The sequence below is a fragment of the Syngnathoides biaculeatus genome, chromosome 3 (genome assembly GCF_019802595.1).
Source record: "Syngnathoides biaculeatus isolate LvHL_M chromosome 3, ASM1980259v1, whole genome shotgun sequence".
Classification (NCBI taxonomy): Eukaryota; Metazoa; Chordata; class Actinopteri; order Syngnathiformes; family Syngnathidae; genus Syngnathoides; species Syngnathoides biaculeatus.
This window is the reverse complement of record NC_084642.1, coordinates 23,888,134-24,032,312: the sequence shown is the minus strand read 5'-3', so window position 1 is coordinate 24,032,312 and position 144,179 is coordinate 23,888,134. Positions and strand designations below refer to the sequence as shown.

At 41.2% G+C, this 144,179-nt stretch overlaps 3 protein-coding genes across 5 annotated transcripts; all 3 read left to right on the top strand.

Annotated features, from left to right (window-relative positions):
- Positions 1 to 28,681: 28,681 nt before the first annotated feature.
- On the top strand, positions 28,682 to 33,149 carry htatip2 (HIV-1 Tat interactive protein 2). The gene is made up of 7 exons (XM_061815403.1): positions 28,682 to 29,125; positions 29,705 to 29,894; positions 29,985 to 30,092; positions 30,971 to 31,108; positions 31,226 to 31,287; positions 32,073 to 32,296; positions 32,548 to 33,149. The coding sequence occupies exons 1-6, from the start codon at positions 29,004 to 29,006 to the stop codon at positions 32,287 to 32,289; spliced, it is 837 nt and encodes a 278-aa protein (XP_061671387.1). The 5' UTR covers positions 28,682 to 29,003; the 3' UTR covers positions 32,290 to 32,296; positions 32,548 to 33,149.
- A 2,037-nt stretch (positions 33,150 to 35,186) lies between these two features.
- Positions 35,187 to 111,126, top strand: prmt3 (protein arginine methyltransferase 3). The gene is made up of 16 exons (XM_061813896.1): positions 35,187 to 35,318; positions 36,218 to 36,344; positions 39,530 to 39,612; positions 39,723 to 39,772; positions 39,871 to 39,976; positions 40,563 to 40,701; positions 41,209 to 41,350; positions 44,714 to 44,779; positions 46,624 to 46,745; positions 53,716 to 53,815; positions 70,473 to 70,551; positions 77,281 to 77,468; positions 79,629 to 79,715; positions 95,537 to 95,587; positions 96,091 to 96,178; positions 110,879 to 111,126. Exons 1-16 carry the CDS (start codon positions 35,297 to 35,299, stop codon positions 110,986 to 110,988), a joined length of 1,560 nt encoding a protein of 519 aa, XP_061669880.1. The 5' UTR covers positions 35,187 to 35,296; the 3' UTR covers positions 110,989 to 111,126.
- A 3,671-nt stretch (positions 111,127 to 114,797) lies between these two features.
- On the top strand, positions 114,798 to 139,027 carry slc6a5 (solute carrier family 6 member 5). 3 transcript variants are annotated; one of them, XM_061814905.1, is made up of 17 exons: positions 114,798 to 114,962; positions 115,062 to 115,117; positions 116,433 to 116,867; positions 117,615 to 117,765; positions 118,224 to 118,355; positions 118,461 to 118,634; positions 121,366 to 121,516; positions 122,132 to 122,264; positions 123,557 to 123,691; positions 123,786 to 123,889; positions 125,151 to 125,275; positions 125,391 to 125,503; positions 127,584 to 127,715; positions 127,842 to 127,941; positions 130,356 to 130,456; positions 134,572 to 134,739; positions 135,910 to 139,027. In XM_061814905.1, exons 3-17 carry the CDS (start codon positions 116,448 to 116,450, stop codon positions 136,060 to 136,062), a joined length of 2,292 nt encoding a protein of 763 aa, XP_061670889.1. In that variant the 5' UTR covers positions 114,798 to 114,962; positions 115,062 to 115,117; positions 116,433 to 116,447; the 3' UTR covers positions 136,063 to 139,027. The 3 variants fall into 3 exon arrangements, with proteins under 3 accessions (XP_061670889.1, XP_061670890.1, XP_061670888.1); XM_061814906.1 differs by lacking the exons at positions 114,798 to 114,962; positions 115,062 to 115,117; positions 116,433 to 116,867 and adding an exon at positions 115,562 to 115,695; XM_061814904.1 differs by lacking the exons at positions 114,798 to 114,962; positions 115,062 to 115,117 and having other exon boundaries at positions 116,424 to 116,867.
- Positions 139,028 to 144,179: the final 5,152 nt, after the last annotated feature.

The following is a 144,179-nucleotide window of genomic DNA, read 5'->3' as shown; positions in this document are numbered from 1 at the left end:
GAAATGCTCTTTGATATGACAGAACAGCAGAAGTTGCACTCAATCTATGCATTCAACTGTTACCATTCATACAACAGAGTCTTGGCTTTTTGTTCAACTAATGTAAAAATGTTACGATTTCATATAAAGCAAATTTGTGAGTAAATTCACACAAGTCCATTCTATTTATTCTGACATTTTTGTTTTGTGGTGTGCCATGAGATACCATTTAACAAAGGGTGACAAACATTTGTCAGGATTTGTCATGGTATGTGCCAGTATCGGTGAAGTTGATTCTAGCTGCAACGATGAGTCTGTTTGATCATTTGCAAACATAACAGCCCTGGTCTCATTCATGTGACTGTTTGGTTGAGTTTAAGACCCATTTTCTGTTGGCAGGGACAGTGCTGTGTAGGGCCACGACTCATTCAAGCATATGGTCCTGTGATTGTCTCTCTCCTTATCTGTCTACAGCATCTGTTGTCAAGTGGGACACGCAGACGCTGTGACAAATTGCCTTGTGAACATGTAGTGTAAATGACACTAAGACCCGGGAAGCATGCGGGGTGGATGCAAAGAGGTACAGGCAGAGCACGGGCTGGTGGCCGTAGGGGGAAGTACGAGGGCAACAGAAGGGCGGAAAGAGAAAGGCAGAGAATACAGCCATTACCCACCAAGTGCTTTTCCTCTCTGGCCCATTAGCTGCTGGTGGCCGTGACCAATTGGGTTTTGTCAGTCCAAGCAGGGTCATCCAGTGGTGGTCTGGGCCTTCTATAATGGACGCTCACTCAGCCATCATCACACAAAACCCTTCAGAGAAAAAGAAATTCTTCCTCGGATTCTTTCTCCTCTCCCTCTCTGTTTAGAAAAGAGCTAGTCAGGCAAGAAAGCCGAAAGAGTGAAAAGTGATCATGAAAGGAGATTTGTTGCGATGTGAGGCACGCAGGGAAGTGATCGTTTAACCACACGTGGTGTGAAGGAACTCTGTGGCGGTGGGTCTTGTGTCTCCCAAGAACCAAATCAAATTGTTCCGTGATTCTTAGCAGATTATGGTTTAATGGTTCCTCTACATTTAGCTTCCATCTTGTGTTTCAATAGAAACAGGTGTCAAAGCTTGACATCATTAGGTTGAACGTTAGTGGTTTTTTTATATGGTAACCGAAATTGATTTTTTTTTTTATGTATTGCTGTATGCAAATATTGGACCACTTTGCTGAAATAATTGGTAATAAATCTGTCTTTGACTTAGTTATAAAAACGCATACATTTGGGAGATGTGAAGCTTCTGTGGAAAATGTTTTCCTTCGATAACTTTGTGTATATAGTGCTTCGTTCTCTTCCATAAGAATTGTGCACTTCTGTCTATTTTTGTCTCATCAGAGGGAGGATAAACAGCCAGTTAGCCACCTAGCGGGCTACTAATTCTCCATGTCAAGTACAATGGCTCCAATTATATGGTAATCAGTGTTGGTGGCTCATACCTTTCTGCTGCTTTTTGCAAGCGTATGTCTGGCCAAGCTGCCCCTCAGGGGGACATTTAGTCACGGCTTATTATTGACCCATTAGACAGCCGTCTCTCTGTCAGAAAGAAACTTGTCGCCTCACCGGCCACATTGCACCCACACTCTCCCAAGTCTTAGAGAAAATGAATGTGATCATTTTGCTATATTCATGTGCACAAACAGAATCAGCCCAAATTGTATTTCAGATAATGCACGTGGCATGGTCAAATGCACGTTATTGATTGATGTAGAAGCTTTTAACCAATATGCAACCAATACACTCCTGAAGAAATGTTTACTTTATTACCAGTCCAATTCTGGTCATACCAAATGAAAAGAGAGAATACACAATTCTTTAAAGAGGACGACTGCAGTAACCCTAAGTGAAAACAGTTTGAAATTTAAAAGCTCTTTTTTTGGGGCACTCTTTGAAATAATTAGAAAATTTAATTTCTTGAATATGTAAACAAAATCACAATAGAAATCAAGTTTTTAAGTTGAGGAAAATGAACCTCCAACAGCTCTTATTATATTGCATATACAGTATGTAACCCTTTTTCAAGTTAGTTGTATTTTGTAATGACAATATATTGTTTCATTTTAGCAAACACACTATGTTTTTTCAGAAAATATAAATCCTACTTTCATTTCATAAGCATTTAAATAATACAGACCATTGTGATCAAGGCACACATGTCATACACCATCAAAGCAAAGATATTAGCATTGAAAACGTGTCCAGTCTTTGTCAATTGTCCATCATATAATTGACAAATGTGTTGTTTTGATATAATCCCCCAAATCTGTCAACTATGAAGCTTGCCTGCTGCCCCCCCCAACACACACACACCCACACGCAGCATCTCTCACCACACACCCACACGAACCCACTGCCACCTCTTCTCAAGTCTCCACCCCTGCAAACCAAAGCTCTCTTTGTTAACCTAATGTGCTTTTACCAGTTGCTTTTTGCCAGGGAGACATCTGCTGTGTGCAACCAGTCAATATTGTGAGGGCAGTTCAAAGCGGCCAGTTCATTATCTGTGTCAGCTTAACAACCCAAAGGTAGCGCTCTAAGGGACACAAGGAGGAGGTGGTGGCGAAGGGGAGGGTGTGGAGGGTGACACAATATGTGAAGACACAATACACTCCTCATTAAGCAGTGATTTATCATGATGGGATGCCCAGTTCAACCTTTGCCCCATCCACTTGCACACACACACCTCGAGAAAATGATACCATTGTCGTGTGGACAGACAAGAGGCTTGCGAAAGTGCCGTTGAAAGTGAAGGAAAATCGTAAAAAACTCACAAAAATTGTGAAATTTCGTGTGAGCGAGTGAGGGAGAGTGCATGTTACATTCAACATTCTTTTTTCACTATTAAAGAAGTTGTTCTCCTTGCTCCTAGTTTTATGCATGCATGATCCATTCTGGTTTTTAATCATCAAAAACTTGAATGAAAATCATCCCGGTTTTAACATTAGATTCATTTGATTGGATGCAAACTCAAGGTGGTGAACTCAGCAGAAGATGCAACGCTTATGAAAGTCTGTCCGTCATGATGATATCACACGGATCTGAAAGCCTCTAAAGATGCTCCATGCATGCATATGCAAGGAGATCATAGTGTATCTTTAGCCGCTTTGCCCTCCCAGAGACGGAGGCTCCACATAAAGGCTGTATAATGAGCGTTTAATGTATGGCTGCTCAAAATGCAAGTGAAAAGGAATATTCAACGTGGCCCATGTGGCGGATTTGTAAAGCCACCACACACCCCTTTTGGCTTTCTCCTTTTCCATCCTTTCCACACGGGCCCCCTCCCTCCCTTTCTGAATCCATTTGCCTAAATCAATCTCACAGGAGGCGGTCGTGGATAATGTACCAGCTCGGTTTTGTAAACCGTTTTGTTAACAATGCATTTTGAGAAGAAAAGAAAAGAAGAGGAGAGGAAAGAAATAAAGCGAAGCATGGAGAGAGAGAGAAAGAGAGAGTGAAGAAGAGAGGGAGAAATGGGCAGAAGGGTGCTGAAAGAGGAACAGTTGGGTGGGTGTGGTCCGCAGCGCTGTTTGCGACCGGCCCTGTCGACTGGTGACACCCCTGTCCCATCTCCTCCTCCCTTTGCTAAAGACTGAATCCGCCCAATTTGGTCCTGTCCTCGCTTTAGTCACACCACCTGCACTCATCATTCTTCACTACACAACCAGACCTCTGCTGGCAACACCCGCAGACAGAATAACCCCCCGTAACTCAGCTCCAACACACGCACACACGCGCATGGCACACACACACACACACACACACACACACATGCGCACTCCCGTGCACACAGACACGTACATCCTCAAAGCACTGGTGTCCCCTTTATAGGATTATAGAAATCAATAAAGAGCAATGAGAGATGATCATAGTTTAATTCTCCATCAAGTCTGTCACTCTTCTACTCAGTCTTAATAGGGGCAGGCACATGTGACTACTTGATGATTCCATCTTTAAATAAGGTACAACAAATTTCAGAAACTTTGGATCTTGTCATCTATTAAAGTGCTCTTAAATGTTGTTTTTCAGGTAACTGATGTGTAGGATAATTGCCTTTTCTTCTTGTGCTGCTTCATAATCATGTTTTTATTCATTCTAATTTGACATGAACCACCTTAAGAATAAGGCAAGATTTCATATGCAGATAACTCAAGTACAGTGACATGTTTTTGGCTGAGAGAATCAAACATACTCCTTAAGCCTACTGCTTGTGGATGTCAAAACCTCTGCCTGGTTAATGCAGTTTGTTTTCACAAAATTGAGATTATTTTGTGGTCCAAGAAAGCAAAAACAGACAAGTCTTCTTGAAATGATCCCAAATTTTAACCAGACGTGTAAAAATTTAAAAAAGTTTAATTTTTAACTTGATTTTCCTGGGTAAAGAATGACTACCAATTAAAAAGTCTTTTGTATGTTTGAAAATGCTAACACAAGAGTGTGCACTTGTCTTTTTATCATTTATAAAATCTATATTGACTTGAGTATGTTGTTGCAATTTTGACATATTTTCCTTTTCAACATAAAGCCCATTTAATTTAAGACACCCTGCATTTCGTGTGGGCACGTATGATGATGACAAGGACAGCTAGACTCTAACAAATGATGGAGTGTTTTCGGACTTTACGCCATTTAGACATTTCCATTCAGTAATAACAGTATATACTATTACTGGAGGCCGGTTGTCTACAAGCTAGCGGTGACTTATCCTATTAGCTCGAACCTGTTTCTCTATGTAGGTACCACCAAGCCACTTTGCCTATCAAAGCTCCTTTTAGTCCGAGGTTGCCTTCCACCTAATTCCCTCAGCTCCCTCTCAGATCTGGACCAAAGCAGTCATTACTGGATCATAAGCTCCACACTCGGGCCGGGCTGGACACGAATCCCCAGTAGATCCCTCGTATGTGGACTGATTTGCAACATGACCCTCCTGTCTCCACTGACAACTAGCAGGGTAGCATGTGTAGCTCCTTTTAACTTCTGTGCTCTGTCATTGTATCTTTGCTCCCATTACGTTTCCTAATTGGCTGTGAGGGGTATTAAGAGAGGTCCTGGCTATGGGGAATTAATAGTGACATCTGATCTGATGTCCACTTAAAATGAGGACGTCATTGAGTCACTGAGTGCTTAAAGAAGAATTTCCTTTGGGGTAAGGCTTAAGATCTGATGATTGATGGCTTATTATAATACAAACCCCTTTGGGGAAACAGATTTCGCATTTGCTTTCCTGTTGTCCAAGATGGTGTTGCACTTGCATTTCAACATGTACATATTTTATGAAGGCCGTTTTCTGTAATTTAAAGTGTTAATTTTACTGTTACATTTAAACTATAAACTTGTCAACCTCGACAAGCATGATGTTTCCACCTCATATCTAAACATAGCACACCATCCATTTTCCTGTTTTTCGGATTCGGGTGGTGGGGGCAGCAGCCCAGACTTCCCTCTCCCGAGCCACTTCATCCTGCTCTATTGAAAAGATCCAGAGGCATCGCCAGGGTTCTTCAAACAATGTTGCCTGGAAGCCAAAAACGTTCCCATGCCCCCGTCAAAAAGGATACAGTCCTCAAGATTGATAAAGAATGACCTATTTCACTGAGAACCTTTATTACATTTACCATAAACCCTACTTCCAATGAAGTTGTGGTAAAAGGAAAATACATGCATCCATCAATTTTCTTAGCTGCTTATCCTCACAAGGGTCGCACAGTGCTGCAGCCTGTCCCAGCTGCCTTCGGACTGGAGACTGGGTATACCCTAAACTGGTTGCCAATGATTTGCACATCGTGTTCAACCTATATTTAATTGAATACACCTCAAAGACAAGCTATTGAATGTTTAAACTGATAAACTTCGTTTTTACTAAATAACCATTAACTTGGAATTTTATTGAAGCAACACTTTCCAAAAAAGATGGGACAGGGTCATGTTTACCACTGTGGTAGAGCACCTTCTCTTTTAACAACATTCGATAAACCTTAGAGAACTGAGAACACAAATTGTTTAAGCCTTGTAACAGTCTGGGGTCTCTGTCACTCTGTTTTCTGTTTCATAATGCGACACACATTTTCAATGGGAGACAGGTCTGGGGAGGCACGGTGGAACAGCTGGAAAGCATTGGCCTCACAGTCCTCAAGACTGGGTTCAATTCCGGCCATCCCTGTGTGGAGTTTGCATGTTGTCCCCGTGCCTGTGTGGTTTCCTCCCACATCCCAAAAACATTCAAAATAAATTGGACAATCTGAATTGCCCCTAGGTGTGATTGTGAGTGCAGTTGTTGTCTGTCTCTTTGGGCCCTGCGATTGGTTGGCAACCAGTTCTGGGTGTACCCTGCCTCCTGCCTGTTGACAGCTGGGATAGGCTCCAGCACTCCTGTGACCCTTGTGAGGATAAGCGGCTAAGAAAATGGATGGATGGATGGATGGATGGATGGATGGATGGATGGATGGATGGATGGATGGATGGATGGATGGATGGATGGATGGATAGGTCTGGACTGTAAGCAGGCCAGTCTAATACCCAATCTCATACGACTTTTACTATGAAGTCACGCTATTGTAACAAGTGCACAATGTGGTTTGGCATTGTGTTGCTGAAATAAGCAGTGGCCTCCATAAAAAAGACATTGCTTGGAAGGCAGCATATGTTTCTTTAAAACCTGTATGTACCTTTCAGCATTAATGGTGCCTTCACAGATATGTAACCCATGCCATTGGGACTAACGCAGCCTCATACCATCACAGATGCTGGCGTTTGAACTTTGCATCCATAGCAGTTCAGATGGTTCCTTTCCTCCTTGGCCCAGATTACAAAATGTCCACAATTTCCATAAACAATTTGAAATGTGGACTTGTCTGACCACAAAACAATTTTCCACTTTCCATCAGCTCATATTAGATGAGCTTGGGCCTAGGGAAGATGGTGGCATTTGTGGATGTTGTTGTCAAATGGCTTTTGCTTTGCGAACTGTATTTACGAACATTGGCTTTCTGGGCCCATGTGGTGATATCCTTTACACCAGCGATTCCCAAACAGTGTACCGGGGTACTTAAGTGTGCCGTGAGTGCTCTTTGGGTGTGCCGTGGGAAGTTATCCAATTTTGTGTAATTGCTAAAAAAAAACATTTATTCCAGCAAATAATGTATCTTTATTCATCTATTTATCCAAATGAGGCACAATGACAGACAGAACAAAAAAATCCTCTTCTATTAGATGGCAGGAAGTACATACAGTAATTAATCGATCCATTTTTGGTGACATTTACTTTTGTCGGTGTGCTGTGGGATTTTTCAATTGTAAAATATGTCCCTTGGCTCTAGAAAGGTTGGAAATCTCTGCTTTACACACTGATGTTGGTTTTTGCTGGAGTGCCACCTGAGGGATCGAAGGTCACGGTCATTCAATGTTGGTTTTCAGCCTTGCCGCTTACATGCATTGAGTTTTCCAGATTCTCTGAACCTTTTGACAATATTATGAACCATAGATGAAATCCCCAAATTCCTTGCAATTTTATGTTGAGGAACGTTGTCCTTAAACTGGTCAACTATTTTCTCGTGCACTTTTTCACAAAGAGGTCAACCTCACCCCATCTTTGCTTGTGAATGACTGAATAATTCAGGGAAGCTCCTTTTTTACCCAATCATGGCACCCACCTGTTCCCAATTATCCTTTTCACTGGTGGGATGTTCCGAACGAGTGTTTGATGAGCATTCCTTAACTTTCTCTCTTTTTTGACACCTGCCCGAGCTTTTTTGGAACGTGTTTCAGCCATAAAATTCAAAGTTAATAATTAATTGCTAAAAACAATAATGTTCATCAGTTGAACTTTAAATATCTTGTTTTTGAAGTGTATTGAATTACATATAGGTTCAAGATGATTTACAAATCATTGTATTCTGTCTTTATTTAACACAACATCCTCACTTCATTGGAATTGGGGTTGTACTTGCACACAGTTGTCAACATCTGGGTTCCATGAGACTGTTGATCACAGTGTCTTTTTCAGTTCAAAATTCTGATTACAAATTTGGAGAAAAAATAATCTTGACTTTAGTAGGGACTTGCTGCCAAAGTCATGATTCTATTAGAAATGTATTGTAAACTACTTCCATTTTTGATCATTGTTTCACTGTGCACTACACCAGTAATTCTTACCAGGCAGAATGACATGCAGTTTGGTCAGTGATGAACTTATTTTGAATTTACATGTACATGGCCGTTAAAAAAATATTTACTCCCTCCTGATTTTTTTTTCATGTCCATCATACACAAAGTTTTCAAATCCATCCATCCATTTTCTGAGCCACTTATCCTCACACGGGTTGCGGGTGTGCTGGAGCCTATCCCAGTTGTCATCGGGTTCGAGGGAGGGTACACCCTGAAATAGTTGCCAGCTAGTATAATGGAACCTCTAATTTAAATTATTTATTTGAAGTGGTCAGATAAGACTAAAATTGTTCTGTTTGGCAATCCTGGAGAAAACAACACATCATCACCTCAAGAACACCATCCCCACTGTGAAACATGGGGATGGCAACATCATGCTGTCAGTGGTCACGTTTCTTCACAGAAGTCACTGGGAAACTAGTTTGAGTTGAGGGAAAGGTGGTTGGTGCTAAATGTAGTGATATTCTTGAGAAAAACCTGAACCAGTCTGTAAGTGACCATCAGCCTTGAAGGAGCTGGATCAATTTCCCCTAGAGGGAAGAGCAAAAAATCCCAGTGGCAAGCTCAAAGAAACATTTCAGAAATGACTTACAGCTGCGATTGCTACAAAAGGTGACAGCTGTGATTGCTACAAAAGGTGGCTCTACAAAATATTGATTTCTGGGGGATAAATGGTTATGCACATAAAAACGGTCTGTTTTTTATTTAAAAATGTTTTCTACATATATTTCTCCTTCTTCCGGCCATCCATTCCAATAATCCCTCATCCTCGTTACGGCCGCGGGTGTGCTGGCTCGTATCTGAGCTGACTTTAGGCGAAAGGTGGAGCACACCCTGAATGGTTATCATCCTGCCACAGCATACATATGAATAAACAACCACTCACATTCAAAACTACGATCAACCTAGAGTCTTCATTTAACCCAACATCCAATATTTTGGAACGTAGGAGAAAACCAAAATATCTGGGGAAAACCCATTTAAGGGATATGTCTCCTTTCCCTTCAAAATTTTAATCTATTATGTGCAGATCAATCCAATAAAGGATATATAAAGACATTGTTTAGAAACTGTAAAGTAATAAAATCAGTAACAGGGCATGGGGGTGAATACTTTTACAAGGTAGGTTATTTGATAACATACTGCAGTGTTTGTTGTTGTAGTTGACTATATGTCTAAAATACGTACAGTATTTTAAAATGGTTGTTTAACATATTTTCCCTGTTTGGAAAAAAAAAACTTACATTTTATCTTACTAAAGCACCAAAACCATCTTTTTTCCCTCTATATACACCAAGTGTGGTCCATGGACATCTTTTCTTAATCCACCCCAGTGCCCTGCACTTTTCACCCAGCAGCCTTAAACATGTCTCACTGTGTTTACACACACTGATTAGTTTGGTAAGTGTACAAGAATGTTCCAAGGACTGTGATCTCCAAATCAATGTGCTCCTCAGTCCCATCCTTTATCTTTCCATTCCTCTGTCACAAAAGACAAAGATCCTCTTGGAATTAGGGGGAGAAATTAAGGGATCAGAGCGGGCCGGCTCCTGAGCAAACAGACTCAGCTGATGGGCCAGCCGCTTTCTCCTCCCTTCAAATTATTAGCCTAGTGAGGGAATATAGCCAGTCCGGTCCTGATGACAATGCTAAAGCATGTTAATCCCTAACACACACATTGGCCTTGCACTCTTCTTGAGACACACACACAGGGACCGTGTAATCTCCACACCACCCAGGCAGTGCATTGGGATGGAAAGGGAGTGCGAGAAAGCAGAGAAATGAGACACAAGGCGCAAATCGTTAGGTCTTCAATCTATGTACAGTAGCAAAATGCTTTTATTTGACATGATTGTTGTCACAAGTAAAGTAAAAAATGAAATAGCACACACAAGTGAAACTACTTGTTTTTATTTCTTTGTATCTATTTCCTATTCCTCAGACATCTTTTTGCTTCAGGAAGGATGTTGGAAGACTTCTAACAGACTAATCAGACCTGGCAGAGAGTGAAAATGATTTCCTGCATCCATATCTTTGGCAAAATGGCACAAGTTCATTACTCTCCTCCAATACACTTTTTTTTTTTTTTGCTTTGTTTATGTAGCCAGAAGAGGAACAGACCAACAGCACTGAGGATGTTTATTATTTTGTTTGGAATTAGCAGTGGTAGACAGCTGCTGTCCATCACACTGTAACATGATTCTCACGTTATTGTGGTCGCAAAAGTAAAGAACCTTTCTGGCAAAACCCAGCCAATTTTTATTTGGTTATGGATCTCATATTGACTTTTATTAGGAGTAGTGGACCGTGGGGCACTTCAAGATGATTATAGCTTTTGGGATATTGACCAATGAATGAAACAGTTTAACGGTATCTCAGGGTTCTACAAGTAATTTGGTTGTCCCTCCACAATTGCTTCAGCAACAGCTGTCTCAACCAGGATAATATGCTAATGTCAGTTCTAGGGAGGAGTACTTTGGCTTTATGAGGGATTAACGCTTGTTGGCCATCTCCGACTCCCCGCCGAGCAAGCACGCTAATACAGGTGTTAGTAAACTGGCATTAGCCTCCAGTTAATTAGCCTCCATTCACCAAGTGATTGTCCAGCGGGCTCCGCCATTTGTAGTCATGTTTGCTCATCAGCAGGGAGGTCTCTGTGCTGTGGTAGGTCTGTCATGATCTGACAGGATCTCCCTTCTTACCTCTTCCATCTCAGTCACTGGGTCCACTGGCTTTATGAGGAAGTGCAGCCAATACACTGACAGGGAATGCCTTACAAACATGGCTCTGTCCCAAATCAATAGTGCAAAACAAGAAATGAGATGAAAGACATAATGACTGGTACAACATTTGCTTGTTCTCTCAAAGTCATGCTTTTATCACATTCTAATCAAGTACACCAAGAACATGAATTTTGTAACATGCTTTTTAATTAACAAACAAAAAAAATCTTAAAACATTCTGCAAGTGTAAAAATTAAAAAAATTTATCCACGATCTTGATAATTCTAAAGACAATGTCTTGCTCATTTTAGTATGCAAACCTTAGTCATCCAGGGCAGGAGAATACATACAGCCATCCATCCATTTTCTGATCTGCTTATCCTCACAAGGCTCTCGGGAGTGCTGAAGCCGATCCCAGCTATCATCGGGGAGGAGGCGGGGTACACCCTGAACTGGTTGCCAACCAATCGCAGGTCATATAGAGAGAGACAATAATTGCACTCACAATCACACCTAGGGACAATTTAGAGTCTCCAATGAATCCATGTTTCTGGGATGTGGGAGGAAACCGGAGTGGCTGGAGAAAACCCATGGAGGCACAGGGAGAACATGCAAACTCCGCACAGGTGGGGCCGGGATTTGAACCCCGGTCCTCAGAACTGTGAGGCAAACAATCTAACAAGTTCTTCACCATGCCGCAGAATATATACAGTTCAAGCATATTACAGGCAAATTTAAAGATGAAACAGAAGACCATCACAAATAAACATATATATATATATATATATATATATATATATATATATATAATACGCGAGACTGTATGCCTATGAATAAACTTGCATTTTGCGTTTACTTGTCCCTCTGGCTTACGTTCACATCTAAGTTGCTAAAAGTGTATAAATAGAGCATTGATGTCAGTTTTGTGAACACGTCTATTGCATTGTTTCTTTAAAGCCCAGGTGTCATCCCTATAAACATTCTAAAATAGATATTGTAATGAAAAATACATATAACATTATTCACTTCGATGTCCATACAAAAAAATAAATGTGAGCGGAGAGTGCGTTATCCATCCGCAAAGTTGCACAAGTGTCATTCTACGATATCCAAGTGGTCGCCATATTGGCTGCGTCCTCCGTCGGTGACGTCACCCGGACATTCGCAAATGAAAACACGCGGTGCACCGTAACTATGGGAGACAAACGCACCGTCTGACACTGAAGCTCTTTTCGAAAAGGAGAACACCACACAACCGAGTGAAGTTACCGGGGCAATATTACACTATTGTTTCGAGTCATATTCAGATGTTTTGCGATCACGGCCAAACCTCATCCCCGTCCGATCCACTTCCGCGGTGGAGATGAGCTATTGCGGCTCATCGCAGCCAACTGGTGTGGCTTAAGGAGCCGAGCCGGCCAGCTTTAGGAGGGTGTTCACAGACGCCGCAGTCCTCAGCAACACAGTCGAGCCAGGGCGCTTTATGCGTGCACGCGGCTGAGTGACACATTCTCGGCTGGATTCTTTAGAGACGCCCCCGTCCCCAAAGCTCGACGCGCAGCCTTCGGCGGTCACTGCTTCTGCGAACACGGGCGCCTCAGCCATTGTGGCTGATTTTCTGCGTGGTGGAATATAATGGAGTCGAGCTGTGCTGCTTTTAGGGCTATGTTCAAACCCGCCGCAGTTCTTGTTGAACACCGTCGAGCCGGGCACATTCTTGCCTACCTTTTATTTGGAACCAACTGTAGCGCCGGAGAAAAGGAGTCGGAGGCAGAATGTCGGACACAGGAACAGAACTTGCCATCAATGGAACTAGACATCAAAAACCTACTCGCATAACGGCGGGAACTCTGTTAACCTTTACTCCGGAAGCGCAACAACAAAAACAGTCCGTCCGCACCCCAACTCGAGGTCCCGTGGGTGAATTATGTAAACACCACACAAGCCCCCCCAGAATTCACCCATAGTCAAAATCCTTGTGCCGTGGAGGGATGACGACCCGACCCCCGCGGGTGTGCACTGTAGGGCCCGAGGGGGGCGGGGCCGCACTGTCCATTGACTCATGGGACAAAGGCCCAGGCGGGGTCAATGGCACCCCGGCAGGCGCAGGGGCACAGGGCAAAGGGGGACAACCCCGGTGCGGGGGGAGGGCCAACCCCATAGGCTGGGCAATGTCCAGGTGCGCGGGTTTGACCCTGTCCACGGAAACAGTCTCGGGTCTGCCGCCAATGTCCACTAGCAGGCTCTTATCCCGTGCTCCAGGACCCTGAACGGCCCGTCGTATGGGGGGCGGAGAGGTCCACGGTGGGCGTCATGACGAACAAACGCAAAATCCGCAGAGCGCAGGTGACGGGGCAGCCGGGCAGCTGGGGTGCCATGTTGCGACGTGGGAACCGGCGCAAACCCTTTTGCGGCCTCCAGCAGGGAGGACCGTTGCCTGGCTGCGGACCAGGGTGCTGTGGTGTCCGTGATGAATTCGCCGGGGACTCGCAGTGACTGGCCGTAGATGAGTTCGGCGGATGAGGACACCAGGTCCTCCTTGGGGGCGCACCTGAGGCCGAGCATGACCCACGGGAGCTTATCCAACCAGTTGCCGTCCGTCAAGCCGGCACGCAGGGCTGCTTTCATGGAGCAGTGGAACCGCTCGCAAAGACCATTCGCCTGGGGGTGATAGGCGGTAGTGCGGTGCAGCTTGACCCCCAAACTCTCAGCGACTGCGTTCCAGAGTTCAGAGGTAATCTGAGGGCCACGATCTGAGGAAAGGTCGCACAGGGTCCCGAAGCGTGCAACCCACGTGCCGATGAACGCCCGGGCCACGTCTGACGACGTTGTCGAGGAGAGGGGAACGGCTTCGGGCCAGCGGGTCGTCCTGTCCACCATGGTGAGCAAGTAGGTGAAACCGTGCGAGGGAGGAAGTGGACCTACCAAGTCGACGTTGACGTGGTCAAACCTCCTCTCGGGGACAGCGAAAGGCTCCAAGGGGGCTTTTGTGTGGCGATGCACCTTAGCCCGCTGACAGGCCACGCACGAGTCGACCCAGGCCTGCACATCTTTCTTGAGACCACGCCACACGAACTTCTGGGCCACCAGCCTCACAGACGGTTTCCTTCCGGGGTGGGAGAGGTTGTGGACCGCCTCGAAAACAGCTCGCCGCCAGTTTGCAGGGACCAGCGGCCGAGGCTGGTCAGCCGAGAGGTCGCACAGCAACCTGACGCCCGAGTCCCCAACCGCGACTTCCTCCAGGCGCAAACCCGTGTCAGAAGTCTTGAGGGCCTGCACCCCGTGGTCCGAGGCCTGGTCTGCGCTCATGCGGGAGTAGTCGAGACCCAGATGCACAGTGCCGACGATCGCCCTGGAGAGGCAGTCCGCGACCACATTGGATTTGCCGGCGATGTATTGGATGTCCGTAGTGTACTCCGAGATGAACGACAGTTGGCGTTGCTGGCGGGCGGACCACGGCTCGGCCAGCTTGGACATGGCGATAGTGAGGGGTTTATGGTCCACATATGCCGTGAACTCACGGCCTTCCAATAGGGAGCGGAAGTGGCGGATCGCCAGCCAGAGGCCGAGGAGCTCTCTATCGAACATGCTGTATTTGCGCTCCCTGGGGGCCAGCTGACGGCTGAAAAAGGCAAGCGGTTGCCAGGCGCCGCCGACCCACTGTTCGAATACGGCTCCAACAGCGTAGTCCGATGCATCGGTAGTGAGAGCGACAGGGGCCCAGTGGGTCGGGTGGGCCAGCATAGCGGCACGACTCAGCGTGGCCTTCGTAGCCTCGAAGGCTTCCATCCTCTCGGCCGTCCATTCAACGTCCCGGTTGGGGGCCTTGTCTTTAAGAGCCTCATAGAGCGGGCGCATGATGTGGGCCGCCCGGCGGATGAACCGGTGGTAGAAAGTCACCATCCCCAGGAACCCCCGGAGGCCCCGAGCCGAGCGAGGTCGGGGAAAAGCGGAGACGGCCTCCACCTTTGCCGGAAGGGGGGCGGCGCCATTCTTGTCTATGAGATGCCCGAGGAACTGGATTGAGGGCACCCCGAAAACACACTTCGCCGGGTTGATGATCAGGCCATGCTGCTCAAGTCTTGCGAAGAGGTTGCGGAGGTTCATCAGATGTTCATCCTCCGAGGAGCTGGCAACGAGGATGTCATCCAAATAGACGAACACAAATGGCAAGTCCCTGAGCACAGAATTCATTAAACGCTGGAAAGATTGTGCCGCGTTTTTAAGATCAAACGGCATCCTCAGAAACTCGAACAGTCCAAACGGAGTGATTACAGCTGTCTCGGGAACGTCTGAGGGGTGCACGGGAACCTGGTGATACCCGCGCACCAGGTCGACCTTGGAGAACAGGATTTTGCCCGCCAGGTGGGCTGAGAAGTCCTGAATGTGTGGAACAGGGTAGCGGTCGGGTGTAGTGGCGTCGTTAAGGCGGAGGTAGTCACCACACGGTCGCCACCCGCCACTCGGTTTAGGGACGATGTTTAGTGGGGAGGCCCACGAGCTATCCAAGCGGCGGACGATGCCCAGGCGCTCCATGTTGGCAAACTCGGACTTAGCGACAGCGAACTGAGCCTCCGTCTGTGCGAACCACGCTGCCGCGGACGTCTCCCAAAACTCCGGCAATTTGAGGATGGCGGTTGCCATGTTCGTTTCAGTCTCGAAAACGCCGGGACTGACGTCGGGGTCACCAGTGTAGCGCTGGAGAAAAGGAGTCTGAGGCGGAGTGTTGGACACAGGAACAGAACTTGCTTTATTGTTCGACATCAAAAACCTACTCGCATAACGGCGGGAACTCTGTTAACCTTTACTCCGGAAGCGCAACAACAAAAACAGTCCGTGCGGAACCCCGCACCCCAACTCGAGGTCCCGCGGGTGAATTATGTAAACACCACACCACGAAGCTCTCGTCCTCTACACCCGTGCAATTCATTTTTCACAATGAACCGGGTCTCTTGAAAATCCATTCTCCCGAGCGTTCAACCATTGTCCAGCAATGCAATGAGCCGGCATTTTGGCTAACACGAAGGAACAATGAGCTACCTTCCCGGAGGTAAAACTAATGGAAACAAACGAGTCCACTGCGAGGCGCCTCTGTCCTGTACGTCACTTCCTGCTTCTTCTCGAAAACAAATCCCTGAGAGGATATTCATGGTGGGAGTTACAAAACGCTGTATACGTCAAAATCATGTTTTGTGGTGAAAAAACACATGGGACCATATTGGCTGAGGGTTTTTCAATGATAATATACCAAAAATCATCCATTTCATGACAGTCACACTTTAAATTGTGCGTTAGCATTAACCCAGCAACTATTGTAAATCAATGTCCTTTAGTAAAACAAACATTTTGTAATTATGTCTTTGTTTTATGTTGGGCTTTCCCAGTGACCGTCAATTGCAGTTTATGGTGAAGTTCAGTGCCACCGAAGCTATCACGCGTACCGGTAACTAAAAAAAAAAGTTCCTCACAATTCAAAACAAAAAATACGGCAGGCAATGGCTGATACCTTGAAAAACTTTCAAGCAGCGTCACTGGTAAGTTGTGATGCCACTTCACTTCAATACCTTGCTGCCCATATTGATTAAATTTGAGGATTACGGGCATTGTAAAGGCAGAATAATTATCTTCAATTGACCAAATTTATTAAGACCAAAAGTCTTGTCAGAACAGCATATTGTAGCTCCGTAAAACTGTATATGTCTACAACTGTTGCATTGAATCTAATTAGTTTGCTGTTTTATTATAATGATGTAAATGACAATACACATTATATTTAAATTAAAGTTAGGAATTAAAAGCAATTCAGTGTTCTACACTTAAGGTATGGGAGTGTCTCCACAGGTCACATTAAATGTGAACTTCACAAGAAAAGTGTTACTAACCTCATAGCAAAAACCTGTATCTATGCTCATCAGCCTTGCTCAATGCGGGAACGGGAATAAAGGTTAGTTGGATGACATTCCCAAAGCCACTCTGTTAAAGATGCCGCCAGTTCAAAGGAGTCATTAAGCCTCGCTGCTCCTTCCACAAAGAGGAGATTTGAGACCGCAAATAGATCTGGTCATGGATATTTCTGTTTGGCTTTGAGTTTTTGGTAAGAGGCTTTGCTGCATTAGGCTATTATTACCTCATATGAGAACATGCAGATTCAACTGTTTCAACTTTGATTCCTTCCTGGGAATGTCCCATCGTAACTGTCATTCCGTCCTGCTTTCTCATGCTATCTATTGAGAAGATCATTACATCACACCAAATCCAACATTTAGGCACTTTGCCATGGAGGTTTTTAAAAGGTGTGTGTGGTCGAGTTTAATCACACTTCTAAAATATATTTCAAGATGAAAACCCATTTTAGTATTCTGAACGATAAATCCATTGACAAGGAAAGGTGTGTCTGAAGTTGTGAAGATGGCTGACTTAAAGCCATTATGATGAAAAGGAGGCCAGTACACATCATTTCATAGTGAGTAAAAGCATCTCAGCAAAATAACAGAAAAATATACTCCGCTGAGAACCTAAATTCTGAAACAAACTCTGCAAACAACTTGATGTACTTGTACTACTTGATGCTACTTGATCGACAATTGACCCCTCCGTACAGGGCACTTAATCACGCCTCCTGAAGTGACGTCACGCCACGTGCGCTGACGTAAGACAAACAGTTAAAATGGCAAATACAATACAATACATTCTGAACTGAGACAGACTCAATGCTTCTCATTTCATTCAAATCAACGATATATTATAGATTCTAAATACAATACATTCTTAACTGAGAGAGACGCCATGCTTCTGATTTCATTCAATCATTCACACGTAGCTGTGTTATGCTAGCGGAGAACGTCTCATTCATTTATACGAGACGTGGATTAAAAATCAAATTTAGGGCATATCTTCGTGCAAACACAGTCTGGTTAAGCTTCGGCCGTGAGCCAGCAAGAAAGCGACACATTTGTGCAGTCCGATCATCGCTAAATATCGCTCAACAAAGAATGAGTGTGTCAATCGTTCACACGTAGCGGTGTTATGCTAGCGAAGAACGTCTCATTCATTTATACGAGACGTGTATTAAAAATCAAATTTAGGGCATATCTTTGTGCAAACAGTCTGGTTAAGCTTAGGCCGCGAGCCAGCAAGAAAGCGACACGTTTGTGCAGTCCGATCATCGCTAAATATCGCTCAACAAAGAATAAGTGTGTCAATCGTTCACACGTAGCAATGTTATGCTAGCGGAGAACGTCTAATTCATTTATACGAGACATGGATTAAAAATCAAATTTAGGGCATATCTTCGTGCAAACACAGTCTGGTTAAGCTTCTGGCCGCGAGCCAGCAAGAAATCAATATGTTTGTGCAGTCCGATCATCGCTAAATATCGCTCAACACAGATCAAGTGTGTCAATCATTCACACGTAGCTATGTTATGCAAGCGAAGAACTGCTAATTCATTTATATGAGACATGTATTGAAAATCAAATATAGGGCTTACCTTCGTGCAAACATATGTGTTCCGGTTGATATTAGAAGGATTTAGTTGATGATGCGGTCTTCCACAAAGTTTGATCCATCTGAGGCATTTTTCGTACTGGGTCTTCGGTTTTGGAAAGGGTACGAATCGAACTCCACCAACTAGCCTTTCAGGATACCTGTCGTCACTATTACAAAGTCCGTGACTACACCTCTTAACCATATTTTTTGTTAAATAACCCAAATACGCGATAAAACGCTAACTAACCCTATACTGGACCATGCAATATTGTCTGAGAAAATGGCGGGAGCAAAAACGGGCTTTGGTTTATGCAGATCTCTGGCCTCTGATTGGTCAGTGACGCGGATTGCGCAATATCCACGTAGGGGTCAATTAAAATTAATTGGCCTTCAATAAAATAATGGTACCACCTCACTTTTTCTAGGCAAACATAAAGCCCTGTGATGCAGTTCTCTGCATTATTTTCAAGTTGCTTCCTTTTAATTCTGAGTTTTCATATACTTGAAGTATTTGTTTTGTGTTCTTTATTAATTATAAAATACAACCGCCCAGCTTGTAATTGTAAATTCAGTCACAATTCTTTTCATTCCATATTCAAAAGCTTGATATAAAAGGGACATTCTCACACAGCATTCCAATAACAAGTCAGGCGGTTCGCCAGATGTGCAAGTGTCTTCTCAGATCAACCTGCAGGGAGCTGCCAGGTCTTCCAGACTCTTTTTAAGGGTGGCCTATTGAAAAACACTTATAATCTGTTTGCTCCTTTAATGATGGGGTTATTGTTCCTTAGAGGAGGAAAAGTAGGTCTCCTCGCTGCTTAGCCATGGCCCTTTGAGTGGGAAAGCTCCGCTGAGCACCACTGATACCCTGTTTGGCTGGAGGTCTGAGCCTAGAACAAAGCTTGAGGAAGACGGACTGTTCCCTACCTTTACTTTATTGTTCCTTTTGTTCTTATTGTTTTCACCCACAACTTTAACTTCTGAACATTTTTGTTTTGAATGATTTGTTGAATTGATTCACCAGTGTTATGACACTCAAGTTTTGAAGTGAATTGGAGTAGTTTTGATGAAGGAACATTTCCAAAGCCTACTGTAGTTAAACATATATTGGTCTGGAACAAATACTATAGAGTTCTAACCCATTTTTTACTGGATTGAACTTGTAACTAAATTTAACCTCTTTGACAAAACTACATGAGACGTAAAAAAAAAACCCACTTAATATTTTTGTTGCTTTTGAATTTTTGGTGCCAATATGGATCCACGCGTGAATATTAAGTGAGCTACGGGGTCTTAATGGTCCATATTACACTAGTGAATTGATTTTATGTATTTTTTTTCCCCTAAAGTAACTGAAACTGGCAGTTATTTCCGGTATTATCAATCTGTTTTGGAGCAATTGATAAATGCCCCCTTTTCATCCATGTCTTGGTGTGACATCAGACAGCTGAAATGGAAACCAAATTTTGCAAAATTTTGGAGCGTCACGCCGGGCCCATCGCTTCGGGCAAGTTCTTTTTTCAAGCAGCTATGAGCCGGCAGTGCTCCCTCCCACCCCCATTCAATGACAATCAGCCGGCGTGCACAATTTAGGGACTTGGCATAGAGTCCCATTTGGTCCAGGACCACCACTACTTGCAATCTCGTACATGTCAAAGTGGTGGTCAGACGAGCCCCGTGACTGTCCCATCGTCCCAAAACCTTATTTTTCTTGCATTTGTACCTTATTAGTATGAACATGGCACCGTGATGATAGATGTTGGCCATGTTGATAGCTAGAAGTCCACATCAAAGTCAACCTCTGTCACACAACTGCGCCATGCCCCAGAAACACCTGTGTCATGCCATCCATTGGAACTCTTTTCAAGAGGCATTTGTGATGCAATCAAACTCATTGATACTTGAATATATGGAAATGAATCTGCAAGCACCTACCTCATGTTGGATAATATATCTGTCATCTTTCTTCAGTGGTATCTTAATGAAGAATTTAAAAAAAAAATCTAAAATGTTTTGCTATCTATTGTTACTCATTACTGTCTAAAACAAAACATCCAGACTTTCAATATAAGCAAAAATTACACAGCAGAAAGCAAAGTACTTCAGTGAAGAAATGTCATCGCCTCCTGAACCTGACATATCAGGCCGGGACAAGCAGACGTGACCAAAATGTAGATGGGCCGCAATTCAAATATTAGACAGAAAGATGGCTAAGATTACAACCAAGCCTATTTTGGGGGGCATATTTTCTGCAGACTCTTCTTCTTCTTCTTCTTTTCCTTTCGGCTTGTCCCGTTAGGGGTCGCCACAGCGTGTCATCTTTTGCCATCTTAGCCTATCTCCTGCATCTTCCTCTCGAACCCCAACTGCCCTCATGTCTTCCCTCACCACATCCATAAACCTTCTCTTTGGTCTTCCTCTCGCCCTTTTGCCTGGGAGCTCCATCCTCAGCATCCTTCTACCAATATACTCACTCTCTCGCCTCTGAACATGTCCAAACCATCGAAGTCTGCTCTCTCGAATCTTGTCTCCAAAACATCCAGCTTTGGCTGTCCCTCTAATGAGCTCATTTCTAATCCTATCCAACCTGGTCACTCCGAGCGAGAACCTCAACATCTTCATTTCTGCCACCTCCAGTTCAGCTTCCTGTTGTTTCTTCAGTGCCACCGTCTCTAATCCGTACATCATGGCCGGCCTCACCACTGTTTTGTAAACTTTGCCCTTCATCCTAGCAGACACTCTTCTGTCACATAACACACCAGACAACTTTCGCCAGCTGTTCCAACCTGCTTGGACCCGTTTCTTCACTTCCTGACCACACTCTCCATTGCTCTGTATTTTTGACCCCAAGTATTTGAAGTCGTCCACCCTCGCTATCTCTTCTCCCCGTAGCCTCACTCTTCCCCCTCTACTTTTCTCATTCACGCACATATATTCTGTTTTACTTCGGCTAATCTTCATTCCTCTCCTTTCCAGTGCATGTCTCAATCTTTCCAATTGTTCCTCTGCGTGCTCCCTGCTTTCACTGCATATGACAATATCATCTGCGAACATCATGGTCCAAGGGGATTCCAGTCTAACCTCATCTGTCAGCCTATCCATTACCACTGCAAACAGGAAGGGGCTCAGAGCTGATCCCTGATGCAGTCCCACCTCCACCTTAAATTCCTCTGTCACACCTAAGGCACACCTCACCATTGTTCTGCTGCCATCATACATGTCCTGTACTATTTTAACATACTTCTCTGCCACACCAGACTTACGCATGCAGTACCACAGTTCCTCTCTTGGTACTCTGTCATAGGCTTTCTCTAGATCCACAAAGACACAATGTAGCTCCTTCTGACCTTCTCTGTACTTTTCCACGAGCATCCTCAAGGCAAATAATGCATCTGTGGTACTCTTTCTAGGCATGAAACCATACTGTTGCTCGCAGATACTTACTTCTGTCCTGAGTCTAGCCTCCACTACTCTTTCCCATAACTTCATTGTGTGGCTCATCAACTTTATTCCTCTATAGTTCCCACACCTCTGAACATCCCCTTTGTTCTTAAAAATGGGAACTAGAACACTTTTCCTCCATTCTTCAGGCATCTTTTCGCCCGCTAGTATTCTGTTGAATAAGTTGGTCAAAAAATCCACAGCCATCTCTCCAAATTGCTTCCATACCTCTACCGGTATGTCATCAGGACCAACTGCCTTTCCATTTTTCATCCTTTGTAGTGCCTTTCTGACTTCCCCCTTAGTAATCATTTCCACTTCCTGGTCCTTCACTCTTGCCTCTTCAACTCTTCCTTCTCTCTCATTTTCTTCATTCATCAACTTCTCAAAGTATTCTTTCCATCTATTTAGTACACTACCGGCACCAGTCAACACACTTCCATCTCTATCCTTAATCACCCTTACCTGCTGCACATCCTTCCCATCTCTATCCCTCTGTCTGGCCAACCTGTAGAGATCCTTTTCTCCTTCTTTCGTGTCCAACCTGGTGTACATGTCTTCATATGCCTCTTGTTTAGCCTTTGCCACCTCTACCTTTGCCCTACGTCGCATCTCGATGTACTCCTTTCGCCTCTCCTCAGTCCTCTCAGTATCCCACTTCTTCTTCGCTAATCTCTTTCCTTGTATGACTCCCTGTATTTTGGGGTTCCACCACCAAGTCTCCTTCTCCCCTTTCCTACCAGATGACACACCAAGTACTCTCCTGCCTGTCTCTCTGATCACCTTGGCTGTCGTCGTCCAGTCTTCCGGGAGCTTCGGTTGTCCATCGAGAGCCTGTCTCACCTCTTTCCGGAAGGCCGCACGACATTCTTCCTTTCTCAGCTTCCACCACATGGTTCTCTGCTCTACCTTTGTCTTCTTAATCTTCCTACCCACCACCAGAATCATCCTACATACTACCATCCTATGCTGTCGAGCTACACTCTCCCCTACCACTACTTTACAGTCAGTAACCTCCTTCAGATTACATCGTCTGCACAAAATATAATCTACCTGCGTGGTTCTACCTCCGCTCTTGTAGGTCACTATATGTTCCTCCCTCTTCTGGAAATAAGTGTTCACTACAGCCATCTCCATCCTTTTTGCAAAGTCCACCACCATCTGCCCTTCAAAGTTCCTTTCCTGGATGCCGTACTTACCCATCACTTCTTCATCGCCCCTGTTTCCTTTACCAATATGTCCATTACAATCTGCACCAATCACAACTCTCTCCCTGTCTGGGATGCTCAGAACTACTTCATCTAGTTCCTTCCAGAATTTCTCTTTCAACTCTAGGTCACATCCTACCTGTGGTGCATAGCCGCTAACCACATTATACATAACACCCTCAATTTCAAATTTTAGTCTCATCACTCGATCTGATACTCTTTTTACCTCCAAGACATTCTTAGCCAGCTCTTCCTTTAAAATAACCCCTACTCCATTTCTCTTCCCATCTACTCCGTGGTAGAATAATTTAAACCCTGCTCCCAAACTTCTAGCCTTACTACCTTTCCACCTGCTCTCTTGGATGCACAGAATATCAACCTTTCTCCTAATCATCATGTCAACCAACTCCTGTGCTTTTCCTGTCATAGTCCCAACATTCAAAGTCCCTACACTCAGTTGTAGGCTCTGTGCATTCCTCTTTTTCTTCTGACGCTGGATCCGGTTTCCTCCTCTTCTTTGTCTTCTGCAGACATTATTTATAAATCCAGAAATATAAAATAAGTGGCAATGCATCATAGATTCTCTTTAATGGATTGATATCAAATGAAATGAAACATGGTGGAGCTCAATTGCTATTGCAATGTACGACAATAAATGCATATATGGTAGAAAGTCAGAGGCAAGTCAAAGGCATCATCCTGACACCAGCTGCAGCAGTACCCACAGCAACATATAATGGCAATAGTAACACACAGACACACACTCGCCTCATATAGATTTGCATCCATCGCAGCATTTTGATCAAACAGGGCCACTCTAATTGAGTTAATCCCCACTTGAGGATCAGGACTGTCCCCTGAGGTGTGACCCTCCACCCAGGCTGGAGTCTGCTGCTCTCACTGCTTCTCAAAGCACTGTCCCCTCTGTGGCTCATGTGGACTGTAAGGTTGTTTATTGGTAGACAATGGGCAGCAGATTGTGCTGTCAGACTCCATTAATTACCATCATTAGCATCACACTCCAGAGTCTGTGAACGGCAGTCCTGAACTTAAGCTGCATTTGTGTGTCTCGACGTCTTCGTGTGCGCTACGTAGAGTGTGTGCACGTGTAGCCGGCTGTGTCTATGTAGGATTGTTTTATGCCTAAAGAAATAGGTTCAAAATAAGTTCTCTGTATAATTGTTTACATTTTCAACTGTGCAATGTCAATATTTCATAATGTGAACCAACTCGACAGCTAGAGTGAATTCATTTTCTACAGCAGTTTGCAGTAGCCAAATGATCTACAAATGAACTTTTCACTCTGGATGTTTTATACTTTGTGATTGGTTGGTGAAATGTTCAGGATATATCCTACTTCTTGCCCAAAGTCTTTTGGGATAGGCTTAAGCTTCCCGACAACCTAAATGAGGACTGCAATTGAAAATGGATGGATATCTCTTCTTGACTTTTTTTTCCATCCATCCATTTTCCTTACCACTTATCCTATCCACTAATAGAATCGCCAGTGTGGTGGAACCTATCTGAGATAACTCAGGGGAGAGGCAGGGTATAACCTGAAATGGTGGCCATTCAATCGCAGGGTACATACTGTACATACACGCAGACAACCATTTAGATTCACTTTCACATTCATACTTACCAACAATTTAGTCTTCACTTTGCCAACCATGCATATTTCGCTGTGGGAGGATACCGTAGTACCAGGAGAAAACCAACGCAGGCACAAGGAGGACATGCAAACTCCGCACAAGAAGGGCAGAAGTTAATCAGCATCCACAGAACTTTGTCTTCCACTATTCCATATTTCTGTACTAGTTATTCTGTGATTGACTCTTTAAGTGAAATATACAGTATAATAGGGAATGGCCAAAAGAGCATGCTTTTTATATTTGAAACACTTTATAAAAACTTAGATGTCTATGTCCTACATATATGTAAAATTGTCCCAAGTGTTAATTATTCTAGGTTGAGAAATCTTGACTATTAAATACAAAAGGCCACATCACTGAATCCCCAAAGTCATATGCACACAGCTATTCAGTGTCCGATGTGTCAAAGGAAAGTATTAACTACGTAATACTATTTGTCAAATGTTTGTGAAAAGCCAGAAAAAACAGCGAGTGAAGTGGTCCAACATACATCCTTCGGTAAAAGCCCAACAATGGTCAAACGTGATTGACCACTGGCCACCATTGGTATTTCCACCTCCAGCAGCGAGGCTCTAAAAAGGAAATTGAACCACGTTTCTGCCACGCACCCAGTGAGCCATAAGCTTTCTTACTGCGACTTCCTCTCCGATCAATGCTTGAGACAATGACCCAACAGGTGCGACAGACAGGAGGCCAGCAGCAGCTTTCTTCCCCACCGCTAGGCCCAATTAGCACCTGCGGCTCAGGAACAAAGAGGCGACATTTCATTTGAGGAGAGTGCCAGTTTAAGACCTCTTTTCTTTCTGTCTCTTACTGCTGACATCTTTCAAGGATCATCCCTGGCGCCATCATATTCTATTAGATTGGGTCGATGCCTTGTGTTCGACATGGTAGGGGTGTTCAAAACATGGGGAGTTGATGAATTCATTGCATGTGAGTGGACTTGCCTTCTTTGTGCGGGGCTTTTGTTTAATGAAACCCCCCAAACGTCAGAGAAAAGTGAAAGGCCTTTTGAGGGTTTGATTCGCACTTTGCAGACTTTGTCACACACTGATACAGTCGTGGCAACACTTTTAAAAGGGGTTGAGAAAGTACATGCATTGTGGTCTGACTAGACCTGATGTGCAGTTGACACTTCATCTATAGTTGTAGAAAAACTTTCTGAACTTGCTTCCATCCCATGTTTGGATAGATAAGCGGATCAAAATACAGTAAAATAGCAGTAGTGACTCCTGTGCGGGCAACATGGGTTCAGTTCCCATACAGTTACTGCAGATGGGAACTTTGATTCTCTGTACAGAAAATGTGGCTCGTGATTGACAGTCCAACTGGTGTTGTCCACCTTTTGCCCGAAGACAGCGGAGATAGGCTTCGGCTCCTCGTGACCCTGAACACATGAAGCAGTATTGCAAATGGTTGGTTAGATAGTTTATACCAGTGTTGCCCAACCTTCTTCGCACCGGAAACCGGTTTGGAGTAGGGATTTTTCTCATGGACTGGGTGTGATTGTGAGTGCGACTGTTGTTTGTCTCCATATGCCCTGTGATTGCCTGCCAACCAGACCAGGGTGTACCCTGCCTCCTGCCCGATGATGTTGATGGTGTTCTCCCTGTCATTGTAAAAAAAAACACGGGGAGACTCCATATTAACCATAGGTCTGAATGTGGCTATGAATATTTCTATTTTTTATGTGTCCAGCGACCAGAGTAAAATCACTTTCTAATCTACAGTGTATACTGTAACTGGATGTTGTCTCATCTATTTCTCCTGACTTCTGCAGGTTCATCACTTAGAATATAGCAATGTGGTTCTGTCAAACTTTGCAACCTAACAGAGGATTCAACAGCAAAGGTTTTATCCAATAGGGTAACAGTGGTAAGACATCAACAGCAGCAAGGCCTTTGTTGGTGGTTGAAACACGGTTAGTAGCACTGACCTACTATATGTTTACACCTGTAGTTCAAATCCAGTATTTTTTCCCAATATGCTATCTTCTTAGTGTCATAGTGTTTCTCTTGGCTTCACTACTTACAATATAGGTAAATGGATGTTGACTTTTGTTTCCCCAACTCCAACCCTCACTTATGGTCACGAAGAGTGGGTTGTCACCAAAAGAACAAAATTGTTGATACAAGCAGCCAAAATGAGTTTCATCTGTGCCATTGACACAAACAACTGAAAAATGGAGATACACTGTTCACTTTCCATCGTTTTTATTTTTTAAAGTTAACTACCTCTTTCTCAACAAAGCTTGGAGCAGCTCTTCACTCAGCTGCTAAAGTGTTGAAAAGGCAAAAAAATAACCATATGATATGAATAATACAGCAAGAAAAGCCACGGACAGGGATATATTTTGATTAATATATTGCATTTGGATTTGTATGGACCTCTTTTATGATTTATATTGTGAGGAGCTTTTCCACCACGGGATGTCTGGGCTCTCCCTTAGTGAAAGTGTGAGTGAGAAGCTCAGTCACGAGGGCACTGGGGGGTGGTTGCTGGAGTAAAGAAGGAGCTACAGTAATTCAAAAAGTGAAGCTCTTTATTTTTCAGTCAATCTACCTTCCCCGTCTATGTTCAAGAGTGTGGGTCATGACCCAAAGAACATGATCCAGGATACAAGCGGCAGTAATGAGTTTCCTCCCAAGGGTGTTTGGGCTGTTCTTTAGAGATAGGACAAGAAGGTAAGTCAGCCGGTAGGATCTCAGAGTAGAGCCGCTGCTCCTCCGGATCGAGACAAGCCAGCTAAAATGGCTCGGACATCTGGTTAGGATGCCCACTGGACGCCTTCCTGGGGAAGTGTCCCGGGCATGTCCCACTGGGAAAGGGCATGGGGGATGACTTGAGACACATTAGGCTAGAGAGCCCATGTCTTGAGATTGGCCTGCAAATGCCTCAGGATCCCCCAGAAAGAGATGGATGAAATGACTGGGAAGGGAGAAATTTGGGCTTCTCTGCTGAGCTGCTGCCCTTGTGATCTGGCATCAGATACACAGAACAAAATGTAGAGAACGATGGATAGATGGGTGCAGTCACTGTGATTTGACAGATGCGTACGTGCCCGCGTGCCATCACACTCGCAAATCTGCACAGTCGAACACAAAAAAATCGTGCGCGTAAAATTTATTACTTGTAAAAATACATAAATATTGAAAGATGCCACTTATTTTGTGTAGTCTTCACCAATATCCCCTCTTGTTGGACACTCTCAGAGCATATGAAAACCCATCCAACAGTGAACCACAGCCTGACATCTTTTTTTTTTTTTTAAACAAGGAAGCACACGACCTCTAAAAAAGAACTGCTGCTCAGCCTACTTCGACTTCCAAGTTTACCTGCTCCCCTCCACTCTTAAAGGGGTACACTCATAACAGTTACATTACAAACAGAACACACACCCATAACTTTATATCTGCAGGCATGACTGACCGCACCCGTACATTTTTCTAATGTGAGTGACTGATGGATGAATGGATAGATGGATGCTCACCAAGGGCAGGAGAATATACACATCCATCCATTTTCTTCGACACTTATCCTCACAAGGGTCGCGGGAGTGCTGGAGCCTATCCCAGCTGTCAACGGGCAGGAGGCAGGTACACCCTGGGCTGGTTGCCAGCCAATCACAGGGCACATTGAAGACGGACAACATTCACACTCACAATCACACCTAGGGCAATTTAGAGGGTCCAATTAATGTTGCATGTTTTAGGGATGTGGGAGGAAACCAGAGTGCCCAGAGAAAACGCATGTAGGCACAGGGATAACATGCAAAGTCCACACAGGCGGGGCCGGGATTGAACCCTGGACCTCAGAACTGTGAGGCCAACGGTGAGTCCATGTGTAATGGCCAGAAACAAAGATTATGGTCGTGCAATTGAATGAAGTGTCCTCTGGACTGTCTTTTTTTTTTTTCGTTTTAACTATTTATTATTTTTATTAGCTACTACCTTCGATTAGGAACATTACACCAGTAGAGCCATTTTCACCCGGAAGCATGTGTGTGACGTTGAGATGATGTGGAGATGATGAGATCTAGGTTCGTGCTTTATTTCAACAAGAACACTATCAACTCAGCTCTGCAAAAAGAAAGGAGGAAAAACATCCCTGACATCACTGTCACTGACTTTTGTTGTTGTTGCAAAAAAAACAAAACAAAACAAAACAACAACTAAACAGATATATTATAGCGGCAGGCATTTCAACGTTTCCTCTACGCGCGGTAGTGTGAGAGTGGGCTCTTCCGAGCAGCAGCGAGACAGGCGCGATACAACCAGGAAGTGTCTACGTCGTTGTTGTTGTTCCTACTGATGTCTTTTCTCCTCCTGGGCACCGCATTAAAAAAAGCTACAACATTCTTCGCCATCTCGGTCGTCGTCGCCGCACTTGTTCTGAAGTGGTTTGACGACCCTGAGCCAGTTCACCTCGCAAGGTAAAGACTGCTCCTTGCCTTTTGACACCGCAGATACTGCCGGCTGCTCTAATAGTGCTAAAGCTATTTGCTAGTAATGCGTATGTAAAACAATTCACGGACACTTAAACAAGCGAAAAGTATTTTGAAACATCCGCGTTCACAGTAGACAGCCATCGGCTGTAATGTACAAGAACTGAATGGCGGTTTGAAGTGATGTGTATCTGCACTAATTTGACCAATGTTTTCACTATTTTCGGTTACCTAGCTAGTTTCTCCTTAAAATGATGTAGTACCCAATTAGGAAAGCACATTCGTTGTAAATTTGATCAAACCGATTGAGCACATAAGTCCACCTGTTTCTTTCAACTGGAGAGGTACATTTATTTTGTTTGCTGATCACCTGCATACTTCTTTACACACTATTTTGTTAAATCAACTACAATATAAAAATACCTAATTGTCAATCTGTCCCGTTATCATTAATAAGATAAACACATTTGAGAACGTTTCTCACATGTTTATGGTTGCCTATGTGATTTGTGAACATTAGTTTATGATATCCACAAATAGTAAGATTTGTGTATTACTGGCGCACAGAATGACTTCAGATACGAAAACTCTGGAGGAAAATTTCAGGCAGCAGAATAAAAGCTGTTTCATCCTTGGGGCATCTGGGGAGACCGGGAAGGTGCTGCTTCAGGAGTTACTACAGCGCAACATCTTCTCCAAGATCACCCTCATTGGGAGAAGGCAGCTCCACTTTGAGGGCAAAGTCTTTGAAAATCTGGTCAGTAGACCAACGATGAAGACATACAACACATCTCCCAATGAGGTTACTGAGATACTTTTCCTCACATTGTGTCTTACCTGCCACCAGGTTCAAGAGGTGGTGGACTTTGAGAAACTTGAAGATTATACCGCTGCGTTCCAGGGCCATGATGTTGGCTACTGCTGCCTGGGAACAACCAGGGCAAAAGCAGGGGCTGTAAGCTAAACAATCAGAATACAAATTTCATTTTTACTGCTAAGTGGACAGTTCTGCACAGTCAACGCAAGTGTAAATTACAATATACTGTATCACAACATATTTGTCCATATCCACATCACCAACAGTAATCAGAAGCAGTGTGGCAACTGATATGTTATAATAAATGTGATACACTCACATAGTTTGAATCCAAATGAACAAAACTATCATCACTGTAATGACAAATTCATGAATATGTTATATATTGACAGTTGTAGACAGGCTACTGACAGCAGTGTGCTCGAGCAGGAAGGAAGGACCTGTAGTACATCACTGAATGGATTGAATGAGGGTTACTGAAGGAGCTGCTGAGGGTTTGAATGATGTCCTGTAATTTGTGGGCGTCAGTGATCATCATAGCTGATAGCATGCACTCCAGAAGATGATATCCCAGGCCAGAGCAACCCTTCCTTATCAGCCTGTTCGGCTTTGCTGCCCCAGTAGTGCAGTCCTTCTAAGAGCACGGATGCCACTGTCATACAATAAAAATAATCATAAATTAAAATGAAACGTTCTCAGGCACGCCTCCTCTACGGCAAAGAACCCAAATGAAACTGAACAATATCCAAGTGATTTGAAGCTCATGCTGCTGCCGGAAAGGAGTACATTTTGAGTGGTTGCACATCATGTCTATCAAGTTATTTGCAACAATAAACATGACAGAGAGAAGGTTGCTATCATTGTTACAAAGAAAAATCTTCAGAGTGAATTTATGAATATTACTGTGATGGTTTAGCCCAATATTGGAGTTTTTCCTGTTTAAATTGTTTAAAATTGTCTTCGCTAGGCAATTAATTTTCATTGCTAATTCCTATTGTATATCTTTCTGATTTCAGGAAGGATTCATCCGAGTTGATCATGACTATGTCTTAAAATCTGCTGAGCTTGCCAAAGCCGGAGGCTGCAAACAGTTCCACTTGGAGTCATCCAGAGGAGCTGATAAAAGCAGCAACTTCCTCTACCTTAAAGTGAAGGTGTTTCTCCTCACTGCATATTACTTTTGCTTTACCCCAAATATGTTTTTTAAAAATATCTTTTTCTTATTAAATCCTCATTTTAGAGCTCTACTAAAACCAATGCATTTCTTCTAGGGACAAGTGGAAGCAGATGTTCAGGTGTTGAATTTTGACAGATTTGCCATTTACAGACCTGGGTAAGTTATCTTTGTATTTAAACCCCCCAAAAATAATTAACTTTACGATAAAAACAAGAAGAGCTTAAGCTGTGAAAAGGAGCATACTGTTTGGTTGTATGTGAAGATTTTAACTGACTTTGGGAAATCACTCCCAATAAACAGACTTGTTAAACTGCTAAAACAGCCGATACCTGCTATGGTATCCTAAAAATTTCCAACATAAGACCCAAATTACTCGTTTGTTTACCCCCGGGCATACAGACAACTTCATGTAACGTTTAAATATACATGAAAAAATAGCAAACACAAGGTGACAGTCCTATCTGCTACCCACTCAGAACTTCCAAGGCTTTATGCGCTCCTTAAACGTAAACGAAAATAATCATGGCTGACCACCTATATATGCATGTCACAGATTATTAGTGGTGCATAATGGTATACTTTTTTTTTTTTAACTAAATGTCTTCACACCAAGAGAAGAGAGTGATACATCTTACCAATCAATGTACATGAAAGTCACCGTATGTATCTTCAACATCTTTAATTGACATATACATTCACGATAGTCTGTGCTGTTGATGTGTGAGGCCAGATTTTGTTCATTAGAATTAAATTGGAGTAAATCGATTCACCCCAGCTTCGCGAACAGGTTTTCAATCTACTTTGTTGCACATTAGAAATGTCTATTCACATGATTGTCAAACACAGCACCCATTGGCCAAGGACATTGGTGTAGGCCATTCCGACACATCTGATCTGTTGTCACTACATTTGGTTGTTTTATTTTTGTGTCTCTCCAACAGAGTTTTGCTGGTGGATAGAGAGGAGAAGCGGCCTGGCGAGTGGCTGGCCAGGCAGTTCTTCAGTGCAGTTTCTGCTGTTTGCTCCACATCCATGTCTATCCCCATCCAAATAGTGGCGAAGGCTATGGTGGCAAACACCATGCTTCAGCCTGAACAAAAGGTTGAGATCCTGGAGAACAAAGCCATCAACACTCTGGGGAAAAGTGACAAGAAGTAACTCTCGGGTAAGTTTCGTCATTCTGAAACTGAGTTACTTTTAAAAGCTATTGTAATGTCCAGGAAAATACCCATTTTTACTTGTTGATTTTCATCCTTGGGCACTTATTTTAAATAATATATTTTGATGTATTCCCACCTCAACATGAAAATGTATAACTGTAGATTTTGTGTAATGATGTGATTGTTACTTTTGCAATAAAGTTTTTCTGATGTGAAGTCAATTTAATTTATACAATCTCTGGATTTCCCTTTTCAGGTCAATGGAGTTGGTACCAGGCAATTCACAGCTCAGGTTCATTGCATCGTGTCAAAGGATTGTAATTCATTCGTTCCATTTTCCATACTCCTTATCCTCACTGTGGTCGTGAGCGTGCTTTATCGATCTCTGTCTTATGCAGTAGAAATTATTTTAATCTTCTGCTTCAAAATATTTAGTACAGGGATTTTAACACTAATAAGTCACGCTTCTTATATTGTGAGAACCACCGGCTTAAACATTAATTACATCGATGCATCGGGGGTGTTGAATGTTTATGATGGTGTTGGTTTGATTATAATGGACTTGAGTCAATGGTGGTTTGTTGTAATGTGATAACACCAAATAACATTTTAAATTGTTTCGCTCTCATTGCAATGTATTTAAATAATTTGTGAATAATTGCGATTTGCCTTGTCAGAAAGCATGCACTCATTTTTTTCTTTAGTCTCTTATGTAGGAGCGCCCCCATGTGAACAAATGCATATTGCCTTCTGTGGTTAGTGTTCTGAATAAGTTTTCCCGCCACCCCATGGTAACTCATAGGTAATACAAAATGTTTTTTTTTATTATAATTAATAAATGATTTATACATGCAAGTACATGTATTTAGTATGAAACCTTTTTTTAAACTGAAATATAATGAAAGGTTATATTTACCTCCAACAATGGAAAAAACTGATGGGCCCGTATTCAATTGTCATTGTTTAGGTCAAAGCAAAATTAAAATATGAAGAGTTTATGGATTACACACTCAATCCAAATGAAGAACAGCTAAGTTCATCTGAGGGAGTTTACAAACAATCTAGCTACTTGTTCACAAGTAGCTGCTGAAAATAGATGATTGAGTCTCATGAGTTTTATCAGGTAAATTAAGATAATGCTTTGGCGGTGCATTTTTGGGAATGGCTACCAGATTTAATTATTTAATAGTGCTTTTGTTTTGCAGTCTCTGTGCTGTGCTTTTGGCTTCACCCAACCATCCATCTATTTTCTTAGCCGCTTATCCTCATGAGGGTCGTGCGGAGTCCTGGAGCCTTTCCCAACTGTCAACGGGCAGGAGGCAGGGTACAACCTGAACTGGTTGCCAGCCAATCGCAGGGCACATCGAGACAAACAGCCGCACTCACAATCACACCTCCGGCAATTTAGAGTGTCCAAATAATGTTGCATGTTATTGGGATGTGGGAGGAAACCGGAGTACAGAGAGAAAACTCACACAGGCATGGGGAGAACATGAAAACTCCACACAGGCGGGCCAGGGATCAAACCGAGGACCATCGCTTTACACCTGCTGCACTGCAATGCACTGTGCCACGCTTTTAGCTTCAGGTTGGTCAAATAAATTTTTGTGAGACACAAAGAGGTAATATTTGCTGCTGACTCAACTTTTCTGAGTGGAGAAATGATTTTTTTCTATGATTCTATGATTGTGTGAGTTCTTTAGGTTACATACCGCATAGTCAGGCAGGACAGTTTCAGGTGGCCCTGTGTGGTGACCATAAAGAATGGTCTCAACCTTCTGGTTTTAATGGCCTGAGAGCTGGTGATGTGCTTCCAACTTTGGAAAAAACATCAAAGTAACAACACTGGTTCTGGATCAAAATCGAAAAATCTTTTTCCCCTAAAAGTCTTTACTCATAATCCATAAATCCCCCCCCCCCGCCAAAAAAAATTAAACAACATAAAATACAATCAAATATGGGCTCTACGTGGGCTCGGCAGATGCAGTTCAAAACCAGTCCCTTTCCCTTACGGAAATTCAATTTAACCAACTTCTGATCTGGTGATGTTTTCAGGAGAGTCCTCAGTCACTGTCACATTTGTAGTTTATTTCATATTCAAAAGCAAAATGGCCCATCAGGTGTGTAATTGCAAAAGAAATCACATCACAGTATTATGTCCTAACAGGTTTTTGACCTACGGAAAGTGTCAAAAACGACTGCAAGCGAAGCGATGTGGTCATTCCCCAAGTAGAGCATCGATTCAGTGGCGTATCCATGATTCCAGAAAGGAAAGGATAAGTTCATGAATGCCACATGTAGACTCTCCTGGCAAAGAAACAAGATTTTCATGCTAAAAGCAGAATTTGGGGTACTACAGCAACCCAAAAATGGCCACAGGTTAAATATTTGTCTCGAGGAATCCAAGTCACGGTTTAAGGCAGGTTCAGACCTTTCCAAAGACTTTTTCTATAAACATACATCCATCAGAGATGAAATCTCATTCCCATTGCAAGTATCCAAACACAATCTCCCTTTCACTATCACGAATGTGACACTGGTGGTAAAAGTATTTTTGATTTGCCTTCATGATCTTACAGATAATATTGAGTAAAATAATCAAAAGATATAAAAAAATAATGTAATATATATTTAGAAACGTGAGATTTTTTTTGTGGGCGGAGGGAAACTTGCAATGAAGTGCAAATGATCACCATTCTAGCCCCGAGGCCCTTAGTTTTGATTTTCTAAATGAAAACTGAACTTGAATTTTTTTTTTAAAAAACACTTATGACTGCAATTTTCTATGCTCCATTGTACACCTACCAATACATTAACAAATACGACTCTTAAAGAAATGGAGGGGAGTTTCCTAAATCCCTTTTCAAACTCAGCACAGATAATGTATTCGAGAATGGACTGCTGGTTTGCAGCGACCTCTATTGGAAATGTGGTCCGGAAGTGTCACTGGTACGTGATCGCGTCATTTTACACTACCAGGAAGTCATCGGGGAAACGGCAACATCATGGCAGAGAGCATAGACGCACGTGAGTCTCTGACAAATATTATATATGCGAGATGGTAGCACTCGAAAATAGACATAATTGAAACCACACGTTTCAGCCCGCGGTGAGCAAGCTAGCCTGTCTAGAATATTGTGTTGGTGCATATGCTCTCGGCTGCTACCTAATTTATATATGGGAACAGGAGTATCTCATTCAGTGCTAATCTATTTTATTTTATTTTAATTTCACCAGGAAACAACAACTTGAGGCCATTGTCTTGTTTTTAATCGTGATTTGTTGGAGAAGGCCCGGGCAATTCACGTAATCACTACCTACATACAACACGCTATGCATAAAAGTTAACAAAATATACAGAAAAGACCACTTTACAGTTGCAAACAGAAAACTACCTTCGATAGACGACCATCCACCCAAAATGCATAACAATAAATAATGTATTCATGTAGAAAATGCAAGCGCAACATAATAGAATATCACAACACAATGAGGAAGGTCAAGTTATGAGAAATAAAGTGCTGCTTGTACGTCAGAGTAGGAAAACAATATCAAGAAATACAGCAACTTTTACCCAAGTTAAACCATACAGTTTTAGTTGACTCGGAAGATCATTACAGGAACAAAGACCAAATAAAATGCTCTTCTTTTACTAACCTCAGTATGCGGGGAGATACTTTACATGCACCCAGGTATTGGATCTGATAATCATGGAATTTTGAATCTTCATTAGCTTATGAGCTGATATAGTATGGATGCTTCTCAAGAATAGCCTTGGTTGGTAAAAATCAACCAACTAAGGAGTATAGAGTACAGTGATCTTTCCTATATGCTGAGTTTAACATTTCAGAGTTGCATGGTTGAGTTTCGCTAGTCTCTCAACTATTCGTGTTTTATCTGTTTCATAAATACTTCCATTTGAGTAGGTCCTCGTGCTGATGTCGAGGACATGCCCGAGCTATCGGACTGTGAGGGTGACTCTGGTGATGATGAAGAGCAGTGGCAGTGGATGGAAGAGGACAGTCAACAGGTTCCCTGTTTATTTTGTGACAGGTGAGGAATGCCATGTCAGATTTGTTATGCTCAAGCAGTGTTCAACAACATGGTGTCCGTGGCCACCAACTCACCCCCATGGATCATATTAGTGGCCCGCCTTGTTGTTTGAAAACAGCACGTTTGATGTGGCATTATGATTTCCCAGGAATTTTGCAGAAGTGATGATTTGAAGATTTTTAGGAATACATCCATGCAAATCAACTGCCTTTCACTGAAATTCACCATTGTGAGCTCAAAATAGCTCATTTCCGCAAATCGTATAGAGCTGATGAGTTTGCCTTACCCCTTATCCTGCTAAAGTAATCATGGGAGTTTTACTTTGTTAAAATGACGGTCGCTACTTTTATCTGTTATTCCTTATTTATCACCTATTTTGTGCACAAGCCTACGATTTTGACTTTTGTATTGGGCGCTGTTTCTAATTGAATCGCTGCGACAGCCGTGGAGAAAGCAAAAGAGAGACCGTAAATAGGAGGGCAGCTTGCTAAACCGCGCTTTTATGTGCGTGCGATCGATTTTTTTTTTTTTTTTGGCATGCTCACGAGATCGACCAAAACTGTCTCAGCGATTAACTGGTCAATTGCGATCGACACATTGAGCACCCCTGCTCTAGTACATCTATTTTTTTTTAGGAAATGTGCCTGCAATAATCAAAATAGCTATGGGAGTTAATGTTTAAATGTAATAAGTGTCAGCGATGTCACAACATGGAGTGAACTAACTTCAAATTAAAAATTGCCAATTAAAAACTGAAAAAAACTACTTGGTATATTCCTGGAGGATTCATTTGGGATTAGCCTTTGAAGTTGTTAATAGTGAAATCCAAAATGATTTTTGACATTTTTTCCCTTTTTTTTTTTTTTTTTTTTTTTACCAGAATAACTTTGCTCAAAGAGGAGGATGCTATTCATGTGGCACAGCTTTAAAAAGGCAACAGGTGCAGGTGGAGCCCCCCCCCCAAAAAAAAACAAAAAACAAACAAATGAGGAAACAATAATTTTAATCTTACATTTGTACATCAGCATGTGCTTGACCTGCGTGAACGTTTTTCTGTGTGAAGAAAAATTTATTTTGCCTCATTGTCCTCTTCAAATTAAATTTCTGTAACATGTCATGGAATGCAATTTGGACAAATTTATTTCAGAAGTGCGTCTCAACTGGCATTCTTTTGGATTAATTAGTACCCAAGAAGTATAGTTGCTCAGTTCCTAAAAGGTTGTTGAGCCCACATAAGTTGCTAATGCACTGTGGAGCTACATTTAATTAGTAAGAATGACAAAATTAACAAGGCTACCATTCAGTCAATCTTTTATATACAGTATCACCTTTCATACTTAAAAGGTACTTCACTGAGATGGTAAAGTTGTGACCTTTGTAATCACTAACCTGTCATGATTTGCATTTTTTGTAGCCTACAATGCAATGAGAATACGTAGACTTGTCAGTGTGCCACAGGATGCAGTTTTCAGCAGCTCTCAATACTTTGGGGGATTCTTTATCTTTATAGCAGCAAGGAGACTTGATTTTAAATGATAGGTGACTGTAGTTGCTTGATCATTTGGTACATGTTCTCCTCAATGCTCCACTGCTACCATTTTTCTGTACTTTTTTCATTTATTGATCACTAAAGAACTGCACACAGTCATCATTATTTAGTTTACTTAAAGTGGGACTGTCATCCCTATAAACATTCTAAAATAGGTATTGTAATAAAAAATACATATAACAGTATTCACTTCAATGTCTATACGAAAAAATAAAAGTCATCCATGCGCAAAGTTGCGCAATTGAGTGTCTCTCGACATCCAAGTGGTCGCCATATTAGTCGCGTCATCTATCCTTGACGTCATCGTCACTTCCACCGTTGAAAACGCACAGTGCCTGCTACTATGGAAGCCAAACAGAGATATTCAGATTTTTCCGACGCCCCTTCTGACACCGAAGCTGTTTTCGAAAAGGACAACACCACACAACCGAGTGAAGTTACCAGGGCAATATTACACTATTGTTTCGAGGCCGCAGGGCAATATTACACTATTGTTTCGGACCATATTCAAATGATATCCCATCACAGCCAAACCGCATCCCGTCCGATCCACTCCCGCGGCGGAGATGAACCATCGCGGCTCATCGCAGCCGGCCGGTGTGGCTTATGACAGAGACGAGCGGTGCTGCTTTAGCCGGGTGCTTTATGCGCGCACGCGACTGAGTAACGCATTCTCGGCTGGGTTCTTCAGAGCCGCCCCGTCGCAAAGCCCAACGCGCAGCCTTCGCAGAAGCTGTGACCGCTGAACGCAGCACCTCAGCTGGTGTGCCTGATTTTCGGCGCCGTGATGGCATATAATGGAGCCGAGGCGTGCTGCTTTTAGAAGGTTGTTCACAGCCACCGCAGTACACGAACACTATCGAGACGAAGCTGAGTGAGACATTGTTGGCTGGGCGACGTGCACATCGACACATTTCATACGCGGATCTTTTGTTACGTTATGAGGGAGACCGATTACGTGGTCCGCCCCAAACTATTATTTTTTTTTTAGTAGCTGTTTACACACCTACCTGTTATTTGGAACCCACGAAGCTCTCGTCCTCTGCACCCGTGCAATCCATTTTTCACAACAAACATGGTCCCTTTCACACTTATGAAGGGTAATTCCATTCTCCCGAGTGTACAAGCAATGTTGAGCAATGCAATGAGCTGGCGTTTTGGCTAACACGAAGGAACAACGAGCTACCTTCCCGGAGGTAAAACTCATGGAAACAAACGAGTACACTAGGGGGCGCCACTGTCCTTTACATCACTTCCTGCTTCTTCTCAAAAACAATTCCTCCAGAGGATTTTCTTGGCGGGAGTTACAAAAAAGCTGTATACGTCCGTTTTGTGGTGAAAAAACACATGGGACCATATTGGCTGTGGGTTTTTCATTAATAATATACCAAAAATCATCCATTTTCCGACAGTCGCACTTTAAAGCACTTGATTAGAAAAATGCCTCTCCTGCCTTCATAATAGACCACAGAGGCCAGAAGACATTTTCAGAAAATTCACCCCCACTGTTTCTTTTTAGTAAAGCACTTTTTTTAAGCAAAACACATTTTTAATTGTTTTGAATGTATTAATTGTTTTATGATTAGACTGTTAAAATAAGATATTCCATAGTTTTCTGTTTTTCCTTTCCCCCCAGATTACTAAATTCGGTGCCTGAAACCCTGCAGCACTGTACACTTGACCACCGCTTCAACATTATAGATCTGATTAAGAAACACAGTAAGTACAAAAAAAAAAACAGTGCATAAACGGAAAGCCAAATTACAAAAATCCAATGAATTATGGTTGCAGTTTTACCGTTACACAGATTTTTTTCCCCCCTCTATTAGATTTAGATGACTACAGTTACATAAAGCTGATCAATTTCATACGCTCAACAGTGAGTATTGATGTCTCTGAGTGAAAGTATTTGAATACTGGTTCAAAAATGAGTTTACGGTGCACCTTTGTTTTGTGATGTCATGACCTTTTCTTCAGAAATGTGATCCGTCACATCTCATCGGGCTACCAGATGTTCCCTTACCGTGGGAGAGTGAAGAATTCCTTCAGCCAGTTATACAGGATGATCCCTTATTGCAAACTGGTACTACTTAATTTTTCAATTAAAGATGCACTGTTTAATAAGCACAGTTTTGTGGCACAGAAAGGTGGAACCTCCTCATGTGGTTATACTGGGTGCCTCCTTTGCAGTGGATTTGTCTCTGTGAGAATGTTGAATGAACCACCACTCTTTAAAGAGGTCATTGCACTTGTGTGGTTATTTGTGCTCTTTGAGATTACGATGTATCTGATGATGACTTTATACTCTACGTGTGCATTCATCCATCCATTTTCTAAAGTGCATGGCTCATTAGGGTTGCAGCCAGCTGAGCTGGAGCCTATCCCATCTTATTTTGGGCAAGAGGCAGTGTACAGCCTACACTGTTCGCCAGTCAAATGCAGGGAACATTTAGAAAACCATTCACATCTATTGACAGTACAAAGTACTATTATTTTCCTATTCAGTAATCTTCTAGAGCAGTATGGCTGTCTAGCATCGTACAAATATAAACACATTTAAAACCACTGTAATTGACTTGGAGTGATCACAAATGAATGAATTGGAGTAAAATGATGACTTGAAACAAGCCAATACACGTGCAGTCTGAATTCCATTATGTTCTTTGTAGACCCTGAGGATCTGTGTGGTCACCAGGGGAAGGTTGCATCAACATGCGGACCATCAGAGTCCAATGAGGCGATGCTGCAGAGGGTATCTTTTGCTGAGGAGGCTATGGCTCAATCCTTTGAAAATCTGCAAAAACTACAGTCAGTGAAGTTACTCTTTCAAATTTAATTGTCTAATTTTTCCTTGTTCTGGCTTCTATTTGAATTGTTTCAATCTTTCTTCGAAAGAGCTGCTTTATTTATTTCTTTTGTTTATTTAGTTTACATTTGATGGGTCCTCTTACTCATTCGCAATATCCCAGACCGGCCACCAGGGGGACACAATATTTCAGATACTTTAGCAGCCATCCTACCATGTGGAAGAAGTTTTTAAGAAAGGGAAAATTCCACTGCAGCACGGAGGTTTGAGTGAGGATGGGGGTTGGAAGATGGGATTGTAAGGGAAAATTACAGAAAGTGAGGAAGGGGAGGGGAGGAGATGGCTGAATGAAAAGTGAGCTCCAAAGATAAATGCCTCTCATATGCTCCATTTACCTCTATGTCCTGTATGGCGTAAAGGTTGAGTGTGCTTTCTACCCACAGCTTTTGCTCTGTGTCCTAGTACGTATATGAAGTATAAAACTCAAATTTATTTTGCATACTCTTAAGGCTACTGCTCCAAGATTTGGTGCTGAATCCAGAAAATGGAAGGTCCACTAATCTGTCCAGCGTGGCTGAGCTTCGCGAGGAAGAGGACGAAGCCTACTTCAGCTCGTATGGTCATTATGGCATTCACGAGGAGATGCTCAAGGTGTGAACTTACAATTGAATCCATACAAACAATGTGTGACGGACGAGCTAGTTCCACAGGTGCCGTTTTCTGTCTGCTGAGCTCTGCACCACACCACGCTCTGCAGTGGACAACTTTGCCGCATAATTGGAAAGTAGCGCATAAATGATCATTCAGTATGCACACATTCATACTGGGGATAACATGTTTTGTTGAAAGTGCCAAGTCAGCAGTAAGCTGCAACGTGAGACACCGACATTGCCTCTACATTGAAATTAATTTTCACATTGCCTAAGCACTAATGTGTCAAAACGTAGACAACTGAGATGTATGTCTGTCAGACATTTTGGCTGTGTGCCGCACTTACTGCAGTACTTGCACATATCCTGTCCACTATCCTGATTGGACTGTCGAGCTTTACGTTTTGTGTTCGTTTGTGCACGTCACGCTGATGTGAATCGCCTCTGACGCACTTTGTGTGTATGTGGGGGGAGAGAGAGAGAGAGGGAGAGAAAGAGAGAAAAACAAGGTGGGTTTTTTTCTTACCTACCACAACTTTTAAATTACCCCATTTTATAGATATGTACCAATTAGTAATAAATAGCAGAGGTTAGTTTCAGAACAAGAGTTTCACTTAAGTGTGCTCTGTTAAAGGGAGACTGTTTGCTTTGGTGTGATAATTTTAGTTTCGAAATGGCACCGTGAGTGTTTCCATCGTCAGTAATGACATGCCTACAATTGCAATTGTTCCTCACTGCCTTGTGAACGGCATCATATGGTAGCTTACATGCACACTAAAACCCTTGCTGGCATGCATGCAAACAGTGCAAACCAGTATCTATAAGTGTAATTTGTTGGACAGGAAGTTATGCACTGACATTGGTTCTGTGTTATTTGTAACACAAAATTTGATTAAAAATTTTACTTTTGTAAATTTTTTTTATTTGGCAATAATTAATCACAATGTTAAAGTCCCATCCCTAATTTCTCATATCATTTAGACTATTTTGTGGATAGCCATCAAATTACCTTCAGAAGGAGAAATTGTTTAAATTCGAGGTTTTAATATAATAAAATGGGTAAAAAGGCCAAATATAGTGACATCAATTACCTGCAATTTAAGTGAAAAGAAATATTAACAGCGGAAGCTGCATGCACACATCCTCTTATAATTGGGGATGTGTCTGTTCAGAATTAATCAACCACAGCCAACTATGATACAGCCTATGATATACAGGAGTCAGCGCATCACTGCCAGTGTTAAAAGTTCCTCAAACCAACTCCAAAGTTCAGATGTTCTTGTAGTCTTTTCCAGACTTTTTTCTGCTTTGTAGTAGAAACCTAAGAGTTTTGTGCTAATACTGACTTGTATTTGGAATTGTTCATAATTCAGTTCACTTTGACTAAGCCCCCATTTCCATCAGATGAAAAGGTAGGTATGGTGTTTATATTGGAATGAGCAGTATTGTGTTTGCCCCGAGCATACCTTCAGGATCAATGGCCAAAATGTTTAATATTGGTTTCATTGGATTACAAAACATTTTCCGTTTTTCACACCTATTTTAGATTTTAATTCAAGTGGGGGGGTTTTTCCCCCCAAAAAGTAAAATGACCCTTTATGTTCTTTTTGGTCAGCAGTGATTTTTGGGTTGGACCTCTGCCATGGAGGCCATTTTCGCATCATCTCATCATTATTGCTGTGTCATGAAAATGGACCTTAACTGAGGTCAAGCTTGCAGTTGTTTAGAAGTTGTCCCAACCTTCTTTGTGGTCTCCTGGAAGAGTCATTGCTGGTCTGTTTGGGTAATCTTTGTAGAACAGCCACTCCTAGTCATCTCTGTGCCGTGTTTGTTTCAAGTTAGGATATTAGCGCTCTCTATGGTTCTCTGGGATCCTAAAGCTTTAGGAATGGCTTTTCCTTCACCTTCACCTTTAACTTTCATTTTCACCTTCACAGACTCCAAGTTATGATTTACTTTATTTTTGTACTGTGTATGGAATTTTTCTTTGGATTGTTTCATTTATTGTAAGATTTTTTTTAAATGTTTTTTTTTTCATCTGACTTGATTTTGTTTGGACAGATTGTGTTTGAGTGATATCTTGATTGAAGATTTCTGGGGGGAATCAAGCTTGCGTATGATCAGTGAAAATTAACCCCAAATTGTGATTAGCCGCATTCCTATCATAAGTCATGATTTAACAAGGGATGTAGTTGCTTTTTCACACAAGAGCCAGGTAACTTTGAATAGTTTTTTTACTGAATACATGGAATTCTGATTGAAAAATCATAATTTTAAGTTCACTTGATTATATTTCTATGGTACTGACATTAATATTAATAAATTGGGGAAACTGCAAAAATAGTTGAATTTGACAAGAGGGATACTTCTTCACGGCACAGTATGAAGAGTACAAGAGATTGTCATATCTACTAAACTGCTTGTGCTTGCCAGAAATTCTTGTAGCTCCTTCAATACAGTGGTACCTGTACTTATGAAATCAATTCGTTCTGGATTTTTTTTTGTATATAGAAGTGCATTTTACATGTAAATAGCATAATCCATTCCAAACCCCCCGAGCCCACCACCAAAAAATAAGTATTCAAAGTACATAGGGTAAGGAATAATGAAAAAAAAAAATGTTCATTTACCTTTGGCGTTGGGCGCCTATGCAAAGACGCGGGTGAGTGACGCACAAAAGGCATTGTGAGGGATGGAGAAGGAGGCAAACTGAGAGCCCAGAGAAAACATGTACATACGAACGTACACACACACAATTTAATTCCACTAAAGTTTCTTGGGGAAGAAAGATGAATAGACTTGCAAAAAACACATTAACATGAGCTTGTGACAGTGTGTGGCAGCGGTAGCATGATTCAGTGACATTTGAGTTTCGGAGGGAATCAAAAAACATCATGGCTAAAAATTGACATCCCTCCTAGCCAGTGGGATGCATCGTCTAGTCATTCCACCTTGGAAAAAACAATTGAACAGTTTAAGACAACAAATACAGGTCAGTGTTAGTGAAATTTGTGTCAATTGTCCATGTATAGGAACTTCTGATTACTCAATGTTACTCAGAGACCACTAACCCCAAAAATAATTGTAGCATAAGTGCTGTCCATGACTAAATATTGAACATGGAAACACAAAAAGCTGCAGCAAAGGTAAAAATATTCAAAATTAATTATGTCAATAAGTAATAATAAATAAATGTTACTCAGTTGATGTTTGCAGCCATCTTGAAAGGCATCAATGATGTGCCATATATGCAGCAGTATAACAGGAACATACTGTACACATGGACACATTCATAGGCATCTTTAAATACATTGAAATTACTCTCTCAAATTTAAATTGAGCATTTTTCATGTTCTTTTCACAGGATAAAGTGCGCACTGAGAGTTACCGTGACTTCATGTACAATAACCCTGAAGTGTTCAGAGACAAGGTGAGCCTATTTAACATAACTAAATCTAAAAATGCAAATAGCACATAATACCATTCTGACCCATTTGCATAATGTTCCCTAGCATTCTTTCGGCTTGTCCCGTTAGCAAATAATGTGCAATTCTCTCAGCAAGCTTTATAATGAGCAAATTCAATTGCTGTCATCAAGGTACGTGTGAGTTTGTATGTGTAGCATGTGCAGATTAGATTGTTTAATGAACAGCCAAGTCTTCAACACAAACACTATATTTTTCACAGGTATTAATACGATAATAGTGTCTGATTTAAACTACTGGGTGACTTTATTAGTGCATTCAATGTCGACTGCAAAGCACTGATAACAAACACAGGCTTCAACTAACAAAACACACAACCCTTTACCAGGAAAGACCATTGCTGTTAGTCCCAGGAAGCAGTGGTCCATATCATGGCCATCCATTATATAGGGGGCTGCTGGTGAGCACTGGAATGAGTGTGTGGTTGTGTGAGAGGAGGTTGCGTTGATGGGAACGTACATTATCCTTGTCAGAGGCAAACATTTGGCACAGAGGAGGCGGGATATTGAATACAAGAGGATTTTCTTATACCAGCACTGCAAAGATTGTTTGGCAGAGTGCACATAAATGTGGCGGGTGAGCACAAAAGTGTTGTTTATGATGTGTCAGCGCTGTACCTGTAGCCCCCGAAGCAAGCCCATAAGGGCAGCAGGATACCTGCAGCCGCAGCTGCCTGATAGGGAGACACAGATTCAACTAGTAGTAGAGTGCAGGCTCACTACAGAGGATGTCAGGCATTTCACACCAGTGGTGGCATACATGAAGAAATTAGGTGTTCCCCCTCAAGCAAAGCAAATGTATTTGTATAGCGCATTTCATACACAAGGTAACTTAATGCGCTTTACACAATTAAAAGTATTCAAATACATAAAAACATCTGGAAAAAGTACAATTAAAACAGCTTTTACTGCAAGAAATATTGAAAAGTGGAAGTACTCTAAAATGCATGAGAAGAAAAGAAGAGTTTTTAATCTGGATTTGAAAACACTCACTCTTGGGGCTGACATCACCTCTGTTGGCCACTTTTTGCAGCATATTAGCTAAAAGCTTGTTAACCACAACAAACGGAGTGTGAGTCTTGTTGAGGTTCAGAAAAGTGATGCCGTCTAGCCATGACTAACTCTTGGTTAAAATTACAAAGACATTGTCTGTAGAGTTCATGGTCAATTTGGAGTTGAGTTTTTCTCCACTTGCGTTCTGCTTTCCTACACTTTGATTTAGAGCTCTTGACCATCATTGTCAAGATGGTCTTGGTTTTAACAGGAGCGACTGCATTCATGCATTTGAGATTTTCGAGGTGAAATTGTCCAAAAGTTCACCGTCTCATATGTTCTGCAACCTCAGCTCACGAACTGAAATTGAATTTGAAAACTGGAAACCAACAGTTTCTCATTGAAACAATTTGAAATACAATTCCTTCTTTTCAGACCAAGAACAAAGTTGTTTCCCTCATTTTTATTGGTGTATTGTTAGCAAGGTTACATAAAGGATTGATGGACAGCACTCATTCTCTGACCACCATGCAACTTCACACCATGCCTTATCTTACCGTTTGTCAAGCTGTGGGTTTTGTATTGCTCTCCTTCTTTTTACAAAAAACTTCTAGCATTTACCACTGAAGCACAATCAGCATACTGCAGCATCTCCGACTTGGCAATATGCAGTTTAACATCATACCCACACATAAATAGATGGAACCTACACATCCATATTCCTCTAATGTCCAAAAATGATATATTTGAATGATTTTTCACAACAATTACGAGTTCACACTTTTTGCGCCCTATAGGTTGTTTTAGATGTTGGCTGCGGGACTTGCATACTATCGATGTTTGCTGCCAGGGCTGGAGCCAAGAAGGTCATAGCTGTTGACCAATCAGAAATTATCTACCAAGCCATGGATATAGTCAGGTGAGAGAATTTAGTAGGGACTTTTAAGCAACATTCAGTGTCACCATTCAACAACCCCAAAAATGCCCGTTTTCTAGTATTACGAAGTGTAACAGTTTTTGTAAAAAAAATTAAAAATCATGCAAAATTATGGAGAACTGCACAAAATATCAGTACCCAAGTGTGTTAGCAATGCTTTAATAATCACACCTAGCAGGTTCTACATTAGACTAAACGACAAAAATGGTAATTCAGTTTAATAACGCCCTCTCGAAAAACTAATACTGTCCTTACAATTACGTCTGTGCCCCCACTGTGCCCGTGTGTTTTTGGGCATCATCCTGCTTTCAAGACCCATTACCTGAGTCTGAGGTGAAGCTTTCAGACACTAGCAGCACATTTCTCTCTCTACCTTGGTTAGTCTCGAGATTTCGTTGTATCCTGCATAAATCAGCCCGAGAACATAACATAGCTTCTGTCATGTTGAACTATAGCGAGAGTGTTCTTTTCTTGATATGCTTCATTTTTGCCTCTCTGATCATAGAGCTGATATCCCCTGCCATAAAGTTCCAGGCTTGTCAACATGCAGTTTGTCAAATTCCAGTCTTGCTTTTTTATGATTTGTTTTCAAGAGAAGTGTTCTCCTTGGTCGTCCCGCGTGAAGTCTACTTTGGCTCAAACGTCACTTTTTTTCACCTTTAATTTCCTTTGAGGTTGTTCTGGGCTCTTTTCTTGCCATTGCTATTGTCACTCTTCAATTTGTCATCATTTTTCCTCCTGCGACAACTGGAGGTTGACTATAGTGCAGTAGATCTTAAATTTTGGAATAATATACACAGGTGTAGTCATAGGAACATTATGCTGCTTGGAGATGGTCTTAGTCTTTACCTTTAACATAGTCTATTTTTTTTCTAATCTTCTGAGGCAGATCTCTTTTGCTTCCTATGGGCCATTGAATGTGGTACACATCATGTCTCCAAACAGCACAGTGCATACTTGTCACCCTTGAAATGGGCCGACTGACTGCTTACAAGTGTGAAAAGACCTGTGATTCTAATTGGAGTACACACCTTGTTTGAACATGTTTCTTGGGTAAGATTACCTTCTTTTTTATAGGTTCCATTATTTTTGTCCAGCACAGTTTAATGAATTTTTCTTTTTATTCTAAACCACAATTCAAAAGCAATATTTGATACAAAACAGTGTAAAACATTTCAGAAAACAATTTTTAAAAAGCAGTAATACTTTTACATTTCAGAAATAAAATTAACAAAGCAGAAATACTTTTACATTTCAGAAATAAAATTAACAAAAGCCGAAACACATTTACATTTCAGAAAATGAATTAACATAAGCCGAAACACTTTTCTCTTTCAGAAAACAACACCTTTGCAAAAGACGAAACAAATTACATTTGCAACAACCCAGAGCACGTACGTCAAATTTCGTCAAAAATCCTATTACCTTTCTCGGCAATAACTGCTCTGCTTCAAGATGCTTCTGCATCACAGGAAATGTAAGCTATTCAGATGTAATGAGATGCCCTTTCCAAATATTATTAAAAAAAAAAACAAGTTTATTATGGTTAGGTTTAGGACTTGGGTTGGGGTTAAAGCAGTTTAGGATGAGTTAAGTTTAGGATTATGATGATTAAGGCTGCCGCACACCTTCGCTGAACCAGAGAGAGCTATGGTGCTTTGTGGATGGTTTTCTTGAGTACCTGAGCGGTCGGCCACTGGTTTTGACGCAATTCAAAATTATAATCTCTGTTGAATGGTGTCTTAACGTCCCAGTTCATATTCAGTCAAAATGTGCAGAAACTTTCACCTATGGTGAAAATACATTTGCGAGTTTGTAAGATGTGCTGCCAAGTTTCTTCATCACAAATCATTTGAAAAGTATGTAAAGTGTCACATTTAGTTTTTCAATAAATACTAATTTATATTTGTAATTTGAAATGTGCTTGTGCATAGACAAGTGAAGTTTGTGACCAGAATGGACATTCAAAGGAAAGGAGCCGGCAGCTTCCTTTTGATTATCCACACTTTCCCTTGAATTCTCACCACCATCCTGTCTCTTTTACAATGTTCTTCTTCCTTAATGCTTATCTTTTTATGATTTAAAAAATGTGATCAAGTACAATATATTGTATATACAGCATCAAATGCCTAAACTGGGTCTCTGTTCAGGATACACTAGATTGCTATTAATGTTGGGCTTTCCCTTTCTGGGTTGTCTCATTTGTAATTTGCTTCATCTTTTGTAAAAGTGTTTCTGCTTTTGTTTATGTTTCGTGAAATCAGTGACGAAAGGCCTCTGGATTTTCCCGGAATTCCGGAGTTTTAAATTTTTCATGAAAATTGCTCTGGAAAATTGAGGAAAAATTGCCCAAAATTAATCCGGATATTAGTTGACAACATTGAACAAACATGCGTTTGAGTTCATTGTTTTTCTTTCACGAGCCGAGCCATGATGAGGCACTAACACTAGTAACAGTAACGCCCCTCCCCTCGCATTCTCTCTTATTTTGTGTGGTCTTAACATTAATTTATGTGTTTATTTCATAAACGTTGTTAACTAAACGAGCCTGCTCCAAAACAACCAGGATTCACCCGGAAACAGGAAATGCAAGTTAACCGTACGGAGCATGTACGAAAGCGGATGTTCAGAACTGCTTCACGTAATGCGAGCGCATTTACGGCGAAAGTCATCAACATCATGAGGCATGTTACACCAGGGGTGCTCATTGCGTTGATCGCGGAGCAGTGTGAATGCTTTAAAAAAACAAAACAACAACAACATTAGACTATCATCCACCTTGATTGATTGCTTGATTCAGGTGTGGCCAATACGTCGACGCATTCACATAAAGGTGCGTTCTAGTTACGGGAGTCCAATGGTGCGTGCCCCCCCCCCCCTTCCAACAATACATCATGATTGCCGACAGGAATGTTTGTTCCAATGTATCGCTAGCTTCTTGGGGATGTGGGGGGATGGGGGGCAAAAAAATCTGGGCTTGGCCCTTGGGGAACTTCTGCCCAACTTTTTTTTTTTTGGGTCAGGACTGAGAAATTTCACTTTAAATTTTTGTCATAATTTTGTTCACAGATATTGCCAGAATGCACCACAGCCATCCATTTTCACAAAAAATTTCCCGGGGGAGCATGCCCCCGGACCCCCTAGTGCTCGCATTTGTATTTTGAGGAATTTTCACGAAAATCCACTTTCATCTCTACGAGATATAAAAGTGCTTCACAATTTACATTGTTTTGCACTTCCAGGCCACTATCCTTACTTCCACTATTTAATTTTCCAACATAATCAGACTCAGCTTTATTTTGCCAACTGTATGTCAAAAACACAAAGAATTTGTGTCTCGTAAGTTGGACCCACTCAGTATGACAACAGCCAGCCAGTTGACGAAGAATACTTTTGAGAAAAGCCATTGTGAAGAACAGTCACTGAGTAATAAAAGGTTGCTCGTCATCTGGTAATGCCAGTACATTTTTTTTTCAACAATGGCGCAAAAAAATATGCAGAGTTCTCTAGCAATGACCGGAGTGACTAACAGAGCAATAGTCTGGTGCAATGACCATTTTGGAAAGGGTGCAGAGACTTCAAGGAATATATACATTTTGAAGTGACTCATCGTGCGAAAATCTGGGACAATGTTGATTTTGCAAATGTTGCAGATACTACTCAGTAGATGCAGATGCTACTCAGGCACATGTCTGGCCATACAGATATGCAAATAGTGCAGCGTGGAAAGACTACTACAGTGAGTGCACAAGAAATGTATGGTTGACAGAAATTATGTAGAAATGTGACAACAAACTCAGGACAAAAAACACACATTACACACACCCAACCCTAAATAAAAAATGATAAAATAGAATTGTACGTTAGCTGCTTAAGAAGTGTGCCGTGTAACTGACTGGCGGCCAGTTCAGGGTGTAGTCTACTTTCCGCTTGAAGTTAGCCCTCCTGTGACCCCTGTGAGGATAAGAGACTTGAAAAATGGATTGATGAACTATTTAAGAAGTTAATGGTGAGAGGGAAAAAGCTGTTGGAATGTCTACTACTTTTAGTTTGCATTGCTTGGTAGCGCCTACCTGAGGTAAGCAGCTGGAAGAGCAAGAGACCAGGATGTCGAGGGTCCTGGAGGATTTGACCTCTTGTCTTAGATCTAGTAGCATGGAAGTCCTAATTTATTATTTTCATCAGATTCAAGTTTCTGTGATTGTTTTTTTTTTTTTCCATTAACAGGGGTACCAACAATCATCGCTACGTGTACCTTTCAAGAGTGTCTCCATTACTGTATGTAAAGGTGATGGGTTTCTTCTCTACTCTCATTAATTCATTTGATTACACCTGCCCTCTGACTAATCCTTCAATTGCCACACTAGTTGGGGTTTGAGTCAACACACATGCACACATCTTTTAAGATGATTCAATTTAGGGTGCTTCTTTATTTGGAGCTGTCCAGTGTATGCTTGGGTTCTAAAATCCATTTAGCTGTACCAGAGGTGGGACATCCTTCTTCACAGCTCTGCTTCTTAAAACATTTTTGACTTAGTCTATACGAATGCCATTATTACAGTAATGTAAGAGTTTCTTATAAGCAGAACAACAGGGTTTGCTAAAGAAAAAGGACATTTTAATTTTACAGCCCACTGGCTCGCTGTGGGAGCAGGAGTAGGCATGCAGTGTGCTGCTCAGGTTTGTCAGCGGTGAACGCTGAGCTCCGCCCTCATAGGCACACACATGGCAAAGAGGATCTGCTTTGGTTGTGACTTTATCGCTCTTATTTCTGTGAGTCTCCTACATCCTCTTGCTGCTAATATCAGGATTGTAATTAAAGTGGCTTCTGTTGGTTGCGCAGAAGCATTCATCTCCTGTCTCCTCTCCGTAGCTGAAGTTTAAATGAAAGGCTGAATTTCTTCCTTCACAGTCACTTCCTTAATGGATAATGTCTAGTTTTTTTAATGGCTGGCGTTGATGGATTGTTCAATAAAATGCTCTGGATTGTGATCACAAAGTGGATGTTTGAAACTTAACCTAACTAGTTATCGTGTTATGAGATTGTGTTGTCTTTTTGTGTCAACATATAAACCCCAAAGTATTTTTAGATATTCTTACCATGAAAAGATGAAAAGAAAATGTATGCAAGACCTCCTAGCTAATACCCACTCTGATGGCTATGTGCTATGGGCATAACAAAATGTTACTTATTTAGAGATGGTAAATCCTTTTAATTCATTCTTACTGTGCTACCAGTGATGTAGATCAGTGATTCCCAACCTTTATTGAGTCATATTTTACATTTGAAAAATCTCACGGCATACCACCATAGAAAAATGTCACAAAAAGTGGATACACAAGTCAATTATACACTTTTATTTATTTGTTGAATTTGTCTTTATATGCCCCTGCCATAGAGAGGTGACTGAAGATACATTATTTGTTGTAAATATTTTGACCAATTTAATGAAATTTTATCATTTCCTATATCTGTCAACACCTGATGAGTGCTAGGGGAGTAAAATAGGTTACAGGATACTCGAGTGGCAAGAGGGGAAAGCTAAAACAATTATATATATATATATATGATAGGATGAGTGATATTGTATGGTAGACTTTTTTTCTTGTACTGCGCACACAAATGCGCACACACGTATATACTGTGTATGTATGTATGTATATATATATATATATATATATATATAATATATATATATATAAAACTCATATTATGATTATATAATACATTGTTACATCGCAGAGAGGAATTGATCAATGGAATTGTCAGGCAAGCAAACAAACGATTCCAAGAAATCACATTACTGGAACAATTTCTCAAAGGCATCCAGTGGCAATGGCGTACCCAGTGATGCTTATTTAATGTTTAAGTCAATACCAAGACATAATTTCCACACCCTTTGTTTTCTGTGCATGATTTCACAATTAATCAAATATTCTTTCAGAAACCTTCTAAACATTAAAAGCAAGTTTTTGTGATGACTAAACCAATAACTCCAACAACCAAAATAAGATGACCATTTTGTTATTTGACTGCTTCAAATTTATTGATACATGGTGGTGCTAAGCACAATAAAGAATCAATACATTTTTAGCATGTTACATTTCTGATATACTTGAAATAATTTAAATTAGGGCAGAGTTGAAAATGTTATGTATCACCTTGAAAGTGTCTAAAAAAGAATATATAATTCCCCATTTACATCTAGGTTTCTGTTAAATGTCAAGTCAAAATGCATGTTCTTGCTCAGGAACAAACCTCTACATTTCTGAGGAATTGGATACACAACCTTTGGCTCGCCTACATTCACTCTCCCACATATAGGACATTTCCATACAAGTCAACAGAGACATTGACTCCTCTTTGAGCCCTGACATTGTCCTGTAAATTACCCCAATAATGAGTTTACAGTGCTGCCCTGTTGTAAAGATAGGATTGTGTGTGTGTGTGTGTGTGTGTGTGTGTGTGTGTGTGTGTGTGTGTGTGTGTGTTGGGTGGGGTGGGGTGTTCGGACTCTGGAAGGATGTGATAGCAGTTTGAGCAAGGTGGTAGAGAAGGGGAAGACTGTTCAAGATAAGCATCACTGCTACAGAAATGAACTCTGGGCTGCTGTGAGTAATTGTTCTGTCCTCTGTAACATTAGGTGTCATGATAATGGAATATTCACAGAGATTGATATCCAGAATGGGCAGACTGAAGGGAGGGATCATTTAAATGGTCGAGGTGATCATACAGTTCCTACCTCATTCTGTGCCCCCGTGATTACACTTTTCCAGTTTGGATCCATAATACAGTCAACCAAGCCACTTCGCTGACATTATTCTGTAGCAGCTCTCTAATGAACCTTGTCAGCATTTGAGATTTGGATTAACGCTTACAAAAGCGGTCTTGAGTTGAAGAATGATGGGGTTTGCCAAGTTTTGTAAAGCTTCAATATTGTCTTTACTGTAGGTCCAACAAGCTGGAGGACAAGATCACTTTGCTCAAAGGACGCATAGAAGACATCAGCCTTCCTGTGGAGAAGGTGGATATCATCATCTCAGAGTGGATGGTCAGTACACAATTATGCACCGTATATAATGAAGCTGATGTTAGAATAAATAATACATAGTGCTAATTGTAAAATACTATTGCTCCAGGTTACTTATCATATTAATCTTTTTTTAGACATTCTGCATGTAAATGCAATGAATCTTGAAAATATGCAAACAATAATGATTGTTCAATCTTTGATTGGCTAGCCAGGTTACGTTTACAAAACACGCACAAGGAAAGCTCTCGTCATTTACACAATTGAATTGATTGATTAAAAAAAAAAAAACAAGAATCACACGCCTGTATTGAGAGGATTCAGACAGCCCACTTAATCCAACAATCAACCTATTAATAATTTAGGGGAGGGCTCAACAACTTGGCTCACATTATTTTATTAAAATTTTCCTAAACTAACTTTTTGGAGTCTCTGGGATCTAATATTGTCTCCATGGTGCTTCAGTAAAAATGAAACATAAATTAAAATATTCCACACACCCTTGAATTCCAGAGGTTTTCTGGCCGAAATCACGTCATTAAAATTTCTTGAACTCATCTATATTACTAATGAGGATCTCCACAAACCTCTACGTGTTTGACCCAGAGCTGACAACATAACAAACACATGTGGTGTCACAAGTGGGTCTTCTTTACGGAGGCAATAAATTGGAGGAAAGGGGAAGAATTTCGCCAAATATGGACAAAGATCATATAAAACTGCTCAAAAAGAAGCAGCTGTCACACATCCCTTTTATGGATACCTGGATGACAAAGAGACTCATATGAATTGAATAAATATGATAACATATTTATTTACAGTAATCAAATAATTGAGGATACAGATTGTATAGACAAAAGGTTGGAAATGAATTGCAATGACAGCCAATGGTGTGTTAATAGTCGCAGATAGTCCAGTTAACATTTTTTTTTTGGGGGGGGGTGTATTTTTCAAACAAACCTACAATCTCCGCTATGTCAACATCTGTTCTGCATTTACAAACGATGTATTCAAAGGGACTAAAGTGAAACCATAATGTCCTCTGAATACTTGACCAATAGGAGGAGTCTTATTTTGAGTTGATGCCCATTTATCAGTGAGATTCTGTGTGGCGATACAGGCGGACGGCCAAAGTTGAACGCACCGCTGAAGTCATCCCTAATTCATGAGCCTCCTTTATCTGTCCCCTCTGCCTCCCCCCCATCCATCGTGAAACCCCAGGGTCACGAACAGGGGTCGTCAGCCAGAGCCTTCCTATCCCCTGGGGAATTACAAATTCGTCAAGTGACATGCACGTGGAACGGTGAAGGATAGGGGGCATAATATCTAATGACACTGCCTCACAGAGTGCTAATATATCTAAGAATCTTTTAGTCACTTCTCATCAAGGCTGCAGTGGCAGACATTTCTCAGAGACAACAAGATTTAAAAGGTTGCCTTCCATTCTGTTTTTTACAAAATAGAGAAAATTACAATAACTGAAAAACTAGATTTCATGAATAGTATAAAGGACTGAATAATACTTTTGATGTCCCGAGTAAGTAGAGCTTTCACTTTTGTAGTACCCGTTAAATATTAAGATGACCTGCCAAGGCCAAATTGTGGTGATTCTGGTTAGCTAGAAAGTATAGATACTCCTCATAAGATTTGTCATCAAGATTCACACATAAATGACTGCAAAATTAATTAGTCACTAAAGTGAAAACATTTCAGGATTGACTCCATACTTTGTTCTTGCTTTGCTCCTGACAAATGATGCGCGGTTCACAGGACATTCAAAGCCATCAGATAACTGTTCATTCCAGATAACTGGCTGTCACGAGTTGAGAAACTATTTGTAGTCAAAGCCAGCTGCAAGCTACCTGACTGAGTGCCATCAGTGGATCACTTTACAATATTACAGTGCCTTGTGAAAGTATTCGGCCCCCTTGAACGTTTCAACCATTTGCCACATTTCAGGCTTCAAACATAAAGATATTAAATCTTGTTTTTTTTTTTTTTTGTTATTTTTTTTTTTTTATTATTCTCTCTCCTTGCATTAATACTTTGTAGCGCCACCTTTTGCTGCAATTACAGCTGCAAGTCGCCTGGTGTATGTCTCTATCAGTTTTGCACATCGAGAGACTGAAATTCTTGCCCATTCTTCCTTGCAAAATAGCTCGAGCTCAGTGAGGTTGGATGGAGAGCGTTTGTGAACAGCAGTCTTCAGCTCTTCCCACAGATTCTCGATTGGATTCAGGTCTGGACTTTGACTTGGCCATTCTAACACCTGGATATGTTTATTTGTGAACCATTCCAACCATTTGGCTTGATGTTTTGGATCATTGTCCTGGTGGAAGCTAAATCTCCGTCCCAGTCTAAGGTCTTTTGCAGACTCTAACGGGTTTTCTTCCAGAATGGTCCTGTGTTTGGCTCCATTCATCTTCCCGTCAATTTTAACCATCTTCCCCCTCCTTGCTGAAGAAAAGCAGGCCCAAACCACGAGGCTGCCACCACCATGTTTGACAGTGGGGATGGTGTGTTCAGGGTGATGAGCTGTGTTGCTTTTATGCCAACCATATTGTTTTGCATATTGGCCAAAAAGTTTGATTTTGGTTTCATCTGACCAGACCACCTTCTTCCACATGTTTGGTGTGTCTCTTAGGTAGCTTGTGGGAAACTTTAAACAAGACTTTTATGGATATCTTTGGGAAATGGCTTTCTTCTTTCCACTCTTCCATAAAGGCCGGATTTGCGCAGTGTACGACTGATTGTTGTCCTATGGACAGACTCTCTCACCTGAGTTGTAGATCTTTGCAGTCTTCTCTTTGTTCGAGGTGAAAGTTTAGAGGGACGGTCGGGTCTTGGTAGATTTGCAGTGGTCCGATCCTCCTTCCATTTCAATATGATTGCTTGCACAGTGCTCCTTGAGATGTTTCAAGCTTGGGAAGTATTTTTGTATCCAAATCCATTTTTAAACTTCCCCACAACAGTATCACGGACCTGTCTGGTGTGTTCCTTGGTCTTCATGATGCTCTCAGCACTTTAAATCTGTTGGGTAAAGCAACCACGGCATAAAAATGGTAACGGAGGCGGCAATTTGCATAATTTCATCAACTTGTTCTATTTGTTTGAAAAGTGACTTCTTAAAACCATTCCATAGCCATTTTGTTTTCATGTTAATCATGATCAATTCTATGTATGAATAACTGCATCAATTGCCATGGGATGATGTATTGTTATGCCGCTGTTAACGAGTTAATTGCATTTTATCTTAAAGCCAAAAACTCCACAATCAACTTCATAAATGACCTGTCTGCTGTGGTAATGTCGTCTAGCACAGTTATAGCTATTACTTGTTAACAGGAAAGCTTTTGGTTTGAGCAGGGGAAAATGAATATCTGAAGTTCCAGGACTTGTGTAACAAAAGATATATCGCAAATCCAAACTTGAATCCTGGGAATCTAATGCACTTTCTCACATCTTCACACACTCCTGGAAGGATTCTTTCTAGATCTTTTGTAGCTCCGTCGTGACTGCCATCTTGATGAAGTTGTCTTCAAAACAACTTGCCTTAACAATTCCCATTTAGGTTGAGAAAGAAGAAGCGGCCACTGCCACAACTCTCCCCTCTTCTCGTGCTCTGATCAAAGCAAACACTGCAGGGTTTCATTTTTGGCTAACTGATTAATCATGTGGCCCACATTGAAGGGTTAAACCTTTAGTTTGCATTTGAAACATATCTTTTTTTGAGACCACTCCTGGAGCTTTTGTGAAACACCTCATATATTCAAGTGCATGTATCTAGTGATTAGTTTTTGGACAGAAGTGAGTGTGACAAGTACCGTACTGTATATGAGAAAATAAAACAACCATACTATAATGTGGTTATTTATTGAGTCAAAACTTTTCATCGTTTCCTATATACAGAGATGGTTTCACAAATAGATTCTATAAGGAACGATAGTAAGACATAACAGATGATAAGCAATTGAAAAAACAGCATTGTGTTGCTATATGGAATAAAATCGCATATGCTGCTGTGAAGCAATGTTACAACTTTTATCGAGTAAAGAGAATCATTCAATTAGTATCCAACTGTCAATGTCATTAGTGTACACAGGGGACTGTTAACAGGACTAATGGACAGAGGTATGTGATGAATGTTCTTTGTCAGTCGTGATGGTGATAGAGGAGGAGGAGGCAGCACCACATGAGTGTCTGTGTATCTTGGTAGTGTTTGAAAGACTGCTCTTAGGAGCACCACTGTCATTTCATAACTTGCGCCATTGATCGGTCCTCTCTTGGCACATAGAAAAACAAACACTGAGAATCAGATAGGAGACCAGAGGCGGTGATCATGAAGTCCCCAAAGACTAGATAAAGACTCACAACAAGATCAATCACAAGTGATGCCTCTGCTCATTTTCTTGTGTGACACATAAAAATATTGCTACCAAACTCAATGTTTCTTTAGTTTTTGTCACTGCAGTAATTTACTTTTAAACACATTCTGGTGGAGAACCCACAGATGTTCTAACAAGATAATGAACATCTCTCAAGTGAATCTTAGCATGTAACAGCAGATGCTGAACGTGCTGAATTATGTATAGGTGCAGCAGGCTTGCACACCAAGTGGAGCTTGCACACCAAATGGCGCTAATACGACTGTTTGATGAATGTGTATAAATGTTTTTGTAAGTAATTACAAGACCAGAGTTTTGTATTTGGTGTATGTTTGTATGTCTGGCTGTTTTCCAGAGTTCTCCCTGTCCTGTCTCTGCTATGAGCGGCCGTGGAGCTTGAAGGATACAGCCTATTGGGCATGACTGCCATTTGACATTTTTAAAACTGCACATGGGGACAGAAATTATTGTGCCCAGCAATTTGTGGCAAGTGACATGTAACTATTCATGTATGACATTAGCGGTAAAAAAAAAAATATGTGGGGCTTGGGCGGATGCCCGTGCTAGCTGTCGGTCGCCATATTTGTTGAAAGGTTGACTGACTATGGTTTACTATGTAAAATGTTTCTCCTATTTCCATGTAGTTTGTTTTACTATACCTGTTGACAATTTGACAGTGCTGAATTTCCTAACAGGCAGAAATGAGGTTGCCCCATTATTTAACTTGGCACTGAGATGAGAGTAGTCAACTGGTTGCTTACATTCATTGATATTTCAGTATCCTACTATCATTTTTAAAAGTTATAGTAGGAGGGAATGCTCTGCGATCTCTGTGTTTACAATGTACATAAATGTAGGGTTTATTATACTAGTTAGTATACGAGTCCCTCGAGGAAATTCAACTCACATGCCAATGTATCGTTTTTGTTGCAGACCACAAACAGAATTAGATCACACACATACAAGCAGTGCGAGGAGAGAGTCAATGATTGGTGCGTAAAGTGGTGCTGTGCCAATTGAGCTGGGTTGCTGGGAATGATGCCTTACTCAAGGGCACTTAAAAAATAGCCACCAGGCAGGATACCGTCTGTCCGGTTTTGTATTGTTACTCACCCGACAAATGACAGCTCATGCACCAATTTCATACAAAATACAGTAGACCCAATAGAACACAAAAGCATCAACATGGGGTGATGTGGCATGAGGGAGTTTCTCTAGCACATCTGTGACCCATATGACATGTATGCAAATCAATTACTTGATGTCAAGCTTTAATGTAATTGTAAAGTCACGTAGGCAGTCCAATCTCTCACAAAGATACATATTATTAAAATGTTTCTGTCATTATTCACTCAAAATACACAAAGGATGAAGAATAACAGCACAGAACCACCCACTAGTGTATGTCTCATCCAAACGAACCTCTTCTAACCCTGCCCCTCTTTATTCCTACATCATCGCTGAGTACGATCTACACTTTTGTGAATAAGGAGCTGACAAAAATGTACTTGGTTTCATTTCACACATGATAGGTAGGCAGGCACTTCAGAAACCCAACTATTTATTTACAAAGTTTCCATATGTCGTGTTGATTCTCTGAAGGGATTGTTTGTTTGTATCTTTTTGATTGAATCATAGTCATCTAAATGGTAGTTCTACCTTATTGATTAAATTTTGCAATGCAACTATAAAAGTTAAAACTCACAAATTTAAATGTTAGAATTTATCAAGCAGATGTGTGTGTGTGTGTGTGTGTGTGTGTGTGTGTGTGTGTGTGTGTGTGTGTGTGTGTGTGTGTGTGTGTGAGTGAGTGTGAGTGAGTGAGTGGTTAATTAATAGCCCCCCTCTTTTAGCCTCATGATCAGCACTGAGAGCATTAACTGCCTCAGAATACGACGGTAATAATCCATCATCCTCTTCTTGCGTCTTACCCACTGTCAATCACTTGTCACACACACACACACACGTTACAGGTTCGCAGTTGGGTCAATGCAAAATGTTGATTTATCAGTTGCAACCTCTAACACTTCAAGTGTGCCAAAAGTTCTAAGATTCTTACCACAAAAGATATATTTCAAACCCAAACTATGAGTTTCTCCTTTAATTATGGCCAGATGATCAACCAGCTGGTCCACTAATGGATCGTGAGGCGTTTTCTTTGTTTAGTGCGTGAGAGGAAGGAAGAGTTGTGGCAGGACAATTCATGGCTGCTTCACCATGATAACTCACTTGCTCTCAATACTTTTGAGTATCCAAATGTTTCTGGCCAAGAAAAAACATCAAAGTGGCTCTGTGATTTTATTTTATTTTTATTTATATTTGTTCCTTAGGAAGTTTGCTGAGACACCGCATATTACTAATATTTAGTTTTAGTTGGTGCTGCAACGTTAAGTATCAGAAAACATGTACATTATAGTCTCAGATTTCAAGGGATGTCTTGATGTCTTGTCTACCAATGTCTGTTCTGATTTCAGGACTGAATTTGGAAAACTTGACTCATCCCCTCCTGGAATAGCCTTCAAAAATGGCAAGCGATTTAAAAAAATAAACTATCTCATTGCCTATGTTTAAAACCCTCATTTGCGCTTCTTTAACTGATTCCCTTAAAATGTGTCGTTGACTGTATATCCATTTCATGCAGCTATCTTGGCCAGGTCTCTCTTGTAAATCATACCGCCAATTTCAGTTAAACCAACTGAGTTAAATAAATGTAAAATGGTGTTGCATAATTAGGATGACTAAAAAAGTAATTGTATTCTACTACAGTTACAGAAAAAACTCAACCGGTTTACAGATTTTAGTAAAAATTTTGATTGTTTGTCAGATTTAAATTTTTGTTTTTTTAGACCATAAGAACCACTCCAAACTTGGTGGCCATGTGGCTAATCACATGTATGGACTAAGGATTATGGTATCACAAAGGTATACCTTTGAGTGATACCTAAAACCAAAGCATCATCTGGCTTTGTGACAGCGTCATGGGGAGATATTGTAGAAAATGTCTATCTAAATGATTTGCTTGCCTCCTGGAATATCTGTTTCATGGCAAACTTCACATATTTTCTAGTCTATGTGTAAATCTACTTATTTATATGTAAGTAACTGACAGTGAGCTCAAGCTCACATACACATGGTTATGTCTGGAAAAAGATCCAAACCTCCCATCATTAAGGCCTCTTTATCCTCGAGCGTGCGACGACTGCGTTGACATCACTGCGTCTATCCTGCACGTGGTTTGCCTTTATACTTGACCACAACTCATGCATGCTGTTTTGAAAATGAGTTCTTCTCCAAGTCAGAGGTGCCACTAAGGCTGGTATTGGCTAAGACTCCACAGGATGCAGTTTCCTCAGCACTTTTTGTTCATTTTCAGTGGCTGTTTTTACTTTCCTTTCTGTAACAAGAAACAAAACAGCAATGGCGACAGTGAAAGTGAGTCTTCTTGAACAAATGGACCTATTGACCAGATATATGCTTAATTATGCTGCAAAATAGAACAAGAAGGCAATGACGTAGGCGGTACGTGAAGCAGGGACGAACGGTGTGTACGTCATTGCACTATGTGACTAAAACAGACCAATCAAGAGTGAAGATCTCCGCGGCGTTCTCCTTGCAGCATCTTTTTTTCCATGTGTGCGTGGCAAGTTACACGGAGGTGCTGCGCGGGCCAGTGTGTGGCCACGGGATGCATTGTGGCTGTTGTTGACTGCGTAAGTGCGGGAGTAGAAAGGCGGCTTTAGAAATCATATTTTTAGGTTTAGTTGGTGGTTTAATAAAATAAGACAGAAAACAGAAAAATGTATACAATTGTGCTGTATATTTTGTAGATATTTAGTTTATTATGTCTATTTGCTTATTTGGTATTGGACAAATCCAAAAGTAATTGAAAGATAGTTATATTACTTTTTGTACTTTTTGGTATTTGGATTACATTACATTTTTAATGCTTTGAAGTAACCTCCCCAACCCTGTGGGGTTTATAAAGCCAAATCATTGGGCAGACTAAGTGCTGGTCCAGGAAGTACCTCCTTTCTGTTGTGTGAGCTAGCAAGTTGACATTAAACCTTTCCTAAAAATGGTGCATCTGTAAAATAACTGGAAAAGTATGACTTTGGGAACAAGGACTAAGTACTTTTATTGTAAAATTATACTGTACTACTTGCATTTTACTCAATCATCTTTTAATGGATTCAACCTCTTGTGGGATATACATTGAATTAAATTTACTTGGGTGAAGAATCCTGCTGCAAGTTCCTTTAACTGGCAAACAGTACATACTTTAATCATGTGTTTTACTATTTCACCTCATATACGTAATTGATTTCACAATGTTTCCTCACTGTACACCAGAATTGTCTTTCATTTTCTTGGATTAAGACAGAAATCAGGTTTCCGTTGGAAGCTGCTCTATGTTTAGTCACCAAGCAGTTCCACACAATCTATTACAGTGGTGTGTGTGTGATTTATGTTTATGGTAATTCGGTGTCATCTGACGACAGACCCGACAAAAGAGCCTGGCTGACATGGGGGTAGTGCCCTCTGTATTCAGTGAAGGAAGCGGCCCTCCCATATACCCTTCCAAGCACACAGATTCATGCATACAGGCCTTCTCCATTATTTTGCTCTTGCACTCCTGGGACTGCAAGAAATAATGATCTTTAGTAATTGAGCCAGACGTGTTTTGAATGCAGAGGATTTGAGTGCAACTGCTGATGTAGATTGTCTATTGAAACATAGTAACTAAAGTCAAGAGCATCCAAAGGTCCCAACCATATCACAAAAAATAATGGGAGTGTCTTGTGCTGGATTGTATCTTTTTGCAAAATCACATGGCCAGTGCAATTAATATTTTTAATAATGAACTTACCTAGTTCAAAACAGATTTGGAATGTTTTGTGGGTTTTTGGTGTTTTGGGGCCATACACATTAGTTGTGCTTTATGATTTCTTCCATTTGTGAATTTTAATACCGGTAGATTATTATTATTTTTTTAACAGTGAACTACTGGATTTTAGGTATCCTACCTTCTGAACAGTCGATAATGGCTCTTTTTTGGAGGATGAATAATGACTGTAATGACTTTTGTTTAGTAAATGAGAAAACACATTGTTTTGCTCATATGTTGGATTACGCAGGTGAAATTTATAAAATGTGTATAGTTCTTTAAAGTAAACACGCAGGACCAGGTGGAACACATCAAATTTTATTTTAATGGGATTCATATTAAACTGTCATTTCAGAAAAGCATTATCATTAAACAAAACATAACCATAAAGAAATGAATGGTGGTTGTTCTTCAGTCCTCAATAATATATATATTTTTCTTAAATCAAAATTTTTCCCTGGCTATGTAAACATATGAGGCCAATTGTACAACAATGGGTACGGAAAGTATTCAGACCATTTATATTTTTCTGTTATATTACAGCCATTTGCTAACATTATTTTAAGTTTGTTTCCTCATGTACTCACAGAACCCCCATATTGAAAAACAAAAAATGAAGTTGTTGAAATTTTGGGAGATTTATTAAAAAAGAAAAATTGAAAATTCACCTGTGCGTATTCAAATCCCTTTGCTTTGACACTCATATTTAACCCAGATGCTCTCCATTTCTTCTGATCTTCCTTGAGATGGTTCTTGAACTTGTATTCGTATAATCAGATTTTGATTATATCTATTGCACTTGATTAGGAAAGCCATACTCTGAATATATAAGATCTTACAGCTCATAGTGCATGTTGGACAAAATGGGAATAATGAGGTCAAAGGAACTGCCTAAAGAGCTCAGAGACTGACTTGTGCCAAAGCACAAATCTTGCCAAGATTACAAAAAAAAAAACCTGCCACACTCAGGATTCCTAAAAGCACAGTGGTCTTCATAATCCTTAAATAAACCTTTGGGATGATCGGAACCCTTCCTAGAGCTGGCTATCCAGCCAAACAGGAATCAGGGCAAATGAGTCTTGGTGAAAGAGGTAGGGAAAATCCAAAAATTACTGTGGATGAGCTCAAGACATTGAGACTGGAGAAAGTTCCAGAAAGTCAACCACCACTGCAGGCTTCCATCACTGAGGGCTTTATGGCAGAGTGGCCCGACAGAAGCCTCTCCTCAGTGCAAGATGCGTGAAAGCCTGCATGGAGTTTGCTTAAACAGGACACGTGAAAGACTCCAAGATGGTGAGAAATGAGATTCTCTAATCTGATGAAACTAAGATGGAAATTTTTGGCCTTAATTCTAAGTGGTATGAGTGGAGACAACCAGGCACTGCTCATCACCTGTCCGAAAGAGTCCCAACAGTGAAGCATGGTGGTGACAGCATCATGCCAAGTGGGATGTGGTTCAGTTGCAGTAAAACTGACTGGAATCGAAGGAAAGATGAGTACATGGATATCCTGGAAGAAAACCTTCTCCAGAGTGCTTAGGAATTCAGATTGGGCCGAAGGTTCATCTTCCAGCAAGACAATGACCCTAAGCACACAGCTAAAATAAGGAGTGGCTTCAGAACAACTCTGTGAATGTTCTTGAACGGACCAGTCAGAGCACCCAATGCACCCAAGTGAACATCTCTGGAGAGACCTGAAAATCGCTGTCCACCAATGTTCACCATACACCCCGACAGAACTGGCAAAGATTTGCAAGGAGGATTAGCAGAGGATCCCCAAATACAGGTGTGAAAAACCACCAAAAAGACAAAATTTGTGTCTTATGATTAATGTATTATTAACTTTCACTTAAAAATTGATTAACTTTGTCCACAATACCAACCCCTGAGTATGGTGACCTTGAAGTGCAAAACTTAGTAAATAACTAAACGCAATGACAAATTAAAAAACATCAGAGCGAATTACAATGACCAAAAACTAAACACAAGACCAAACCACAAATAATCTCAATACAAGTAAACACAAAAGTAAATGAAAAATCACACGCGAAATTGACGAAAATATCAACACCACCAAATGAAAAAATGAAGGTACCAGAAGAGCACTGATAGAACAAGGAGAAAGACTTAAAGTTTTTGGTGTGTGTTTTTTTTTTTTTTTATTGAACGTTAAATGATTCAAATGTAGCTGCCGCTATCGAAGAGTGTTTTGACTCAGGACATATGTAATCCATTTGATTTTGTGACTCTGCATTGTGTTCTGAGCTACATAACTATGGCGAGACCTCAGGGCCTACATTTACAAAGAAATGTTAATTTTTTTTTGCTACGTAATGCTATTTCAGAAAATATTAGATACACTGTTTAGTGTCATTTTGTATTCTGCAAATTTGTTTAATGTATTTATTTTCTAGTTTTATTGGAGTTATGAGTGGATTTTTTTTTAGAATTGAGCCAAAGTGAACATACAGTACATCCGGTATGTTTGCGGAAAACACGATTTCTGGTAAGGTACCATTCAGGTTATTACATTCCAGCAAGAAGCAAGCGTTCTTCTCCCCTCACAATATATTACTTCAATCTGTTCCTCTTCCTCTCATGTTTGAGAATGATTGAAAATGCCAGTGGAAAACAATTGCACATAGCTCACCCATTGTTTTACAAAGTTGTGATTCAGTTTCTCTGCCCTCAAATTGAATTGGTAGTCCTCCACTCCATCATCCCCCATGACAGTCACAGTGGTTTGTTCCGGCTCAAACATTTTATTAACAACCTACCTTAGATGAAAATTTTTAAATAATACTGTAGGAATCTATAAGATGTGTCAAGTTCAGTGTGTGGAAAAACCATTCCAGATAAATGTAACAAAGCTGAGAGTGTTTGAGGTGTGTTTGAGGTGTGTGTGTGTGTGTGTGTGTGTGTGTGTGGTGTGTGTGTGTGTGTGTGTGTGTGTGTACGTACAAACTCAGATGTGCTTAAACACTGTGTGATGCCACAGATCTCTCACAGATGTTTCCTGTGCAACCCTGACTCTCTGAACCTTGCTCTCTCCTCACAGGTCATCTTATATTGTTGTCCAGCTGCTCTTTAACTGCTTTCACACGGCCTGTGAAAGATGTCATTTTTACACTTTTGTTTGTATGTTGCTTTTTTGTATAACCAGCGCTGATCTAGATATTTTACAAAATAGTATCAGCGCTGTAATATGTGGGGTTCCTGCCTGTCTCCCATCATGTTGTTTTAAAAAACTGTGTCCAGAGCACCAGGCGCTGTCATCATCACACATCTAAAAATTGAATTGCAGGAAGCAAATCACAACAAAATGGATTACAGAAGAAGTGGCACAATCAAAGTCCTCAACCCAATTGAGATGCTGTGGCATGATCTCGACAACTATTCCACTATTTTTTCACTTGCTAAAGTTTTGTGCAGAGGAATGGTCCAAAATGCAACCTAATCATTGTGCAAGTCTGACCTGCAGGTACAGAAAAAATTTGTCGTGGTTATTGCTGCTTACTAAATTACTTAAATTCACATACTTTTTCCTGTTCCATGTTATACTCTTTAAAAATATGAAAAAATATAATGGTGTGGTGTTTGTTTAAAACACAGTTGACTTTTTTGATTGTGATTTACATGAATATAACACTACATTGTATGCATAATTTATGCAGAAATTTTAAAAATTCCAAAGGGATCATTACTTACCTTTTTCTCCCAACATGTGATAAAATATCAGAAAGCATCCCCTACCTCCTAATAAAAAGTCGTATGCACTGCGTACATAAAGTACAAAGCATTCCACAATAAACTGGCTGCGATACTAATTTAGATTATTTTAATTTATGAAATAGTTGGGTTTAGACCTTTGTAAAGGTAGTGGAGGCAGTATTCGTGGAACATCATTGACCATAAAGGGTGTGACTGTGCTCGTAGGCCTCTCTCTCATATCCCTTTTCCTTCAAGCGAAGCAGTGTCCCGTGAAATTGCCACTAAATTATGAGCCCAGTGTATGCTTGGTGAGGGTTTTAAAAACGGAATAGCGTTAAGGTCACTGAGTGGACCGAGTCAGCAACAATGAGTATATCTTGACTTTGAATCGCGACCAGTCCAGCATCGACAAACAAGGAATCTATCAATTTTCTAACATTCCGGTTGGTTTGGGTTTATCTGCTTCATCACTGTCACATTTATCAGCTTTGGACCTTGACGCTGATGGTGGTGATTTTGGGGTCCAAGTAATAAATCATTTTTAGTTCCCTTGTTTGTTCCTCACATTCTTTTATCCTTTCAATGAAAGGCTGTTTTCATTTAAATAATAAGGCTCTTGTCTTCAACCAACAGTATTTAATGCTAAGCTTCTGCTCCTTTTCTCTGCTTACTTTATCACATACTAAAAGCAATGTCGTCACACTTGTACTTGCTGTCCAGTTTAAATGTCATCCTGACCCTCACCTCGTTTATTGGTACCCTCTTCAAAGAAAAAAAAATACAAGGCTGATCCATTATAATTCTCAGGAAAATTGATGTTCTACTAATACCACCACAGGAAACAATCTGCTTAAAGCTTTCATCATTAACATTAATATAATATCCATCCATCCATCCATTTTCTTTGCTGCTTATCCTCATGATGGTTGGGGGAGTGTTGGAGCCTATCCCAGGTGTCAACGGGCAGGAGGCGGGTTACACCCTGAACTGGTCGCCAGCCAATCACAGGGCACATAGAGACAAACAGCCGCACTCACAATCACACCTCGGGGCAATTTAGAGTGTCCAATTAATGTTGCATGTTTTTGGAATGTGGGAGAAAACTGGAGTGCCTGGAGAAAACCCACACGGGCACGGGGTGTACATGCAAACTCCACACAGACTGGTCCGGGATTGAACCCGGGACCTCAGTACTATGAGGCCAACGCTTTCTAGCTGAACCACTGTGTCGTCTTAATATAATTAATTAAATGAAATATATTCTTTTTCATGGGTTTATCTACCAACATAAATACATATGATGTGCCAAGGTGACCGATTGGTTAGCACATCTACCTCATAGTTCTGAGGACCCAGGTTCAAATCCGGCCTTGCCTGTGTGGAGTTTGCATGTTCCCCCTGCGTCTCTTTTCTCCAGGTTTTCTCCTACATCCCAAAAACATGCATGATAGGTTGACTGAGGACTCTAAATTATCTGTAGGTATGGATGTGAGTATGCATGGCTGTTTGTATGTGTGCTGCATTTTGTTGGCAACAAGTTCAGGGTGTACCCCGCCTACTGTCCGCAGTCAGCTGGGGTCAGCTCCAGCATACCCACGGCCTTAGTGAGGATAAGTGGTGGAGGAATTGGATGGATAAATACATTCTTTCTTGTATTCCCCAGTCTATCATACGTTTTAGTATTTTTGTTCATTTTAATCCAAATGTTATACTATATGCCCTGAAGACATGTCATGTTACACATTCAAGATTGCATTAATGGTTTCAAAGACTATTGTCCCCAACATTCCCTGTCCACTTCGTTAAGAACCTCAAGTATTGAATTCACCCGTAATGTAGTGCGTTGGGTTGTGTGTCAGGTTGGCTGCTAATTGACCCCTCCGTACAGGGCACTTAACCACGCCTCCTGAAGTTACGTCACGCCACGTGCGCTAACGTCAGACAAACAATTAGCAAAAATGGCGGCGCAGCAAGAAAAGAATAGAGCGAAACTGTCCGATTTACCGGTTGATTTCTCTATCGCATTCTTAGCTAACAGTGAAATATCGTTGAAAAGCAGACAGCAGGGCTTCAAGTATTTCAGCGAGGGGTATTTCAATGGTACTTACATGCATATCGACAGAGAAACCATTGATATTAGCACGAGATCTTTCCGGAGTCAGAGGAAGACTGAGAAGCCACATAATAGAATATATTATAACCCAAAGACGAATTCGTCATTGACAGTTTCCTATTTTCGTGTTACCTATCACACTTGTGTGCAGAATCTGTATGTGTATCTGTATAGCCGTTTATGAACCACCGTATGAAGGAAAAGAAGAAGGCGAGGCTTGATTTACGAGTTGTTTCTCCCGTTTTCTTTGTGTAACGTCACGCGCTCCCCTCAATAATTATTCTTGAATTAGTGCCGAACCTACGTAAGTCCCGACCGAGTACGACAATCACTACTTTAGTGTCCTCAAACATCCTTCCTTCAGTTTTGGTGTCTTGGTGCACGTCGAAGGCTTTTAGGACTCACTAGTCCGGTTTAGCTTAGCTCGCTAGTCGGCAACAAAGAGACACGTTTGTGCAGTCAGATCATCGCAAAATATCGCTCAACACAGATCAAGTGTGTCAATCATTCACACGTAGCTATGTTATGCAAGCGAAGAACTGCTAATTCATTTATATGAGACATGAATTGAAAATCAAATATAGGGCTTACCTTCGTGCAAACATATCTGTTGATGGATTCAGTTGATCATGCGGTCTTCCGCAAAGTTTGATCCATTGAAGACATTTTTCGTACTGGGTCTTCGGTTTTGGAAAGGATACGAATTGAACTCCACAACTTTCAGGATAGCTGTCGTCACTATTATAAAGTCCGTGACTACACCTCTTAACCATATCTATTGTTAAAGAACCCAAATACGCGATAAAACGCTAACAAAAGCTATACTAGACCATGCAACATTGTCTGAGGGAAATGCGGGTCCAAAAGGGGGCGTGGTTTATGCAGATCTCTGGCCTCTGATTGGTCAGCGACACGGATGACGCAATTTCTATGAAGGGTTCAATTCAAGGGCTAACGGATAGAAAAAAAACCATTTGTCAGCAGAAACCTACATGATATAGACAAAATGTAATTTCAGCATAGATGAAATAACACACTTAACGTGCTATCTGTTGGAGCAGAATACTAAGTCGTCTCAGGGTCAAATTTGGATGTTTTGTTGCTGACTGTGTCCTGATGTCATGACTTTCGTATTGTAAATTCAGGTTTTTTTTACTGGTAACAAATCAATATTCATCGAATTATTCAGTAGCTACATGCCTTTATTCCATCCTACATATATTACAGGTATGTGCCTATCAATTGATAGTTTATATCAAAATAACCTTTTTTATACTGTGTACAAATCTTTGAGCCTTATTTTATATATTCCTCAACTTTCTCAGTCTTTTGTTTCCTCTGTTCCAGTGTTTTTAAAGTGTGTTAAACGTGTCTAATTCAAAATGAATGCTTGCACAAATAATGTTAAATATCTCATCTTTTTTTAGTTTTAAATTTAATATAGGTTAAAAGGGTTTGAAAATCATTGTATTCAGGATTAAATTTATTTACCTTTTATGCAATGTCCCAACTTGATTGGATATGAGGTTTGTACTTACTTTTGAATGTGTCATGGATTTAATTCCACACATTTTGTCTGTTGCAGGGTTACTTTTTGCTGTTTGAGTCCATGTTGGACTCTGTCTTAGTGGCCAGAGACCTCTATTTGGATGATGGTGGTTCAGGTAGTAGCCCTTTTATGCTGTTTTGAACAAAGTTTCTTGAGGCATTTCTTGAAGTTTCATGAAGTATTTTTTATGTTTCAATAAATATTGACAAAAAGGCAATATAGTAATGCCTCGTTTTTCGCAGTTAATTTGAACCAGACCCACACGCGAAAGTGGAAAAACCGCGAAGTCGGGGTAAATGGCGATATATATATATATATATATATATATATATATATATATATAATTTTTTTTCATAGGTCCTTGTCGTCTTGCTCGGGATGCTGCATTATACCCTATCAATGCCGCCTCCCTCTACAGTACTGTACTATTGTATGCTGACTTTTTTTTTTTTTTTTTGCTTCATTGGTCAATGTCGTCACACCAGCGATGGTGCATTGCCTTGCCCCGTAATGTACAGTACTGTACTGTACTAATTTATGCTTATTTATTTTATTATTATTATTTTGCTTCATTGGTCCATGTCTTGCTGGGGATGTCATATCCTATCTATGTGGCCTCCCGCTACAGTATTGTACTAATGTATGCTGACCTTTTTTTTTTTTTTTTTTTTTTAAATCTATTTTTTTTTTTTGCTTCATTGGTCCATGTCGTCGCGCCGGGGATGCCACATTATTATGTAGTGAGTCGGCTTTTTTTTTTTTTTTTGGGGGGGGGGGTCCAAAAATTTGCAATAGGTGATCTGCGAAGTAGAGAGGGATTACTGTATACTTACTTGCCCCACAGCACTTAAGTTGCCATATTAGGTATTCTAAATTTAATTCATGTCTGTGTGAAAATGCACTTGTGCATGACTTGTATAGAATAATGAGTCAGCCCACGAATGAGGGTGCGACTAATGGGAGTTGCACCACAATTCAGTCCTCTGGGAACCCATTGGTAACTGCTATCAATATGTCCACTTTTGGCTATTCACTTATTTCTCATGTGAAAGGAGCATTAGTAATTCGGGTCTCTGACACCTATTCCAGCTAACTCCGGGCAGGAGTACACCCTATACTGGTTGTCAGGAAGCTGCAGGTGACATATAAACAAACAAACAAACAAACCAATTCACACTCTCATTTCCACCTTCGGATAATTAAAAGATAAAACCCCCCGGTTAAAATGCATGGATTAAGAAAAATATATAATCGAAGAAGCTTTCCTACCATTCACATGACTTAAAAACTACACTGAAATATTTTAAATGCCGATTAAAGGTGTAAACCTCAAATTCTGGCACCCCTTGAACCCTGGTATTCAGCATTACAACAAAGCCTTTATTGCTTCGATAAATGCATGTCTGACCTCCCCTCCTTCCAACCTCACACTGCCTTTATGACCCCTTTGCCCACTGTTTATTTGGGAGAGCATCTCAAACATTTTGTCGTTGAAACTTTCTGAAAGGATAACAAGAATAGAAAGAGATGGATGTTGTTGGATCAACTCCACGTCATTGACATTTTTGGGGCTTCTGACACTTTGCTTCAAATGCTTTCTCCTTTCTCAATGGTTCAGTTGACCTGCACACTGTCCATGTATGGACCTGCCTGGTCGTAGCTAAAGTGCGTCATTTCAACTACATCATCTTAAAGCACCGTCAAGTGATCCAGTGTGGAAATGACAAGAAGTGTCAGAAGCTGATGAAGTTAATTACCTTTTGTGTCATAAAATTTTGTGGTATCTTGGGCGAAAATAACTTTATTTAAAATATATACATACTGTATATATAGTTGTGTACTATGTATTTAAATTGTCCCCCCAAAAATCTACATTTGTTTACACAACAGAAGAGTAATGTTAACAGGGTGGACAAATCAGAATGAATTGAAAAAAATGACGTATATTTAAAGTCAGGCTTCAAAATGGTTATTAATTGATATGCTCATTACGCTTCCAGGCACTGTCGGTGTGTCATTGGATGCTATGAAAATCCCTGCCGTTGGAATGTCCAGCTATCAATTAAATCAATTCAATTTATCAATTGGAAAATTCCCACCGATGCACACTGCAAATGTTTCATATCAGCAGACACACACTTTTACGCTGCTGCTTCCAGTCCACTGTTAAAATATGAATTTGTAAAGAAGTATGTTGTGGTTTGGCTCCTGGGTCATCTTTTGTCATCCATAAAATGTAATCCAATCTGGGAAGTCCTCCACCACACTGACTTTTTGAGTCATGAACTATAGAGGTCACATACTGTACATGTAAGCAGCATGCACATGCAGACAATACCTATCAAGATAGATCTGTGACCTCAGAAGAGGGGGAGATGGCATTATGGATGCCATATGGCACGTCTAGAACCTTTAACCCTGACATTGGTTTTCAACCATTACTGCTTGAAGTAGAGAAAACACTTGTCTGTATCTTCCCAACCAAAAAAAAAAACATTTTAAACTCAATGATTTTTATTTGAAGGGATTAGGGATTAATTCAAGTTAACATTATGTGTAATACATTTTCATTTAATAGTCAAGTAGGTTATTTTACTTGCCTATATTGAAGTGCAGTGTTTAACCTGTGCATATTAGTGATTTCAAATAATTACATCTTTTTGAAGTGAACCTCTCAGTGTGAATTCCAATGAAAAATGTGTTCAACATATCAGCCTTCGTCAGCACAAGGTTTCTCATTGTTCCTGTGAGCTGAAATAAAAGGATTTTGGTTTGTTTTTTTTTAAAATCGGGATTTAAAATTTTGAAGTCTTTTTTTTTTTTGTAGATCTTAAAATATAAAGGCTTTCATTCACTTTGGTTTATTACTGCAGCCATCAAAGTAATATTAGCCAGTGCTTTTCCCCAAAAGATTTTGCCCTCCCTAACCTTTGAAGCACATTGCGTTTAGTGTGTACAGTTCTATACTTATCTGTGCTTAAGATTTGCAGACCCACCAACAGACAAGTCCATCTCACCCGCAGAATGAACTTCCCCTTCATCCTTAAATTTGTGTCAGCATGGCTTGCACGGCACAGTGTCCTGGGATAAGAGATCTGTTTTGCCCCACTCCCTCCCTCGCCTACTGATCTTTCACATCAGACCAATGAGGGAGCTCAAGAGAGCAAGTATGAGGGGGGGACATGACAAACGGGTTGAGTGCAGCGAGTCGAGAAGGACGCAGATGTCAAAGCCATGAATCTGGGGACATTGGCGTGCCCCTTAGTCTTTTCCCCCTTTCACAGTACAGTAAGCCATCCTTCGCGAGTTTAACTTTTTTGTCTCCATTGCTTTTAAAGTGCATTTTTCCAACTAAACCTCTCCAAATGTTGCCAACTCAGCAAAAGTCCTCTCCCACCTGGCCTCCATGATCACTCTCTTGCTTCAGTATTTGGAGTAAAACTGAGTGATGTTTTCTCTGTGCAAGTGTGTAAACACCATCATTAGGTTTGGTGACACTCACATGGTCACAAGGAGGCATCAGCTAATAATGAGAGACCATGGGGTGCCCATCGCAGAGCTGTCACCATCCATTCTCTCAATTTATGGCCCGATGTATTGAAGGTTATGCGAGGCCTATTGGAAAGGTTATATTTTTAAAATGATGGAAAATTGGAGGTTTGCTCTTGTTGATTGAAGCCTCCGGCCAAGGTTGTTTCCACTACTGTCTTTCCTCTCAATTATATTTTACCCATTAAGCTCTTTATAAACTCCTTTGTAAGACTACAGAAATGAAGGCTTAGAACACCATAGTACAGCAATAGAAGAATGCTTCTGCATTCTAATCATCCCCAGAGGATGTTTATAAATTTGCCAAAATAAAAAAATAAAACAATGCAACATAAATAGCATAGAACAGAGAGAGCAATGTTGTTTCTTTTTTACTCCCTGCTCACCTTATTTGCACTTTTTCCTCCACCCAATTCTCAGTGGAACTTGCTCCTTGTATAATTTTTTTTTTTTTTGGTTGACAACTGAACAGCAGTAGGCAAATTATGGTAAAAAAAAAAAATACAATGTTTTAAACAGTTCATTGAGGGTAAAAAAATGCGCAATTCATCCTGGTTCACTTGTAATTTTTTCTTTTCTGTTCTATTAGCAATAACTTCCTTTTGTTTTTTTTCCCTAAAAACAATGGAAAGTTTTGTCAAAAAGTAGCAGGCTGTTGTTGTTTTAATTTGCATCTCGCCATTTTGTCTTTATTTATCATGTCTTGTTTTTGGAATTGTGCAGACTCATCTCAGCCTGATGGTAGTTTGTTGACTTGTTTGTAACTGCAATTATCTGATTAAACCAAAAGAATTGTTCTATAATATTTTCAAATAACTGACTCTACAATGGGGCAAAAAAAGTCACCCACCAACTGTGCAAGTTCTCCCACTTAAAAAGATAATGGAGGCCTGTAATTTTCATCAGAGGTATACCTCACCGATGAGAGATGAAATAAGAAAAGAAAATGACATTGTCTTTAGAGAATTTATGAGCAAATTATGGTGAAAATAAGGTATTTGGACAACTACAGGTATGAAACTGAATCGTACAAGAGAAAAATTGGGACCCCAAACGTAAATAGTTGATGTAGCTGTAAAGGATGTGAAACATTTTTGCAGCGAGCAAAACACCAAAGTACCGTGTTTTACCAATCGCACGGTGTCTGATATCTCTCAAAAAATCCTTGATCACCAATAAGCACCCAGCTGTAAAATCTGTCATGATACTCACAGAAGGTTTGGATGTTCTCAAGTGGCAATCAGAGCTACTGAAGTGAGATTTCAAATGATCTCTTTACAAAAGTACAATGTTTGGATGCTAACGTTTTCATAAGTGGACCTCTTCTACTTGTAAGATTTGGAGATGAATGTTTCTCGAGGCTCCGTCAATTAAATAAAGGGTTAAGTGAAGTGTGTATTGCACTATCTGTGAGTTTCATTGACAATTCCTCCACTTTTTGAGAGCAAAGAAATCTCAACATAACATAACAATAACAGGAACGGTATATGAAAACCTTGTGAAGATTTACAGAAAACCTGTAACCTCTGTCATTGCCAACAAAGGGTATATAACAAAGTATTGTGATGAACTTTTGTTTTTGACCAAACACTTATTTCTACCATAAATTGCTAATAATTTCTTTAAAAATCAGACAATGTGATTTTCTAGATTTTTTGTTGTTGTTGTTTTGTCTCTCAGACGTGAAGTACAGCATACTATGATGAAAATTACTAACCTCTGTCATCTTTTTAATCAGGGAAAATCTCACAATTTTTGGCTGACTAAATACTTTTGTGCCCCACTGAATGTCTATATCTGCACTCTCAGCCCTCCTTACATAGATATTCCACTTCCAAAAATAAGATTAACTAGGTTGGCTAGAAAAATGTCACACATTTTACGAGTAGCTCTATGACCTGGTCACACAAAACAGTTATTTAAACTTTTTAAATTGCTTTTGCAGCTCCTGTGCTGTATGTTGCTATGCTTCAACTTATTACCTTCCTATCATCAGCAGCTTACTATCAGTCATTTAATGGCTGGTGCTTGAGTGACTGTCAAGCACCAAGTCATGTCACGAAAATAACTTCTTGCCCCCTGCTCATCACGTTCATAAGATTGTCTCTTTATGCATGACTTTGTGTGGTATATATGAATTGAAGCATTGTCATGATAATAATGCTTATCAGTGTTGGCTCAAATCAGTATATTGCCACACGCTGTCATGGTCCTGCCGGTGCAGCCCTGGCTGTGCGGGTTGCCGCGCTGATTGGGAGGCGCACACTTGCGTCTCATGCTGGCTGATTGGCCCTGGTGTATATAGGACCATGGGGACGACTGGTCCGGCGCCAGATCGTTGCAACTCATCCCCCGATCCAGCACTCCCGTATTCCTGATGGTCAACCCATGTGTACCGACCTCCGCCTGTTCTCCGACCGACCCCGTAAGCCTGACTCCTTTGATACTCCTGCCTGCTCTGATCGATCTCCCTTGTACCAACTCCTGCCTGCCCGCTGACCTGCTCTCTACGCCCGACGTCCTGACTAGCACTGCTCCACCTGACTGCCTGCCCGATCCCCGACCATGGAACAATAAACGTTTTTCCCGAATTACCTCTGTGTCTCCCGACTCCTGCATTTGGGTCCTACCTCCGTTTCGATGGGTCGTGACACGCTTTTTTTTCCTCGCTTATACAGAAGTTAAAACTCATGTTCTTTTTCTGTAAGTTTGGCCCGAGGGCTCTGTATTGGCTAATGTTGGTTCACACAAGCATAATAGTCATAACCCCGTCACCCAGCAGAGTAATTATACCAATATATCATATGTGAAAACATCCAAAGTCATGAAATCCAACTGCTGGTCTTTAAATAGCCGTTAGATTATAATGCAGTATGGAGTTTCTACGCAGGGCATAAACTAGGCCAAACTATGTTTTGTCATTACTTTTGCTTCAGGAAATTGATGGAACATGCCACGCCCAGAGGACTTCAAGACGTGCTTTTGCAAACTTTGAAAATTGATGTTACACTTGACATCTCTTCGAGTATCAACCCTTTGGACTACAAATTTCCCATCCTCTTCGTTTTATTCTTCGTGAATACTGTATTTTATATGATTGTTAAAGTATGTATTGTGTTCATATGCTTATTTTTATGTATAATGTATAGCAAAGTAGTAAGCAGAAGTGGTAATTCCCCTTTACCTGAACTTTGCTTGTGGTTATTTTTTTTTTTCCCGTCAATTGGCAAATAATCGCTTTCTCTCTTTTCTTGTCTGTGAACTAATTGTTCATTTCTTCCTCTTGCCTCCTTAGTCTACCCAGACCTTTGTAACATCAGCTTGGCGGCAGTGGGAGACAAGCAGAAGCACCAAGAATGCATTGCATTCTGGGATGATGTGTATGGCTTTAACATGTCATGCATGAAGAAGGTTGTCGTGCCGGAGGCTGTTGTGCAAGTGTTAAATGCAGACACGCTCATCTCCGAACCTACAGTCATACAGGTTAATATTGCTCAAAAATGATAATGGGTTTAAAGGGTGCACTTGCACTGCAATGGCTGCAAGAGCCACTTTTCATTTTAAAGGGACAGCTAGGCCAATTCATTAAGAGATTTGATAAAAATAAATGTTAAAATATACATGTAAAATAGTTTATTTTAATAAATAATTATGCTCTTTTGAAGGTATTGTCATTTTTAATTAGAACTAACCAGCTAAATTGAACACTATCTTTAAAATTGTATGTTACATTAAATAATTAAGATAAAGTAATACAATTACATATAAATGAAATAATTCCTTTTAATTTACCACTTTTAGCACCAAGTTGATTATATAAATGCAATACACAGTGTAGGACTCTTGATAAATGCTCTGTTGGTCAGATTGAAGAAGAGAGCAGAATGGATGTGGCCCGTAGTTCATGATATACGCACGCCGATTATCATGAATAGCCAGTGTGGTGACCAAATTAAAAAAACGTTCAAACGTCTGTGTCTGTCATAGACAAGAGGAACAATGACATCATAGCCTATGATGTCATTGTTCCTTTCATAATGTATTCAAGGTAACTGTCACCCCACACCATAGAAATCAAATGAAACACTAGAAATAATTCGTAAAGTGAGAACATAAATGTTTTATTCAACGCACCACAGAAAAGAGTTTTAAGAAGCCTGCCATATTTGGATGAATAAAATAATGAACAATTATTATAAAAAAAAAAACTGCAGCTCTAGAAAAATAGAGACATCCTCCCAGCTGTCAGACTACATGACTGCTGAATGTGCTGAAAATGCGCTCTGCTCAACCCTAACTTGTCAATCAAATCCATTATGAGTATGTCCTCAAATGTCTGTAGTGTGATCCCCAGTCTGAAGAACATGCAGTTTAGTTTAATATAAAGTTAACTTTCCCTGAAGTGTGTCAGTCACGTCTCCATTATACGACCCAGATTGAGACAGCTATGAACCAGATGACCCCGCAGTGAGTGGACCAGCGGACTTGCAATAGGGCTGGCAATGGCCAACTTGTTTGTCACCGCCTCCCACATATTTAGAAAATACTGAAACTGAAGGATCTGGTTTCTTTTAACACTTTTAAATTATTTTTAAATTTGTCTTTTGAAAAAGATCAGTGACATAATTTTACTGCGTCTCTAAATTCAAAAAAGTTTTACAGTGCTGAGTAATTAATTGATGACTTGAATGCACCTGGCCCACAAAGAAATGTAGCTCAATTTTAATGAAAAATCTTGATGGGAATTGTGGTCCCTTGGTTGATTGAATATCCAGATTACAGCAGGACATAATGAGAACTTTACTACACAGTGAATGTATTATCAAAGGTTTAATTCTCTTACAATAACTAATGTTTTATTCTGGGCACGCTGTTAATAAAACACTCTAAACTTTGAGTGGAAAAAGCACTGAGATTAAAGAAAGCCACATCCAAAGTTACCTCTTTAGTTTCTTTTAGTGTTGCAGTGCACTCTCTTCTTCTAATCTCTAATGCCATCATGTGTTTCATCTCCGGTTGGCCTGTTTGCTAAGTAGCATGTCCTACGCCCATGTGTGGATGTGATGAATGAGAGCAGAACTTGATGTAATGGAATTTGAATCCTCCTATCGATATTTTCTCCCTCCAGTGACAAATAGACAACCCCTCTCCCCAAATTACCACAATTCTCATCCATTGCCTCTCATTGATACAATCCAATAACATTCTATTAAGGCTGACTACTACTCCGTAAAATTGAGAGCCCTTTCACGGAATTATATATTCTGTAAACCAGATTACTTTTTTCTCTCCTCAGTGAGAACAACTAGGACAAATTGAGTGAAGTTAAACTCCAAACCATTTCATCCTGTGCTGAACCAGCTCTGCATGGCTTTAAATGTTCTGAGCCTACATTTTAATTTATCCTCCCATAAATGTGCACTACAATGTCAATGTACCAATGTTTTTGAGGGGCTGTATTCAGTGGACATTGAACTTCAATTGAACGCTGGAATTTTATGACGACTGTTCCCGAGATGAAATCGAGAAAAACAATATGCTGTCGTCACTGATGGTGTAGTGCTACACTCACCTGACTTTGGAGTAGGCTGCATGTGGGTTCCGTTCCCATTAGTTCTAATATTTAATATTTATACTCCACAGACAATCGACTGCAACAAAGTGACTCATTCAGAGCTGGATTTTGCAGCCGACTTTTGTTTGAAGATTACCAACACCACAGAGTTCACGGTAATACACACGCATCCAATGACCAGACCCATTCACACAATTATCCATCAGAATTTTTTTTCATGCAAGTTTGATTAATTAGTAGTGCTTTCCCAAGAATGCGGTTTATTTTCACTAATAATGCAGAGCTTTCCACAAGACATCAATCTAAATTTGAGCAAATATGTCATGACCAGAACACGAGGCTGAACCCAAAATGCACAACTCATGAGACCAGGTACTGTTATTCAGTCCAAGGTCAAATCACAGGCGGGCGGTCCAAAGAAGCAGCAGTACCAAAATCAGCAAGCGAGAAGGCAGGGTCTTTAACGAGGCAAGGTTCGGTACACAGAGTAGCAAGGTCATAGACAAAGGGTTGCGGGAATGTGACGTAGTACAACAATCTGGCAAGGACCAGACTGCACATGTGACCATATAGAGATGGACTGTTATCACGAAGCCGAGACGCAGGTGCGTGCCAGGGACAGACACACCCATGACAGTACCCCACCTCTAACGGTCGGCCCCAGATGGCCCAGGAGCCTCAGGATGTGATGCATGGAAGTCCCTAATGAGGGTGGGATCGACCATGAACCAGGAAGGGATCCATGACCGCTCTTCAGGACCATAGCCTTTCCAGTCCACCAGGTACTGCGCTCCCCTCCCCCGACGGCGTGACAACAGGAGCCGGCGCACAGCGTAGACAGGACCCCCGTCTACCATCCGGGGGTAGGCGGGGCTGGCACGCGGGACCAATGAGGACACTCACGCCATCTTGGGCAGGCTGACATGAAAAGCCGGATGAATACGCATCGATTTCGGGAGTTTTAATTTCATGATGACCGAGTTGATCACCTTTGCAAGTGGGAATGGGCTGACAAAACTTGGAGCAAGCTTCCGTGATTGCATCCGCAGTGGGAGGCCCTTCGCTGGCAACCAGACACGCTGGCCCACTTTGTAATCCAGTGCCATCACCCTCGTATGGTCCGCCATGGCCTTAAAGGAGCGTCCCTTGTGCAGAAGCATCTTGCGGGCTCGATCCCAGGTCTGTTTACAGCGTCTCACCACGGCCAAAGCTGATGGCACCGACGAATCGGAGTCTTTAGATGGGAAGAGAGAGGTTGGTATAGCCGTGCACGACATGGAAGGGAGACATACTGGTGGATGCAGAGGGAAGAGAGTTATGAGAGTTTTCGACCCAACTTAACTGTTGACTACATGAGTTTGGGTCGCAAGAAGCAAGGCATCGGAGCCCTAGTTGTAAGTCCTGGTTTAAACGTTTGGTCTGGGCGTTCTATTCTGGATTATGGCTCGAAGAAAGGCTCATAAGTGGCCCCTATGAGTGAACAAAATTCTTTCCAGAAACAGGAGACAAATTGGGGGCCCCACGTCGGACACCACTTCGATGGGCAAGCCATGAAATTTGAATATGTTGCTCATCATGAGCTTGGCTGTCTGGTTTACGTAGAGAACTTTAGGTAGTGTAATGAAATGAATGGAGAAGCGGTCCACCACTGAGAGGACAGCGGTGTGACTTTGCAAAGCTGGAAGCCCGGTCACGAAGTCCAGAGAGATGTGTAACCACGGATGTCAAGGAACGGGCAGAGGGCTTAACTCCCCGAAGGGTCTTTGCTGGGAGGGTTTGTTTGCTGCGCAAACCGGACACGCATTGACGTACTCCCTGTCGTCCTTTTTTATATTCGGCCACCAGAAATGTTGCTCTTTTACAGACTGTGTTTTGGCCATGCCCGGGTTACACGCAGTGCAACTGGTGTGGGCCCAGTCAATTACTCTTCCCGTTAGTGGGGGAACAACATATAGCCTGTCATCAGGGGAGCCTTCAGAACTGAGAGAGTCCTTCAGCAGCACGTATTTGACTTGGGGTTCAATTTCCCAGGTGAAGAATGAGACGAAACAAGCGTCGGGGAGGTAGGACCGTGGTCAGACTCTGTTCTTTCCCTATCTTGCACATGCGGCATCACATCGGGTTTCCAGGTCTTTGTCCCCGGCCGATAAGTCATCACAAAGCGAAACTGCGGAAAGAAGAGTGCCCACCTGGCTTGCCTTGCGTTAAGCTTTTTGACTGACCAAAAATATTTATTAATATAATATCTAAATTTTTGTAGTCTGTTAATACTAAAGGGACCTGCGTCCACTCTAACCAATGTTTCCCTTCCGACATGGCTTTCTTGACTGGTAGCAATTCGCGGTCGCCAATGTCATAATTTCTTTCTGCTGGAGTTAGTTTTTTAGATAAGAACAAGCAGGGGTGTAATCTTCCATCCATAGGACTTCTCTGTCAAAGAACCCCCCCTATCCTTGAATCCGACGCATCAACCTCGACGACAAACTGCCTATGTGGATCGGGCAAGGTGAGGACTGGAGCTGAAGTAAAGCTGGCTTTGAGCTTACCGCTTGGCAGGCCGGATTCCAAACGAAGGAACTGTGGAGTGAAGTTAGTGCGTGCAATGGGGCCGCAACGGTACAAAGGTTTCGGATGAATTTGTGGTAGAAATTGGCACCGGCAATAAACCTCTGCACCTCCTTGGGGATTGTTGGGCCAATGAAGAACAGCCTCGACATTGCTGGGATCCATGCGTTTCTCCCGCTCCGCCAAGACAAAGCCTAAGAATAACACGGAGGGTTTGTGGGACTTAACACTTGTCAACCTTGACATACAGGTCGTGACGCAATAGCTGAAGTAACACCGCATGAACGTGTCCGGGGAAAAAAATCAGGATGTCGTCTAGGTACAGAAAAACATATATTAACATATGTTGAGCATCTCGCGTAAAATGTCATTGACAAAATTCTGAAATATGCCTGGTGCATTCATGATTCCGAAGGACATCGTTAAGTATTCATAATGCCCCATGGGCGTGTTGAAAGCAGTCTTCCACTCACCCCCCTCTCCTATCCGCACCAGGTGGTACGCATTGCTCAAGTCCAGCTTTGGAAAAATCTTGGCCCCCTTCAGAAGTTCGAAGGCCATGGCAATGAGGGGGAGAGAGTACCTGTTCTTAATAGAGATATCGTTCAGTTCTTGGTAATCGATGCAGGGCCGCAGGGTCTTGTCCTTATTTTCTATGAAAAAGAAGCCTGCCCTGGCCAATGACGACGAGGGCCGGATCAGTCCTGCAACTAGCGACTCCTCCATGTATGCTTTCAATGGCTTGATGCTCTGGACCTGAAAGAGAGAATAGTCTCCTGTGAGGGGGTGAGGACCCGGGCAGCAGGTCAATGGCGCAGTCATATGGCCTGTGGAGAGGAAGCGACTTGGCCTTACACTTGGAAAATACTTCCCTCAGGTCATGGTAACAGAAGTCCCCTTCTGAAGACAGGTCTGCCTCATTTCGCGGGTTTTGACCGGCCTCTTGGCTCCCTAGGACTTGATTTGTCCGGTCGACCAGTCAATATGGGGGTGATGTGATCTCGGCCAGGGACTCCCCAAGATTATGTTGTGACCCACGGTGTCACAAACATGGAGGCTGACATGTTCCGCATGTGAAACCTGAAATGTCAGGGTGATCGTCTGAGTGTGATGGGTTATTTTGCTGAGGAAACTGCCATTTGCCACGAATGGCTTAGTGACACGGAGGGCTCCCGTGGAAGCTGGGGGTACCGGACTGGCGTTGGCTCCGCTGGGAAAGGATGCGGGTAGGAATCAAGCCGGCCCATTACCTCCCGCAGCTGGTGAGCAATCGTCTGGAGAATTACCTAGTGTTCGGTGAGACGCCGACCTTGAAACTGGAGGGCTTTGTGCACTGGATCAGAGTTGACTCGGTCCATGTCTTGTCAATGTCGTTCTGTCATGATCAGAACATGTGGCTGAACCCAGAATGCACACCTGACGAGACCAGGTACATTTCGGGAAGCGTCTTTATTCATTCCAAGGTCGAAACACAGGCGGGCAGTCCAAAGAAGCAGCAATATCAAAATCAGCAGGCGAGAAGGCAGGGACGTTAACGAGGTAGGGTTCGATACACAGAGTAGCAAGGACATAGACAAAGGGTTGCGGGAATGTGACATAGTACTACAACGATCTGGTAGGGACTAGACCGCACGCGTGGCCATATATACGGTACATGGACTGTAATCACTAAGATGAGACACAGGTGGACGCATCTGCTTATTGGAGCAGGTGAGCGTCGCATCAGGGACAGACAAAACTGTGACACGAACACATTGGTTAATCAGATTGCAATTGAACTGAACCCAAGTATTGAGAACAATTAGAAATTTTTAAAAAAATAATGTTTTATAAATGTATTTACCTGTCATGCTCCTGGCTTCCTGCCCAGGCTGGGCGTGGCCAGCCAATTAGTCAGAGCACACATGCACCTTGTTCCAGCTGATGCCTTCCAGTATATATAGGACTTGGGGGACGACTTGTCCTTCGCTAGATCGTTGTGCTTGATGCCTCGTTCCCTTTCTCCTGTTTTCCTGACTTCTGCTCTCCGTGTACCGACCCACGCATGTCCACTGACCACCCTCGTAAGCCTGCCGTACTATTACTTCTGCCTGGTTTGGACTCTCTACCTGAACACTGACCTTGGACTGAATAAAGGTTTCCTCTGCACCGTCTGCGCGTCTCTGGAGTCGTGCATTTGGGTCCGCCCTCGTGCCCCGTTCGTGACATTACCCGGATTTCTTTTGACAGCACAGTTTCCCAGTCTAAAACCAGAGTTTGTTACTGCACTTTTTTCATCCATTAATTATCAGATCTGTGGTGCAAAAAGGACATTGCAGTACATTTGTCAGCGACATCAATCAGTTTGTGTTGATGGATTATGTTTCTGTATTTCAGCAGTTATCAGTCACGCTAATGTCTCGGGGTTTCCCATCCAAGTATTGAACTGAATGTGACTTTGAATTACCTGTCATAAAGAGGGAATGTTGTCAGCTTGCTTGCTTTGTCTGTTCAACTACTCACTTTTCATTCTTTAGTAATGAATGTTTAAAATCTGCATTATGTAGCTATTTTTATTGGGGAAAAAAAAAAGGTCAAATTTTTCCCCAAACCACTACTACAGATGGCACTGAAGATCTTGCTTTTTGAGTCTTTGTTTGTTGAGTGGTGTTTTTAAAATGGGGAGGTAAGACAAAACTAGACTTTTGTTCTTAAATTGGAAACATAAACATTGTGAGAGGAACAGGGGTGACAAATATTATGGAACGTCGATATTTTGTCACGGACATCATCGAACGGTGACTCATGACAACCGAAACACCCGTCAGACATTACTTGCCATGACAGCGCTGTGTACGGCCAGCATGCTAAAAAATTCACAAATTAAGTTGATGGAATATTTATTTATTTATTTATTTATTTTTAGGAGAGGGGAAACAAAACTGGTTGGCGCACACTTATTTTGGCCCCACTGATTTGATTGATAATCTGATTTAATAGACTTTGTTTTTTAAAGTCAAGGTTGAAAACAGAATTGATAAAGGCAAATTAATCCATAGAGACAGATGCATTTGATGATGACATGTCAAAATCTCATACTTTGATTCAGGCTACGACTGCATCCACCCTTACAAGATTGATACAATAAAACTAAATATTGAAGCCATAATTTATTAACAATTACGATTATAGAAGAATGATTGTTATACAATTCAGCGGTATGGAGAATTATTCTATCCTGTTTCAAAGTATTCTGCAATAACTGTCCTGTGGTAATGTTCTTAACAAAATGTTCAAAATATGGAAAATAAGACAAATTTGGACAAATTGGGCTCAAAGTGCATGTCTTTGTTGTCAGCTCTACTGGAAAAATGGAAAAAGGACATTAAGTTTGCATTGTTCGCAGCTCTGGTTAACTATAGTAACAAAATAATGTATTTACTCTTACATTACAAAACAAATTCCATATCGTACTGTGATTATCCAGTTTTTTTCACTATTCAAATGAATTTTCCTTGTAATCCATTTTGATGAAGTATTATATTACAAAAAGGCGGCAAGATGGACAACTAGTTAGCACGTCATCCTCACAGTTCTAATGACTCGTTCAAATTCGGCCTCGCCTGTGTGACCTTTGAATGTTTTTTCTGTGCCTGGTTTTCTCTGGTGCTCTGGTTTCTTCTCACATCTCAGAAACATCCACGTTAGTTTAATTGAAAACTTGAAATTGCCCGGAGTTGTGAATGTGAGTGCGAATAATTTCCTTCATACAGTGGGTTCAAAAAGTATTCAGACCCCATATATTTTTCACTTGTTATATTCCAGCCATTTGGTAAAATCATTTGTTTTGGTTTTTTTTTTGTACACATTAGGGCGGCACGGTGGTTCAGTTAGTAAAGCGTTGACCTCACAGTTCTGAGGACGCGGGTTCAATCACGGCCCCGCCTCTGTGGAGTTTGCATGTTCTCCCCGTGCCTGCGTGGGTTTTCTCTGGGCAGTCCGGTTTCCTCCAACATTCCCAAAACATACAACATTAATTGGACCCTGTAAATTGCCCATAGGTGTGATTGTGAGTGCACCTGTTTGTCCCTATGCGCCCTGTGATGGGCTGGCAACCAGTTCAGGGTGTACCCCGCCTCCTGCCCGTTGACAGCTGGGATAGGCTCTGACACTCCCCGTGACCCCTGAGAGGATAAGCGGCCAAGGAAATGGATGGATGTACATATTAATTGAGATATTGACGCTGTTGACATTTTTTATATTTTTTCATTTGAAAAAGAAATACTGAAAAATCACACAGCGATAAATATTCAGACCCTCAAGCATTCATATATTTAGCTCAGGTACTGTCAATTTTTTTCCTATCCATATCATCCTTGAGGTGGTGGTTTACCCTTATTGGGACCCCAGCTTTGACTATACTGACTGGACTTGATTAGGAAAACCACACATCTGTCAATACAAGACCTTATAGCTCACAGTGCTTGTCAGAGCAAATGAGTGTTATAAGGTTAAAAGAACAGCGTGAAGTCCTCAGGGACAGAATTTTGGCTGTTAGATCAAGCAGAATGGAGAATCAGCATCCCCTTTTTGCTGGAACATTTTTTTTTGCCAAAGTTTTGTTTTTTGAATTACTGTATAAAGCAATAATAATTTGTGGTGCTGATGGTAAAAACCTTTTTTCAAGGACCTCTTACCTGCCCAACAAGATCCATGACATAAAATACACACACTAAACATGTGCACTAAACACAGCAATAATAGGGAATGACGATGTGAGATATTTCTGACCTCATCACATATGAAGACAGGTTTTTATTTGAAAAGAAAACAAATATCAGATGTTTGCTGGGACTAAAAGCCATAAATCTTCCCGAATCCTCTTCAGCTGCCCAACAAGGTCACTGACATAAAGTTCAGCAAAGTTCGAGCACCGCATACAGTAAACGCAGTAATGTTAGTGAATTTATGACAATTGCCTCTTCAGAGAAATCAATTTTTTTTCCATTGAATTGTCTCAATGTGCCCTGCAATTGGCTGGCAATCAGTTCAGGGTGTACCCCGCCTCCTGCCCGATGACAGCTCGAATTGGCTCCAGCACTCCCATGACCCTCGTGTGAATAAGCGGCTCAGAAGACTAATGGATGGATCATGCAAAAACTTTTCAGATCCAGACAACCTCACTAGGATATTATTGCTGTACTGGCAAAAGTGAGCGTTTCTTGTTGCTGTTGTTTTTGCACAGTAAACAGAGTTATCAACATGCTAAATAAAATATAGAAATAGAGTAGAACACCTCTGTTTGTGAACAGTTCAGATTACTTTTCGTAGAAAACTTACCTCTAGTTTTATTTGGTTTGTAAAAGTTATTGGAATGGAAGAACGGAAGGCTCTGCAATATGTTGTGCTTTTAACCGCGCTGCGTGACTTTGCTTCGATGTACGCTACGCTGAAAACTAGTCTGCTCCATGCTGTAAGGCGGAAATCTATTGCAGGCAGTAAGCGATTATCCCATCACAAATTTTATATCGTTTCTGATTGATGTAAAAAAGAAAAAAAAGTCTGGAAATCATCGTAATTTAATCACAAATACTATTTGTTTGTGGTTTTCATTAAGTTCTACCTCTCCTTAATTAATACAATGAATGGTTAATGTTCGCATAATCACCTCAAAATAAGTCTACGGAGCATTTGCCCAGCAGAAGTTCTGTTGACACGTACATTCAGCCAATAAAATGAGGAAAGAGGTCCGCTATTGCTATCCCACTTTTTGTTTTTAACTAAAAAAGTTCGCTGAGTCAGTTTGTTGTAACAAAATCAACCAATAAATTGGAAAATAAACAGTCAAAAAACCCCACCTGAATTAGAATATCCCTGTTGTAACGGAAGCAGGGTCTTCTTCAATGAGTCCCTATCATCCTTCTCTCCTTCTCCTCCTTAGTTCAAGTGAATGAGCAATACTGTATGACATTTATTTAGTTTCATTTCTTCATCATAATTTTTTAATTTTCACTACTTGTTTCTATATCTTTAACCACACACTGATCAAAAAAGATACGTATTTATTATTCATTTCAGTGGGAAAGATTCCCTGTTTAAGAAGGTTTCGGTTTAAAAACGATGTCACTGACTCATTTAAGGTCGTAACCCAAGGTTCCACTGAAGTTTTCAAAAACTAAAAGTTTTAAAGCTATGGTGTGGGTCAACTGCAACACATGAATTGAGTTGTGTCCTCACAGGGTGTTAGCTAAAAACACAAAAGTGTATAAAATGGTTTATGGGCCCATTTTCCCTGCCACCACATCCCTCACTTAAACTTCCTCCATTGACCGAGCCACATTTCACTGTGTTGTGAGCAGCCTGCAGCAAGCAGAAGAGCCTCACTTTGTTTTCTGATGCTCTGCATTGTGACGCATGGAGTGTTGCAGTCTTCTCTGTCGTGGTGCAGTGCTACATAATTGGACGTATTTGTTTCATGCAGAATCAATGTATGGCTATTATCTGGCCTCCGCACATTGTGTATAGGCCTATGGTTATTAATAGGATTTGTAAGTTGTTGTTTTTTTTTAACTATCCACTTTTTACTTCAAAGTTATATGGAAGGCTGCAAAATAGATAGGGAGGATGCTTGATGCTCCCTTTTTCAGTTGCAAATTGCTTTTCCCTTGGGATTTTATTACGAAGCAGTATCATTCATTTAGTGCGAGGCTATCGAGCTGAGGCTCAGTCACGGAATGTTTTATGCACAATGGGATGTCATTTCTTAAAGCTATGAAAAGCTGAGCTTATATAATGCAGGTGTTCTGTAAAGAAGGTATCATCTGTCTAAATTGTTCTTTCTACACTCCTTCAGCATCAAAGCTGCTTGTTCTGAGGATTTACAGATGATTATTGACCTGCACAAGAACTGCTCTGCTGTCATAAAGATACTGATCAGGAATCAGTATTGTCTGAAGATCTTCGGTGGTAGTTAAGGTTAGGATGTGTGAAGGGTAAACTGCTCCTGGACCAGTGCTTGGGGATTTGTGAGGGAGAGCTGCTGCGCCTCTCGCCCTATGATGGAGCGCCTGCTTTTGTTCTTCTGTCGACAGTCCATTCATCAGCTCAGTCTGCCTAACCTTGCATTAAATGAACAGCACAACCCCTGCGTCTGTGCTGCTCACACACAAGATAAATCCTCCTATTCTCTTTTTTTTCCAGCCACTTTTTTTTTTTTTACCCCTTTTCATATCACACGTTCGTGGTTATTGTGTCTGCTCAGATACCTTGAAACCACACACAAGGCATACAAGAAGCAGTAAATGTTTGCGTTATCAGTTGCAATACAAAGAATAGAACAAAAGTCACCAAATTCTCCTGCACATTTGAAACATCTCACTCATCATTAGAGTTGGAGCTTTTAACCAAAACGTAAAAGTAAGAAGCAAATATTGTGCATCAAACATTTGAAAACGACTCTCAGTGAAATTTTTCGCATCTTAACACTGGTCATCAGCGCAAAAAGTACATCACATTAAAAATATCAATTATTGGAACACAGGGCTGTTGCTGTCTGTGTGCCACAGCAGAGAGACATCAGTTTTGTAACAGAATAGAATAGCTTTATTTCAGCTGAATTTTTGAGACAAACATGACTGTGAAAAACTGTTTTGAATAAGACTGAGAGAATTGATGTGTGGTACAAATGGTCAAAAGATAACTTGTCAAAGTGCATATTCTTATTTTTTCTTTGTTTAAAAGTCTAATCCAGAGGAAATGTAGTTTATTTGTCTATCATACAAATGTAGCTAAAATTTCATTAAAAAAATTACAAATTCTCAACACCACAGAAAGAAATTAGCATCAAAGTCAGTCTCAGGATTTTGTTCGAGAGGTCTCTTAGATTCAGCAAGTTCCGTAACTCCCCGGAATGTGACATCAAATACAGACAAAATTTAGCCAGAGAGTGAAAAAGCTAGCCAAGGTGGTGAGGAAGTGTGTTGTATACGGCTGTTCTGCGTCAAACACTGATGGAGTCATCTTACATGAATGGCCGAAAGATGAACAGATGGGGAGGTTATGGACCAGGTTTGTGAAGACAAAGTGGGCGCAATGGACTTACAAATCAAAGTGGACAGTAATATGTTCCAAGCATTTCACGGAGGACTGCTTTGAAAAGCCAGTACAGCGTTCACTTGGCTTTGGTAGCAAGTAAGTACGTACGTGTTCAATTGTTTAGTATTGACAAGTATCTACCTCGTTTTAAATGTAAGTACAATACAGATAGATAGATAGATATGTCAGCTAATATCTGTATCCATGTGATGTTTAGGAGATGAGGAAATTTGCACACTGTGAAAAGTTAGTGTACTGTTGACACTGAGGTCTTCCTGAAATTCGACTACGGCAGTCTGTGCCCTCAAGTGTTAGGTGCATTATTTAAAATATGGGCGCAATGCATGGAAATATAAACATGTGATCTTTAAACGCAGAGTGATACCAAAGGCTTCGAGTTTTGTTTTACACAGACTCAGTCGCTAGTACAACAACAAACGACTCACTGTTGTGTGCGAGCAGCATCAGATTAAATTATTTCATCAACAAGGTGTACGTAGATTTCTTGAGGCACCTACCAGTCTGTGTTTTGGGTGCGAAGTTCCACATCAACTTTGTCAGGTCTCACCGAATCCTGTCCTTGTGTTGCATTCGTCAACTTAGGTTCGAACATCTATGGTTGAGATACACCTTCATGGGATGTTTTTTGAATACTGGAAGAATAAGTAAATTCCTCCTCTTCAGTTCCCATCTCTTCCACAGAGCATTCCATTAAAACTTCATCACTGCTGTATATCTGCTCGAGATCCTACTCGCAGCGTGTATGATTGTCTGTGTAGGAAGCCATTGTCTTTACTGGGGTTGTGTTGGCGTGATGTCACACAGCAAGAGCTTCAACAGAGCCTCGGTTTGAAACAGATGTCGGAGGCATTCGGATTACAAAGAAAACGTGCACTTTGGAACTAATTTATTTCATTTCTGTTTTGTTGAGAATTTTTAAAATATTTTTTATGAAAAATTAGCTATGATTGTGTGATATACTATATAAATAAAATATAGGTCCTCTGGATTAGACCTTTAAAGACTTTGTGAATTCAGAAAGGTTTCTAAATACATTAGACATCTCTGAAGATAACTGTTGTACACGTGAATGCGGAGAACTCAGTTTTACTCAATAGCAGAGATAGAGCATTGAGTAAATTTGCACCGTTTCAGTTTTCCAGTTTTTTGGGGGGGTCTCATCTAAAACTGCTGTCCAGTGACACACTTGGTTGTCTGGCAAGAGTTGCACAGTAACAAAGTCAGGAAACTGGCATAAGTATCCCGTCCCCTAAGAAATAATCTCTACTGCTACAGTGTGATGTTACCAGAACTAGCTATGCTTGCATGCCAAAAATGCACCAAAACAGCTCAGTGTCATAATCTGAATTCCCACATTTTATATGTTGTGTTACACAAAGCATTGTCTGTGTAAATTGACTTTCATATCATGTGACCCACAGGCTGAAAGATGTATGCCGCTGTGTTGACTTTCCCTTAAGTGTCTCTGTTTTGTGGACATCGACTCAGGTACAACACCAAGCAAAGAGATGATGCAGCAGACTAACTAGCTTGTTTGCGACATCAGCTCAGTGGAGCCTCTGGTAACTTGTTAACTTGCGAGCTAGCTGGGTGCCAAATGTTTGACGCATCACGTTTCAAAGTGACAATGAAGTTAAGCTGCGATCCACCTTTTTATTTTTATTTTTTGGGGGGGTTTAGTAAACTTAAATTCAAGTGTTGCTCAGACTTTGTGTCAATATGACTTCTTAATCTTCAAACAAGATGTTACTTTTAGAAGAGAAGTGTAAGAAAAAAAATACATTTTGCTGTTTGGAAGTATTGAGGAAAGGGTTTTCCATGCAGATATTTACACACATTTTCAAAAACCAATTAAAGTGCAAGAGCACAGCTTTGTATTTGCTGAAAAAGGAAGGAGTTTCTCTTGCTGTTAAGATACACTTATTTTTCTGTCGTCGGAGGACATCATGTATGAGGTGCTCTGGTCAGACGTAGACTACAGGACGGTTTGTGCTCCATCTCATTGGAACAACAGCAATGTGCCAGAGGCTGAGAGGAGAGGCAGAGGAGGTGCGCAGGAGGGAATTCACACCAATGCGCCTGTGAGGTAGTCAGGCTTGAAGTCTCTACGCCTGGGTAAACCCTATCAAAACCACATTAGACCTCTCCCCCCTCAGTCCCCGTCAGCAATACTCCATTCCCCCCCTTCTTTGTTCCCCCTCCCCACAGCAGTCAGGGCACTGTTGTATAATAGTATCTGGCCGGGCCACTCGGTTAACTGACATGTAGCCAGACGAAAGGGGAGCAATGATGAATTGCTCCCTGTTGATGTTATCCATGATGATAATTATTAATTTTTTCCTCCCCTCTTCCTGGAGTGCTGCAGTGTAGTAAAGCTTCCTCCATAGGCCATCATGAAGCCCACCGTCATCACTTATCACAGACACATTTGGGGCCCAGGGCGAAGCAATGATGAAAATTAAATGCACTGGCTCCGCTTTTTCCTGCTGTTAGTGTGTGTGTGTGTGTGTGTGTGTTGTGTGTGTGTGTGTGTGTGTGTGTGTGTGTGTGTGTGCGCGTGTGCGTGTGTGTGTGTGTTTGACAGTCATAACTACTTGCTGACATTCAGCTTGAATGAATTAACTTTTTTTTTGATGTAACAATGCTATGAATGGAGCATAATTTGTCAACTTTTAAAAACATCTTAGCGGATTCGTTTGGTTTCACAGCATTGAGTTTGTGTTTAAATGAGTAGGCAGGAAATAACTAGCATTTCAAAGTCCAGATCCCAAAAGATGGTGGGATATGGTTTCCTGGCCGCAATATTGAGCAGCACATTCTCTTGGTGTTTGAAGTTTTTAGTCATTTCGATGTCTATACCAAATGAACAAATGCTCAATTGGATTATTGAGATCTAAAAAATGCGGTGGTGAAGTCCACCTTGCAACTTAATGCTGTGTTCTTCAGGACACTCCCAAATAAGACAAAAGATCCTTCGTTTCTGAAAAAACAATGTCATTGGGCATATTATTATTCAACAATGTCACAACTTTTGCAGCTATTTTACCATTCTACCGCTCTTCAGTACGAAGAGGTTCTGTATCTGGTTCACTGGTTGTCTATATCTACTTAACATGGCCGGCAGTTACGGAAACGTTAAGAAAATCATGACAAATATTTTTCCCATCCACGCAAGATTTGTGTCTCTGATTTTTGTGATTTTGCAGCGTCTCTTATCTATCAATCCATTTTCTGAGCCACTTATCCTGACAAGGGTCGCTGGAGTGCTGGAGCCTATCCTAGCTACTTATTGTCGGGCAGGAGACGGGGTATACCCTGAACTGGTTGCCAGCCAATCGCAGGGCACATAGAGAGCCCAATGCCGCCGCGTTAGTCTTATGTTTTTGTCTATTCGTCAAGTTTATTTGTTAAGCTCTGAATTCTAAAGGAGTTTCAAAGGGCTTCACTAGCTCACATTTGACGAAGATCAATGTCATCCTCTGATCTACCCCCCAGCCCCTCAGCTTCCAAAATCAACCAATGGAACACTCAAAATTTTATCTGGGCTAAAAGCAGAAACCTCACAAAGTGACCACAGATGAAGCAGTCCCCGTTTCAGAAGAACCAGGCTGTTGAGTGGGCAACATTTATTTCGTAGTATGTTTTGTGTAATGTTAATTAAGACAACACAAGAGTCAGTTTAAACGGAAAAAGCACTGCAGGGGTAGATGCCTTCGTGAAAGTGGTTCTTCTTCAGGACCTGGCCCGGTGAGTTGGAGCAGAATCCTCCATTGCAAAACCTCTGGGGAAATGATCCACCTCAAGTGTTGTCCCAGCTGGTCGGTGCAGAATCCAGACAGAAGTGGTTGAACATATCTCAATCTAGCTGTAGAATTTAGATAATGGACCTAAACATATGTAAACCTTTAACTTATCTTTGAAGATTGGCATGAAAACCACTGCTAAAATTTTCTAATATTAGTGTTTGCAGCTTAAAACCTCATCAGTGATTTTTTTTTTTTTAATAATTTGGGATTTTTGTGTGATAAACACGTTCCCAGATTCAGGTGTCAATGGAATTATACATTTTCACAACACAAGTGACAATCAATCACGCTTATGAGAGGTTGTCATCTACGAAGGCGCAGCGAAAATGATCTCTGTCTGAGAGAAGTCAAACCGTGCTGCCTGCCGAGTAATTACAGCAAATTTCCTAATTACCACAGCACTGTGCGTCTCTGCTGCGTTCATTAAAAGCCATAATTGTATTGGGGTGACATGCTCTTTTTTTTTTTCTTTTTTCTTACTCTGTCCTCTTCTGCTGCCACTATAGGTAGAATCTAAAAATGGACTGCTTTTTAAATGCTGTTGACGACACTTCACCTTTTCAGTCATTGTACACCAGCCAAAAAATAGCTTTAAATAGGAATCCCCCCGCCCCCTCTTTGCAGCATCGATTTCGCTCTTTGTCTCTGAAAGCCGGCCTCCAAGTTGTCAGCTGTGTCAGGATTAAAAGCTATTAGTTCTGCATCATTGCCACTACAAGTGTGCTCCTGAGATTGATAGAGTACCTCACGTCCTCCAGTGGGGAGAGAAATGGGAGCAACATCATCCTGGGGTTGTTTTTGATGAACCAAAGGTGTCTGACCAGGGCAGGGACACCCCTTTAACTCTTTAAGTTGGTTACAGATGCGTATCCAACATTCTTGATCAAAGAAAGTTCATTTAAATGGCTGGTTGTCTGTCTGGTATTTGTGATTGAAGTCGTAACTTGAAATAAGTCCAAACTTCACCATTAGTGTACAACATTTTAAATTATTTGGAGTCCTCCTCATGCTGGCATTTTCTTGTAACAATCCATTCATTTTAGGCAACCTAGGCAAGAGGCAATGTTCGCTAATTTCATGTTCCCAAATGGATTCTTTTTTTTTGTTCTCATCAGCAATCTTTGTAGTATGGCATTGGTAACTACTTCATAATGCATTTCTTTTGTGTGGTGACAAGCCTCTTTGATAAGGTGAGAGCGAGCACATGGAACATGTTGTTGACTCAGCCCAAATGAGAAACCAAGTTCACATTGAGAGGAAGGAGATTTAAAAAATATACAAACAAAAACACAAGTAGTACATTTTTCAAAGTAATGCATAAAGAGTTGATACACTGAACACGCTAAAATTACCTTTAATTTTCTGTCGTTCCCTTACCTTGACTTGAGGTTTACATTGCTCATTAACAAACTCATAAAAAAAAAGAAATCTTTGACAGTCAACCCTTTCACTTCAACAAATCCAAGTGTTTATTACACACTCGCTAACTCACCTCTCTTACTTCATTGCAGGCAATTGTTGGCTACTTTGACGTTTTATTTGACAAAGGCTGCTGTAACAAGGTGAGCAGTGCTGGCAACAACAAAGCCATTTAACAGAAAAAGTCAATTATGTTCATGCTTTCGATTCTTTCTCCTCCTCGAAGCGTTTGTTGGCAGTTGGCTGGCAACCCAGTTCATAGTTGATATAACCACTTAGCCAGCAGAGGTAGTCAATTGGAACAAAATACTGAGTTTATCTAACCTTCCAAGCTCTCAGCGCGTTATACTTGAGACTCAGAGCTTGCTGTTGATCATCCCATGACATGATAACTTACTTCATTGGTGACACGGAAATATCATTCCAAAACATTCTTAATTCCTAAAGGCTGTACGCAATACATTTGGGGATGGTGGTCAACCTTCGATTTGGAACTCGAGCAGTATACCTGTGTTTATACAGTCAAAATCTTTTCAGTAAAATATGTAATGCATTGATTCTGTTGTCCCAGTTTAATTCACTTTAATATCATTTGAATTTATTGAATTGGAACTGCTCCGTAACACTGTTTTGGTGGTTTGGCCAGGTGATGTTCTCCACGGGTCCACAGGTCACAAAGACCCATTGGAAACAGACCATCTTCCAACTGGAGAGACCCTTCACAGTCCAGGCTGGTTAGTACAAAACATTCTCTGTTGTTTTGCATTGGACTTTTTGTGTGTGTGTGTGTGTGTGTGTGTGTGTGTGTGTGTGTGGTGTGTGTGTGTGTGTGTGTGTGCGTGCGTGCGTGTGCGTGCGTGCGTGCGTGCGTGCGTGCGTGCGTGCGTGCGTGCGTGTGCGTGCGTGCGTGTGCACGTGAGCTTTACTATATTTGTGACCTTAATGGTCCTCGGCAACACCGTGTCAGTTAATCTGTCTCTGTGGCTATGTCGTCAGACTGCTTGACACTCGTTATCTCTCAGAACAAGAGACAGCACGGGATCCAAATAAATCACATGCCGCTGTCAGAGACAGCATGTGAAACTCATCTGATGGCTGCTCGCACGTCTTGATTCATGACATGTCGAGAGAGAAGAGCTTTCATACAATTTTCAGATGCACCACCATTTTCGCAAGTCACAAGACCTACGTGCACGGATGTGACTTGTTAGGTGTAGTTCCAAACTCTCGATAACATGGGACACCATTATTCCCAGCCCTGATTTCTCGGATTTATCCTCATCTGTTGAAGAAATAACAGTATCGGTTGATCAGGAAGACGGAGGAATACTTCCATGCAGATTTCAAGCTGTTGCTGTAAATAATGTTGAATATTTGGATGGTTCTTCTTATTTACAGCCATAGGTTCAAATCTGTCTGAAGGTATGCCTCCTTCTTCCCGATCAACAGATACTGCTATTTCTTCATCAGATGAGGATAAATCCGAGAAATCAGCGCAGGGCATAATGGTGTCCCATGTTATCGAGAGTTTGGAACGGCACATAACGCGTGACATCCGCGCACGTAGGTCATGTGACTCGCGAAAATGGCGGCACATCTGAAAATTCGTAATTGTCGATAAAAATCTTAAAACACTATTAAATGAGAGAGGATTTAACATTACATTATCAAGATAGAGTACTTATTACATGACCTATTGGATACATTGTTACTCCAAACCACTGGAATTTTCCATTAAATTGAACCTGCCACAATAATCATCTCATTCACAATGAAAGCAAGCTTCACTGTTTCATCCACTACAGTTACATTCAGAATTTGAAATACCGGTAGTTATTGTTGGAAAACACCATTCAATAGAGCTTGTGCACCTACATCATAAAATCACGTGACTTTTGTTTACCTCGCCATATTGCCGGACTAACAAAGCATTGTTCAATGCTAAGTCAGTTGGAAACGACACATAAATATGTCTTATAGCACGATGCCCAAAGTCTTGTCCGATTGTGGCCAAACTTAACCTCCGTAAACCCCTGCAACACGTTTTGTTCTCAAATGAGCCAACCTGGCATTATAAACACTTCTTGGTAATTTGAGATTGAGAAGAATAATTCCTACCTGAAATGAAGTGATCGCTACACAGGCGTGTGTGTATTTTGGTTGGGCACCATCCATCATGTTGAATTGCTGTAATCTATCGGTATTTTCTGGTTCAGCTGGTATTCCATAGAATGATCTTTTTGAATATCTGTCGCGTCTGTTGTGACAACCAACAGCACAACAGGTCTCGGGTATCATAAATATTCTCCTCCGTTTCAATGTCTCCCACAATGTCGAGCAGCTCTGTTTAACTGGCAATTTGGCGCAGTGAAAATGGTGACGTCACGTGGACGAGCTCTATACCTGAAGCTGCCTGTAGGTGTGAAACTGAGTTTAAATGGTTGTTTCTTTTTATGTGCTTTGTGATTGGGTAGCGAGCACTTCAGGGCGTACCCCTCTTCTCGCCTGGAGTCAGCTGGGATAGGCTCCAGTGTGCCCATGACCCTAGTTGAGGACAAGCAATATAGAAAATGGATGGATGAATCCTATGGATGTCTATCTCCATCTCAGGGTATCATGGTATGCATCAAGATAGACCACGCATTTAAGAGGCATACTGTATAAAGCAATTTTCAGTGCTATACTATTCACTCCAATTAAAATGCAATCAATGAGGAAAAAAAAAGTTGTCATACATTGCTAACCAGTTTTAATGGAAGAAGCACTGCTGCAGATCAGTCTGAGTCTGGTATTGTCTATATTTATTTTCTCCACATTAGAAGCTCAGGGGCTCTGTGCACTGTATCATAATGGAAATCATGGATGTCTGGTGATGTGTAGATAAATGGGCCATGGGGCCAGACTTTTCTCTTACTGACTAGATATCTGATGGAGTCTACTGTAATAAATGACCAGTGGGGGAACACATGGTAGATGTCCATTGGGCCTTTGCTAAGGTCTGGTAGCAACCACCATGATAAAAACTTCAAAACCTTTGTAACAGTTAAAACTATTGGAGGCTCTGTGTTCTCATTGGTCAGATAGATGCAGCTGAATGTGAGACCAGTGGATGAATGTATGATAGCGCCATGCTGCAGGAGGAGTGTGGAGACTAGAACTGATTCAATTTGCTCAAATGGTTATCTATGGATGCAGTCGTGCCTTAAAGTCTGTGAAGGCATTGGAATTGCATAGTTTACAACCTGATTTGATTTTCACACCAGCATTGTACCAGCTTTACAACTTCAATCTTTTTAAACATGATTTGTTGGAAATAAATCGGATTAAATGATGAAGTTACATCTTTCAGCCTTATCATACATACCACTGAGCTTTGTCTCCTTTGCTTGTGTTTAGTATAGGAACCCTTGGTACTTTTTGGACCATAACTTGCTTGTCATTTTGTTAACATTCAGATTGAGCCACTGAAGTCCTCTTAAATGAGACTTTTGCTTTCCATGACAGTTTCCTGAATTTTATTTGCAGATGTTGCAATTATTGGCAACAGATTTACTGAGTAGTAATACGCTGTATGAATTACTGAGTAGTAATACGCTGTATGAATTTATTTCTGCTTTTACTGCTGAACTGCTTGAGGGATCTGGATTGGTGCTACTTTTTCTTCTACCCTAGCGTTCTTTTGTATAAGGATTTCTAAATATAAAATTGGGATTGGAGATGGTGAGGTTGGAGTCCATTATTTACAAACAACTTTCTTTTGCTTACTGCCAAAAACAATTGCTGTTTTGTGGTGATTTATTTGAAGGAATTTTTGGTGAGTCCACTTATTTAGGACAATGACCTAACACCTCAATTGAACTGTAGTCATCTAGAGACACTCCTAGTTATAAATGTGTGTCGAATGTTCCTCTAATTTTTTACGTGTCTGAGCAAACACACTAAGGTCGTGAGCACTCCTTTTGACCACTGTGAGCAACATCAGACGTATGCACTGTGGTCAATCAGTGTCATCCATTAAAGTTGCATGGCTCATTAAAAGGTTCAGATTACATTCCCATCAGAACATTTTTAAGAACAATTTTGTGTTTTTGCAAACTTACACTGAAAATGTCAACAAACAAAAAAAAATACATGACAATACAAATACATGCCAAGTCAACTATTAACTACAAATTTGAAATGTGACTTCCAACTTTTTCATTATTTTTTTAACCAACAACGGTATCCCCGCCTCTTTTTCTTGGTTTAAAATTGAATTTTTGCCTGCAGAATATCTTTAGCAATGCATGTTGAAAGCCGAATAATGCTCCCAAACAGTTTTAGGGTTAATGTTATGTTGCCTCTTATATTTAAAATATAGAATTTGCTTTTTGTGCACTGTATCGTCTGTGGTTTCATCTTCAATCAGGCTGTGCCAAGGTGGAATTTTAACATTATACAGCATCTCATCCTGTACTTTCTACTTTGGCTTCAGACCAGATCTTTTTTACTCAAAAAAGAAAAAATGTCATCCAGTTTCACCACTTTTTGTTCTATTATTCACATACCCTGGTGTTTGTATTTATGAGTGTACCCCTTTAAAATAGAGGGGGGCGGTGTCAGGTAATTTAGGAAGTAGAGTGTGTGGCCGGTGTGAAAAATAGTTAACTGCGCTGGATCTGTTTTCCTTTGGGCTGAGAGTGTGCGACAAGTGCGCAGTTGCGCAGCTCAGAGAGAACATTATGTGTGTCATCTATATGATAGTCAACATCAACATTCTGAAGAATTCGACCCATGGGTAGCAAATACAGGCTGAACAAAAGAGGTCCAAGAACTGGCCCTTGAGGGTCACCACACGTCCACAAAAACTTGCAATGGTTATGAAAAACTCCCTCATTTCATTTTATTTATATTACTTGAACCATTTAAGCACTGTTGCATGAAGTCCTGTTTAAGATCCACAGGAATGTAGCCAAAATTCCCTGATGTGGCCGCAGGAGAAAAATTGATAAATTGAGGAGACTGCTAATGTGAATCCTTATAAAGGACCCCAGAGCAACTCCCAAAGAAAGAAGTCCGATCGTACCATGCATCATTGTTTGAGCCAAAGTGGACTTCTTCATCTTCAATACATCCACAGTAGTTCAAACTTTGAAACGTTTCAAAGAAAATAAACCGTCAGTCACACAGAGGTTTACTGAAGTTCGTGTGGCCGCAGCTCGCTTCCGTATACGCGGGCTGAAGCCTTTCCCAGCGCCTTATTTTCTTTTTTAAATATGCATTGGACTCATTTGAGAAGAATGCATATTTAAAAAAAAAAAAAACATCTGTCATGGAGAAGTTTACCAAAGTTTAACGTGTGGCCGCAACATGCTTTGCATATGGAGGAGGTAACTCACTGTCTTTTTTTTTTTTTCAATCATTGTTGATGAATGTGAATTTGTGTAAAACCTGGGGTCATTTATTTAAATATTGGTATTTGTACTGAAAAAATCTGAGTGGGTCCATCACTATGTGGGATTTATTCTTGATTGAGAAGAGATCCAGCAACGAAGTATTTGTATTTGTCAAGACTTTTCTACGCTTTCAAACTCTTCCGTGTAAATCTCGACGACTTACACACAAGATCCATGTGTAGATCCAGTTGTCCAAGACAAGCGGAAGCAAGTTAATAGTCCAATTTGTTATCAGCGAAAACAGCGACTTCGACATTAAATATGGGTCCTCTATGCCAAGTGACTCTCATTTTTCCACGTACCTTCGTTTATTATCACCTTCTAAATGTTTAACGGTATTGGACAAAACTCTGGGGATTGTGCTATAAGATGTATTTTTGCGTCGTCTCCAAGCGACTTAGCATTGAAGAAGGGTTTGTTTGATCAGAACCTCTGGCCAGTGACATGATTTGATGACCTAGGTGCATGAGCTCTATACATGTAGGTTGTATGTTTGGGTGTGCAGTATACAACTACGTATTATATTGATTTAATTAAATCTCTGATTGTAAAAGAACGAATCCTAGGGTGCAGCAATTAGAGACTATACACTGCAGATGTAAACCTTTTTGCTAAGGTATTTGTTATCATGTGTATATATTTTTGATTGTTTTACAAGTGATCTATGGTGCTGATCGACAAAAAATCATATTCATTCGTTCATTGTGGTGATGTCAGCATAAATGTGATTTCATGTGGGATGTATTTCCACCTTCATAGTTAAGCATTGTGTGACACTTGCAACATACCGTTTTACTTTTGTCTATGATACACTTGCCATCTGGGACACACTTAACACTAAAACCAAAGTAGTTCCAAACACCAGATTTAAATGAAGTGCATTCCAAAATATCCTGCAGTGCTGCTCTGCTACACTCCAGAGAATAGAATTAGGGCGTCAGGGAGAATTTTTGAACGCATCCCTTCCTTGGTGAGCGAGAGGAGCAGAATAGTGGTTCTGTGCTCAGTCACAGTAGGCACAGTAGCTGAGCATACCTCCTCATTGTTAGAGGTTGATATAAAATGATAGAAATTGTCAAATTGTAATTTACTGTGTACCGAACCGGGACCACTTTATCAATTTGATTCAAGTACGTGTGCGCGTGTGTGTGCCCCAGGTGGGGGTTGCGGCAGATCACCGCAAGTGTTCACTGTACAACATTACATCAAATTCTTTACAGATGTTGATACAGGAGTGCCCCTTCGATTGCACCTCAACAGCTCAGCCATTCTAAATCCAAACCAAACAATGGATTCTCCCTGGATCTCATTTGAGGATCCCGGGATTGTCTCCTCAGGTTTCTTTTTGGAGCTACATTTTGCTGCCTCGACGGTGCTTTAAAGATTTAAAGCTCCAAAGGTTCTCACTGGGATTGTGCTCTGGGGATGGTAGTGGTCACACACTAATTTCTCCTTTTATATTCTTAGGAGTCAAAGATTCGTTGATATCTTTTGCAGTATAGGATGGGTTGTTGTTTTGCATGAGAAACAGTTCATTGTGGATGCCACACTTCGTTTTGTACCGTGGCAGGGAATGGTTAGAAAGTCCATATTTTAATTTCCATGCACTTGAGAAGCTTACACCAACCCAAACCTCACTCTGCCACCTCCTTGGCGACAGAAATTCAAAACAGTTACTGAGGGATTCCCCATCTGTTTACAAATTCTATTAAAAAAATACATCCTCATACTCCTGGCCAACCCGTGGCTCGGTTGCCGCATGCGTCTCTTTGAAGAGTTTCTTGTGGCTCCAATGTTATATTTCAGGAGCTGCGTGCAACACTAACCAGCTTCTTGCAGCACTTATTGTACATTTATCCCGTTTGAAACAGAACGGACAACGGTAGAACACCCGCCCACCCGGCTAGTGAAAAATTTGTGGAAAGAAATCAGTAATCACACCCTTTATGTGTTCCAGTGTGTATGATGTGGCTTTTTGCAAGAAAACAGTGCTGACCTGCCTCTCTGAAGACATTGATACTGCAATTTTCTCTTTTTTTTTTTTTTTTTTTTTTTTACAATAGGCATGTATATATTTATGAGCCACAACATTAGGTTTACTTGCACAGTCTAATGCTAACCAATGCAAGATATGTATCCAGTACGCTGCATTTGCTTGTAATTTTTGGTTGTAATTTGTAGTGTTGTAGAGTTGCAGTGCACCAATAATTTCCTTTTTCTGAAGCAAAATGAGTTTGCTGGAAATCTCATGGAGTGCACTAGCACAGTTTTACACCACTGCACACTAAAACTGCAAGACTACATGTTTGTGAAATGAATACAATTCAGATATTGTCAATCAAAACTGAGCAGTTTATTTTATGAAAGAGGTATTTTTAATTCAGCTTTTCTAGTCAATCACATTAGATTGTGCAGGTGTGCCTAAAAAAGTGGCCGCTGCATGAGTGCATAAAGAAGAAAGACAATTAGCCCAGTCGTAGGTGAGCAAGGGAGAGAGAGACAGGTTATTGATGTTCTCCACCTCGCCACACAGACGGTCGTCAACCTCCTCCAGGGGTCGTAAACCAGAAATTGAGTTTTTAACAGCATTCTTTGATTGCTTGATAGGGTGTATGGTAAACCCTTATAACACACGCACACACAGGCACACACACACACAGAGCTCCTTTCTTAGCACTCAAATTCAAAAGAGGACTTGCATGAGTCTTTACTAAACTATACTAAACTATCTTCTAGCAATTAGGGAACTCCCTGGAATAACCTTGAAATTAAGCAAGGTGTCCTACGCTCAGACTTCACGTAAACTCATATAATTGTGACCTCCTGTGTGTTTTGGCTGAGATGGCCTTCAGTTCTGATTGGCTATAGTCAGGGCCAGGCGTAAACATTCTACTGGTCTGTGCCGACTGTCGGTGGTGATTTATCACGGCAGAAAGCGAATCTGTTTTGATGCGTTGGTGTGAGTGCAACAGTAATTAACTCTCCGGCTGAGTTTCTGTGGGAGGTGCCAGTGCAAGAGAGAGCACGCACGCAGCAGGCTGGAACAAAACATCCCTGCAAATCCTCTTGGCTGGCAGCGTAATAAATTAAACAGCAAATCATTTGTCATGCTCTGGTGTGTTTGTGTGGCTCAGCTATTGGAGAGGAGGGTCCTTTTTTCATGGTTTTACCTACATTGTGTTAACCAGAGAACGAGTGTTGTTTTGTCTGTGTTAGTAAGAAGGCAGTGGACTATTAAACTGTATTGGGTCACTTATGGAATTTGAACTCCATCCCTGTCCTTGTCAGGTTTTACACAATGCAGGTGGACCACTTTCATGCCCCACCAGGTCCTTCACTCCCCCTTCTTTTTGGAACTGTGCTGGGCCTTGAGCTATTCTACAGCAGTTGGTCAACTCTCGACTTCTCTTCAAATCATACAAGCTGCTTTCAAATGCAGATGACCATGATCTACACTGAGAAGGAAGACATAGTATGAGGATGCCTGAGCTGACACTTAAATATATTTCATTGCCTAGAACTTTTGTAACTTTGTGCGCAGAATAAAACAGCAAATAAATAAATAGATGAATGCATGAATACATACATGCATACATACATACACACATGTCCTTTTTCCAGCAGGTGCTTTTATTTGATACAATCCACATTTTGGCCATTTCCATTGTAATCTGTTATACAGTGAAGAAAATAATCATTTGAGCACCCTGCTATATTGCAAGTTCTCCCACTTAGAAATCATGGAGGGGTCTGAAATTTTCATCGTAGGTGCATGTCCACTGTGAGAGAGATAATCTAAAAAGAAAAATCCAGAAATCACAATGTATGATTTTTTTTTAAATGATTTATTTATGTGATACAGCTGGTAATAGGTATTTGAACACCTGTCTATTAGCTAGAATTCTGACCCTCAAAGACCTGTTAGTCCGCTTTTAAAAGTCCACCTCCACTTCATGAATAATCCTGAATCAGATGCACCAGTATGAGGTCGTTAGCTGTATAAAGACACCTGTCCACCCCATACAATCAGTAAGACTCAAAGTTGTAACATGGCCAAGACCAAAGAGCTGTCTAAAGACACCAGAGACAAAATTGTACAAGTCCACACGGCTGGAAAGGGTTATGGAGAAATTACCAAGCAGCTTAGTGAAAAAAGATCCTCTGTTGAAGCAGTCATTAGAAAATGGAAGAAGCTAAACATGACAGTCAATATCAATCGGAGTGGAGCCCCATCTAAGATATCACCTCGTGAGGTCTCAATGATCCTTAGAAAGGTGAGGAATCAGCCCAGGACTACGCGACAGGACTTGGTCATCAACTTGAAAAGAGCTGGAACCACCATTTCCAAGGGGACTGTTGGTTAATACTGTCACGTCCCATCGGAACGAGAGTAGGACCCAAATGCAGGACTCGGACGATGCCAGGTAGTTCAAGGAGAAACGTTTATTATATGCCGAGGTCGGGGTTCGAGCAGGCAGTCCGGTGCAGCAGCGGTAGTTGGGACGTCGGGCGAAGAGAGCAGGTGAGCGGCCAGGCAGGAGTCGGTACACAGGGGAACAATCAAAGCAGGCAGAAGTATCAAAGGAGTCAGGCTTACAAGGGTGGTCGGAGAACGGGCGAAGGTCGGTCCACACAGGTTCGATCCGGGATACCGGAGCACACGAACGGGACATGAAGATCAAGGAACTGGCGGGGACCAATCGTCATCGGGGTGATATAAATACACAGACTAATCAGCCCGCATGAGACGCAGGTGTGCGCCCCAATCAGCGCACCCGCGCAGCCACCCGCACAGCTCGTGCTGGAGCGGCAGGATCATGACAAATACACTAAGACGTCATGGTTTGAAATCATGCATGGCATGGAAGGTTCCCCTGCTTAAACCAGTATATGTCTAGGCCCATTTTAAGTTTGCCAATGACCATTTAAATGATACAGGTGAGTCATGGGAGAAAGTTTTGTGGTCACAATTCCACTAACCATTTTTGAAGTAAGACTAAGTAAGTATGATGAGTTCCATCCCAAGAACACCATCCCTACTGTGAAGCATGGGGGTAGTAGCGTCATGCTTTGGTTTTTTTTTTTTCTGCACATGGGACAGGACAACTGCACTGTATTAAGGAGAGGAATGACTGCGGCCATGTATTGTGAGATTTTAGGGAACAACCGCTTTCCCTCAGTCAGAGCATTGAAGATGGGTCGTGGCTGGGTATTTCTATATGACAATGACCTGAAGCACGCAGCCAGGAAAACCAAGGAGTGGCTCCGTAAGAAGCATATCAAGGTTCTGGCATGGCCTAGCCAGTCTCCAGACCGAAACCCAATAGAAAATCTTTGGAGGGAGCTGAAACTTCGTGTTTCTCAGCGACAGCCCCAGAAACCTGTCTGATCTAGAGAAGATTTGTGTGGAATTGCAAACAAAGGCTACTGAACCAAATATTAACATTGTTTTTCTCAGGTGTTCAAATACTTTTTTCCAGCTGTAACACACAAATCATTAAAAAAAATCATACATGACGGGGGGAGCTCCTTTCTCCTCCCGCACGCAGCCAAACTCCACACGGCCAAACCACCTTCCCGCTCGATCCACCTGCGCGGGGGCGTACGCAGCCCGCAGCCATGAGCAACAATGGACAACGTTGCCTGCGGCTGCGCGCGTCGGCACATTTAGCACCCGCTGATTTACGTACTTTAAGTTATAACGTGGCTCTTTTGTTACTTCTGAGAGCATTACGTTGTCCCCCCAAACTATTATTTTTTTAGTAGCGCTATACACGACTACCTGTCATCTGCCAACCCACGGAGCTCTCGTCCTTTGCACCTGTGCAATCCATTTTTCACGACGAACCAGGTGTTTTGGAAACGTGCGAAGAGTGAATCCATCCTCCCAAGTGTTTGAGCAATATCCAGCAATACAACGAGCTGGCATTTTGGCTAACACGCAGGACAAATCAGCTACTTTCATGTCGGTAAACGGGTATAAACAGACGAAACCGCCAGTGTGGGCCTCTGGGAAAAAAAATTAACTTCCTGCTTCTTCTCCAAAACGAATGCCTTGAGACGATTTTCATGGTGGGACATACAAAAATCCATACACGACAACATCATGATGTGGTGAAAAAAACGGATGGGTCCGTTCCGGCTGACTTTTTTTTTTTTTTTTATTAAAAACATACTAAAAAGTATAATGCGCACCCCCAAAGTTGACCTAAATAAATCAGGAAAACCCTTCTACCATTGTACAATGCACACTACCAATTTGCCGCTACCCATATGCTCAGAATATTAGGAATGATCATTTATATTTTGTTAGGTTTGTACTTGTATTGTTTTTCAAAAAACTGTCTGTACAACTATCATTAATAATAATGTGCATGTGCTTATGTCGCAGTAATATAATCTCAGAACAGGCCACAGGACACGCTTGTCCTGGTCCCTGTAATTGTCAGAACAGAATCTCTCAACCAACAAAAATAAATGCTCAATAACGGCACAACATTTTGTTAATACTGTTAACACGTATTACAGTCTTAAATAAACTATTTAGCACTGTTTATTTTCTTTTTTTGCATTATTATTTTTTTCATTTTGCATTATTTGTGCATAAAACGTCTGTGCATAGTGCAGTTTATCCTCTTCATTTCACATCCTTCACCAAGACTTCAAAAGAAGCATCTGATTCATCTCCAATGTGAAAAATATCCTTTGTAGCGACCTTTGGTGCATCACTTTCAAGCTCATCATTGATGACTTGGTACAGTTCTGGTGCCTCTTGCATTGCATCATGAACATCCCATCTTGCTCCCACCGCATCCTCTTTGCCATCCATGGCATTTGTGAGGAAACATTTTTTGAATCCCAAGAGTTTGGGTAGCGCAGCGCAGTCTATCCCTCTCCATTCGGCTACAATCAGTAACATCTCTCTCTATCTGTCAGGTGGCTATCAAAAAAACGTGAGCTCAAACTACGTAGAAACGAGCGTAATGGGCACATTTTTAAAAAAGTGTGCGCTCCCCCGTTTTTTTTTTTTTTTTTTTTTTTAATTTTTTTTTTAATGTGCCCTTGACGCTCGTATTACGTAGTTTGAGCTCAGGTTGTTTTGTTACCCACCTGAACCCTATCGCCTCAATAAATTGTAAATAAACAAATAAATTGTTTTGGACTGCTGCGCTACTTCTGGGTTTGCGACGTCATAGGCCCGAGAGATGACATTTCTTTTAAAAGCAGCTGCACAACTAGCCGTTGTCGACATTTTTTGTCTTAGTTTAAGTTAAAACAAACTCACAAGCAGTCGTTTCTGATCGTTAGTGCAGTAGGAACAAACATGCTACGCTAACGATCGTAAAATGCAAGCTCCCTGAGGAGCTCAGAGAGCTCAGTTTGGGGGCGCACGTTACCGTTCTTTCTTTCTTTCTTTCTTTCAGCTTGTCCCTTTCGTGGTCGCCACAGCGTGTCATCTCAGATGAACGCACATATGTTTGGCACAATTTTTACGCCGGATGCCCTTCCTGACGCAACCCTTCTCAGAGAAACTCTCTTTCAAATAAACTGAAACCAGAGGGTGTCCATAGCATAAATAATTATCCGTCTGCCCATTGGTCTTATGTTCTTCCTTTGCGCCTTTCCTAAATACTTCCCAAATCAGTAACACCCATCTGCAGTAAAGGTACCTTTTATTTATTTATTTCCTTTTTGAAGCGATCTAAACTCTCACAGCTCCCGGAGCTCACTGCAGTGGAGCAACAGACCCAGAGTGCGGCGCCAGCAGCAAATTCTGTGAACAGAAGCGTTGTTATGGCAACGAGAGACGTGACAGAAATAATGGCGAATACAGGAGAAACCGCCACGCTCAGCATTTTTTTTTCCTCCCTGGATCCTCTCGTAACCTCCAGCGACAAAAAGCGTGTAGCGTCGCAAGAGGAGTCCCTGCAATCATGCACAATATAGGCACAATGCACGGGTGCTCATTAACATTTATTCGAGCACATTTGCTTTACATGGAGATCATCATTCCTATGTGCTCCAGTGCATTTGTGCTCCTACTGCAGATGTCTGAGCTCAGCATTGCTGCAGGGCGGTTAACATTTCTTATTATCAGCAATAGTTCAAATTTTTGTGTTGACCCTGCAGAGTAATTTCATTTTGCCTCTTGACATTTGCGAGTCGAGGGTTTGGTGTGTGTGTCGTGTGCATGCAGATGTTTTTTCATTATTTCTTTGTGTCATACAGCTGCAAATAAGTATTTGAACACCTGAGAAAACCAATGTTAATATTTGGTACAGTAGCCTTTGTTTGCAATTACAGAGGTCAAACGTTTACTGTAATTGTTCACCTGATTTGCTCACACTGCAGGAGGGATTTTGAACCACTCCTCCACACAGATCTTCTCTAGATCAGACAGGTTTCTGGGCTGTCACTGAGAAACACGGAGTATTAGCTCCCTCCAATAATTTTGTATTGGGTTCAGGTCTGGAGACTGGCTAGGCCATGCCAGAACTTTGTTTTGCTTCCTGGCTGTGTGCTTCGGGTCATTGTCATGTTGAAATACCCAGTCACGACCCATCTTGAATGCTCTGACTGAGCGAAAGGTTATTCCACGAAATCTCACAATACATGGCCGCAGTCATTCCTCTCCTTAATACAGTGCAGTCGTCGGTCCCTTGTGCAAAAAAAAAACTCCCAAAGCATGATGCTACCACCCCCATGCTCAAAGTAGGGATGCTGTTCTTGGGATGGAACTCATCTTTTGTCTTCCTCCAAACACAGTTATGAGCAAAAAGTTCAATTTTAGTCTCATCTGACCACAAAACCTTTTCCCATGACTCCTCTGTATCATCCAAATAGACAGGCCTTGACATGTGCTGGTTTAAGCAGGGGAACCTTCCGTGCCGTGCATGATTTCAAAGCATAACGTCTTAGTGTATTGCCAACAGTCACCTTGTAAACGGTGGTCCCAGCTCTTTTCAGGTCGATGACCAAGTCCTGTCGTGTAGTCCTGGGCTGATTCCTCACCTTTCTAAGGATCATTGAGAATCCACGAGGTGATACAGTATCTTGCATGGGGCTCCATTCCGATTGAGATTGACCGTCATGTTTAGCTTCTTCCATTTTCTAATGATTGCTCCAACAGTGGACCTTTTATCACCAAGCTGCTTGGCAATTTCTCTGTACCCTTTCCAGCCGTGTGGAGTTGTACAATTTTGTCTCTGGTGTCTTTGGACCGCTCTTTGGTCTTGGCCATGTTAAAAGTTTGAGTCTTACTGATTGTATGGCATGGACAGGTGTCTTTATGCAGCTAACGACCTCACACAGGTGCATCTGATTCAGGAGTGGAGGTGGACTTTTAAAGGTGGACTAACAGGTCTTTAAGTGTCAGACAGGTGTTCAAATACTTATTTGCAGCTGTATCACACAAATGAATCATTAAAAAAAATCATACATTGTGATTTTGGATTTTTCTTTTTAGATGATCTCTCTCAGAGTGGACATGCACCTACAATGAAAATTTCAGACCCCCTCCATGATTCCCAAGTGGGAGAACTAGCAATATACCAGGGTGTTCAAATACTTATTTTCTTCACTGTACATGTTTCATTTTGCGAGCAAATTTGAAATAGCCACGCAACGTAAATATTCTGTGGGTAACTTAAATTAACAATCATTGTTCATGATCAAAATTATGTAATGTTTACATGGTGGTTAATACACTTATTTAGAGGTTCTTTAATCTAAATTGTATTTTAATGCAAAAAGAATAAATTAATTTTCAACTATAATGTTTTACTGAACACTAATGCTTGATTTTCAGACAAGAGAATATATGTATTCATGAGGGAAACAAATGTCCGTTTTTTTATTGTTTACGGCCATGCATTTCTACTTTTCATGGGAACTTTTTTTTTAGTAGTATTTTCCAAAACAATTACCTTTTCCCCTTTATTGCTAAATGTCCACTTGAAAATGTATTGAATCCACTTATATTTATTCTCTGCTTTGCAGGTGAGGAGCTTCAAGGAAAGATCACAGTGCGCAAAAACAAAAAGGACCCTCGCTCGCTGTTGGTCACCTTTGACCTGCGAGACAGGAAGCTGACCTACAGCGTGCAGTAATGCCATGCATGTGACCAACACTAGAAACACAGCAAATGTGTTGTTGCTAGTATTAGTATTTCTATTAAAACTGTCCATGTATTCAGCCATTTTGGGGTTGTTTTTCTGATTTGCAATTAAAAAAAAAAAGGATTTAAATATTATCCTTGCCAATGTGTTTTATGTTAACTGTTGAGAGCTGAAGTTCATTCCATTCATTTGTTTATCCACACGAAGTGAAAATTTAACATTTTGGAGTTGCTCCCATTTGGTAGGAATAAATTGTTCACTCTTCTGGGAAGACGTTCTACAAGGTTCTCTGATTCAAAAATCTTCTAACCGGCAATGTTTTTAAGTGCAGCTTAAAATGTTCATTTCTCATGGATTTTAGAGCTTTTCCAATTTAAAATAATCATTCTCGCATTGTATGCACTTTTTGATTTTTTTTTTTTCAGTTTTATGTTGACAAGGATTTTTTTTCTTGGTTTTTAAGTCATTTTATCCATATAAATAAATTTACTTTGCCGCTTTTATCCCTCCATTTTTCTCTGCTCCTCCGCTCATCCAATTTAGGTAAAGGGAAATCTCATCACTGTCAGATGGAATGTCCAAATTTGGTCAAGTTGATATTTTTTCACTGATTTATACAGTTGTTTTGTTCCCTTGTGGGTCAAAAAAAAAATATTGACCAATCCAAATTGTTCCAAAAAGCTTGCTCTCTCTGTATTAATGGATCACCCGATGTTAACGACCATTTTTGGGGTTTCCTGATAGCATGATCCTTATAGTAGGAATATATTTTATATAAATAAGTACAATACAGTGCAGATTATGTTTTCTGCAGTTAATCCATCTCTGGTTCCAACTTGGTTCCAGTACCAGCTGTAGGCGATGCTCCCAATTGAGAAAAGACTCAGACATTCAAACTGTGGTGTCAAAATCAGGACCGGTCTTGAATGTTGCACTTTCTGGGTGGAGTTTCCCTGAGCTTGCGGGGATTTTCTCTGCTTTTGCTCATTTCACCCACATCCCCAAAACTTGCATGTACAGTTGATACCTCTGAGTTGTCCTTAATTAAGTGTGAAATGTCGTTGGTTTAACATGTGCCCTGCGATTAGCTGGTGAGCACTCCAGGGTGCACCCTGCCTCTCAACCAAAGTCAGTTCTAGGCTCCAGTTTTGAATGGCTGTATGGATGATGTCGGTTTTTGCGTAAAATATGCTGTAATTTTCATTCAAACATTACTAAATACATGAATATATTTGAAGTGGAGAAAACGTGCAAAAACGGACAACGCTCAAACCCTTTTATCACCTCAGTTGTCTCGATTTTTGTTGCAGCGCTAAAAACTAGCCCAATGACACAAATGGGCTTGAGTGTATACTTAATGGCGTGAGTCGGCCCTCTCCCAAGATATAAGTACTGAGTGTTGTCATGTCATCTATCTGTCGTAATTGTATTTAGTTATCAAATTTTGCCCTATTTCTTCCACTACAGTGTGCAGTTAGCCATCACGCTATCCCTACAACTGGAAATAAATGCAAGCGTTGTGCCAAATGCGCCGCATGGAGTAAACCAAATGTGAATTGGCCAGCTCTACTGCAATTTGACCTGGTACTGGAGGCTAGTAGCTATTAGCCGTCAGTGGAGTCGTAGATTGGTGTTGGGTCTGTCCAATACGTCACAGCCACATTCATTGCAGTGCATGCAGAGCCACACAGCAAAGACGCTGACAACAGAGAAAACGGCGTATTACGCTCACTAGCCCGCGGGCTCAAGTCAGTCCTTTAATACGTCAGTGCCTCAATCTGTTATTGGGGGGTGGTCACAACATAACAGAGACACTTCAGGCCACAGGTGTCAAATTTGAGGCCCAGGGGCCAGATCTGGCCCGCCATATGACTATGTGACCCACGAAGCCAAATCTAGAGTGTCAATTTCCATGGTTCTTGTAAAAATCTGTACCAAAATTTCAAATTGTCATATCAATGACAAAGTTGAGATATTACAAGCTTTTTTTTGTGTTACCAAACGTGAATAGTTGAAAAACACATTAGCATTGAATTCTGATTCCAAAACTAGTTCATAAATTGATGATGTGAATATGATGAAATGATTAAATATTTTTGTTCCACAGTCGTAACGGCCCTCTGAGGGGAAACCCGAAAAACGATGTGGCCCGTGAGAAAAATGACTTTGACACCCCTGCTTCAGGCAGGTTTAACTGTTTATCAACTACAGCGTTGCATACTATTCAGCCTGTACCTGCGGATCACTTCAGTTGACATGACTTAATATTCAAGATGATTCTGTCTTAAAATGCGTATCCATCCCCCGAACTGTCCAAATTCCAAAAGGTTGTCTCTGTCGTACAATCACATCAGCCGTATTTTGGGAAGCAGTGACTCAGCGGTGAAGAGCGAGTCACTACAGTTTAAGTGTCAGCGGAGAGTGATGATGACGATCGATGATAATGATGATGATGGGCCTCCGGGTGACCTCCAGCACTGAATCGCTGTTTTCCAGGTGCCTCGGATGGATGCGGCTGCTTATCACACACGTAACACTGGGGTGAGACGTTCATTATAGACGCTTCCATTTCTAATTGGCCAGCACCAACACAAAAAAGCTAATCAAGCAACACTTTCTGTCATTCCAAAACGGGATAGCCTTCTTAAAAATGGGGCATTTCAGAAATGTAAACAAAACTAGATATTTAAAAAAACAAAAAGGCGTCCGGAGCGTGAAACATGCAAGATTACATACGTGTGTTAAAGGCACAGATCAATTACAATTATTCCCAGGTGATAGTGTAATTAAAGTCAAGGCTGCTGCAGCGGTTTTAGTCTCTTATCTGGAACGGAGGCAGATTTGGAAGGAGTGCACTGAGCATGGTCAAAGTCTTCCAGATGTCGCATCGGACGTAAAGGCGAAAATATGTGCCAGCGTTGTGATTTGCGGAGTCGATTTTTCCCCCCCTGATCATGCGACGGGGTATTGAATTTTCCGGATTTTTTTCCCTCCAAATTGTCAATTAATTGGATTCGTAACGATCAAGTGTTCAAAAGTTGTGCGCTCTTTTTCATAAGATATATGAGCGAACAAGACGAGTTTAGCTCAACTGTCTCCGTGGTCTTCAATAAACCAGCACGTCCTCGTCAGCAATCTTGTGTGGAATTGCTTTGATTAGTAATTTTATTTGGCGTTTAGAAGGACAATAAGGACTCTATAAACTTTCACAGGCCGATACTCAGAAATCTTGATCGTTGTAGTGGGAGCTCAAAAGGGATGTGAAATGATGATAAAGATAATGCTAATGTTTGATCAGAGGTACTAAATTGTAAAAAAAACTTCGTTGTCGTCGTTGTTTGCTTTGTTGTACAACCCTTACTTTTACACGTGAAAAATACTTAAAACGCAGTAGGCCTGTCACGTATAATTGAGCATTATTGAAAGATTAATCATTCTCATTCAGTATGTATTGAATGATTAGATTTTTTCCCATAAATTTGCAATGTTTATGTTAACGACATTGTAATATCAAAAGCAGTGCTGCATTTCCAGGTAGAAATCGCAATTGACTTGAACTTCAAATCTTCAATTTAATTACTTTGCACAGGACCGATTGGCTGACATTACATAATATTGAGCAGGGCAGTGATTAAACTCATCATAGTGCAGATTAAAGGGTGATTATGCCAAAATGTATTAACGTTGATAAAAGCAACCAACCCCCTCGCCTTTTTATTTTCCCCGTCATTAGTTTGCAACAATAGCTTCGCGTGGTTGCTGGGCAACGGTGCACGGGTACAAGTGTATTTGGGCTGAGACACAATTAAGACATACAAATTTAACAAATAAGCACATGCTGCCGCTGGGAATTTTTGATATTTGAAAATCCAGGATTATGTTTGCTATGTGAATGAAGATTGTTAAAAGTAACCGTTATTATAAATAATAATTAAAAAAATATATCGGATTGCGTTCCAGAAAAGGTAATTTATTTTTTTCAACGTTGAAACGAAGAATTGGAGGTGACATACGCAATGCAGCATTCAAGAATCTAACGTTACTTTTCCTCTTCACGCATCCAGGCTCCACTTTCTCAGAAGACCCGCCGCTTCGGATTCTACCCTCCAACCCCTGTTGTGTAAGACTTGTGCACATTACAATCTTTATAGAGACCCCCAAAGTTGGGACACGAGCTTTCTAGTGACTTATCTATTGAGAAACACTGACATGTTTTGGAGCATTCTTAGTCCTATGTGACCAATTTATGTCCACAATTCATCCCCATAAGGCGTTTTTGTAATGTGTCCATTGTTTTGACTGCATGAACACAGGCCGTGGGCGTGGGAGAGTGTGCGTATGTGGTCGCGTGTCACACGTGTTTTAAATGCACGCGGCCGGCGTCAACGCATCGTAACTGGGTGCGTAACACAGACGCGTACGTCGATACGCGGGCGCACGCGCACCTCTTTCATCTCTGTGCAGCGTGCCCCTTAAAAAAAATCCCAATCCGTAAGGCGAAATGATTTATCAAAGTGCTATTATCAAGAAAATGTCCCGCCAAGGGCACCTTGCTCTGTACTGACGCACGCAGCCCAAGAAAGAAAGTCGGTGCTCACTCTGGGTAGGCGTGCACATGCACGAGCAAGCCAACTCGCTCACACCTCTCGTTTTACCACCCGCACCACTTTGAGCCTGTTCGGACAACCCCGCGGAATGGTAAGTGCTTCCTAACTCCCCTATTTGCCCTCCCGGCGCGTGATTTGGCGTTGTTTGGGATTTTTCGGGATGGACTTGGTCACATCCGTCCTGGACTCCCTTTGCGCTGTCTGTGGTGCTGAATTGCAGTCAAACATTACTTCTCTGCTTAACTTCTCTGCTGATCTCCACATTTAGAGATATTATTTGAGCTCGGTTGTTTCAATAAGTCGTTTCAGGAACCAGGCTGGGCAACTGCACTGCAGGTTTTCGTCTATATTTTTGCAGCCTTCACTTTTTTGTTTTCCATTGACACCGAGCCCCAGGGCCTACATTTCTAGGAAGTCATTTATAAGTGCGCCCCGGGTCAACCTGCAGTTACGCCGGTGATCGTGCATGCTTGCCCGGGAGAGCGAGGCCGCAGAGAACCGCAGCAGCTTGTCTATTGCACATTAAAAAAAAAATCTTGGATGTGTGCGTGGCTGAACGACATGAGGGGGAAATGGGCCGTAAAATTAAAGAATCCTGCAGAACGAGAGAAGAGGGGGCATTGTAAAGCAACCCCTCCCACTGACACGCGCGCGCGTGTACACAGACTGTGAGCTGTGAGTAGAGAATGCGTCCCCAAAACGTGGCCAAAAGGCAGATTACCCCCCGTTTGCACCTCAAAGCAGAAATGTGCTCCATCCAACACTCAGCCTCACACTTTCTAGACTTGTGACACAATTTGTCGTGCTCATCCCGCGTCCATGTTCCAGGACGACCAGAGAAACATGTCCAAACAACCGGTGGCCCACATGCCCGCGCAGCCATCGGACGGAACTGCGGTTTTTCCAGCCGACAAGCCCGCATTGGCAGCCCCTCAGCCGGCCACTCCTCAGCACAACTACCCGGCGCCTCAGCCGCCGGCTCAATGCAACGAGAGGCAAACTTTTTGTCCCACGGAAAATATACCGGGAGCACCGGACGGCAGTAAAGCATACGGGACGTTCAAAAACAACCCACCGGTGGCCCCGGCGTCTGTGACGGCCAATTCTGCCTTGGTCAAGGAGCCCCCTATTTCGTCCTGCGGGGATGGGGCGCAGTACGCGGAGCAGAACAACACTGCGTCCAAGTGGACCCCTTTGAGACAGACCACCGTCATCCTGGGGGTGGATGGCAACATGTCCGTTCAAGCCGGCTCTCTGTCCCGGGTAAGCCTGCTCAAAGAACCGTTTGACTGCACGAACCGGCAGGTTGTGACTCGAGTGAACATGTTTTATTTTTTAATGTGATTGCAGCAGATGTAATATCTTTTGTCAAATCTATGCACACCGGCAAACATTTTTTTTTTCAACGAAATAATCCATGACACACATTTTGAAAATGTTTGCAGTATCTGGCTTGCACTTCAGGTTGGACTATAAACTTTGTTGGGTATTTGCTGCAGGATACTAGGAACTTTTTCCATGTTAGTCAAAACCCGTATTTTATTAATCATAATGTTCTGGAGCGTTTGTAGACTTAAACAACAACTGTTGAAGAACGTGTGCTGCTTCGTTGCGGATCCCCCCCCCCCTCCGTCAAACAAAATCTAAAGAAAAGCTTTTTTCTTCATGTGGTGACACGTTGAATTTTTGATCTCGCGATAGGTTGACTTGGTTTTTATTTTTCAATGTGGGGATAAAGATTTCCGCCAGATTGCGGATTGATTCTTCTCCTTTTGCGCTATTAGCAATTAATAACATTTTTTTTTTTGTCATGAGCTCTACTGTTTTTGACAGAAGTCCTTTATTGACACACATCTAAAGTTTGTGCAGATTATGGACACTTTCTCTCAAAACGGCAGATGTGTTCGTTCATTTAAAAAAGAAAAGAAAACATCTATTATTACGCCCATGAGACTTCCCCCTCCTCTCTATTATCATTTGAAAATAATCACGTCGTGCTTTTCATGTCAGGCTCAAGATGATGACGACGAGGGAGGGGATGAGAACAAGGCCAGGGGAAACTGGTCCAATAAACTGGATTTTATTCTCTCCATGGTCGGCTATGCCGTGGGACTGGGGAACGTGTGGAGGTTTCCTTATCTTGCCTTCCAGAACGGTGGAGGTAAGAAGCCTGTCGTGTTTGACACTGTCGAAAAGAAATCATAAAAGAAACTCTGTCACCAGCGAAATGTAACATTATTCATAACAAATCTTACATGAACCCAAAGCTGCAAAAGTGTTTTACCGAAAACAAAGTACAATAATAGCCTTGTTTTTCTTACCGCACATGTTTTTATTGATAGTGCTAGAAATCGTTTGGATCCATATTTTTATTGTAGACAGTGCATTATAGAAACATGGTTCGGCTTTATTTAACAACCAATTTGTTGACTTTTCTAACTGTAGAAATTTCCCTTAGCCAAGAATTATACTATTATAATTACTATTAGTATTGTTTTTTATTTTAATTACGATAACATTTGAAATGTTATGTAACCTGTGCCCGATGATGATGATGACGACGACAACGACGATGATGGCGGCATTTTTCTGTAGCGTGTGTACGTTTGTGCCTTGCAGGTGCATTTTTGATCCCTTACCTGACAATGTTGGGGACCGCCGGCATCCCCATCTTTTTGCTGGAAGTGTCCCTGGGCCAATTTGCCAGCCAGGGCCCCGTGTCGGTGTGGAAGTGCATCCCGGCACTGCAAGGTACACTGGCCTTGGCAATCAGGCTGGATCGACATTCACTGTATTCACCAGTCTCCACTTTCCTTAAGAGTAATTGATATATTTCGTCTCATTTATTTATTTTAGGTTGCGGGATTGCCATGTTGATAATATCTGTCTTGATAGCCATATACTATAATATTATTATGTGCTGGACACTGTACTACCTGTTCGCTTCGTTGAAGGGCTCACTGCCATGGGCTAACTGTAGGAATGCGTGGAACACGGTGGATTGTAAGGACAAAGACATGCTGCTCTTAGGTAAGACACACAAACACCCGCACGCACACACGGACAGTGCGCAATGCGTCACAATTCTCACTCGTGGTGTCCTACCGAATAATGAATCCGGACCTGTGATTTTTGCGGCAGTTTAATGCCCTGTACATTCAACTGTCTGTAGAATTTTGAGTATCAGAAAACCTCAGTGTGAACATATGTATAAATATTTATTTTGCGGGATTTTACCAGAGTAGATAAACATGTTTTACTGACGTAACCTTCTCTAACGTCATTATTTCATAAAGCATGTTAATAAAAACGTTAAATATTTTTGGGGTTATGGGAAAATATGAATTCATGTGTTTAAACAGAGTACGCTTCGAGTTAGTATCGAAATTCAACGAATTTTTCGTGCTTTTTGCCTTTTGAGATTGTGTAAATTCAGCACAAAAAACTGCTTGCTTGACATATTTACTGTACTGACTGAGCAGCTGCTGCAGTGTTGCAGTGTGTGGACCACTGCCCTCGGCTGGCTGTTAGAAGAACTACTAGCTCTGTCACCCTTTTCCCATATCAGGGAACCCAACTAAACATTACAGTTTCCCGCTGTTCATTTCTGTCCTTTCCAATGTGAACCTCTAAAATTAATTAATTTTACGACTGAATTCTGGCTCTAATCTCAAGACACTTTTCTGACCCAATAGCACGGTGGAAGACTGCTTAGCAAATCTGCCTCACAGTTCTTAGGACCTGTGTTCAAATCCTGCCGTGCCTGTGTGGAGTTTGCATGTTCTCCCAGTGCACGTGTGGATTTTTTTTCCGGGTACTTCGGTTTCCTCCCAAAAACACGGATAATAGGTCAATTGAAAACTCTTAAATTGTATGTCGGTACGGTACGAATGGTTGTTTTGTTTATAAGTGCCCTGTGATTGGCTGGTGCGTTGCCTCTTGCACGGAGTCAGCTATGATGGGCTTCCCCTGTGAGGATAAGCAGTGTGGAAAATGAATCAATCAATTATCTGACTCAATTTGTAGACCCTGTGCACATTTTTTAAACTGTTAGGTTTTGTCCCTTCTTGTCAGAAATGGTAAAAATATTAAGATGACATAAAGAGGAATTTGCAGTTAAAAAATACATTTTTGTCATATGCAGTATTTTAAAAGTGCATGACCTGAAAGCAGAATATTATGAAAATGAGCTTTTGAAAAATCACTCCACTATGGGGCCATTAACGCTTGTAAAGGACACTAGCCAAGCAGCAGGCAGAGAGGCAAGGAGGTCTGAACAAATTGATATCAATCATTTTGTCACATGCAGCTTGTGCTTGAAAGCATCACAGGGAAAACTGCGGCATCATGCTAAAGGAGATCATTCTGTTGTTTCTTGACCAGATTATTCAACTCCAATTAGGACAAAGTTAACAAGAAGGTGTTGGACCATTGTCTTCTTCAAATAAAATGTGAACGTGTATAATTGTGGCTGGTGTCCAAAATGCAGACAGATACATGGCTGCATGAGCTTGGGATAACCACCGTGTACATCATGTCGCTGTTCTCTGTCATGAGGCTAGATTCAGATTTTGCCAGCATTTTGAAAAATTGCATATTCTGCAATTAAGTATGAGGGGCAGTGCAAAAAATAATGAGCCCAGCTACATTTAAATTGCTAAAAGTATTTTTTTCACCCAGAAATGTTCAGTTTGTTGAAATACTTTGATGGTTTATCTGTTAAAAAAAAAACATGAAAAAGTTGAGTCACTTCTGATGAGATCACCATAATGTGTCATCATTGATGACACAACCCAAACTGTCCAAATTTTGTTACCATTTGCTACCCCCCACCCCCACGTCCAAAGCCACAATTCAATCACAGCTTTCTGCTTCCGACCGCCATCCAACGATGAACTCATTTCCGCAATGGCTGACTGTCAAAAAACAACACATTTGCCACAAATGATTTTTCGAACCAATGAGATAAAACAATTGACTTCAGGCTGTGGATGAGCCGCATATCACTTTTTCCAATCGTGTCATCATCGATCACCCCCCAGTTCATCTTCTTTCGTGCTGCTGAGTTTCCTATCAGATAGATAGATAGATAGTTATAGATAGAAATATCTATCTATCTATCTATCTATCTATCTATCTATCTATCTATCTATCTACTATCTATCTATCTATCTATCTATATATATCTATCTATCTATCTATCTATCTATCTATCTACTATCTATCTATCTATCTATATCTATCTATCTATCTATCTATCTATCTATCTATCTATCTATCTATCTATATATATCTATCTATCTATCTATCTATCTATATATATCTATCTATCTATCTATCTATCTATCTCTATCTATCTATCTATCTATCTATCTATCTATCTATCTATCTATCTATCTATCTATCTATCTATCTATCTATCTATCTATCTATCTATCTATCTCTATCTATCTATCTATCTATCTATCTATATATCTATCTATCTATCTATCTATCTATCTATCTATCTATCTATCCACCCACCCACCCACCACCCACCTACCTACCTACCTACCTACCTACCTACCTACATACATACATACATCCAACAGTACAAGACCACTTTTTTTTTTAAACTTTTTTTTTTGTGTGGTTTCCTGTGAGATGTTCCCAATGTGAAATATATGCTCCGGCTGAATAAAAGTAGTGGTAATGAATCTGTAAAATGAACATACAGGAGCTGATTATCTAACTACTGCATTTGGTTTGTTCTCGGAAACAGACTCATGCATCTTGCAGGATACGAACTTGACCTTGATCAAGAACTCTTCCTTTTGTTTGTCCGCCCACACTGTCGGAAACTTGAGCAAGCTCTTAAATATGGCAGTGGAAGGTGGGAAGACATATGTCAGCCCCAGTGAGGAGTACTTCAAGTGAGTGAATCTTCTTGCTGGTGAGAAAAAATAATGGAATCTACGCAAATGTGTCTTTTATCACATGCGTCCTTTAAAGTTGCTATTTCTTGGGCTTTCATGTACCTGTATCAAACATGACATCTTTTTCCATTGACTTGGATAGAAACTGTGACAGATTTGTGTTGTCTTCAATTCTAGCATGAAACAAATACGAGTGTGCTTTAAAACTTTTTTAATGTTCAGTTTTAATGGACATTCTTCATGTTGTGTATTGCAGTATTGTGCAGGACTGAAGTGCATCATAGGGTGTGTTGATTGCAGTATTGTGCAGGACTGAACTGCATCATAGGGTGTTTTAATATTTTGGTAACTTCCTTTAGCTAACATGAGAGGAGCATCTTTTATAGATAGAATTACATAAAGATCCCCTTGTGTCGTATCATCAGAATTCAGTCAAACTTAACGTTGACTAATGGCGGGTTCAATACGCTCAATGCGTCCAACACGACACCCGTGATGTCACTTTTGGTGTGTGAAGTTTTCTTTTCATTATGTTCTGATTCTGAATGACCATTGTCCAGTATGTAAAGTCTATTTTTCTTGTGTGTTGGTATTTGATGACTCGTCCTGCAGGTACAATGTACTGCACATCTCCAAAGGCATCGAATACCCGGGAGAGATTCGCTGGCCTCTGGCAGGCTGTCTCTTTCTGGCCTGGGTCATTGTCTACGCCTCTTTGGCCAAGGGAATCAAGACTTCAGGGAAGGTAATGCTGTGCTTTGTACTTTGTTGACTACAGAAAAACAAACAAACAAATCATGAATACCTCAAACTGTTTTGAAAGAGCTGCATCAAACAAAATCTGGTCCCCCATCTCTGGCATTACTGTACTATTCATTTTGACAGTATTCCAATCATCTTAAATAAAGGTTGCCTCCATTTTAAAACAACACACTACACACTAATGGGCAGGTTTTAACTCCTTACGCATGTTAAGAAGTTTATTATAATCAGCATCTTTTTTAGAATTAAAAATAGGAACCAAATAGCTTGAACTGGACTCCATGCACCTCCCATCATTGAAATGTGGCATCTCTCAGAAAATTGGCAAAAAGAAGTCTAGATGAAAATTTAAAAAAATAAAATAATTTTAATATTTTCATAAAAAAATTGGCACCCCGGTTTCCTCCCACATCCCAAAAACATGCAACATTAATTGGACACTCTAAATCGCCCCAAGAAGTGATTGTGAGTGTAACTGTTGTCTGTCTCCATGTGCCCTGCGATTGGCTCGCAACCAGTTCAGGGTGTAACCCGCCTCCTGCCCGTTGACAGCTGGGACAGGCTCCAGCACTCCCCTCGACCCTCGTGAGGATAAGCGACAAAGAAAATGGATGGATAAAAAAGTGATTATAAATATAATGTTTCGGATTTAAAAGTGTAATGAAAATCTGAAATCAGTGTGTGTTTTACGGATTGAAAAATGAGACATGAACGTCTTGAGCACGTTCAATAATCTTGTTTTATACTGCCCTCTTGTGAAATAAATGATGCCATGCACCCCCTCAAAACGTAATATTGGGAGGTGCTACTCAGACTTGCACTGTATTAGCCACCACTTTTCTGAGCCGCTTATCCTCACAAGGGTCATGGGGAGTGCTGGAGCCTATCCAAGCTGTCAACAGGCTGGAGGCGCGGTACACCCTGAACTGGTTGCCAGCCAGTCGCAGGGCACATAGAAACAAACAACAATCTGCACTCACAATGACACTGAGGGGCAATTTAGAGTGTCCAATTAATGTATTTTATGTAATTAATGCATCTTAAGGGGGAATGTCCAGACTTCCCACTCCTCAGCCACTTTGTCCAGACCTTTCCAGGCGAGCCAAGAGACTTGCTCGCTTGCTTTTTTTCTTCTTCTTTCTTTCTCGCAGTGATTGACTTTTTTTTTTTTTTTAACTTGCACATATGTACACCCACCGCTGCCATACAGAATTGTACTGCTTTTCCATCTTCTGACCCTCCTGTTTTTTTTTTATACGTCTCTTCTTTTTCAAGGTGGTGTATTTCACAGCCACTTTTCCTTACGTGGTACTGGTGATCCTGTTGATCAGAGGTGTGACCCTCCCCGGGGCTGCTGATGGTATTCTGTACTTCATCACACCAAAGTGGGAGAAACTCATGGACGGGAAGGTGCATGACGCCACCGTCTTTTTGACCTGGGACATTCTCAAAAGTGTTGATTGTCCTTCCTGCTCCTAATGTGGCGTATGTCCTCCTCCATTAGGTGTGGAAAGATGCAGCCACACAGATCTTTTTCTCTCTGTCTGCTGCCTGGGGAGGCCTCATAACGCTCTCGTCCTACAATAAGTTCCACAATAACTGCTACAGGTAAACACACAAAAGGTAAATTTTGCTTCTGACAAGTCATTTGTGATGCACTTGTTAGGATGACAGAAGCCTTCCATGCCATATATGGGTGTTCTTGACCATTTGAAACAAAAGGAAAAAAATGTCATTACGACAAGACACGTGTTTGATTTCAGTTTTTTTCCCCCTCCAGAATTGAGAAAAAAAGCACAAATTATTATTATTATTTTTTACAGGTACTTTAATACCCTATATGTAAAATGTTTCAACCATGACATCGATAAATGTGGTTTTCATCACAGGTGGAACGAGTAGCCAAATATTGTACTCAAATGACAGTACTGTCTCTTTAGAATAATATGACTCACAAAAATGTAAAGGTAATCCAAATAATTACTTGATTAGGAAGGTACTCAAATACTGAGTTAGTGAGCAACATCTGATTGATTTTTGAATCAGCATAAATGTCAAATAAAATAAAATGAACTAAAACAGGAATGTGAAGATTCAAATATTGCTGAACAATGTCACGAAATCCAAAACATAAATACAATTCCTGAAAAAAAATCTTTGTAAAATCACAAATTAAAGCAAATTCAGCTCCAATAAATGGACTTATATTGTTTTTACTTCTTAAACAGCACAGTACTGCCATCTCACCAGGCAGATTATAAAATCAGGAAAAAGGCTGGTGTGTGGGTATAAAAAATGTACACACCCCAGTTGAAATGCCAGATTTTCGTGTTCTTAAACATTTTTGACCAGGATAAATCATTTTAAAACCTTTATCACTATTAACCCAACCCAGAATTTGCACAACTGAATTGATTTATCTTTGTATATTTTTGTGGGGAGGTGAAAAGAAAGAACACCTCTTGACAACTATAATTTATCCAAATTATTACTGGAGTAAATGTAAAAAGCAAATAGTATTCCTTGTTAAAACTACTGATAAGCACAGTTTAAATATTACTCGAGTAAATGTAACGTGTTAAATATAATGCTTTCCTCCCCACCTTTGGTTTGAATTGAAGGAAAAATATTTCAATATTCCAAATGCATTGTTCAGATGTTGTTCCTGCCATTTTTTTCCGACCTGTAGATCTCACTCTTGTACATTCTTGTGTGTAGTACAGTGTTTAGTCCTGTCATAGTTTTCACATCCGAAACTCTTTCCCGGTTGTGTTGGTTTTAATGACTTATGTGCTGGATCTTTGGAGTCGGTAAAGCAGAAACTTTCCAAAGTAATAGAGACGTTTCTGTCTTCCTTGTTTCCATGCAGGGACACCATAATAGTTACGTGTACAAACAGTGCCACCAGCATATTTGCTGGCTTTGTCATCTTTTCTGTCATCGGTTTCATGGCACATGAGTTGGATGTGCCAATTGACAAGGTGGCAGATGAAGGTAGGAAACTGTCCAGCTGCTCTTACTCACTGCAACACACCTGGACGAATATCATAGTGTGCGGTTTCATAGTTATCATATGTCTTTGTGTGTGTGTGTGCGTGCGCACTTTTAGGTCCAGGCATCGCATTTGTGGTGTATCCAGAGGCTCTAACCAGACTCCCCCTGTCTCCATTCTGGGCTATTATCTTCTTTCTCATGCTCCTGACTCTCGGCCTGGATACCATGGTAACTGTTAGCTCTCCATATGTTTATTTCTGTGCTTGCACTCAAATGTGCTAATGAGATGGAGGAGGTTGCGATTTCTCAAGGTAAACACGCTCTACTGGTGGCTTCAATGACACATACTGTATGTAACACCTCCTCGTGCCCAATGAGGATGTCAACTACTTAAAAAAAAACATTTTTGGAAGTGGAATTCTATTTGAAACGACACAATGTTGACTGTTACCCAGACTTAGCTGCCATCGGCTAGATCACCTGTGCCCCTAACACGAACAAACATTATAGCGCTTCTCTGAACCTCACCATTCATGCTGGTTTAAATCCAAATTAAGACAAACAATTCTCAAAATCCCACAATTTCTCAGAAAGAGTTGATATTGACACACTGACACAAGCATCGAGCCATACAGTTGCAATATTTCTGCAGAGTTCATGAAATAAGAAAACATTTTCTCTTCAGTTGATCACAGGCAAGATTGCAGTTCCTCTTAACGCCGGCGGGCGGGGCCTTGCGTCCATGTTCCAGGAATCAAGATTTGCCGGGAAGCTGCTAATTAGGTTGAGGTCCATTAATCGTCTCACAGCAGGGCAGCTTCGAAAAATGCCGTTTATGGGGCCGTGGGGAGCCCCCCACCTCAGTTTGCGGGGTATGCCCGCTACATATACAAACAACAGAATTTAAATGAAGTAATGTCCGAACTCCATTGTTGAGTCTGCCCGATTTAAACTCTCCTTTTACCATCTGAATGTTTAACAGTCAGCCCCCCCCCCGCTACACACATTGACCCAATTAACACAATTAGCCATTTATGCTCCCCATTGGGGCAGACTGCACTGGATCAAGTGCTCTGCAACACTCCAAGAAGCAGAATGGGATTTGTGCCACTGCAGTAAAAGAAAGAACGTTGATCTAACAAACAAACAATAGCGAGTGAAATGGAATTCAGGGGCATTTAACATGATTATAAAACATTGTGGTTTTATTGTGGTTGTTGTTAGCACTGATGTAGAACTAATCTGCATCATACTGTCTAAATCCTTTTGTTGATTTCATAACACCAAAGGGAACATTTCTCAGCATGTTGCATTGTTCTTTTATCTACCATTGCAAAATACCACCACCACCTCAAGATTAATGTCTGGAAGTCTTGAGTAAAAATTGTACTACATATTCTATTTTAGATCTTATTTCATTAGATGAATTGTCCAAGATTCCCACTGGATTGCAGGATTGTATTTACCAACTTTGTGCCGGAGAATCCAAATCGCCTTTACCTCTGAGCAAACAATTCTAAATAGTGCACTGCCACCTTCACATGTTGCGAGAGAAGCGAAGAAGCAAGCAAATCAACAGGAAGAGAAAATGATGTCACTACTCTGTTTAGGCAGCGGCGGCGGCTGAGAGGAAGCTGGGGGGGAAAAAAAGAACATTTGTGACTCTTAATTGACTAGGCATGGAGACAGAAAATTAGTTTCAGCAACTCACGAGGAGAGAGGCCAAAGGAGGTAGATAGACTGGTGCCATAGGCTTCTTTTTTAATTTTATCTTTTATTTTGCACGCAGTATACACACACACACACACACACACACACACACACACACACACACACACACACCACACACACACACACACACCGACCACTGTATTCATCTGCTCCTTGGACGCCAAAGCTTTTTACAATGTTGTACTCTTTTAACATGACAGCCTCCACCTGTCAAGTCTCCCTGTGGCAATCTAAACCCTTTGCAATGATTTGTTTTGCAATCCATTCCTGCTCAAAATTGTGATTTTTGTTCATTTACCTTCCATGCCGCTTATCTTCACTAGGGTCACAGGCATGCTGGAGCCTATCCTAGCCAGCTGACTTTGGGTACACCCTGAAGTGGTCGCCAGCCAATCTTAGAACAAGAGCAAAATTTGGACACACACACTTTGGAAGATGATGAAAATGCTAATTGGATCAAGTGGAAATGAATTTGATCCAGAATTTCTGAAACGCCGATTCATTGAGTGGTTTGTGGCAATGCGTTGAGCTTTGTGTCCCATCTTTCTCCTCCCTCTTTCCTTTTCTGCCTTGTTAGTTTGCGACCATTGAGACTATTGTGACGTCTGTGTCGGACGAGTTCCCCAAATACTTCAGGAAGCACAAAGCTGTGGTGACACTGGTCTGCTGCTTGAGCTTTTTCATCCTGGGATTTCCCATGATCACAGAGGTATGGTGCAATTCAAGTCCTGCTAATTGCTCAAAGTGCTTTTTTGGTTAGGTTTCACGTAAGACATTTTATATAAATGAGGGAGTAGCAAATGTTCAAGTTGCAATGATGTCTTGTGTTTGCTAGAACGGCATGTACATGCTACAGTTGGTGGACACATATGCAGCCTCCTACTCCTTGGTCATCATCGCCATTTTTGAGCTAGTGGGGATTTCTTATCTGTATGGTGAGTACAGCAACTATTGGTCCTTTGCTTTACTGCATGGATTCAGTATTAAAAGGGGAAATCCAGTGCTCTGCATGAACAATATATCCAATAGGTCATGTAATATGTACTCTATTTTGAAAATGTGATGTTAAATCCTCTCTCACTTAATAGTGTTTTGAGAACAATTTTATCGACAATTACAAATTTTCAGGGGCACTGCCATTTTCGTGAGTCACTTGACTTACGCGCGCAGATGCGACGTGTAAGATGCCGCACCAAAGGTTCGATTACATTTGGCCCAGCGCTGATTTCTCGCATTTATCCTCATCTGATGAAGAAATAGCACTATCGGTTGATCGGGAAGACGGAGGAATACTTCCAGACAGATTTGAACCTGTGGCTGTAAAGAATGTTTAATATTGGGATGGTTCTTCGGACAGATTGACACCGGTGTCTGACCACTCGGAGGCCTATGCGTGGGATGTAAGTGCTTAATCAAAGACCCCGGGAGCTCCGGGCCGGCAACCGTGGATGGTTCTTCGGACGGGAATGACGCGGAGTTTGACGAGCGAGCCAAGCTTCGGCGTCCGGCGGAGACCGTTAGGCTAACGGCTCGCCTCACTCGTCAGGCTCAGGTCATTCCCGTCCAAAGAACCATCCACGGTTGCCAGCCCGGAGCTCCCGGGGGCCTTTGTTTACGCACTTATGTCGCGTGTAGGCCTCCGAGTAGTCAGACTCCGTCTATTCCTCCGTCTTCCCGATCAACCGATACTGCTATTTCTTCATCAGATGAGGATAAATCCGAGAAATCAGAGCTGGGCACAATGTAGTCGAGCCTTAGGGGCGGCGCCTTACACGTCACATCCGCGTACATAAGTCATGTGACTCGTTAAAATGGCAGCGCCCCTGAAAATTCGTAATTGTTGATAAAAATCTTCTCAAAACACTTATTAAATGAGAGAAGATTTAACATCACATTGTCAAGGTAGAGTAGATATTACATGACCTATTGGATACATTGTTCATGGAGAGCACTGGATTTCCCCTTATAATACTGAATCCATGCAGTAAAATGAATCAGCAAAAGTGATCTGAAACTAATCCACCTCCATCACAGGCTCTCATATTCAAGATTTTATTTCTTCCTTAGCAGTCAGCTAAAGTGAAATCTCTGGTGTTGTACAGACACATCATTTAATATCGTAATTGATTTTAAAACCCCAAAACACTGCTCTTATATTGTGGGGTGAAGGCGAGATGACAGAACACAGTGCACCACACACATAACCAAATCTCTCCGGGCACGTGCCGGCCTTCCTGTCCCAAACCAGATGTCTGTCAAAGTATCACGGCTAAACTGGTAGGCAGCATGATGCTGAAAGATATCCTCACGACCAGAAAATATAAAAAAAGTAAAGGGTAAAAAAAAATTAGAAACCAAAGAAACTGTTAACTTATTGTTGCAAAGCTCGTCTCCTTGTCATTTTGGATTGTGGCTTATGATCCAGGACATACGTGACCCAAGAACTCCCTCTCAGGAACAGGTAACTTCCTAATTGGCTATGGTTCCGTTTTATGTTGCAGTCATGCAGTTGGCGGCTCAGTCCAACTCAAGTGTCGACCACATACAAGGATTTGCGTTGGTAAATATTGGAACAGATTTCATGTTCCACCAAAGCAAGGCTGATATTGACAAATGGAGCCACAATCTGCTGGGAGGTTGTCGTGGAGTTCTCACGGGGGAGCCCCTTTTCTTGGGGAGTTCATCGAGTCCAACTAATTTATTTCTGTTTCCCGTCTTTCTTAATTCCAGTCGAAAGAGCTGTTCGTAGCTATTTTTTTTCGTATTGCCTTTTTTTTTGTCATCACATGTTCATGTTGAAAATCACTCACCACTGCCCAGACCACCATGAAGGATCGCTATTTTTGAGACATTTGGGCCTTTGGTCAGAGGAGACGATGAGGTTGGATTGTCGGTATGTGTGTACTGCCACTAAGGTTCTATCTTAATAAAGTAAAAAGTAATCTTAAATGTCTGGTGGAAACCAGAGCTTGACTTTAGAGACGTCAAATCCGGACCTGGTCCTTGTGCAGTGTGTTATTCTCGCCTTGGCCACTAGATGTCCGTGTTGTAAAGCTGAGCTTGCACGCGCACACGTCCAGCTCCGATTAAAAGTGTTCACCTCCATTTTGGCTGGCCATCAGATAGCATGTCACATTGACTGCCTGTTTGTGCCACTCAGTGTCATTTGTCAGAGAGGAATGAGGAATGAAGCCACCTGCTCCATCCTCCTCCTTTGGGAAGTCACAGAATGATGACGCTTCCGCGCTTGAAATTTGTCCGTCTCGTGTAAGAGACCTTTTAAACCCCGGTTTTGGGAATTTATGCAATTTCTGCTCTTCTTTCATTTGTTCATTTTCCCCCTACACAGGGCTGCAAAGGTTTTGCGAGGATATTGAAATGATGATTGGTTTTCAGCCCAATCGCTTCTGGAGACTCTGCTGGGCCTTTGTGACACCAACCATTCTGACGGTCTGTTTTGCGCGTCTGCGCACCAAACCCACAAGCACACACACATGCACGCACACACGCATGCGCACACCTCAAAAGCTTTTTATTGCCTTTCAAAGTTCATTTTTCCTGTAATGCAAAAATGCAAAGTGGATTTTACAATTCCTGTCATGTCAGTATACCTAAAATTGTTTTTTGATAGCAGGTTTAGATAAGTGTAACATGATTGTGGTGATTTTTATTTTGTTTCAAATTCAGAATCAGGTTTTTGGAAACTTGGATTTGGTCTTTTCTCCAAATTTCCCAGCTCTTTCAAATACTGTAAGCCAGAAAACATAAAATTGTGTCCATCCATGTTTCTATCCATCCATCTATTTTGTTCCAAATTACATTGTTTAAGGTGCTGGCTAAGATAGAGACTGGCCAATTGTATTTTTCAGTTTTATACAGTGAAGAAAATAAGTATTTGAACACCCTACTATTTTGCATGTTCCTCCACTTAGAAATCATCGAGGGGTCTGAAATTTTCATCGCAGGTGCGTGTCCTCTGTGAGAGAGATAATCTAAAAAAAATAATAATCCAGAAATCACAATGTATGATATTTTTAACTATTTGTGTAATACAACTCCAAATAAGTATTTGAACACCACCTGTCTAACAGTATGAATTCTGACCCACAAAGACCTGTTAGTCCGCCTTCAAAAGTCCACCTCCACTCCATGTATTATCCTGAATCAGATGCACCTGTGTGAGATCGTTAGCTGCGTAGACACCTGTCCACCCCATACAATCAGTAAGACTCAAACTTGTACCATGGCCAAGACCAAAGAGCTGTCCAAAGACACCAGAGACAAAATTGTACAACTCTACACGGCTGGAAAGGGCTACGGAGAAATTGCCAAGCAGCTTGGTGACAAAAGGTCCACTGTTGGAGCAATCATTAGAAAATGGAAGAAGCTAAACATGACGGTCAATCTCAATCGGAATGGAGCTCCATGCAAGATATCACCTGGTGGGGTCTCAATGATCCTTAGAAAGGTGAGCAATCAGCCCAGGACTACACAACAGGATTTGCTCAATGATCTGAAAAGAACTGAGACCACCGTTTCCTAGTTTTATTGACTGTTGGTAATACACTAAGACGTCATGGTTTGAAGTCATGCATGGAACGGAAGGTTCCCCTGCTTAAACCAGCACATGTCAAGGCCAGTCTTAAGTTTGCCAATGACCATTTGGATGATACAGAGGAGTCATGAGAAAAAGTTGTGTGGTCAGGTGAGACCAAAATGGAACTTTTTGGTCACAATTCCACTAACTGTGTTTGGAGGAAGACTGATTATGAGTTCCATCCCAAGAACACTCTCCCTACTGTGAAGCATGGGGGTGGTAGCGTCATGCTTTGGGGGTGTTTTTCTGCACATGGGATAGGATGACTGCACTGTATTAATAAGATGACCGCAGCCATGTATTGTGAGATTTTGGGGAACAACCTCTTTCCCTCAGTCAGAGCATTGAAGATGAGTCATGGCTGGGTCTTTCAACATGACAATGACCCAAAGCATATAGCCAGGAAAACCAAGGAGTGGGTCCATAAGAAGCATATCAAGGTTCTGGGTGGCCTAGCCAGTCTCCAGACCTGAACCCAATACAAAATTATTGGAGGGAGCCAATACTCCGTGTTTCTCAGCGACAGCCCAGAAACCTGTCTGATCTAGAGAAGATCTGTGTGGAGAAGTGGGCCAAAATCCCTCCTGCAGTGTGTGCAAACATAGTGAACAACTACAGGAAACGTTTGACCTCTAATTGAAAACAAAGGCTACTGTACCAAATATTAACATTGGTTTTCTCAGGTGTTCAAATACTTATTTGAAGCTGTTTCACACAAATATGTTGTTAATCATACATTGTGATTTCTGGATTTTTCTTTTTAGATTATCTCTCACAGTGGACATGCACATACGATGAAAATTTCAGACCCCTCCATGATTTCTAAGTGGGAGAACTTGTAATATAGCAGGGTGTTCAAATGCTTTTTTTCTTCACTGTTTAATATATATATAATATATATGTATGTATGTATGTGTGTATGGGGGCAGCATGGTGGAGCAACTGGTTAGAGCGTCTGCCTCACGGTTCTGAGGACTGGGGTTCAAATCCTGGCTACACCCAAGTTTGCGTGTTCTCCCTGTGCCTGTACGCATTTTCCACCTCCCAAAATCTTGCAGTAATTGGAGACTCAAATTGCCCTTAGCTATGATTGTTAGTAAAGGATTGTTTCTGTGTCCCCTGCAATTGGCTGGCAATCCACTTCAGGGTGTCCTGCCTGAAGATAGCTGGGAATGACTCCAGCAGATAGCTGGGAATGACTCCAGCAGTCCCACAACCCTTGTGAGGATAAGCGGCTCAGAAAATGTATGCAGATCGTGTGTGTGTGTGTGAGAGTGGTATTTGAGTACGAGCTCCAATACAGCCTTATGGCATCTAAAGGCAATGCAAATTGTAAACTGTTCCCATGCCCGGATAAATGCTGAGGTTTTCGTCAGAATGCAGCATCCATCTTAAAACTTTCCCAAACAATTATGAGCATTTTCCAATGATTTCCAATAACGGATCGGTCACGGCTCGGGTTAACCACGTCCACCCCTTAACCTTCAGGGCGTCGGTGCGAATTCAGCTATTGCGAGTTGAAAATGTAGACTTGGAAAGTGGTTTCTTGGGTAGAAAGAGAAGAACACTGTCGAAAACCAAATATGGGGCCTTTGAATGTTGTAACTATGACAGGAAAAGTTTCGTCTTGATAATTAAGAAAAATGTAGATATATATCTAAGAGAGAAGCTGTGAAGGCAGTAAGTTTCTAGGAGTTTAGGGACCGATCAAATCTTTTTAAGTTGGCGTAGATGGGAAGATAAATGAATTAGGGGTTATTTTAAAGATTAACACTCTTAAACACTCTGTGAAAATAGTATCAGATCGAGTCATGAAGCTGAAATGTGAAATTAAGGTTGTTATGTATAATGTGATTAGCAGCTATGCCCCACAGGTAGGATGTGACCTAGAGGTGAAGGAGAAATTCTGGAAGGAACTAGATGAAGTAGTTCTGACCATCCCAGACAAATTTGTGTAATAGACGTGTTGATAAAGGAAACAAGGGTGATAAACAAGTGATGAGTAAATCTGGAACGGAAACTCTTGAGGGACAGATGGCGATAGACTTTGCAAAAAAGGATGGAAATGGCTAGAGTAAAAACTTATTTTCAGAAGAGGCACGCACATCGGGTGACCCAACAAGAGCAGAGGTAGAAGCATGCAGGTGGATTACATTTTGTGCAGATGATGTAATCTTCAGGATGTTACTGATTCTAAGGTAGTGGTGTGTAAAATGTCTCTGGTGCTGGGGAGGAAGATGGGGAAAACAAGGAGACAAAGCAGAAAACCATGTGGTGGAAGCCGAGAAAGGAACTCTTGTGCGGCTTTTCCGGAAGAGGTGAACAGGAAAAGCTTCCAGAAGATTGGGCCATATTTGCCAAGGTGAGCAGTTATGCAGTCATTAGAGTACTTCTGAGAAGAAAGGGGAGAAGGAACCTTGGTGTTGGAAGCTCAAAATACAAGTCATACAAGGAAAGAGATAATGAGACTGAGGAGAGGCGAAAAGAATATATTGAGATGCGACATAGGCCAAAGCAAATTTATTGACAATGTTTCGTGTATTTCACTCACAAGGTAACTCAATTTGCTTTACATGATTAAAAGAAATTAAACACAAACAATAAAACATTTAAAACAGGGGGGAAAAACAGCATCATTGCTGATTTGTGTTGTCAGTAACACAAAAAATTTTAATTTTAATTCTCCAAACATTACTTAATAGCAAACTGAAGAGAAAATTTTAGAGCGGTTTCCTGCTCGGCTGAGTTCTGCGGAACAGACAAAGAAGCCGACTGTCTTGTGATCTGTGTGAAAGGGTCAATCCATAGTCAGTACACGTGACGTTGTACATTGTCATTAAAAAAAAAAACAAAAAAAACCTTTTGTTCCTGCCAGTCTTGAAATGGCTTTTGTGAAGACACTGCAGTGGCAAGATGTTATTCTGTCTGAAGTTAAACATGCCTTTTGTCGATTTGTTGATCCATGCAGGGCATCTTGATTCTGAGTCTTTCTCAGTGGAGTGTGATGACATATCAGGACTACACGTACCCCACCTGGTCCATGGTGCTGGGGTGGCTGATGGTTATCTGTTCCGTTATCTGGATCCCCATCATGTTTGTCATCAAGATGTACCTCGCTCCTGGCACCTTAATTGAGGTAATCATTGAGACAGCCACTGTTGCCAAATCTGCAATCTCATCCTCATCAGCGGAGAAAATGTGCCGCCTGCCGAGTGTTCATTTAGACTTTTTTTGTTAAAACGTCCCTGTTAATTACGGAGTATATAATTAGATTTTTTTTTCACAACCTCTTTGTTCCTCCAGTAGCTCTGACAGCAGCCTGAATTTGTTGTCGTTTGGTGTCACATCATAAAAGCTTTTTTTTTTTTAAACTTCACATACACTTAGAAACATTTTTAACAAAATGCCATTCAAATAGCTAAAAGGTGTAATTTGACCTCAACAATAAAATCTGTATTCATTCATTGGTGACAAGCAACAAATGCAAGAGAAGTAGGGGAGAGAGCTTTGCACAACTCACCTTGTGGTTTCTATTATTATGAATGTTGCTTGAAAAATTGAACTTTTCAGTTCAAAAATAACTATTTTTGTCTTATGCAGTTTATTAAAAAACATCTGATCTGACAGTATAATATTAAAATGATCTTTTGTAAAGGCGGCATGGTTGAGCATCTGTAGAGCATTGGCCTCACAGTTCTGAGGAACGGGGTTCAAATCCAGCACCACCTGTGTGGAATTTGCATGTTCTCCCTGTGCCTGCGCGCGTTTTCTTGCAACACTCCGGTTTCCTCCCACATCCCGAAAAACATGCATTCATTGGACACTCCAAATTCCCCCTAGGTGTGATTGTGAGCCGGGCTGTTTGTCTCTATGTGCCCTACGATTGGCTGCTAGCGGCTTGAAAACTGCATACTTGACCTTTAACCATATTGTAAAGGGAAGAATGAAATACATTTCCAGAAAAAACATTTACTTTGTGGAAATTTTATTGGAGAACAAGCCTGAGCTGCATTTCTAATTGGAGGTAGGGCCGACATCGAGAATTGGGTTTGTAGGTTTTAGTAGCAACCATTGTGAGTCCAGTTGTAAACAAATCAATTCCTGCACATAGCATTTGGGGGGATGGTTGGGATGAATATTTACAGAGAAGAAGCAGAGCACGCTGTACAACGTGACCTCTCAGAGAGTGGCTCAGTTTTTGAAAGTTAATTGGAACATGCAGGTTATCAGGAGAATTGGGACAAACACAAGCAAGTTTCTCCTTTTGTGAGAAGAGCTAATGCATCACCCTGTCTGTCCTCTGCAGCGTCTGAAGCTGGTTTGCTCCCCTCAGCCGGACTGGGGTCCATTCCTGATGAAGCACCGTGGCGAACGCTACAAGAACATGATGGATCCACTGGGAACCAGCTCCCTTGGCCTCAAACTGCCCCATACGGACTTCCAGCTCAGCACCCTCTAGTGACAGCAGTCCCAGGAGAGCTCTCATCTTGGGTGGGGGTGCTGGGAAGAGGAACGCTTTTCTTTCTTACCTTCCCTCTGCCTCTTTTCCACTATGTGCTTCACCGTCTTTTCCCTTTGTCTTCCTTCTAGTGTGAATTTGGTAATAATCACCTTCTCCTCCTCCTTCCTCTTCTACTTCCCTTCTTTCAGGGAGGAGGGGCTACCCCGGTGGAATCACCTCCACTGGTGATGCTTTGGGCTCATTTGGTGGTCTCTCATTGCCTCCCACTGATGACGACTGAGTTCAGCGAAGCCTTTTGCTGGGATTCTGATTCCTTGTGACCAGTTGTCATAAATGGACCGAGCTGCGATCTGCAATACTTTAGCTGCTCCCAATGAAGTCATGTGTGTTTGTGGCTGTGTGGAAAAATCAAATGAATACTTTCAGCACAATCAGACACAGGAAAATAAACTTGTCAGTGACAGAGACAATGGTTCAAAAAGCTTGGCTAGGATCAGTCTTTGTTCCATCCCCATGCACATGAATATATTGGTAGTGAAAATATTAAGACTGCGCCTTAATATTTACAAAAAAAGTTTGTGGTTCTTTAATTTTACATTCCATCCCAGCATTGTGTATTCATATTAGCCACTCCTTTGCTGCTGTTGCTCCTACAACTAGTGATGGGAAGTGAAGAATAGAAAATCAGGAATTTGTGCCTCCTTGGTCCATGTAGAGCAGTCAGTGTATTGTGATTGGCCCATTCGTTCGATACACGTTGGCCTTGGATGACTCTGCAGGGTCATAGAAACTTGGCTCGATACTTCTCTGAATCCCAGGGAATCTTTGTGGGATCCTCTTTTTTTCCTCATCTTACATCATCTTGTCTATCTCTGTAAAATGCCAGTAAAGCCGATCCACCTTTTACTTAACAATATAGAAGCCATTTAACCTTTTTAAAGCGCTAAAACGAAGCCTGCTAGTCACTCTGTATGTCTAGTGTAGAAAGTATATTGCAGTAGGCTGTGTGTGTTGTGAACTTCATAGCAACTTGTGAAAACACAATGTGCATTGCACTAATAGCTTCACCCACACATATATGTGCTTATACACGTGCACATACATGTGTATATAAATTGCATATATGTGTGTGTGTGTGCTTCTACATGAATATATCTAACTTTTAGCAGAGGAGGGAGCTGTCACGACAGATTGAATGTGCGTGTTGTCTTTGTATATGTACGAAGTGTTCGTTTTGGTGTGTACGGTCACGTCCCACAATACTTAACAGGCTAGAAAAAGGATTCTCATTTCCTGGAGTTGTTTTTGTCTTATTTGCGATATACAGGTAGCTCTGAAGACCTCTTTGCCGTTTTGAAACCTTCTCGCTTCACTGTACGTCCTCTTGAAAACAGGGTCTCAGGTATTCACAAGTCCATCAAATGAGTGCTTGTTGAACGGGATTTGGTGGGATTCGGTTACGCTGTGGAACAAATACAAAAGCATTAAGATATTCTGTACCACCGTGTTGAATAGGCATTGGTTTGTATGTGTGTGTGATCCACTGGCGAATGATTGCAAGTATGCATCTTTTCCTGAGAACAAATTATAAGCTATAAAGAGTACGTAAATGTATCAAATGTAGCTCATAGGCACACTTTGCAGTCTCTATAAACGAGTACGAACCAGCTTGTAGGTTAAAGTAATTCAGAAGCCGTCCAAGAAACTAAAAATACTGCACATGTTTTGAGTGTTCAGCAGGTTTCAGCGCTAACAGTTGCTTGGATGTAAAAGTCTCATGGATTGTTTCAGTGATACCCACTGTACAAACTTGGAAGAAATTTGTTTTGAGATTGTGAAACCCAAACAATGCATGTGGTGAACACACGGTTACACAAGAGTCTGATGACAAACTGCTTATTGCTGTATTTAGCTTGAGGCGTTCAAATGTGATGTGTGCGCGTGCGTTTGCCTTAGTGTTTTTAATGTGGCCAACTATCAGACGTTTGCACGGCTATTAGGTGAGTGATTATGTGCGGTGATACCCACCCACTTTCCCAAATTGCTGGAAGATCTGAATGTCTACAAAGGAAAGGTAAAGTTTTCACAATAACTAACCATAAAGTTGATTGTGTGATGTAGTGCGTTGTATGTTCTCTGCAGACTTTAAATGCCTGATAATGTATTATAATGGGTAAAAGGGCCACATTGATGTCTGTCCTTGTCTTTCACGTTCCCTGCATTTGTTTTGAGGGAGCAAAGGCGCTAAATCCACATAGCTTCATGAAATATGACACTCGTAGGCTTGCATGTGCAGTTTGTGTTGCTCAACTCAAAAGTCCATGTATAGATATTTATCAATGCATGATAAACGAGCTGTTTACATGAAACAAATGACCCAGAGGTTAAAGAAAAACTATTTAGTTGGTCATTTGAACTAATCAAAGAATAACATGAATAACTCTGCAAGTCAACTTTTGGCAGTCACCAAAGGAAGAAAAAAATAGAAATTTAAAGATAAAATAGAAGAAAAAAGGATCATGTGATTTGTGTGTAGGAGTTTTAGCTACTGCCATACATGTTCCATGCAGTATTATCTTGGGTGTTTGCCAATATGTTACAAAACATCTTCAGGTAACCATTGGCCTTATAGATGTCTTCTAATAGTACAATATTATATGTATTTCAGATATATCACCACAGAAAAGCTTCTTGTCTGTCTCATGGTATCAGTATTCCTATCGTCAGTGTGGCACTTTACTGTGTGACCTATGATGGCGTAGGTTAAAATTTTAATTACTTGAGTAATGTAATACATTTGTGTGTGTTCTCTGGGAGGCACAGCTGCCTATGGATATAGATATGTGCCTCCAACATGAATCATATATTTAGAAATAGAGTATATATGTTTTAGAATTGGTGTAAGATAAAAGAATATAATATAAGATATATGTGAAATGCATTTATTTTCACTTGTCATCAATCTTTGAGGCCCTACCTCTAATTTTGTATTATGTATAGAAAATGCAATTGGATAGTAATATCTTTGCCAATAATATATCACTATAATACCATGTAATGTATACCCTATGATGAATAAACGTTATTGTTTTGTTTCTGGTCTATTTTTTTGTTTAGAACCATATGAATATTAATATCGAACGAGCCTACCCCCACTCTGTCATCAAGCAACGCATCTGAAAGCTTCACAGCTGTATAAAAACAAATCGAGAAAATTGTGATCAAAGACAAAGATGAAAGGTGTGAGCAATCCTGAGTGTGTGCTGTTTGCCCAGTGGCTGAACTTTTTCATGTTAAAATGAGTGTGCTGACCAGCCCAACATAAGAGAATCTAAAACAAGTTTTGGTGTGAAAGGCAAATGACTCCAAAAAGCCAGTAACTGCTTGGAGCTGCACGATGCCACATTGAAAACGTTTAGTTCCGTTACTTTGAAAGAATTTTGTGAACAATGGGGTCTTCTCAAGACGGGTGAATCGCCAAGCGCTGGTGATTTGGAAGTGAACCTTCACGTTTAAAGAGTAATTTGGCTTTACTGTTGAGTAAACTGAAACCTCTTCCCCAAGTAAACCAGAAAAGATAATGAAAGGCAATATGTCACCCAAGTTTTAATGATCAACCTAATGTTAGGTTAATTGCAGACAAAAATTGAGGATAAATGGTGAACGCTTGTGGGAGGTATACCATATATCCATCCATCCATTTTCTTCTGTCAATGGGCAAGAGGCGTTGTACACCCTGAACTGGTTGCCAGCCAATTGCGGGACACATTGAGACAAACACTCACACTCACAATCACACCTAGGGGCAAATTTCTTAGCTGCTTATCCTCACAAGGGTCGCGGGGAGTGCTGGAGCCTATCCCAGCTGTCAACAGACAGGAGGCAGGGTACACACTGAACTGGTTGACAACCAATCGCAGGGCACTTAGAGACAGACAGTCCCACTCACGATCACACCTAGGGGCAATTTAGAGTGTCCGATTAATGTCACATGTTTTTGGAATGTGGGAAGAAAACCGGCGTGCTTGGAGAAAACCCATGTAGGCATGGGGAGAATGTGCAAACTCCACACAGGCGCGTCCGGGATTGAACCCGGTACCTCAGAACTGTGAGGCCAACACTTTCCAGCTGCTCCACCGTGCCGCCCTATACCATATATTTAACAACTATTAAATAAAATTAGTATCAGTACTTAAATACATGAAGCCTGTTCTTTTTCAAGTTTTAAAAAGCTATTTTTGAAAATACATTGCAGCCACCTCTCGTTGTTATGTTTGCAAATTCGTTTGTAAGAATTCATCTTTTTAGTGAACCATTTGAAGAGAATCAGTTTATGAAATGATTCCTTCTTTTTGCTTGGCCCCCGGGGTGAGGCGAGTGAGTCACCTGTGAGCGGAAACGGAACTGTTAAAGTGGTCTTTCACTCACTTCTGAACAGTCGGGAACAGTAATATGCTCATGACCACCCTCACATCAAAAACCAGTTTCCTGTGCCAATGTTTGTCTGTCCTTTGTTTTTGTCTCTTTGTTTTCCTGTATTGTTCCTTTTAATAGATCCCCCCATCTTGATCCAATTAAATTCTTTATAAAATTCACTATGCGCGTTGTTTTGTGTGTTTGGGTTCAAGAACCAAAAAAACCTCTGGTCGTCTAGAACTCGTATTTAATTCATAAAGTGTATGAACCTTCAAATTATGGGACTGATAAAAAGGAAAAAAGGTTTCTTGTCACTTTCCATAAATTTTATACATATAAGTGATGTCGTGCCCTTTTGAGACAAAGATAATTTATAGCACCGTAATTGAAAATTATGCTGAACCAGAAGTAACGCAGGTGTTGCTTTCATCTTTGCCTTTTCTCCTAAATTAATTACAGTCTTATTTAACCTATGCTGTACACTATACTGTACAGTTTGGACTAGGATTGGGGATTAACATTTGTCAGCAATTATTTCTTCTTTCTGAAATGTGCATTTGTTTCAACTTTTGTTCCTTTGTTTTCTGGAACTGTGTCTCAATTTTGACTTCCCTGCAGCCATAAACTACAGTATATTGTGTGTTGTAGCGTGTTTGACATTTTCCTTGAGTAAATTAGTTTGCTTATTAATGTATGTTTGTTACTCACTTTGTTGACATGCATGTAGAGGAACTGAGTTAATTGAATGCATAAGATCCCAACTAGAGAACAGAGGGCCCACACAGACTGAGAGCTGTGTCAGCAAATCGAGTGATGTAGGCTGGCCACATTAACCAATAGCGAGTGAGTGAAGGTTCACTTCCTCTCCCTCCATTAACTAGCAAACAGGATGGATTGAGTTTCTTGCTTGAGGTACTGACACCTCATTGAGGTGCAGGATCTTTGCCTGAACACAAACTGGAGGACAGATTGAACAGGGTATTGGGCGCATATGGGTGCGAGTGGCAGAAGTTGTACATTCTGCCAAAAGCTTGGAATTCACTGTGATACTAATCAATACAATCTGTCTTTGGAGCCAGAGAAAGAGCTGTATTTGGTCTTTGTGGCATGGCCTGCTGGTCCCTATTTTTCCTCTTGAATAGGCGACCCTTACATAGCAGAATCATTCATGTACCGTTTTTTTTTATTTTTATTTTAATCTTATCTTTCCCTCTTTAAATTCCAAAATTAAAAATAAAAACAAAGCTTTATCTCAAGGTTCGTGACCAGATGTGGCTCACCACACTACTTTAAGCAACAAATTTAAAGTGTCCACTTCATGCTCAATGGGTTGTTTTCATGCAATTTCACTTTAAACATATATTACAAGCATTTTTTTTTCAGTTTACAATTGCTGTATACATAATAGTTCTGTGCCACAATGCGGGCTCTCCAGAAGGTTCAGTGCAGCAGCACAATAATTGGGATTGCAACATTAAATCAGGATGAATAAACTGTTTAATTATGTATATGTTTAATAGAAGAAAAAGAAAACCTTTTATTGTTGTGAGCACATTCATATAACTTTCCGTACCAGGGGAGCTTTTATGAAAACAATAATAATCAGTTTGAGTGCCACTGTCAAATAGGTTTCAATGTATTTTGTTGTTTTCAGTTCATATATTAGCTACATCATAATTATATAATGATGTTTCACATGGTTTTCACCATCTCATGGGTCTGCAAGATTATAGTCTGTTTCTCACCTATGATGTTCACAATACTAAGACACAGTGCAGAGAGAGCTATGAAAAAAGGCTTATGCATTTATATTGTTGGCTTTATATGGCCAAGCAGTGTGTGCCATGTGGGCATTCATATCCATGGCAACCGAACCCAGTAAAACTGGTATGTAAGAGATTAATGGGACTACATTTCACCAGTAGGCGTCAGCAATGATACAGGAACAAGTGTTAGGAAGTCTTCGACCTGTTAAATTAAAATGCGCAGCCCATCAATCGGAGGTAGTTAGATTTCAACTGTAAAATATTATTAGGAGGCCTACCGGTGTTTCCAAACGAATACTGTCAACCCCATATTACTGTAATAAAAGCAGTACATTTTGTACTTCACTCAAAAACGGCATGATCAGATATTTGATCACTCTTTTGACTACAGTGATCAGCTGATGATCCTTTTTAGGGATTCTTTTGGTTTTGAACATGTATAAAGTATATAATGTAGCTAAAAAATAGAACTTTTGGGAACTGGGTAGAAGGAGCTGAATGGATGTGGATAAAAGTTTACAAAACTAATTCTGTGCACTGTTCTGTGATTGGTTAAATCTACGTCACATGTTTTATGGACACCAAGATGTCATCCATTTGCTGAAATACGCCTACTGACATTGTCTTCAAATTAACCTTTGCCAATTTTTGGCCTTTGTAAAGTGGATTTTTGGTGATAATCGGCAGAATGGCATGTTGTGTGGCTGTAAGTTATTTGACTGTAGTATACTATTATATATTTTGAACCAAAGAGTGCGATTGCTGCCGTGCACCGTCCCGCCTACTGATGGCCTTAGTTCAAAGAAAAACAACAACAAAAGTTTTAAAAATCACAGCCATGGCGATAATCTCTGATTGACATAACAATTTTGAGGTTTTTGTGGAAATTAGCCCTTACAGTTTAGTGACAATATGGGGCAAGCCCATGTCACAGTATTCAGACGTTATTTCCCACAGTTTTGATGTGGCCTGCGTGGTTTCCCAATTTCTGGTGGCTATTACTACTGTCAATCAAATAGCCAGTCAAATCATGTCTTTGGCATTTGGACGTCGCCTGCATTGCTCCTTTTTCTTTTCTTTCTGCAGTGAGACAAGTTGAAAGCGAGCAAACATCTCACAGTCATTGAGATCCCTGACTTAATTGAATTGTGTGTGCGACAAAATAACACCGTGTGCAATTATCTGCGACTCTAATGTGGACAAGCATAGAACTACAGTACCTGAGCGCTTACACTACAGGATGCGCTTCTTGGCGTGTTGTCTTCTTGGGACGCCTACTTTGCAAGCCCTCTCTGACATGACCTTATATGAAACATGGCCGATCAAGTCAAGGTGACATTATTACCTGCTCTAGTAGACTCCAGTTTTAATTCATAAAATTGGCCAACAATGTCTTTACCAGAAATCTCATCTTGTAACAAGCCGCTGTTGTTCGTGGTAGTCGTTTCTTGCTTCTGATTGGCTCTCGTCAGGTGGACACCAGTAACTTCAAGCTTGTGGTGGATAGCAACAAAACTTCAGAGGTGAAATACTCTCAAAATCCTGTGATATGGTGAATTATACAGGATATAAATAGTTGAAGAGTAAAATATGAATAGTAAAAAATCTGCATCAGTTGAACTGTAATTTAGTGAGGAAATGCTGTATTCTTGAAATATCTGTGATATAGGCATGGCATTGGTATGACATCAAAAGTATTGACAATTGGTGACAACAAAAATAGAAGTGAAACAGAATGTGTTGGTTAGGTTACATTAATACCATTTCCACCTTGAAGTACAGTACATGGTGCCGTACTCTGGCCTCACTCACACTCCAGGCAAATCCAAATTGTTGGTCAAATTGGATCCCCGAGCTTTAAATTGTCATTGCAGGTGCTCAGATCGCATTTGGCGAATTCACACATCAGCCGTCTGTGCTGACCTATCTGCA

What these genes read in the sequence shown, in the direction of transcription:
- htatip2 (XM_061815403.1), top strand. Translation starts at nt 29,004, where the DNA reads ATGTCTTTTCTCCTCCTGGGCACCGCATTAAAAAAAGCTACAACATTC. An exon ending in GCAAAGTCTTTGAAAATCTG is followed by an intron (nt 29,895 to 29,984) that starts GTCAGTAGACCA and finishes ACCTGCCACCAG; the next exon opens with GTTCAAGAGGTGGTGGACTT. An exon ending in TCCTCTACCTTAAAGTGAAG is followed by an intron (nt 31,109 to 31,225) that starts GTGTTTCTCCTC and finishes CATTTCTTCTAG; the next exon opens with GGACAAGTGGAAGCAGATGT.
- prmt3 (XM_061813896.1), top strand. Translation starts at nt 35,297, where the DNA reads ATGGCAGAGAGCATAGACGCAC. An exon ending in GGCAGAGAGCATAGACGCAC is followed by an intron (nt 35,319 to 36,217) that starts GTGAGTCTCTGA and finishes CCATTTGAGTAG; the next exon opens with GTCCTCGTGCTGATGTCGAG. An exon ending in CCCTGTTTATTTTGTGACAG is followed by an intron (nt 36,345 to 39,529) that starts GTGAGGAATGCC and finishes CTTTCCCCCCAG; the next exon opens with ATTACTAAATTCGGTGCCTG.
- slc6a5 (XM_061814904.1), top strand. Translation starts at nt 116,424, where the DNA reads ATGTTCCAGGACGACCAGAGAAACATGTCCAAACAACCGGTGGCCCAC. An exon ending in GAATCAAGACTTCAGGGAAG is followed by an intron (nt 122,265 to 123,556) that starts GTAATGCTGTGC and finishes TTCTTTTTCAAG; the next exon opens with GTGGTGTATTTCACAGCCAC. An exon ending in AGAAACTCATGGACGGGAAG is followed by an intron (nt 123,692 to 123,785) that starts GTGCATGACGCC and finishes CTCCTCCATTAG; the next exon opens with GTGTGGAAAGATGCAGCCAC.